General features: G+C 38.9%; 3 protein-coding genes across 9 annotated transcripts; 2 read left to right on the top strand and 1 right to left on the bottom strand.

Moving 5' to 3' along the window:
- Positions 1–3,199: 3,199 nt before the first annotated feature.
- On the bottom strand, positions 3,200–4,745 carry LOC307119160 (endonuclease domain-containing 1 protein; the record flags this gene model as incomplete). Its single annotated transcript, XM_079805239.1, has 2 exons — positions 3,200–3,796; positions 4,455–4,745. The coding sequence occupies 2 exons, from the start codon at positions 4,743–4,745 to the stop codon at positions 3,200–3,202; spliced, it is 888 nt and encodes a 295-aa protein (XP_079661365.1).
- A 1,294-nt stretch (positions 4,746–6,039) lies between these two features.
- Positions 6,040–36,728, top strand: gigyf1b (GRB10 interacting GYF protein 1b). Of its 6 annotated transcripts, none has more exons than XM_079803762.1 (26): positions 6,040–6,317; positions 9,676–10,149; positions 10,291–10,354; positions 11,630–11,759; positions 11,872–11,967; positions 12,126–12,174; positions 12,660–12,762; positions 17,163–17,356; positions 17,445–17,662; positions 17,783–17,888; positions 18,076–18,231; positions 18,331–18,455; positions 18,536–18,767; positions 18,863–19,029; positions 20,083–20,180; positions 20,270–20,367; positions 20,456–20,529; positions 24,870–25,004; positions 25,091–25,294; positions 25,482–25,663; positions 25,755–25,912; positions 26,002–26,165; positions 32,811–32,855; positions 32,988–33,099; positions 33,456–35,893; positions 35,975–36,728. In XM_079803762.1, the coding sequence occupies exons 3-25, from the start codon at positions 10,320–10,322 to the stop codon at positions 33,503–33,505; spliced, it is 2,931 nt and encodes a 976-aa protein (XP_079659888.1). In that variant the 5' UTR covers positions 6,040–6,317; positions 9,676–10,149; positions 10,291–10,319; the 3' UTR covers positions 33,506–35,893; positions 35,975–36,728. The 6 variants fall into 6 exon arrangements, with proteins under 6 accessions (XP_079659888.1, XP_079659887.1, XP_079659884.1 ...); XM_079803761.1 differs by having other exon boundaries at positions 6,064–6,317; positions 12,126–12,201; positions 18,079–18,231; XM_079803758.1 differs by having other exon boundaries at positions 6,064–6,317; positions 12,126–12,240.
- Positions 36,729–38,652: 1,924 nt separating this feature from the next.
- Positions 38,653–100,096, top strand: efnb3a (ephrin-B3a). Of its 2 annotated transcripts, XM_079803779.1 has the most exons (5): positions 39,492–39,648; positions 56,352–56,647; positions 90,355–90,447; positions 90,655–90,717; positions 94,511–100,096. In XM_079803779.1, the coding sequence occupies exons 1-5, from the start codon at positions 39,500–39,502 to the stop codon at positions 94,939–94,941; spliced, it is 1,032 nt and encodes a 343-aa protein (XP_079659905.1). In that variant the 5' UTR covers positions 39,492–39,499; the 3' UTR covers positions 94,942–100,096. The 2 variants fall into 2 exon arrangements, with proteins under 2 accessions (XP_079659906.1, XP_079659905.1); XM_079803780.1 differs by lacking the exon at positions 90,655–90,717 and having other exon boundaries at positions 38,653–39,648.
- The last annotated feature ends 9,567 nt before the right edge of the window (positions 100,097–109,663 follow it).

Raw genomic sequence — 109,663 nt, 5'->3', positions numbered from 1 at the left:
TTTGGCAAATAGAAATAGAATAATGAGTCCCTAAACAAAAATATCAAAAGTAGCAGTCAGTATCTGGTATACAGTTCATCTCATCCACATGGACTGAGACAGATTTGCCAGTTCTTGCTGTGAGATGTTCCCCCACTCTTCCACAGGGGCGGACTGAAAGGGTTAGTTCACCCAACAATGAAAATTCTGTCGATGTGACTCGAGTGGTTCAATCTTAATTGTATGAAGCGATGAGAATACTTTTTGTGCGCAAAAACAACCAAAAATAACGACTTTATTCAACAATTGAATCCGCTGTCCTTGAATCAACAATCAGCTGTCCTTGCTGTCCTGCCTTAGGCATCTTATATTATGGACATTGGAGTTTATTGCTCTGTTCACATCTGCAGTACTCATGACTCCTGCAGCCGGACTATGGCAAGTTAACACAGGTGATCAGGGACCCTGGGCATATTTCTTGTTTTTTTCCAGAGGAAGTATGAAAGGTCTTTTTTCTGCCCTAAGTTATGTGACTTTATTTGTCTACCGCCAGTAAACTGTTAAGGGCTTTTCACACTTGAAATGGTTAACTTTGGGTCATTCTAAACCCTGGGTAATCTGAATCCTGGGTAATTTTAACAATCAATCCTGGGTATTCACATTGTAGATTCCAAAAATGAAAATTCTGTCACAAAACAAACGTTGAGCATGAAAAACATTTTGAAACACTTTCCAATAAAGATCTGCTTATTAAAGGATTATACACTCACCTAAAGGATTATTAGGAACACCTGTTCAATTTCTTATTTATGCAATTATCTAATCAACCAATCAGAGGAGAATGGGCCGACTGATTCAAGCTGATAGAAGAGCAACTTTGACTGAAATAACCACTCGTTACAACCAAGGTATGCAGCAAAGCATTTGTGAAGCCACAACACGCACAACCTTGAGGCGGATGGGCTACAACAGCAGAAGACCCCACCGGGTACCACTCATCTCCACTACAAATAGGAAAAAGAGGCTACAATTTGCACGAGCTCACCAAAATTGGACAGTTGAAGACTGGAAAAATGTTGCCTGGTCTGATTTGTCTCGATTTCTGTTGAGACATTCAGATGGTAGAGTCAGAATTTGGCGTAAACAGAATGAGAACATGGATCCATCATGCCTTGTTTCCACTGTGCAGGCTGGTGGTGGTGGTGTAATGGTGTGGGGATGTTTTCTTGGCACACTTTAGGCCCCTTAGTGCCAATTGGGCATCGTTTAAATGCCACGGCCTACCTGAGCATTGTTTCTGACCATGTCCATCCCTTTATGACCACCATGTACCCATCCTCTGATGGCTACTTCCAGCAGGATAATGCACCATGTCACAAAGCTTGAATCATTTCAAATTGGTTGTTCACTGTACTAAAATGGCCCCCACAGTCACCAGATCTCAACCCAATAGAGCATCTTTGGGATGTGGTGGAACGGGAGATTCGTGCCCTGGATGTACATCCCACAAATCTCCATCAACTGCAAGATGCTATTCTATCAATATGGGCCAACATTTCTAAAGAATGCTTTCAGCACCTTGTTGAATCAATGCCACGTAGAATTAAGGCAGTTCTGAAGGCGAAATGGGTATTAGTATGGTGTTCCTAATAATCCTTTAAGGTGAGTGTGTATATATATATATATATATATATATATCACAAAAGTAATAGTCATCCTCTTTTATTAACCATGTAGCCTTCTTTGGAAGGATTAATCATTAAAGGGATAGACATGATGGTTTAGGCAAATACTGTGCAGAAATCTTATCACATATTCCCAGAATAATGTATATGCAGGTCCTTTTCTGTAGACCTATTGTCTTTATCGGTGACTTGTATGGCTGTCTTATAAAATGTAAATCAGGTTATTCTACAGTCCTCATTGTGAAAGAACAAACAGTCCTCAATAGAGTGTGAAGAAGGTGAAGAAAGAAAAGGTAATGCAGAGATAAGCCCGTCTGTATGGAGTCTGTGTCCTGTGCGAACAAGGGATTAGGAAGAAATGGGGCTCCGTTCACCTCTTATTTGTTTATCTGATATTTCACAAGCTATCTCATATTCATAGCTTTGTTTATCTTACATGCACACACAAAAGCAACTTTTTACTTTTAATAAAATAAGTAGACTGTGTACATATTAAATTGATCAAGCAATAGGAGTTTATCAGCTTTATTTGTTGTTTAATTTAAAAAAAAAGTTTTATCCAGAACACCTAGAGCCTTTTATGTTGTAGACCCATGTTTTTCATATTGGTTATTGACAGACTGCAGGCACTGAGAGAAGATTAAGTGGTCGATTTTTATTTTAGAAGAGTTACAGTATTCAGATAAATTGCCATAAACATGCTTACCAAGTGAGAAAAGATTAGTTGTTGCAGTTTCATAAAGAAGTTAATGGACCTAATAAAACTCCTGAGGCTCCAGATGATTATAGTCATTAAATCTCTCATTTTATCACTATTTTCTGTCCTCTCGTGGATAAATATTCTTAATTTGAAGATATAAAATATTTCTGAAACTAAAATCTTCAGACTACCAGTCAAGGCTAAAAAAATGGATACAGATTATACTCTTCAAATGAAACAACAAAAAATCTAATGGTGTTTTGTCCAATATGTTTTTTGTTACTTAACATACACATTTAAGTAAAATGCAAAAGGCCATATTCCTCAGGGTCTGATGCTAGTTTTCTACAGTACACTCTTAAAAAAATGAAGGTTCTTTAGTGGGTCTTTGCAACACCAAACTACATTTTAGGTTCTTCAGATCAATGTATTGATTTATGGGTTCTACGGAGCACTGTTCAAAAGTTTGGGGTCGTTAAGTTTTTTTATTTTATTTTTTTATTCAACAAGTATGCATTACATTGATCAAAAGTGACAGTAAAGACAGTATTATTAAAGCACATCAGCATATTAGAAGGATTTCTGAAGGACACTGAAGACGGAGTAATTATACTGAACATTCAGCTTTGGATGGCAAAGGAATAAATTACATTTATTAAAAATATGTTATTTTAGGTTGTATTCATATTTGAGCAAATTACTATATTTACTGTATTTTTGCCTTGTTGAACATAGACTTCTTTCAAAAATCTTACTGACCCCAAACTTTTGAATGGTAGTGTACAGTTGAAAGACATGTGTTTATGAATTTAGGGAATTAACAAGATGAAGACACCTAAGTCTGGCCTGTCATTATGACATTGTTAGGCTCACAATTCTCAAAGAAAATCTGAAACTTCTTGTCCACAAAGGTGTTCCTCTTCAAAAAATCTTCCAGTTGCTGCACAGACATCTCTACGACCTCCGTTCCTTCTTTCTCATTGAGGCCGTGGGAGGCGAAGGCCGGGAATTTGGATCGTTCTTCAAACGGGGCATTGTGATCGTAATCTACGCAGCAGTATGCCGACCACAGGTAGGTAGGAACGGCCACTCGGTCGATGTTGTCTCTACGGATCATCCTACCAGAAGTGGTGACCCCAGTGACTATGTATGCGGTACCGCGGCAGTAGTTGTTGAGTCGACGGCGGACGGTGTGCTCTTGTCGTTTCCAGTGGCCAATGTTGAACTCGCGGACTTGTGGGACCACATTGGTTAGGGTGTATGTGGCCGCCTTGTCATCAGGGTGAGCCTGATGCTCATCGGGGTTCAAATGGCCTCGCTCGAAATAAACAGTGTTCGAGTAGTCTTCCAAGATGGCCTGGGTGTCTGATAAACTGTCATGGACATTTGGAGGGAATGGCTGCATCTCACCAGAGGCCGATGTTGTGGAGAGCTGTGTGAGTAGAGAAACAAGTGAATAGCCTATATATGTAAAGGGGAAAAAGCATTTAAATAGTAGGTGCATCAAATATTTACCATTTGGAAAAATATCTACAACCAGCTTAAGATTGCTTGATTGTAAAGGTGGCACTTTTCATCTGGACAGGCAAACCAACTTACCCTACTGGTACAAAGATTAAAACCAGTCTAAGATGGTTGCTGGTTTAAATTAGACTCACATCTGGGCTAAGGTTGTATTCAACGGATTTAGCTGTTCGGCAGTCTGACCACCAGAATACACACAGAAAAAAGGTGTCACATTTGTACCTTTAGGGGTAACAACTTGTCACTTAAAAGGATATTTACTTATGGTACTACTATTGTGGTAAAAAAAAAAAAAAAAGGTACAAATTTGTCCTTTTAAGGGTACTGCCCCAGTGACCTGCTGTTGTACCCCTAAATGTTAGCTTTTGACACAATTTTTCTCTTTGTGTAGTGTCCAAATCTCTATTAAAACCAGCCAACAGACCAGATAAGACTTTTTCTTCAGCAGGGCGTTGAAGAGAATTGGTCAAAATTTACATTGTGCCTTATTTATGCATCGAGAATACAAAGCTATCAATAGCTTATAGATTAAAACTTTACTAAAGGTTTACCAAACTGTTGATTACCTGAGGCTCATACATCCAAGGAACATCGACCATCTTGGAGCCGTCGGAGCGTTTGAAAGTGTACGCAGAATACACCGGGATGTGATCCACCACATCGTACAGAGTGACATACCGAGGCTTACCGTTATAACGCTGACAGATCTTTTTAATTGACCGGTCCTCCAGACCCCGTGGGGCGGTGCCCATAAACATAAATTCACGGCATTCTTCTGAAAAATCTTCCTGCACTTCTGAGCGCACAGTCACGAGCAGAAAGTGGAGAAACACCTGCAAAACAGTCCGGCGATCCATTATATTAAAAACACCGCTCTCATTAGAAATCTCCTTTGAATAACTCCTTAGAAAGTGTCCCAGCGTGCTCATTTTCCATACTGCAATGATAGTCAAATAACTGCTCGCCGCCGCGCTCACCCCACCTGACGCTCAATTCATGCAGTTGCACTTTCTTACCAGCGCGTGGCGCTGCTTCAAACATCTTCACTGGCCTGAGACTGCTGGCCTCACATTGCTGTGATGTATAGGCTCTGCGGTTCTGTATTATTATTGCTTATTATTTAAATTACTCCATAACATTTATCCTGTCTAACATTTTCTTAAGAAAAATGATCTGATTTTGACACTAAATGTTCTTTTTGTCAGAATGACACTGAAACTCTTCTTCATTTTTTTGATTGTGCAGTTATATTTTCAGCTCTGGAAAGATGTTAGTTTGTTTATGTCTATTACTATCTTACAAGGTTTTTCAATTAATCGCAAAACTGTTTTTTTAAGCGGATTCTAATGTCTGCTTTATAATAAACCTAATTCTCTTTCTATGTATATTTTATATTCATAAATGTACATTTTCAAAACACTACTTGAGACAAAACATTATTTACTTACAATTTCACTCTCGCTCAGCAAAAAAGCTCTCAGAACATGTACAATTTGCACTGACTACAATTATTATTATTATTTTTTTACTGTATTCAATGAGTAATCCTTATTAATTTGTGCAATGCCCTCTATCCTTTTTTTCTTCTTCCTTTTTTTTTAGTTACTGTATCTGATATAGTATTGGTTGTTCATGTTTTCTTAATTATTATGTTCTAATTTTGTTGTGCCATATAGTGTAAACTATATGTTCAAATAAAGCATTAAAAAACTGTTATTATTGACTAATCGCCATATTCCTTATGCTGCAGAAATATGGTAAATATGAGCAGTATGCTAGTAAGCAGTTCCACATTTTTTTTAAAGCAACATGGCTTAAATTTAAACTCGTCATATCAAACAGCATTAAAAAAAACATCCCACATTTTTTAATTTCCCTCTATAATCTTGTTCTTTAATGTTGTTTGTTTATCCTAATCGTAGTTAAATAAATTCATAACATACAACAAAAGCCATGACGAAAAAAATAATAGTATTAATGATTAAAAAAATAAAATAAGAATACAAATATTTAACATACACAACCCAGTGATTCCGCAGCCCGCTAGCAGTGGATGGCAGTAATGCGCCATTTTAGTTTTCTATCCGCCGTCAATCAAAGAGAAGAAGAAGAACCCCGCGGTTCATTGGGTGAATTTCTCATGTGGTTCATATCCAACAGCCATTTTTTTAAAACACAAACAACAAGACGACCGAGCGAGACAGAAAAACTCATTTCGACCGTTGCAGATACGGGGAAAAATAGATATTCAATTCAACATCGAAACAAACACAAGACAAGTGATCAAAACGGAAACATACCAGTTCAAACCATTGGATTCTGCGGAGCACGTACGTGCAAAAGGAGTGAGTTCTTTAAAGAAGATCCAACTCTGGAGAAAACAGTGGCTGGCTAGTTTAGCCTAGCTGGCCAGCAGGCTCGCAGAAAAGGTGCGTGCTCAAACATCTTCAACTTCTCAATGGGTAGCGTGCTTTGTGCACTGGTTGGTGAAGTCACATTTTAGTGGTAATAACACATCTATGTTATTAGAGCTAATCGCACTGTATCAGATGGTCCAATGGCTCGTAGTGGAGTAACGAAGGCCTGCAGCGAGGGCAAGCATATTTGCGACGTTACCGTTGCGTTTCCTGCTCTCGGTCTTTCTTAAAACGTCTCAGATTTATTTCGCTTATTATAAACAGATTACTTCTTAACCTTCACTAGAAAGCGTCCCAATCGTGTTTGTTGTATAACAGCGCGGCGAGTGTTTTCTCGCGTGGAGCGGGACTGTTACTTGTGGAGTTAAGATTGTAGTTTGAAAAGTTCTCACGGAAGGTTTGTGGATGTTGAGCTATAACCTGCGTTTTGTTATGTAGTCCCTTTTTTGGCTTATAGAATTTTCAGTTAATCACATCAGTAAAAGTTTGTTTTTGCAGTTCTCAGCTATAATGATTAGCTTGATTTTATGTGCACATGTTTACGTCTTGTCTAAATAGTTTTCTCACAAGAGTTGTTTAATTTCTGTTACTCTTCTTAAACGTGTGCATGATAAATGTACATAATACAGCAAGAACTACCGTATGTGGTGCTTATAATATTTGTAGTGTCTCTACTAGTAAAGTTTCAAATACTGTAAGTTATGGTAACAATATTTGTTGGTGGTCACATTTGTGAGCAGTGGGAAAACTCAGCAACGCTGATACACATTTTAGAATTGTACATTTTGTTAAAATAAATTAAACTAAGAAAAAGGGAAATGTCTTTGTGTCATTGCTGCCAAAATAGCTCGTTACTTTGTTTGCAACTATTATGTCTTTTTGAGAAACTGAGCAGTTTTGGACTGTTGTTGTTTGAGTGCTCATTTAGCAGTGATAAATCTGGCATTAAGTGGTTAACATTAGGTTACATTTCGAATTTTAAAATTAATATTTTATATTGTACATATAACATGAAGTGTATACTTGAGTTGCTGCAACTGGTCAATATTTTTCAATTCTTGCTGTTTACTTAAAGGGATAGTTAATCCAAAAATGACAATTATCCCATAATTTTCTCACCCTCAAGCCATCATCGGTGTATATGACATTCTTCTTTCAGACGAATACAATCGGAGTTATATTAAAAAATGTCCTGGCTAATCCACATATTATAATGGCAGTGAATTGAAGCCCAAAAAAGTGCATCCATCCATTATACAAGAAATCCACATGGCTCCAGGAGGTTAATAAAGGCCTTCTGAAGTGAATCGATGTGTTTTTATAAGAAAAATATTAATATTTAAAACTTTATAAAGTAAAATATCTAGCTTCTGGCAGACTGCCTTCTGTATACAATTTACGAAAAAGTGTAGTGCCACTCGCAGTTCAAAACGCTTATGTAGTACTAGGGATGCACCAATATGGAAATTTTGGCCGAAACGATAATTCTTCATATTTGAAATCTGATAACGATATATTGACTGATAAATCTAAATGCAAATTTTTAATAAACTTTGAGAGCCTGATTACAAAAACAAAAGGCTCACAATTAAAAACCATGTTCCGAGCACTTCAAACATATACAGTGCAGCAGCCTAGTTTGAACCAATGTAATATTCCTTAACTTTTCAAATTAATTTTACACTCCTATGGCCAACTTACTTTATTAAAAAAATGGTAACACTTTTACAATAAGGTTTAATTTTTGTTTGCATTAGGGTTAGGATTTATTCAACAATGAATGAACAATACTTCTTCTGGATTTATTAATCTTAGTTCATGTTAATCTCAGCATTTTCAGATCTAAAGTTGTGTGTTAACATTAGGTGATGCACTGTGAATGGACATTATTGCTAACATTAACAAAGGTTATTGTTCTCTGTGTGTTCATGTTAGTCAGTTAATGCATTAACTAACATGACATTATTTGTAAAATGTTACTGAAAATTATATTGCCAAACAAAAAATAAAAATAAAATACCTAAAAATGTAAACAAGTCATTGGACAAAATGCCTGTGCCATGAATGAAATAGCCTCCGCACAGACATTAAGGAAATGGTTTTAAGAAAAAAAGCCAAAAAGTTTAATATTACAATAATAATAAACATCTTTAATATTAGTCTATCAAAATAACATTGCTGTTGGAGCTGCATGCGCTGAAGAGAATGAACAACCGTAAACTGAAGCGCTAGAAGTTTAATTAACAACTAAACACATCATATATGAGAACAATCAGATATTTATACATAATAAATATAATATTACAACTTATATTTGCACAAAATCACGCACAGGTGAACTAAGTTACATAGTCAGAAGGCCTATAACTCCTGTGGATGCGCTCTTCCCCTGTTTGAGAGCGCATGCTGAAACTAAGGAAGATACACCGGTACAATGAAGCGCTGCAGGTTATTAACTCAAAGAAACACATCCTTTATGAGATTAATCCGATGTTTATACTACATAAACTTAATATTACAACTTATATATGCTTAAAGTGATGCGAATGCGCTGTGGAGGCGCTCTTCCCACAACAGCGTGCTGAAACGCAATGTTTTATTATAAAAAATTTCTCATTAGTGTTATGTATATGACAGTCCCAGTAGTTATTAATGCTGTGGATTTCTGTTTGAAATGCGCGCACTGAAACTAAAGACCAGTAGAATGAAGCGCTTTACTGCATCGTTAATTAACTCAACCAAACGCATCCTATATGAGATTAGAAACAGAAAAAAATTAATATTACAACTTACAATGGCACAAAAGGCTGCGAATGCACAAGCAAACTTGACTATGCTGGACGCACTCTTCCCTCAACAAACGCGTTCTATTACAGTCGTGTTCTCATTATAATTTTATGTAGTTTATATGTCAGACTTGAGCTGCACATGTTGCACATAACTGTATTTTCCCTTTCAAAGTGATTCCAATCATTAAAATTATTTAGTTGAAATAAAGCTGAAAATATCCAAATATATTAGATGGAAAAACTTAAATGAAAATTAAAAACGTTGAACTGAAAATAACCTTAAGTTGAAGTACGTACTAAGATTTAAAGATGAATATAAGATATTTAATAAAAAAAAAAAACATGAGGCCATAACTTGATGAATAACAATTGCGACAATGTTATTGAAAATGGTTTTATATGATGAACAACAGTTCACTGCAAGACACTGTAACTTGTTATTGCTTGAACTACCATTATTCATGTAAACTACCAAAAAAGTTAATTTAAATATAACACTCCTGGTTCTGTCTTTTTAAACAAGCATGTTATATTTGCCCTATAAGCAGTCCGTTTGACTGTAATTTATTTTTTCTCTGCAGGTGTGGAGTTGGGAGCTGAAGGCTTGCCTATGTATAAAGAACTCACAAATTTTCTGAATATAAATAAGAGATCAAGAATTGAGAGGAGAGTTACCCAGCAATAGTTAGTTACGGCATTACAAATTGCCCTGAACGTTTTTGTCCAACAGCAGTCGCTGTTATTTATGCTGCCACAAATTCTTAATCATAGTGTGTTTTTTCTCTCTGAAGTGTTTTCAGTTTGCTGAATCTTTTTTTAAAAGATCTGAAGTTACTGGCACATTAGGGTGGTGTGCCATCTTTTGGAGCTCTTATATCTGGCTAGATATTCATCAGCCTTTATCTCCCTAAAACTGGCAGCTATTATAATATTCATACAGAGTTTAGAATTACGAAGTCCACCTCAGCACACAGAACCACTGTACAGGTTCTGACAGGTTCCACCTCATTCCCCCCGTTCATCCTGGTCCTTTACAGTCCTGTTCTTTGGACAAGGTAAGCACCCCCCCCCCCCCCCATAACAGGCTTGTCTTATTGTTTAATATTAATAACATCTCATATTTCAATGTGTGTATGCTGATTGATAAATGATACTCAGAAACCTTAGTTTTGTTTTGATTTCTCATTTAATAACAGAAACCTTGAGCCCTCTGGACACACAGAATATGACTGCTGAGACACTTAACTTCGGTCCAGAATGGTAATATATGCATATCAGACGGTATAACTTCAATTTAATGTGCTCTTCTTTCTTGTCTCCATTAATGGAAATAAACTCTTACCTAAAGAAACTTTTTCTAGCCCTCTAACCAGTAACTCGCCTAAACCAATGTTTACTTGCATATGACACTTGCAAAGTGTTTTTACACTTCACACATTATCAGTTTGATGATTGAGATATTAAATATTTTGACTTTTTGACAGTATGTTGGAAGAACAAACTTTTTCTTCCATTGATCTGATCTGAACTAATGCAGCACAGCTAGAAATATGACTGAGGTACATAGTTACAATTGTCTTGCCCTGCTAAAGGAGTAATTCACTTTAAAATGAAAATTACCCCATGATTTACTCACCCTCAAGCCATTCTAGGTCTATATGACTTTCTTCTTTCTGATGAACACAATCTGAGTTATATAATTATAAATATCCTGACGCCATGCGGTTCCTAGGGGGTTAATAAAGGCCTACTGAAGCGAATCGATAGGGTTTGTTTAAAAAAATATCCATATTTAAAACTTTATAAAGTAAAATATCTAGCTTCCACCAGACCGCATTCCGTATTCAACTTACGCAGAAAGTGCATAACGCCCCTCGCAGTTCTCGCAGTCCGACATCATACGTCGCAGCAGTTACGCTTTTTTGTAAGTTGAATACAGAAGACGCTAAAGTTTTAAATATGGATATTTTTCTTACAAAACCCCATCGCTTCGCTTCAGAAGGCCTTTATTAACCCATCCGGAGCTGTGTGGAGCACGTTTATGATGGATCGATGCACTTTTTTGACTTCTCACTGCCATTATAAAGTTTGGAAGCGTTAGGATACTTATTAATATAACTCTATGTTCATCAGAAAGAAGAAAGTCAAATACACCTAGGATGGCTTGAGGGTGAGTAAATCATAGGGTAATTTTCATTTTAAAGTGAACTACTTTAAACACACAAAAAAATGTGTTGGATAATCTGATTTTCCCTCTTATTGGCATAGTGTGCTGAAAATTTATGAACTGCCACATTCTAGTGTGGGTGAATATTTTTTTTTTTTTTCTGGCTTACTTCCCCTTTAAGTGGCAGCAGGAGGAAACCGATGTTTCCCTTTTCTGTATAATTTGTGATCTTTTATTTATTTAAAATTTAGATAATAAAAAAATCAATCTCTCCTCGTTTTCTGCTTGTACACAATATTGAATCCAGAATAATTATTTGTGTTTAAATGCGTGATGAAACTAGTCACGACATTTTCTGCTTTCTTCAGGCTTCGTGCACTATCCAGAGGGGGGAGTGTGACGTCCCCTCCCCCTTCCCCTGCAATGCCAAAGTCCAAGTTGGCCGACTACCGCTATGGCCGCGAGGAGATGTTAGCACTTTATGTCAAAGATAACAAGGTGAGGGACTCGCGCACAGGTCGCCAGTATAACTCAAGATTCTATTGATTGTAGTAGTCAATAAGTGTTTTGCCATTACATAGTTAACTTGAGATTTCGTTTGCGTGTTAAGATCCCTGAGGACATGCAGGATAAGGAGTTAGCTGCTATCCTGCAGGATGAGCCTCAGCAGCCGTTGGCCTTGGTGCCCCTGACTGAGGAGGAGCAGGTGAGTCTTCGCTTCTCTGCCTTCACTGATGCCTCTTGTAATTGTCACAATGATCTAATTTCATCCATTTATTTTTTTGGATGACATGAGTAATATTGTTCATTGTAAATATTTAATATATTGTTCATATTTTTCATTTAATTTCTCTCATCTTTCAGAGAAACTTCTCCATGTCTGTGAACAGTGTGGCTGTGCTAAGGCTTATGGGTAAAGGAGGTGGAACTGTACCAACAGGTGTAGCTAGAGGGCGTGGAAGCACTCGAGGAGGTCGAGGTGGGTTGTGACCATTGGTGTGAGTTTGTTTAGCTGATGGGGCGAGTGCTTAGAAAAACCTGTTTAAAAATGGCAATTTTTTTCAAATTCTGTGTTGCAAGTGCAGCAATTCCATGATTAGATTTGTTTTGTGTCTGTTTGTCTGTGTGTGTAACTACAGTGAAGATCGTCTTTCCAGCTACATAAGTTTCTTCATCATTTTTTTGTTGTTGAAATAATTACAAAGAAATGTCAAGGTCACATTCCACCTCTTCCCAAGAAATGTATTACATAATATTTAAAAACGTTATTAAATACTATATAATACATTTCCTATGTATATATAATTGTAATGTATATAAATGTAATTTATATTATATAATATTGCAAATGGAACAATATTTAAAAATACTTTTTAATAATCTTTTGTTTTCCTGTAGGGAGAGGCAGAGGAGAGGGCGGATTCTACCAAAGAAGTGTGGATGAAGAGGTCGGATTTGGACGAGGACGAGAGATGCACCGCAGCCAGAGCTGGGATGACAGGTGGGTTTTACAGTAATTTGTAAGTGTAATATACAATGCACATCTATCTGAATATCAAAATGTTTATTAGGGGTGTAACGGTACACAAAACGGACGGTTCGGTATGTACTTCAGTTTTAAAGTCGCGGTTCGGGATTACTGCAGGGGGGAGAAAACTAGACATAAAATAGTTTGTTAACATAAAAAAAAATGGTTTACTGAATAAATTGTGTCTCTGTCTTTTAAATTAATTAAATTATAATTAAAAGTTTCTTAAAGGTGGGGTAATTTCTGAACATTGTTGATGTTTGAAATCAACCCAAACAAACACACCCCTCTCTTCATTGCTCCGCCTCCAAAGCTCACTCAACAATTTTAACTGCCCTGCTCTGAGTCGATCTCGAACCCCGATCGGTGACATGCAAGGGGGGTGCGCTGAACAAGGACGCTAAACAGTGAACACTGCATTTTCTAGCGGTCATCAGCCTGCACAATAGACCTTAGATCGGGCTCAAAAAAACAAAACCCGGCCTAACACATTAACTGTAATTATGAGCCCGAGCCTGATTTAAACCTGACCATTTTTTAATACGTGGGTGTTCTGATGAGAGAGCCTGTAATAAGCGAAGCGGACTGGTGTGACGCTCACTTCAACAATCCGCTCTATGCCAGCGCTCCACTCATGAACCGCTCGCCACCGGTAAAATGACGTTCGCTCAAATTCCACTCAGACATGACATTTATCTGTACTGTAGCCTACTATACTTGTTGTAACCATTAAACAATGTATTTTGTTTCATATTTATGTTTAAATATTGTAATGTTATTTTTAAATTTCATCTGATTATGAAAAGTGCAAAGATGCGAGTGGGTCAGAAATGATTTTGACCTCTTCATTAAGTATCGTTTTGTATAAATTGTATCTTAATTTTAATCTGTTTCATCTGTAGGGTTGGGTACCGAAACCCGGTTCCAATATGGCACCGGTACTTATATAACCGGTATGTACCAGACCGATTCAGAACGCAGATTTCGGTTCCTCATTTCGGTGCCAAAATTCAAACGTGCTTTCACGCTTTGGCTGAGCCAGAGACAGACGCTCAGCGCTCGTCACATCACAACTCATGACGTTAACTATTCAGTGTTTTCAACCACATCATGTTTATTTCAGGTTTCAGACATTTAAATGCTCATATAGGCTACTAGCAAAAAACACACACTGATGTCTGTGGAAGCGGCAATGACAATCCTTTCAGACGGTTATAATTTGACTAACGTTGTGTTTTATTCACATCAGATACATGCACATTATATAGTAACTATAAAGTTTACTCTATTCTTCTTCCAGTTCACTGGTCACTTACTTTCATGTATTTCGTGAGACAAGAATGAACTCAAGTGTTGTAAATCCGACAGATCCGATTCTGAGGCACAAACTAACATGGCGCCGCCCATTGCGCTTTATAGATCAACTAACACACATTCACTCACACATTTGAACATCAGATAGTTCGTGACACAGAAGTTTGTGAATATTTTGAATAAAAAAAAAAAACGAAATAAACCCGATACAGCTGAGCTGTCAGCGCTATTGCGCCTGCTGTGTGTCATGTGAGTAACACGCGTCGCCATGGAAACATTAAGGCCATGCGTTCTAAAATATTTAGCCAGAGAATATGATCATATTTCAAAATAAAGCTGAAGCTCGAAGCTGGTTTGTAGCAGAGCAAGAATACAGACGACTGCTGTTATAACTGTAACTGTTATTTAGAGTTATATTAGGCTTGTTGTAGTTGGGTTAGGTGGCTTAGGTTTTACTGTGAATTTATAAATAAGTCAATAATAATTTGTAAATAAGTCAATTGTGTTTTGTATTTATTTATATTCATACATTTAAGTATACATTAAACTTTTAATAAATGGTTCAATTTAAAAAAAAAAATAAATAAATAAATCATCCACCTCGTTTTGTGGCCTTTTTTTTATTTAAAAGTATCGGTTCAGGCACCGTTTAGGCACCGGAACCGTTTTAAAAGTATCGGTTTGGCACCGGAATCGAAAAAAACCCAAACGATACCCAACCCTATTCATCTGCCAATTGCCTGGATTTAATAAATAAGAAGCAAATAGGCTATAGCTGACAATAATCGTGACATGAAGGCATCGGAGCAATCACTTTCATTGCACATGAACTGGAGCGCTCATAAATAAACCAAAACTCAGCAGGCTATTGCCTCACAGACATGAGAAATCTGTGTATAGAAAGCTTGAAATGTCTCATTTTAAACAAAACCATTCGAAACGAAAATAAATAGTTAAGCAATGCGCACTGTTCACGCGAGCAGCTAATGACTGGCGTCTCAGTGTTTCTGTTCAGAATGCAACGCTTCATCACTGCATGTGCTGTGAGTTTAACACGCATTTTTAGGCTAATCCTGACTTGTGCAACTTTGTACACATTTGTTTCTTAGTTGTAGTATTAGTTCTTACTTTGCATATATATATTATATCTGATTATGGCATAGCTTTCTGCCCATCCAATTAGGCTAGTAAAGTAATGATAAAAAAAACACAAATGCTTGATTAAGGGCCCGGCCCGAGGATAGAGATGGGAAATATCGGTCGGGTCAAGTTCGGGCAGAGAATCTAAACTCTACAGCACAACTCTCACTGGCTGGCCTCCATTTAACATGCAATGCAAGAGTGAATGCCGATTTATTGTAGCAGAAGCGGAACAAAATCTTCACAAAAAAAGCAAAGATGAACGAACGACAAGGAAGCACAAAATAATTTACATGCAGTACACAAGAGTAAATACAAGCAAGAGTTCGTTGTTAGTTGCCAACAGCACTGCAGCTCCAGACAAACAATGACATTCAAAATCAGTGTTGCTCACATATGGTGCAGAAACAACACACACTTCAGTTCAAGTTTGAATGTCGTTGCACCCCTAATGTTTCATAACATGCATTATAAACTAGGGCTGAACGATTTTGGAAAAAAAACGAATTGCGATTTTTTTTTTTTTTTTTTTTTTTTTTTTTTTTTTTTTTTTTTTTTTTTTTTTTTAAACCAATATTGCGATTGCGATTTAATAAGCGATTATTTTTTAAACTCTTTATCTTCTGTATTATTCAACAATACATCATTGTATAGTAATGGTGGAAATCTTGAATTGGTACCTCACGATCCGATTACGATTCTGGGAGTCACGATCCGATTCCAAAACAATTCTTGACCTTTTTCCTTATTAATTAATCTTATTAAATTATTAAAAACTTAAAATGTTTTTTATCATAATATATGTAATTATAAGCTTTTTAAAATAACTAGGACATTATAACATTTTAATTAAAACAATTGCATGTTAATAATTTTAAATATATAAACTAATATAGCTGCAAAACATAAGCTATTAAATCATAAAGAGGAACAAAAAACATATTACAAGCAATGAACAAAGAGTGCTTTCAGTATTTAAGAGTGTCTGAACTGTGAGTGATTTTTCTCTTTCTCAGCTTTACTGTTGTTTGATTATTAATCAAGACATCATCATAGACTGCGGGAGACCTGCATTCGCACTAATGCACAGAACTCTTTTGAAATATAAGATAAGATGTTTTTGCCCTGTCTGTTTAATTCATTAAGACATTACTGACGGTGTTTACATAAATTTTGCGTCATAAAAGCATTTTGAGACTCACACAGACGCGTGCTCGCGAGCACTCTTCACAAAGCGCCGCGTGAGCATTTGAAATAGAAAACCTTCTGTCAGTGAGTTACTTATTTTTTAATATACAAGCACACTGCATTCCTAACGACATGAATGAAGCCTTCGTTGAGCGTTTGTAAGGAAAATACCGGCGGGCGAGAACACACTCTGTAAGCGTGACATCAAAGCTAAGTTTCTCACAGCGCTTATCCTGTGCAAAGAAGCCTGCAAATGTCATTGCGATTCGCGCCGTCAACCTTTCTGGACGTTATGAAATATTATTTTATGGTTCGTGTGTGATTGTGTGTATGTGTGAGAGAGAGAGAAAGAGAGAGATAATGGAAGCAATCAGAATACGGGTGTTTCTTAAACACACGCAGCGCCACCACGCACCTGTAGTTAAAATCTAAGCTTAGAATCGATCCAGAATCATTGGAGAAGAATCTTTTCTCCCACCTCTATTGTAGCCTATAGTATGAACAACACAATATTAGATAGATCAAACACAAACAGTTTTTTTCCCCTTTTAGGCCAGGCATATATGTGTAACGTGCCAAGTTGCTTCTGCAAACTTTACTCTCGCATGTCACGTGACCAGACTGTAATCGCAGCCTTTGCGGTTAGGAAATCGTGTTTTATCATATCGCGATATGATATAGATGTTCATGTTCTCTTGGAGTGATCATTAATATAATATTTGATGTTTTAGAGGCGAGCGGCGCTTTGAGAAGCCTGTGAGGCGTGAAGGAGGGCGTGGTGGATTTGAGGATGGCGGAGCTGTAGGAAGGAAGGACTATGCACGCTCAGACAGCGATAACTGGCGTACGCTCCGAGAGGAGCAGGAGGAAGAAGATGGAGCAGAACCTGGAGGAAGCTGGAGGATTGCCGGAGGTCGTCGTGAAGGTACGTTGACTAGTTGATTTTTTTTTCCTTTATTTAAATATTAAAGTTATTTAATTCTTTTTTTTAACTTGTCTTCTCTCTCATCTAGACGGGGGTCCTCGTTCAGCAGGTTGGCGGGATCATGCTACTGGGGAAGGCAGGCGTAGGAAGTTTGACTTTGACTTCCGAGAGGGAGAAGGAGGACGGAGAAGGGCAGGAAGTGAGGGAGGAGAGGAAGATCGAGATGGCCTGCCTGAGTGGTGCACTGATGAAGAAGAGGGGGAGATGGGAACCTTTGATTCTTCTGGAGCCTTCATGTGCATCAAGGTTTGCTTCTGTTTCAGGGTGACACTTGAAAGTATTCAATTCAATTTAAGATGTATTCTTGCACATGTCTGTTAAGTAAGTAAAACAAATATATTAAATGAGGTTTGTGTGACCCTTCAGAAAAGCTCCAGAGATGCAATCCCCGAAGACCAGGAACTGGAATTTGAGGCTCTGGAGGAGGAAGAAGAGAGTAGTCAGGAGAAGACAGATAGCCCTGCTGATAAACGTAAGAGAACGCATATTTTAGAAGCTCATTTGATTTGATCCTGTATCTGGCACGTTTAACAGGAAGTGGCTGTTGCCCTCTGTTCTGCATCATCTGACCTGCTCTGACCAAGATTAGCATTATGAACAGATATGCTGAAATGTTTTCTCACTTTTTTTTCTTTTTCTAAATTTGTTTCTTATTTTAGCAGAAGAGTGTGAGCCAACAGCTGTGTGTGATGGAGACAGGAAGTCATTATCTCCTCATGCTGTGTGTGCTCCTCCTTCACTGCACCCTTCAGAGCAAGAGACTCCCAAACCCATAGCCCCTCCTCCTTCCAAACCTGCACCCCATCCAGCTGAAGGTACTCTTTCCTTTCTCTTGTATTCACTTTTTGAGCCTTTTCCCTTTTTGTTCGAAGAACTTGCAACGCAACACACTAAGACTGCTGTTGTTCTTATAGATACAGCTCCAGCACTTGGCACACCTCAGACGCAGAGCTCTTCTCCTCCCTCAACCACTGGTACTGACCTTCCAACAGTAGGGGGAGACACCGAGGAGGAAGATGGCATGAAGCACCTTCAGCAGGTCAGTGTGTGTTTGCTTATTTTGTAGCTCTCCATTCTTATGATAGAAACTCAAAGTAAAAATAGGTCTGTCTTTTAAAGGAGGCTGAGAAAATGGTGGCGTCTCTGCAAGACACATCCCTTGAAGAGGAATGTTTCACTCAAGCTCTTCAGGATAGCCACATCAATGTGGCACACACTCACACACACCCGAATACCCACACACACACTCACTCCACCTCACACACTCTCTCGCACTCCGCTAGCGCTCTGCCTCTGTCCCACGAATCTGCAATGAAGTGGTTCTACAAAGACCCTCAAGGGGAGATTCAAGGTAATGCTCACTACCACATCATTGATCGTAAGTGGAGGTTTTGTGTGTTTTCATTACAGCGTAAAATGTTGAGCTGTCATGGTTGTCTCTTTCAGGTCCTTTCACTACAGTGGAGATGTGCGAGTGGTTTCAAGCGGGGTATTTCGCCATGAACCTGCTGGTCAAACGTGGCTGTGATGAGGGATTTCAGCCCTTGGGTGAAGTTATCAAGATGTGGGGACGTGTGCCTTTCTCTCCTGGCCCCTCCCCTCCCCCGCTTCTGGTAAGGAACAGTAAATTATTCACACAAGGTTTACATGAAACTTTTTGCCATGTATTATCAAGAAGTCCTTCAGGGCTTTGTGTTAGAAAGATTTGACCATTTTTAACCCTGTAAAGCTGACATATGAAATCGTAGTTTAAATGATTTTTTTTTTTTAAATGGATCGTATGTTGAACCTTTATTGAACCAACAAATTCGGAAAAATGCTTTTTTTTTGAGCATCCTATTTGATACACAGGATTGTATTGCTCATTTAGTAAGGTATAGGAGAATGAGTTTTAGTCAGACTGAGAAAATTCTGCAAAAATCTGCAGATATATTTATATGGCCAAAAAGTAAGATGAAAATCTGATAGCTTGTGATGTTAATCAATGAGATATTTATAACAGACTACATATAAATATCATATTGGGAAGCAAAACAAATAATGCAATACAATACAATGTTTATTAAGTGAAATGTTCATCAAAAGCCTGTTGTATCATATTTGATACTCCCATTTTAACAAGAAAAAAAGATGAATGAATGATCAAGTAGACCTAAGTTGCTTCACTCCAGTAAATGTCTGTCTTGGAATACACGTCTTTTTGCTGTGAAATCTTTATCAATATTGTTAGTAATATTTCATGACCTATGGGTGGACATTTTTGGAATAATGCTAAGTCCTTTTTCACTGGCTAAAAACGTATAATTTGATAAATTATTTCCCTAGAAATGTGTGTATTAATTATGATAGTCAGCTTTACAGGGTTAAGGACTCTTAAACCCTTATCCATGGTGAAATCAAGCACAACCCTAGGTTGCTTATTGCTTTTATAAAATATTCAAGTAGTTGTTGGAGATATAACCTTGTGGACAGTGTTTCGACATATCGTGGTAGTGTTATGGGGAACCCAATTTGATTCCCTTCTCAAGGTTCCTTCGCGATCCCATATCCTCCTGCCCTTCACCATCATATTCTTACTGTTCTCCACTATCCAAAAAAAAAGATAGTTTAAAATATTAAAGTTGGATAGAAGTACAACTTTTTAGTCTGTTTTTCTGTTGCTTTAGGGGAACATGGACCAGGAGCTGTTGAAGAAACAATTGGAACAAGCTGCCACTGCAGCCCTGTACCAACAACTTCAGATGAGATTTCAGCACACAAACAGGTATCAAGCCCTTGCGATTTAATGCATCAGCTGACCAGGTATATACACGTGTTTTGGGTTTGTGATTGTGAGCGATGTGTTTGTCTCAGGTGTGGGGAGACTGGGATGCCTGCGATGAACAGGTCCATGTCAGTGCCAGACACCGGGCCCTTGTGGGACATGCCTACCTCAGTCTCTCAGCAGTCAGGTACTACAAGCTGCATTGATGCTTTGTAATAGCCACTTTATTTTGTGAAGTCCTATTGGTCATACCATTGGCTTTTCTGTCTTTTTAGGTGGTGAGACCAGTCTGTGGGACTTAACCATGAGTAACTCCGCTCAGGGTCCAACTCTTGAACATTTGCAGAAAGTAGGCAACCTGTATAATCTTCAACTTTTCAAAATTGCCATTCAACATATGCTGTAGTAAAGCAGTCAGTCCTGCTAAAGTTTACTGGTCTTGTTTTGATCAAGGGTTCAATGATGACTAAAGCGCAAATTATAACTTCAGTTTTGACTTGAATGCTTAGCAAATGTGTACAACCGAGCACATAACCTGGACCCTTGTGTATTCCTTAATTATGACTGATAAAATATATTTGTTAGTGCTGTCAATCAGGGAAAAAAAAACAATAATAACCAAGCGTGATTAATCACACCTAACATTAAAGTTCTTAATATATTTTATATTGTAATAATTTCACATTTACACATACCCCCGGTTTCACAGATGAGGCTTAAGATAGTCCCAGACTAAAATACATGTTTGAGCGTTTTTAACTGAAAGCAACTTGTTCTGACATATCTTAAAATATGTCAGTGCCATTGTTTTGTCTCGAGATGCACACTAGTAATGTTTTCTTTCTAAGGAACATTTATAAAAGCTACTTAAATATCCTAATTTATTTAAGGCCTAATTTACCTGGCTTAATCTAAGCCCTGTCTGTGAAACCAGGCCGTAATGTAATGCTAGCCAAAGGATGATGGAAAAAAACAGATGCTGTGTTAATTGCGTTAAACTGAAAAATACCTAAATTAAGTTTGATAGCCCTAATTTGTACTCTTTAACTAGAGTAAAGTAAGTAGAGTTGCAGATGTCTCGCACACATCTCCAGTAGTTTGTTGCTGTTCTTGTTTCATATCATCCTTTTTATTCTGACCATTTTCAACTGTGGACAAAATGTGTTTACAAAAATCTGGCTGCATGTGTACTATTCTGATTATGGCATTTATGTAACATGTACTGTACACCACGGGTTGCACAACTACTGATTTCTCCTAGTCGGTTACTAACAATAACATAAACCACAAGTACTCTATTAATTTGGGTAATGTCTTTTGAAAAGACAAAAATAATAATGTCAAAAAGTGTTTATTAATTGACAGCCCAATTTTTGCAACAATTGTCTTAAATGTATTGTAAAAACATTATAATAACGGGTTTCATTTTGTATTTTACATAGGCAAAATAACCCGTAAATTGACATGCAACATTATAACCTTAACAGCTTCTCCTTTGACATCGAACAACATGTGCATGCATGTATTAATAAAATTAATTTTAACAGTTAGCCTAGCCTATTATACAACAAGCATCCTCCTATACCATGTCACATGTCTTCAACAGTAAAAATGGTAACAGATCTGTACTCACAACATTTAAATCTATATTTGAACAAGACAAAAATAATGTAGTCTATTCACTGTCATTGTCCTCCTGCCACATACTCTTTTTGGTTGTAGTCATGGCTCGCTGGCTGGTTTGAGTTAAGATAAACAAACTTGTCAATATAAAGTTGTGGTTATTGGACATTTGATTACTTGATGGCTTCTGACAATGTCGACTAGTGGATGAAGCTTACTAGTTTATGCGAGATGTACTGTAAACATACCCTAGCGTTGGCGTAAAAACCAAATAGGGATGGAACGATTACCGGTTTCACGATAAACCACGATAAAATGTACTGACGGTTAGTAATATCGTTTAAAAATTAATTATCATTAAAACCGCTCATGATTATCATGATTTTGAAAACGCGCGGTGAATCCTGTCCAGTCAGCGTCAATCTGGTGCAGGCGCAATGTTGTTTTTTGAATGAGAAGAAATGGCAGAAGGCAGTGACAGCACTCGGGGGATTGTTCAGCCTTCTAAAAGGACCAAATCTGAGGTGTGGTCATATTTTGGCTTTTACAAATGTCCTGAGGGAAACTTAATCGAAGATGGTCACCCTGTTGATGTAATAGGGGGAAACATAGCTTTCCTATAGCTCAAACAGTAGAGCATGGCGCTAGCAACGCCAAGGTCATGGGTTCGATTCCCAGGGAAAGCAAGAATTGAGAAAAATGTAAAATGTGTTCCTTGAATGCAATGTAAGTCGCTTTGGATAAAAGCGTCTGCCAAATGCATAAATGTAAATGTAATGTAAATGTAAACACTTCACATCTGCGAACGCAAGGCAAGTGGACTCTGAACTCAATACCAAAACTACGTCTGGTATTACTACCACTCACACTAGCCTCAGGGTTCCTACGGGGTTTGGAAAAGTATGGAAAAGTATGGAATTTGATTTGAGTAATTTCCAGGTCTGGAGAAGTATGGAAAAAATAAATCAGAGTATGGAAAAATATTTATATTTCCAGACTATTGTCCCTATTTCATATTCTAAATATAAAATTAATAATTTCTAAATATATATAATAAATATATACACAATCGTTTTTTTCAATGAATGAAAAGCTTGTAGCCGAGCTATGGCAGTAAAGGTCAGACCTGTGTGTTCCTTCCTTTTCACAGTTCAACAGTGGTTAACACAGCACTTTGTAGTTTGAGAAAGCAAGTTGGGTTTGAGGATAAAGCAGAGTCGATGGTGGAGTTCTTAAAGGAATAGTACACCCAAAATGAAAATGTCCTAATCATTTACTCACCTCAATGCCATCCAAGATATCCATCACTTACTTTCTTCGGTGAAAGATAAATTAAGTTTTTGAGCAACCAACTGAGTTGGTTGCCATTCTGGATGGCATTGGGGTGAGTAAATGATTAGGACATTTTCATTTTAAGGTGAACTAATCCTTTAAATATCTTCATGTGTCCAAGATTTCCAAGATTAACAAAAGTCTTATTAGTTTAGAATGAGATGAGGGTTAGTAAATTATGATAGAAATTTCATTTTTGGGTAAATTAATAATCCTTTAAAAAAATTGTGACTGATTTAGCATTTTGATCGTTAAGGACACAAAAGGCATTATTTTAATATAGGATTTCTAAATATTAGATAGCCTACATAGAGGTTTTGACTCCGAGTGTAACAGACTTGTCGGTGCCGATAGCATTGTGGGTAAGTGCGTCGCCATGTAGTGCTGTTGTGCTTCGGGAGACCCGAGTTCGAGTCCTGCCTCATGGACTCTTCCCAATCCCGCCCCCTCTCTCTCCCACCTTACTTCCTGTCTAGCTACTTTCCTATCCTAATAAAAGGCAAAAACGCCAATACTAAATCTTTATAATGTAACACTTGTTAGCAGTTGAATTTGAAAACAATTTATCAGAACAAGTTAAATATGGTCGGAAAAAGTCTGGAAATTCGAGTCTGGAAAAGTATGGAATTTTGAAATGAAAATTGTGTAGGAACCCTGTAGCCTCTTTGGCGGTTGAACATATTATAGTCTTCTCAAAAACCATCTGTTATAATTGCGTTGCGCATTATAACCAACCACACGTGTTTCTAATAATCAGAGGTGTTTAGATTAGCCAGAGTTTTGTTCAGAGCGCGTGCCGCTCACTCACTGAAATCTGCACTCAAAGCAGAGATGAACGTGCGCTGCACGCAGGAGATTCATTCATCATACAGTTGTTGACTGTTTTTGTTCTATTTCAGCATCGAAAATAGTTTCAAACAAACACAGCATAACCACAGCGCATCTGATATGACTGGCATAACGCTGACTTTACGTTCGAGATTCGTGAATTTAGGGACCGTCTCTAAAGTTACATACAAGATTGGTATACACGTTTCTAACTTCTACGGCATTTGAAGAAAATGACTTGCGGTCATAAAACCAGCTGTAAAGTGTTCATCTAGGACTAGTGGTCAGGTATTTTTGATATTTAATAAAATAAACTCAAATCATATGAAAATATGGATATGCATTATTTCACTAGGAGACTGTTTGGGCTCATGCACAAAATATGCTAGATTTAAGTGTGTCATAGCTGATAGAACACTGTAAATATATTCTCAAGCAATATTCTCAGAGATAATATTAGAGATTATATTTACACCAAATTATTATTATTTATGCATTACTATTGACGACGGCCATTATAAGGAAGGAAATGCCACAGAATAGAATCTTGCTTAAAAAAGGGCATGGAGCTGCTTTATTTTTTTGTTTGTTGATTTTCAAATATAAAACTTGTTGAAATGTTTTAAGTGTGTGCATCTGTTCTTTTCACTTTCTGTTTCTTTCTCACTTTCATCTCATTTGAAGAAAACCGTGATAATATTGATAACCGTGATAATTTGGGTCACTATAATCGTGATGTGAAATTTCCATACCGTTTCATCCATAAAACCAAAGAATGCTTTGGGCTTAAGCAGGACTGTGACTTTACGCATTACTTGCTCATCTAGCTGATCACATTTCATGTTGAATGTGCAAACTTCACTCATATTGCTCTTTTGTTAATTGAGTGTACCGCCCATGTGTTAGATCCAGCAGGAGAGACGTGAAGCTGAACTCAGGGTGAAGCGTGAAGAAGAGGAGCGGAAACGGAGGGAGGAAAAGCGCCGGCAGCAGGAGGAACAGAAGAGGAGAGATGAGGAGGAGCTTTATAGACGAAAACAGGTGAGCGTCCTCTCACAAGCTGGGCCACGACCATTGCACTATGAAATGTTTAAGATGTCTCACGTTTGTATGTTTGTGTTTTACAGCAGTGCCGTCAGCAGCAGGAGTTGATCATGAAGTTTCTGCAGCAGAGCCAGCAGCAGAGCGTGTCTGGGAGCACAGGGTGGAGCGGAAGCCAGGCAGGAGCTCTCTCTCTGGGCAAAGGTACAGGAAAGAGCATGGGACTCCTGGAGATGGAGGCAGAGAGACTTCTCAAACAGCAGCAGCAGAGAGCACAGCAGCAGCAAAGGGTAAAAACAAACAAAAAAAAAAGGGTAAAACTGCATCTAAATGGCTGGCAGATAGTATTGGGTGTTTAGTTTTTTGTAAAGGTGCTCCTGAAGGATGAAGTTCATGTGCATTCTGAGCATTTTCATTTGGGAATGTCTTCCTTGTATTAGTTCTTCTGCTTTAACTCTTCATGCTTATTTCGATCAGCATGGAGGTTTGACAATGGGCCAGTGGAATGATGGGCCATCTGGGATGTGGTCAGGATCTAGTATGGAAGGAAAGGTCGGAGGTGGAAACCCTGCTATGGGTATGTGGGACGAGGCCATGAAGAACCAGTCCAGCCATCGCAACATTGGCCTGAAGAACAGCCGCAGCAGTCCCTCTCTTAGGTACACAAATTTGCACTCTCACAACTTACCACTCCATTTAAAACTATGTTTTTACACGCAGTGTTAACCCCAAATGTGTCTGTGTTCTCAGTGAACAGTACATGCTGAATCGGCGTAAGCGTACTGATGACGAAGAGAGGCTTCTGAAGCTTCTTCAGGGAATGAAACCTCAGGATGGTTTCACCACTTGGTGTGAACAGATGCTCCATGCTCTCAACACTTCTGCAAATAACTCCTCTTCACTAGATGGTAAGTCACATTTGTTGCTTGCTTCTCTTTCTGCTCTCTACTCCAAGAGGAACTGAAATTAGCGTTCTTATGCTTATTTCTTTCTGTAGTGCCCACCATTGTGGCATATCTGAAGGAGGTGGAGTCTCCGTATGAAGTACATGATTTTATCCGCATTTATCTGGGCGATACCATTGAAGCCAAAGAGTTTGCCAAGCAGTTCCTGGAGCGCCGTGCCAAACAGAAAGCAAACCACCAGAGACAACAGCAGCAGGTTTCTGAATGTCAATTATTCTTTTGTGTCTCTCGTTGAAAACATTTTTTTTTTTATGCATTAAATGGTCTTAAAGAGTTAGTTCACTTTAAAATAAAAATTAGCCCATGATTTACTCACCCTCAAGTCAGTCATCCTAGGTGTATATGACATTCTTCTTTCAGACGAATACAATCGGAGTTATATTAAAAAAATGTCCTGGCTCTTCCAAGCTTTATAATGGCAGTGAATGGCTGATTCTGTTTTGAAGTCCATACAAGTGCATTTATCCATCATAAAAGATATCCACATGGCTCCCGGGGGGTTAATAAAGGCCTTCTGAAGCGAAGCGATGCATTTGTGTGAGAAAAATATCCATATGTAAAACTTTATAAATTAAAGGCGAACTATGTAGGATTTTTGCAGTAAAATATCCAGAAACCACTAGGCCAGTGTTATATATTTTGTTCAGTTGAGTACTTAGAATATCCCAAATGTTTCCAACTATTTGTAAATCGTGAGAAATTGCTATTTTAACCGAGGAACCGGGACGTGTGAGCTATGCGTGTGGGGGAGTCGCCTGTCGATTGCGTCATATCTGCGTCACCCTCGGTTTCCGGTTTTATTCAATGAAACACTTTACTCTCACTGCAGTGTGAACAAGTGTCATAGCAGCCGCCGAGCAAACGTCATAACTTCCTTTTCAACACACTCAGAAATATCTAATACGATAAACAGTTGCGTTACCTCATACTCATGATTGGAAAAGAGGAAGTGGCGCCGGCAACCGTGTCATAATAAAAGTCCCGCCGGCGACTATGCCATAATAACAGTCCCGCTCTTCAATCGCTCCTGCGGCCTTGCTCAGCTCCTCAACACTCGCTCCTGCTCTGCTTCACTACAGTAATGTTAATAATCGCATCCATGAACATGATTTCTGCCCGAGTCCTATCCTGACTGTTTTCCACCGGCTGTGAGGTGAAGACCACATGTCCCAAGATTCTGCGCTCAAACGTGGCGTCATTAAACTATGCCTTTGTTTTGAACAGGCGACCTCTAGTGGACGGAAAAGTTACATAGTGTAGCTTTAAAATTAGGGATGCACCGATATGAACATTTTGGCCGATACCGATAACCGATAATTCTTAATATTTGAAAGCCGATAACCGATATATTGGCCGATAAATCTAAATACAAATTTTAATAAACTCTGAGAGCCTGATTACAAAAACAAAAGGCTCACCATTAAAAGCCATGTCCCAAACACTTCAACATAAATCAAACCTATACACTACAGTAGCCTATTTGAACCAGTGTGAGATTCCTTACCTTTTCAAATAAATTTTACACTCCTATGGCCAAATATTTTTTTTTAACACTTTACAATAAGGTTTAATTTTTGTTATTATTAGTTAACCAACAATGAATGAACAATACTTCAACAGGATTTATTAATTTTAGTTCATGTTAATCTCAACATATTCAGACCCAAAGTTGTGTCTTTTAACATTAGGTATGAACTGTGAATGGACTGTTACAAAACACAAACATTTTATTACTAAAAGAAACAAAGGTTATTGCTCTCTGTTTGTTCATGATAGTTAATGCATTAATAAAATGAGACCAGATTTGTAAAATGTTACCAAAAATTATATTGTCTAAAAAATAAAAATAATATACCTAAATAATGCAAACAAGTAATTGAACAGCATTACTGAGGCTGCATAATAAAGAATCAGAATGCAAGTGCATGAAATAACCTCCGCACAGACGATAAAGAAATGGTTTTAATCAAACCATATTGTTGATGGAAATGATACGAGAACAATAAAAGTGCTAATTATATAAAATAATGCTTCTGTGTTTTTGAAAAAAAAAATATGTTTAATATTACAGTAATAGTAAACATCTGTAATATTAGTCTAGTCTAGGAATAATGTTGCTGTTTGAGAGCGCGCTGAAGCTGGAGAGAATGAACGAACAACCATAAACTGAAGCGCTTAGAAGTTTAATTAACAACTAAACGCATCATATATGAGAACAATCAGATATTTATACAAAATAAATATAATATTACAACTTATATTAGCACAAAATCACGCATAGGTGAAGGGTTCTAACTCCTGTGGATGCTCTTCCCCTGTTTGAGAGCGTGCTGAAACTTAAGATGATCACCGGTACAGTGAAGCACTGCGGGTTATTGACTTAACGAAACACATCCTATATGACTTTAATCAGATGTTTATACTTCAAAAACGTAATATTACGACTTACATATGCTTAAAATGACGCGAATGCACAAGCGAACTTGACTGTGCTGGTCAGAATGCGTTGTTGACGCTTCCCACAACAGCGCGCTGAAAAACAACTAAACCCAGAGAATTCACTACGTTTTATAACAGAAATATTCTCATTGCAGTGTTATGTATAGGACAGTCCCAGTAGTTATTAATGCTGTGCATTTCTGTTTGAAATGCGCGCGCCGGTACAATGAAGTGCTTTACTGCATCGTTAATTAACTCAACCAAACGCATCCTATATGGGATTATATACACAAAATAATAAATATAATATTACAACTTACAATGGCACAAAAGGCTGTGAATGCACAAGCAAACTTGACTGTGCTCGTCATGAAGGTGTAACTCCGTGGGCGCGCGCTGAAGCTAAAGACCGGTGAAGTGCTTTACTGCATCGTTTATTAACTCAACCAAACGCATCCTATATGATATTACATACACAGAATAATAATAAATATAATATTACAACTTACAATGGCACAAAAGGCTGTGAATGCACAAGCGAACTTGACTGTGCTCGTCATGAAGGTGTAACTCCGTGGGCGCGCTCTTCCCTCAACAAACGCGCTGAAACACAACGCTCTTTTACAGCCTATTCTATTCTCATTATCATTTTATGTAGATTATAGAAGACTTGCGCTGCACATGTTGCACATAACTGTATTTTCCTTTTCGAAGTGATTCCAAACATATTTAGAGCAATTCAAACCCATCATGGTGGACAGCGCGTCCGTCTCAGCTGAAGGAAATAATACATTATCTATCGGCTTGACTATATCGGTCAAATTTTCTTATTGGACCGATAACGATAACATCAAAAATAATCATTTATCGGCCGATAACGATATGTTGCCGATATATCGTGCATCCCTATTTAAAATAACTAGCTTCCGACAGATGGCCGTAAGTGTTGAATTACAGCGAAAGATTAACCCCTGACCTGATGTATGACTTATTGACGAACACTGAAGTGCAGAGGATAGAGCAAAACAAAACACCAGTTGTGAATTAGAAGTCTAAAACGAGAATTTTTAAAGAGAAATGCTGGAGGATTTCGATATAAGAGAAGAGGGGCTTGAGTTTGTTGAATTTGTTTGAACTGCGAGAGGCGTCAAAGCTTGCGATTTTTACTCCTACATCCTTCATCATATATCGCGTCAGGCGTGCAGTTTGTCAGTGCAGGACGGCTCTGTGATCAGTAGTAAATGCTGCTCCATCTGAAATCACTTCTGAGTCGCTTATAACATGCATTTGAAAAAGCAACAAGTGTCAAACATACTTTCCAAACATAAGCATTTAGTCATGTTTAATCAATCAAAGTGTTTAAATTTTCTGTTTATTCAGCTCACCAATAGTATGATGATTATTTTTCCTGTCGACTAATCTAACGATTATTTTGACGATTAGTCAACTAATCTAACGATTATTTTCCAGCTTAATCTGATGGTTCTTTTTTTTTACTGATTATTGTATTTCAAAGAGGGTAGTGAATATGTATATTATTTTAACATGAAATCAATGAATGATGACAATATTAATTGTATTTCAGGAAGGGTAGTGTACTTAGTATGCCATTTTATAATGAAAGGTATGAACACAAGAAGCATTTTAAACATTATGTATAACTAATGATACTATTCATCATAAAATGTATACAGAGTAGGACTAGTTAGGAAATGTTGTTTACTATAATAGTTGAGTATGATTTACTTATTGATTTGTGTCAATAGTAAACGAAAATGCACTTGTATTTATCTGCAAAAGGTTCACATACACAAGCTTTCAGCATAGTGTTAAAGGTCCCGTTTTTCGTGTTTTTTTTTTTTGAAGCTTTGATTGTGTTTACAGTGTGCAATATAACATGTGTTCATGTTTCACGTGTAAAAAAACACCGTATTTTTCACACAATTTACTTATCTGTACACCGCTGTTTTCACTGTCCTCAAAACGGCTTGAAAGATTTCCCTGTTCTATGAAGTCCCTCCTTCAGAAACACGTAACGAGTTCTGATTGTTCCAGTGGTTCCCGTGTTGTGAATCGACAGCAGCTACGCACGTTGCCCGGAAAGGTCACGCCTCTTACCATAACGGGGATGCATGCGCTCAATGATCTCTAAGTACAGCGTCCCTGGGAAAGCCAAACAAAGGTGATTTGACTCCGGGATGAAAATAACAGCGTCTCGACGACATGGCGACAAACACTATACAAACGCAACACTTCCTCTTCTCCACGCGGGAGCAACAAGACCACGCCCCCTTTTTTGCGTATTCTCGTGGGCGAAGGTTATTTAACAAACTGTTCTACTGACGTCATTAAAGCAGGATGTACAGGGATGTAGTCCAAGCCAGCCGTTCGCTGTAGGCTTTGAAAGGGAACTTCTGTTAAATAAAATATCTCGCTTGGCATTGAACTTTGAGCTTTATAATTTTACAGGTATTATTTATGCTCTAACAGCAACATTACACTAGGGCTGCAACGACGCGTCGATGACGTCGACTACGAAAATACGTTGACGTGCGTGAAATGCGTCGTGTCGGCGGCACATTATTTACGTTCTAGAATGGAACAGAAGATCTAGAATAATGGCAGCTTCTGCTCCCGGGCATAGTGAAAATGATCATTTATCATATAAAGCCAGATCGCGACATTCAAAAGTGTGGGAGTACTTTAAACAGAAGCCGAATAAAACTGTGCTTTGTTCGCTCTGTAACGCCGGTTTCACACTGCACGCGGTGGCAGAGCAGAAGCTGTGCGCGTGGAGAGCGGGAGCTTTCACACTGCCAGTCAGTGTTGCCAAGTCCACGTTTTTTTCCGCGGAATTGGGCTACTTCTACACTGTTGCCACGGGCTGTGTCTCATGTCCGTGGGTTGAAGCAAAAAAACACACATATTTAACCCCCCGAACGCGATGTTTGCCAGAGAACCTCCCCGAAACGCGATTGGGCTAGTTTTGAGTAACGAATGGGTGGGTTTTGTTGTGAAAACCTGGCAACCCTGAAGCCAGTGTTCGTCTCGAGCAGCTGAACCGTGGCGCGTGTATTGCAACAGACGGTCACATTTTCCGGTGTTCTTCTCCGACCCCAGTACGTCTCGTGCTTTTATTTATTATGGGCTGCATATATCTCCTGTTAATGCGAACCGGTTCCCCTCTGTTCCAAACACGTATGCATAATAACATGCTGTATATAGGTAGTTTGCAGGATTAAAGTAACATTAAAGTTAAGATATGCCTCTAGCTTTAATCATTTAAATGTGTCTTTGAAGTTTGGGCAAAAACTTCTGGCAGCTTTAGTCGTTGTTTATGCACATGTATCTTCAAAATAGACGACTAGTTATACATTAAAACTATGCTGAAAGCTCCTGTATGTGAACCTTTTGCAGATAAATACAAGTGCATTTTCGTTTACTATTGACACAAATCAATAAGTAAATCATACTCAACTACTATAGTAAACAACTTTTCCTAATTAGGCCTACTCTGTATACATTTTATGATGAATAGTATCATTAGTTAGTTATACATAATGTTTAAAATGCTTCTTGTGTTCATACCTTTCATTATAAAATGGCATACTAAGTACACTACCCTTCCTGAAATACAATTAATATTGTCATCATTCATTGATTTCATGTTAAAATAATATACAAATTCACTACCCTCTTTGAAATACAATAATCAGTAAAAAAGAATAATAAGATTAATCCGGAAAAATAATCGTTAGATTAGTCGACTAATCGGAAAAATAATCGTTAGATTAGTCGACAGAAAAAATAATCATTAGTTGCAGCTCTACATTACACACTAACTAAAGTTTGAAAAATGGGATCACGAAGAACAGGACCTTTAATGTATAACTAGTCGTCTGTTTAAAGTACTCCCACAGTTTTGAATGTCGCGGTCTGGCTTTATATGATAAATGATCATTTTCCCTATGCCCGGGAACAGAAGCCACCATTATTCTAGGTCTATTCTATTCTAGAACGTAAATGTGACGTGTCGACGTATTTTCGTAAATCCCTATGAACATCATAGGGATATCCTGGAATGACGTGCGCTACTGTACTTTTGCTGCACATATTTGGAGTACCTTGCACGAGAGCTGATCACAGCCGTGCTTCACTGAGAAGCTGCGCATTAAATATTCGCAGCCTTTGCCAAATTGCGTGCGGGTTAATTGTAATTATCGTGCAGCCCTAATAGATACACTTTTATGGATTTCAAAACAAATCAGCCATTCACTGCCATTATAAAGCTTGGAAGAGCCAGGACATTTTTTTTTTATTTGATGACTTGAGGGTAAGTAAATCATGGGCTAATTTTCATTTTTTGTGAACTATCCCTTTAATGTACTGAAACTTTCCACAGCTGTCCAAGGAAGTCTCTGGATTGAACATGAACTTCCCCCTGCAGGTAGACATGCCATAAAAATATTTTCAATATTAAGATATGATATCAGTAATTCTTTTCATACATCTGGATGTATCACTTGCCCTTTTGCGTGTCCATTGCTGCATTTCAAAGTCTTCTGGTTTTTCTCCTCAGTCAATGTTCCAGGCAGCTCACATGAGTAAGGGCGGCAGTGCGTATGACACTCAGGGAGGAAAAACGAAGAAAAAGTCTAGCATGATGCTCCACTCTGACCCCAGTATCCTCGGTTAGTGTGCACGCTTGCATAAACACTCACGCACCCCTGTTAGGTTACATTCAGCTTTACCCATCAGCATCCATACATTACCCAGAATAACCCTTGGAACTACTGTTGTTTTAATCTGCGCTCTGGCTCCTAGTCAAATTCTTGCTGTCTGGGTCATAGTGAGATCTTCATCTAGAGAGGAGGGTCTGTTTACTGATATGCTTATTGAAAAGCGTTTTCTACCCTGCTTCAAGGGGAAAAAAGTTCAAGGAATGTTTATGAATTAGTCATTAGGATATTCCCAGATGGGAAATTTCTGGTAGAAAGTGAGCCCTCTGACCTCTGAACCTCTGTTCTCCTCTTTCCCATCTCCGCAGGCTACTCATTCCTGGGGAATGGTGAGCTGGAGCAGGTGGAGGATTACTGACCCAACCCGTCTACTTGAGTTTACCTGAGGCCTTAAACCTGGAGCAAATCAGCAGAGGAATGTGCACTGCTCAGTGAGGGAAGGGGTGGGGCAATATTTGTCCACGCCCCCTCTCTCTCTTTCTCCCTCCTTCTCTCACTCTGCACTGTGAGAGGAGCAGAAGGAGGTTGTTGGGAGGTTCGGTGTGAAGAGGAGTTACTCTTCCGCCTCCCTTCAGTAAAGCACCTTACCTAAACCATTGCACTTTAATGTTTTCATATTTGAAATGGAGTTTTGTCCTTTTTTTACAATGCAAAATGTGTGAATATATTGTTGCATATATTATGTGTAGAATATTTGTATGAGTATACATACGAGAGGTAGGAACGGAGTGGTTTCCGCCGTATCGAACACGGAGGTTGAGAAACGTTCTTAGGGGAGATTAGAGTCGAGCATCTCTCCTAACAGACAAACACTGTTGTATTTTTATGTTCATGGTAAAGCTATAAAAATATGAATTTGAAAACTTGAAGATTTGCACTTGTTTAACAAAAAAGAAAAAGAAAAAAAAATTAGGATAGTTATGAGGATTTTTGCGAGTGTGTGTGTGCGTGCGCGCGAGAGTAATTGAGATGAAGTCTGCACAATTTTTATTGCTTACCGACCTGTATAAAACAAATGCCATGCTTTTATTTTGTTCAACACAATTTTTGTACTTCATTGAGCATGTGTGCTGAAGTGTGTGCGTGTGTAAATGGACAGAAGAAGTTTGTGCTTTTTTCTACATAGGCTCTTAAAGAGGCCGATAGGATAGTCAAGCGTTGCGTTTTTACCCTCCAGTGTTTCAAAGCATGACTGAGGTGCTGTTTGGCCCGTTTGGCTCTGTTCTAAGAGGGCAACCGGGGTCTCTGGGTTTGTTTTGTGTATAAATGTAAGCTCCTCTGTTGTCTGTCCACAAACTATACTTACATTACATCTCTTCCCCTATCACTCATTCTCTGTCCATGATGTGAACTATTGCCTTCTGTCCAGAAAGTGTGTTAGTGTGCGTACGCGCGTGTGGATTCTGCTGGCTGGTGTTTTGAGACAGTCGTGAGGGCGCTGTGATCCTGTATGTCAGTTGTTACTTTTTCGTTGCTGTTGAAAAAGGATGATTGAATTATTTTTTTATTGTTCTATACAAAGTATTCGAACTTTATCAGTTGGAGCACTTTCTAGGCTGCTACCTTGTATTTTTTGAATAATGTTTTTATTTGTTAGGGTTTTTTTTTTTATTTGCCTCATGAGGATGTTGTATTATGAATGAATGTATTCCAAAACAAACGATGTATACCAGTGCATCTGACAACAAGGCTTGAGTGTCTCGGAGCAAAATGGGACACGCCTCACCATTCGGAATATGCCTATTATCTGAGGTCAGATTCTGGGAAGCGCATGGCCTCTGTACTGAGCTTACGGTCTCCGGCTGGTGCTCTTCCAGAACTCTCACATCACCCGGAGATTGAGTTTGTCTCCCGACATCTTGATGGAACCGTCGTCTTTCCATCTTGTTACTTGCGCTCTTGATACAGGGCCATTGAGAGCCAAGGATTCGCAATGTGTAGCAGTAATTTTTTTCTTTTCTTTGAAAGACAAAATCTCCCCCCTCCTCCCCAATACATGGGTTTTGGGATCGAAATATGTGATGTTTTGCATCAAATGTGTATTCACCTGAATAGGAAGAGACTGAGGATCAGAACGGAGGAGATTGTGGTACTTGATCGGTAGAAAAGAAGATTCCCGCTTTAAACGTATTTCACACTCTGTTCTGACTGGATTATATTTTTGTAAAAAAAATAAAAGACAAAGACTAAAAACAAGCACGGAGAGGATATCAGCACTAACTCGAATGCCATCCTGGAGTACGGAAAGGAGTGGCAACCAGCTGCATTTAGTGCTACACAGAGAGATGGAGGGAATGTGCGGATCCATTTCATCCACACACCAAAGGGATGGAGTTTTCTGCATCCTTTGAGCTGCAATCCCCACTGCTCTCTGCAACACTATCAAATGAAGGAAAGTCCTACAGCATTTGAAAATAAGTGTTCAGTTTGAATGTTAGATTTTAAAAACCCTTTATGCCTTTTTGAGAAGATTACTGTGCGGAGAAACCGCAGATTCTCACGTCTATCAATCATTTCTTCAAAAACTCCTTTCCCTGCTGTGGGTTGAGGAGTCTAGATGTGATGAATGTTTGGAGAGGAGGAGACGGACTGAAGCATACTCTCCTCGTTTCTTCACTTGAACTAAATCTCAAGGACATGTCATGATTGCCTGTTAATACAATGCGAAATTGAGACTATTACAGCAATTGTGGACATGACGGAGTCAATGGATGCAAGTTGAAACAACTGAACTGCAGCGACGCGGGTAAGATGCGACAGCCCAAGATTGAAAACAATTTTACTCATTGTGCTTGTGATTTTTTAATCCTGTTGTTCTGTTTTTCAGTTCTTCAAGGATGGACTTAAACCCGGCTTGGACCATCACACGCACCAGTACACATCATCTGATGACGTTGAACTGGATTAAGCAAGAGACCACCAGTCTTTCTCTTCTTGTCTTTCACTTCCTCTCTCTTTCGTCCTCCCAAAGAATGGGACCCACAGACAGACTTGATGTGTACATGCGTGATGAGAGACTTTGTGTGCGTCTGTAGAAAGACATTCGAACATTCTTCCATCTTGCTCCCGGGTGAGATGTGGACTGGATGCCCTGTAAATAATGTAAATGATTTTGGTCCCGGTTTGAGTTCTGTCCATCATTTTGGGTGTTTCACATGCCTTAATTGTACAAAATAGAACTGCCCTGGTTGACATTTAATGTAACACTTATTAGAAAAACAGCACAGGCTATATCTACATCACTCGGTCATCTAAAGGAATCTGAGCCTGGCTGGACTTCACTCATACCAGGCTGTGGGATATTTCCACAGTTTTCTATGTATTGTTGGTATGTTAATGTTCAAGTGATAAACTGCAACCATTGACATGTACAGATAAAGGTTGATGATGAACTTTGGTACATGCTGATATCTAAAAAAAGAAGGAATTGTAAAAGTTAAAAAAAGAGGTAGTTTGCCTTCCTCTATCAGTTCTGCATTGAACATTTTTGAGTTTTAAATTAGGTGGGTACGTACAGAACATGGGGGTTAGTTTTTCTTTGAGAAGATCAAAGTATGTTAAACAGAAAATAAAATTTTAAACGTTGAATTGGTTTTCTGTCATTATTTTGCAGTTACTGTAGGTCTAGACCAGGGATTCTCAACTCTGGCCCTCAAAAGCCACATTCCTGCAGTTTAGCTCCAACTCTAATCTAAGCCACCTGTATTCATATAGCGCTTTTTACAATGCTGATTGTTTCAAAGCAGCTTCACGGTGTTAGACTGGAAAATAATGCAACAGAATTTGATTCGGCTATACAGCCGCTCTGGAGACAACGGCGATGTCATCCTGCTCATTTCAATTATCATATAGTGTCAAAGCGGGCAGATCAGTAATTTAGTTGAAAATGTATTTGAATATTTAGTGTCCCCAACTGAGCAAGCCAAGCCAAAGGTGACATTGGCAAGGAACCAAAACTCCATCAGGTGGCATAATGGAGAAGAAAAAAAGCTTGGGAGAAACCAGGCTCAGTCTGGGTGCCAGTTCTCCTCTGGCCAACGAACAAACAGTGTATGATTATGATTCTGGCAACAATACAGATCAGAAGTCATATTAGATCGGAATATTTGAAAGATCGGAGTCATCACGCCGGAGACGAGTTTATTGAGGAGGATGTGTCGTAATCTAACACACCTGAACAAGCTAGTAACCAAGGGATGAATCCGAAATGCCCCCCTAAACCCTCAATCACTATTACAGTATCCATTAATACAATTCACTTGAAGGAGTGAAGGAAAACGTAAGGAATTCGGAAAGCTGTTGAGTGTACATCGGTTATCGCGGTGCAATGTGGGCTAGAATGTGTGCACTTGATAACGTCTACTATGGTTTTGGAGACCACTTACTGTCTGTCCCTTCAAATAATGCCCTGTTTGAGGGTGTAGGTAGGGGAAGATTTAGGACAGAGCCCAGGTATTCAGGCTTTCTAGAAAGTCACAGGCAGGTGTGTTTGATCATGTTTGGAGTTAAATTCTGCATGAAAGTGGACCTCGAGCCCCAGAGTTGAGAACCCTTGGTTTTTAGACCATAGTCTTGTTACACATTTAGTCATTTTTGACTTCTGCTTTGCGGTTGTTCTCCACTATGAGGCAGTATTATCACACTTCTGCTTCAGAACCTCACATAGAGAGTATATCATAAATTGCATTAAAGTGATGGTTATGAGTATCAAACGTTTAATTTCATTAAGGTAAGTGAAATTGCTCATGTAAAACAAATAATAATAATCGTGCTTTTAGTCTTTGTTAGCTTTATGAACAAATTCTAGGTTCTTCTGAATCTTTATAGCATAAACCTTATTCCACCATTTGATTCCCCAAACAAATTACGCTTTGGTACTGTTTAGGACAGTTTTAGGGCATGGTTTAAGTACACAACCCCTGTACTAATAAGCCTCGAGCTATTTGACTAAAGTTGAGGCGGTTGGACAAACCTCGCGTCTCATTGAAAGAAATTACAATGAAATCGGCTCGACTCCAGCCCTTCTAACTTCAAAATTCATAGCATAGTTATTTTTATTTGTTGGTCGGCGAGCTGTAGTGACATTTAAATTTGAAAGTATTACAAAATACCTCAGAGAAGCGCTTTTCTCAAGACACTGTCCTCCCCGTCAGTCAGGCGCGCGCTCACCTCCAGCAGTTGTTGCCAGGTCCGGTTATTATAATCAAATAAAAATAACCTTTAATTACCTTAATTATTGAAATAGGTAATTACAAATTACTATTATTTAATTAATTATTATTTTGCTGTGGTTTGTAATTTATCTGTCATTATCTAGAATGTATTTAATCTATGTGTTTCTCTCTTGTTCAGTGAAAATAAGCAATAATACTTTCCCATAATTCACAAACAACCCCCAAACCTTTATAAATTAAAACAGTGGTAGTCTATTTCGAAAAGACATTTTTTTCTTCAGACCAGGTTGCGTGATTCTTCTAAGATCTGGCAACAATGCCGCCGGCGCGCGAGTCAAAGCGCGAGACTTTGCACAGAGCAGAGAATCGGACGGAGCGAACAGCACGCGTTGTTTCCATGGACTACAGGAATATCTCGTTTCTTGTTCCCAACGTTTCTACGTTTGTTGCAATCGACCCTTACCGGTTACTGCCACTTTAGTTCCTTTTAATGCCCCAAACCGGTTTTGTCTCTTGTTTTTCTTGTCGGACTGTAATTCATTGGGTAAGTGTTGTTGGTGGACATCCTCACCGTTGTTTCAGGACTGGACATCAAATCTGCGTGAACATTTTGGATAATAGATGAGCGAAAAGTTACATTTTGAACCTGCAGAGGGGTTTTCTGCTTCAGTGGGGAAGTACAACGCGACTTTTGTCCGCCGAAGGACTGAATTATTTGTACCAGGTGGATGTTCATTTTCTCAGCATGAGTAAAAATACAACTTCAAGACATTGACAGAAATGCTAATGCTGCGGTTTATGGGGAAACATTTCTAAACATTCCTGCGTGCACTTCAAAACATTTAACTTCACCCCATGCTCGAGCATAATATTGTTGTAAATTCATCCCAAATCAGATTCCTAAATTGACCATAATTTATGGCTTTGCCTTCTCAAATCTGACAATACTTGAGACTTTCAGTTGAGGTCATTGCCTCCTTTGAATGGAACAAAAGGAGGTTGATGTTCCTGAATCTGCTTTCTTTTTACAAACATTCAGAGATTTGTGCTCCGAGTCTTTCAGATGTGGATGTTGCGGTCACACCATCTCCTCAAGTGCAGGGGGATCTAGTAAAGTTCAGCCCTCCACCAGTCTTTTGTCTCCATTAGGTCCCATTCATTTGTATCGTAGGAGGAACATGGGAGTCCAGACGAGGGGAGCTTGGGTGGCTATGGCGTTCTCGGATTGGGTCAGTGGATTGGGATTTCTCTTAATCTTCCTGATGATGAGTTTAGCAGTGGATGCGACCAACTTGGAGCCAGTCTACTGGAACTCATTAAACAGAAGGTACGTTGGTGGTTGATAGAAAACTCATGCACCCAGATTCAAGTTTTGCAACATGTTCAGACTACGGCTTTGACAGTCCAATGCCTCTATAGTAGTATGAATAATACAATTCAAAATTAATTGCAATCCTATCGTAAAGGATATTTCAGTTAATTGTAAAACACATACAGGGGTCCTGAAAAACCTAAACATGTTGGGGAAATTTCAAACGTTTTATAGGCCTATTGAAAATACATTTGTGCTTCGTGTTCTGAAGTGGCTACATTTTTTTCTGTGTTTGATTTCTATAAATGATTTCTTTAGAGTCGTTATCCAGTCGACTTTGAAAAGTGATGGAAAAATCATGGATATAAGTCAGAAAGTGTGGGAACTTTGTACATACAGATTTAAGCCCAGTTGGGACAGGGGTGGCTTTGCCCTGGGACGCAGTCTAGTCAAACGGTTTGGACAGACACCATTGACTGAGAGAGACAAGGGGGCATTTTCCGGCTGGCTGCCTCCCGATTATGGGTCGCGTGCATGCCCTCCCTAGATAAGACATTCATGCTTCACCCACAGTGACACAATCTGCAAACCCACGCAAAGGTCCTCTGAATTTTGTCCGTGCTGAGGATGCTTTCTGGAAAAGAGGATATGAGAAGCCACATTAAGAAGAGTGTAAACCTTGAGTGTGTGACAGAATCAGGGATTCCCTCATGAGAAGGAGATTAATAAATAAGTGGGAAAAAAGTTCTGGTTGGGCAACTTCCCTCTTAAAGAATTAGTTCACTTTAAAATGAAAATTTCCTGATAATTTACTCACCCCCAGACCATCCAAGATGTCTTTCTTTCTTCAGTGGAAAGGAAAATAATTAAGTTTTTGAGGAAAACATTTCAGGTTTTTTCTCCACACAATGGACTTCAATGGCAACCAAAATGTTGAAGGTCCAAGTCAATGCCGTTTCAAAGCGCTTCGAAGGGCTTCAGATGCTCTGATCTAGCCAAACCATCAGTCGTTTGAAAAACAAAAAAAACAATAATGTATATACTTTTTAACCTAAATTGCGCATCTTGCGCTGCTCTGCGGCACGCTGCGGATTACATAATCATGTCGGAAAGGTCACGCTAGACGTAGGCAGAAGTACCGCCCCCGTGTTTACTAAGCGCTCGTACGAAGACTAATACAAACGTCCTTTTGCAAAAAAAGGTTAAACAACGATGTTGGAGGATTTTGAAGTTGGAGATGGAGTTTTTTTTTGCTGTAAAGGGCGTTTGTATTAGTCTTCGCTTGGAGCGGTACTTCCGCCTACGTTGAGCGTGACCTTTCTGACGTAATTGCGCAATCCGTGGTGCAAGATGAGCAATTTAGGTTAAAAAGTATATAAATGTAAAACATTCTCAAGAAAATGACAGATGGTTTCGCTAGATAAAACCCTATTCCTCGACTGGGATCGTGCATGGCATCTGAAGCCATTGCATTGATTTGGACCTTCAACATTTTGGTTGCCATTGAAGCCCATTGTGTGAAGAAAAATCCTGGAATGTTTTCCTCAAAAACGTAATTTCTTTTCGACTGAAGAAAGAAAGACACAAACATCTTGGATGAGATGGGGGTGAGTAAATTATCAGGAAATTTAATCAAAATAAAACTGAAGGTTCCAAAAGGGTGTTTTTTTCACAACAATGTCATTGAAGAACCATTTTTTTGGCTCCTCAAAGAACAGTTCATAACATTTTTTTTTTTTTCCTAGTGTGAGGTAAATTTTAAAAATGTGAAGAGAACTTTCTACATAGAAACACTAGTGCCAATAAAGTAATATGTATTTTTAAGACTGTTGGCAGTTTAACCATAACAGAGAACAGAGAGATCCATACATTGAGCTTCACTCAAAACAGACCAGAGGCTGCAACATCACTGGTTAAAAGAAAGAAAAAAATAAAGATTACACTGAGGCTGAGCAAAAAAAACCTTTCAACTTGTGTAAAGAGAAGGAATTGAGCGGTTTGGGCAGATAAAGTCAAATATAAAAAGAGATGGAGAAAGTCACTCATCCATATGAAATCTATGTTCCTCTGATACCTGAAAAGGTCAACGTGTTTACTCACACCCCACCAGTCACATCCCTCTCAGGTCATCTTGCTCTCTTTTTTTTTCACTCATTCTCTCTTTCACACATAATATTAACAAATGTACAAAAGACTTGAACATTTCTGTATACACACAGACACGGCAGAGTATTAATATTAATTTATATATATTTTATCATGAATAGCATATTCTACTGTGCTGCTTGCTTTCTTAATGTGACATATTTCTTACGTGAAACTAAATATTCAATGAGAGCTTTAGTGGGACTTGGTTTATTTTTTTATTTGATTTATTTATTTATTGATTGATTGGATGATGACATACAAGACCGAATACAAGTTTGCTGAAATAATTTGGTAATCTGTAATTATTACCTAATATACCTTAAGGCGGGAGTTTTCAAACTGCTGCAAGGGGGTGCATACATTTTTTTTTTTTTTTTTTAGAGCTGTTAATGTTATCTTAAAATATTAAATACATTTAACACAAAATTAAAAAAAATGCAATATTTGTAAAAAAAAAAAAAAAAAAAAAATACACTGAACTTAATACAAAGTAAAAAAAAATCCAGATAATATTTGTTTCATAATTTGCTTTGACTTCACATAAAAAATATTTAATTTTGCAAGCAATGTTTTTTTCATAATGTCTCAAACACTATAAATGTTATATTTTAGGAAGAGGATTTCATATTTTGGGGTTTGAAAAAAAGCTATAAAGTTTAGCAGAAGATGATTTATTTTGGTATAACTTATGACTTTTATTAAAGATTACAAAGACAAACCGTTTTTGTAATAAAGTATAAAATTGCATCATCCACAGCAAGACCAGAAATGTGCATTAAAATGTAAATATAGTCAACTTTAACCTGACAACAAAAACTAAAAGGTCTTAAGGGTAACACTTTACAATAAGGTTCATTAGTTAACATTAGTATTAGTTAACATGAACTAATAATGATGAATTGATCTTATAAAGCATTTATTTATCCTTGTTAATGTTAACTTCAACATTTACTAATGCATTATTAAAATATTGTTAACATTAGTTAATGCACTGTGAACTAACATTAACGAACCATGAACAGCTGTATTTTTTTTATTAACTAACGTTAACAAAGATTAGTTAATGCATTAGTTAACATGAACAACACCTCTGTTCATTAGTTAATCTAAAAAAAATTAATAAAGTAAAAAAAAATACAGCTGTTCATGGTTCGTTAATGTTAGTTCACAGTGCATTAACTAATGTTAACAAGATTTTAATAATGCATTAGTAAATGCTGAAGTTAACATTAAAAAGGATAAATAAATGCCTTATAAGATCAATTCATCATTATTAGTTCATGTTAACTAATACTAATGTTAACTAATGAACAGAGGTGTTGTTCATGTTAACTAATGCATTAACTAATGTTGACTAATACAACCTTATTGTAAAGTGTTACCGTCTTAAGTCATGTACCTGATGTCTGGAGAACACCATTAGTATCGCCTAGTGTCTGCTTAGAGAATAAATGATGTTGAAACGGGTCAGACAGCTCATGGGATGGAGGGGTGCATAGGATGAGAGGAGTGGATTTCGGCCCCTCAATGAGCGTAATCAATGGTGAGCACAGACTGTCTCCATGCATCGCTCCGGGGAAAGTTGTTGTACAACTCTGCCTCAAATGAACATTAAAAATTTAATCTTTCATGGCTCCCTCAATATTTAATGAATCAGCTGCTAATTGGAGCCAGATAAAAGCTTTCTTAACTGGGTTAAGCGTTTCAGATTAAAACATTTTAAGAGTAGGAAAAGATACTTTGGAAAACTGACAGAACCTACATCAGATCTTCAGACTTTTGACTGTACAGCCGCAGTAGTTTTTTTTCTGGTGAATCTGTGATTGATTGGTTCTCCTTTGTTGAAAGATATTGTATAGAGCCTTTCTAGGGACAGAGAGCAGAGCGAGATTAAACATTGTTAGTGAAAGAATTGATTTAGGATTCGTAAATGTGCTCCACGGGGCAAGTCCCTCCCACATCGCCTAGCCATTTGTATGTGAGTGTTTTTTAGAAGCGATAAAACCTCATGGAAAATGTTACATTGTTTAAAGAGAGATTGTGATTGTGGCATTAAATGGACTGAAAATGGAATTGTACCACTTGACCTCGGTTTCCAGGGGTGTGAGAGTGGGAGGATAATCCTCTACACTACACCCCTCCATTAGTTCATCATATGGACTGCTCCATCATCAGACAGGCAACAAAGCCATCAGTGAAGGGATTACTACCTCTATACACACTTTCTCTTTTGCACTTTTTCTTTCCGGGGTTAATGTCTTTCTCCCTTTCTGTCACATTCCCTTCACCTATTCATCGTCTTATTTTTTTCGCTCCTCATTCATTACCTCATTCTTTTGTGTCACTGCTCTCTCTCTTTTTCCCAGAGGATCATTTTATTGCTCAGAGGTTGCTGCTCATAGTATCAACTTATATTTCTTCTACAAATTCTTTGGGGAAATCCAAATGAGATAGTTATTGGCGTACAGTAAGGAGATTAATGTGGATTGCTTCGTCAAGATACTTTGAAATGTTTGAGTCCTGAAACCTCCAGACTTGTGTTTAGGCAAATCTGACAACTTGGCCTCATTAGTACTCACAGGCATTCGCACACAAAGTGTTCTAGCACACATACATTTGCATAGACCCTGAAACGTACATTATTAACATATCGACAGCATGTAGACTGTAAGCGTTTTTTGTTGAAACAACATACAAATGTTTAAGAATCATTTTGGCTTCCTAGACTTTTGAATCTGTGGATTTAATACATTGAACCATATAACTATTTAAAATCAATCTCATCACATTTATTTAATGAATTGGACATGTATAATGGTTTTGTGTTGTTCTGTGCCATTTTAAACTTAAAGGATTCCATCAGTTTTCCTAAGCCTGAACTTTAAAATGGTAAAATTTAATCATAATAATAAACTGTAACTATACAAGTGCATTTGTGATATAAATGTCATTTAAAATGTTCAGTTTCTAAAGCTGCGCGTATGTAAATACTTGAATTTTTTAGATGCTGTAAGTACATGCATATTATATGTTTAAGTGTACATCCAAACAAAAATGTGTTAACGTTATGTATAAAAAACCTACAATTATGTTAATGTGATCAGGCTGAATCTTGAGCGCAGTTGGAGACCTTGTCGAGATCTTTTGTGAAGCTCTATAAACGCATAACAGTCCTTGAATCATTTTCGTAGGATAAACATTCGACAAATGAGATTTAAGGTGAACTCTCGGTTTACACAACCTATTCTTATATTCATGAATTTTTTTACACAAGAATTTTCTTCCGTCTATGGCTCTCATAAAGGCATTTGATTTGTACCAGCAACCCTTGAAACTCCAGTTTGACTTTTTGGGTACTCAATTTCAGTGTTATTTAGCTGGACCTGCCATCTTCGCGATGAAAACCTCCCTCTCTTGTTTCACTCATATTTAATTTTCAGTTTCAAAGGTGCGTCTCTGGCATGCCTTCAAAGCCCTGGCATGATACTGTGCTGTGTGTGGAAAACGTAATTACAGTTTTAAGATTACCCCGATGATGGTTCTGAACCGAGGGGGGTGGGGGTTGTTTTACGGTGGACTACAGACACAAGGATTGCACTATGTCATCTGTTAACATCAGCACCCCTTGTAAAACACAACATTTATGATGACGACAGTGATTGTTTCTTTCACTGTTGTTCACTTTCCCTGTATGTCATCCATGGATTGAGGATACACAGGATTGGGGTTCTGATGTTATCCAATTTATTGGAAAAACTCGTTCCTCTGCCTTTCTCTTCTTTTTTTCTTCCTTGTTTGCCATCCTCATGAAGGTCGGATGAGCATTTATTGTTTCTGAAGGAAAAATGTAGGTAATTGGCTGGCCTTATATGTGAATCATGAACAATAGATTGTCAAGAAACACAATTAAGAAAAGTAAACCGAGAGCTATGAGAATATGCAATTGTCTTTATAGACTAGATGCATCATGGTCATCGTGTTTTAAACTTGCTGATGTCTCATTAGTAGGCCCAGACGGAATCTTCGGACTTCCTCTGTGGATTTAAATCGGTAAAATGTGTGAAAACGTTGGACCCACACACTTCCAGTCTGCAAAGATGTGCGTATACTAAAGAGGCCGCTGAACATTTTATCCACAATCTTTAAAAAGATTTGGTTAATTCCCCCATGGCTCGGTTTCGAACATGAAAAAACGGAGAGTTGAGAAAAAGCGAGAGAACAGATGAAAAGTGAGTTGGGAGTTATCCTCTCTCCCTGTGCCCTCCCCTCCCACTCTTCCAAACAAAGGGAAGGTTATTTTTAGTGACGTTCATTTTTAATCATCTGAGTGTTTGGAGCTTGATGAGTCTTTTCATGTTGGGCTGAGGAGTCAGCGGCCTCTGGACACACCAGCTCCCTGGAGCTACTCAACCTGACCAGAACAGAAGACCACCCAGATATGCTTTGTGTAGAGGTTCACAATATGTTGTTGGCTGGTCATATTATTTGCCAATAAGTTAGAATATTACATTATTATTTTCAGTATTGCACCATGTTTTGTTGTAATGAGCATCAGTGAAAATTAGATCTGAGGGCTTTCATTTACACCACCTTTGAAAAGTTTATGATTTTATTCAGCAAGGACACATTCAATTGATCAAAAGTTACAGTAAAGACCTTTACATTAGCAATGTTTCCACCGCAGGAATTTTCCCTAGGAACTTTGGGGTGGTACTTGGTCTGTTTCGACCACAGGGACCAAGGTCTAAATGAAGTTCCAGGTAAAAATGTCCCCCTCAGAAAGTCCCTGCCCGTGAGGTAGTACTCTTTCAAACTTCAGGAACTTTCGGGGGTGGGACTTGTGCGCTGAACATGCTGATTGGTTGACTCCATGCAGCATTTTATTTCAACCACCATTTTTAAAAGTCTGTTGCGGTGTGTGCAGTAAGAGTTGTCTGCTGTTCGAATCAACAATGGGGTTTTAAAAATACGTTCAATATACTGCCAATGAGGTTCAGGCTTTATTAAGCTTATATGCGGAAGACGAAATCCAGCAGGAACTGGAAAGACGCGCGCAGTCCTACGTCACAGGACTAATTTGCCTAATCTTCACGGTACTTTACACCGTGTTGGAAATGCAGACAGCAACAGGTCTGGGGGGGAAAAGTTCCTGGGACAAATTGTTCCGGGTAATTTCGGTGGAGACACGGCTATTTTATTTCAATTTAATGCTGTTGCTTTAAACTTTCTATTCATCAAAGAATGTATCATGGTTTCTACGAAAATATGAACTATCAAGGAAAAAATTCCATTTTAAAATATAATAAAGTAGAAAGCAGTCATTTTAAATCCTAATCATGTCACAATATTACTGTTTTTATTGTATTTTTGTAGCCTTGGTGAGCATAAGAAACTTTTCAAAAACGCTAGTGTACAAATTCTCACTATTGTATAATAATGTTCTATTAAGTAAGACCTTCCCAACAGTATGATGGGTAACTATTTAATCTGTATAATATTTTACGAATTCCTATGATTATTATCATATTTTATTTACTGTGAAACATAACACTAAAAAGTAGTGTTTAAGAGTTGTTTCGATTACATTAATGCAGATCGGGAGCTTTCAAATGACACCTATTTGGTTTTTAATCGGGTAGCTGCAACAGTTATCGCATCGGCCACAACAAGCTGTTTATTATTGTTTACCGTTATCGCACCCAGAAGTTCCATATCTTTGCATCCATGGTTTTAGGCTTTTGTGTTTGTGTTTGCAAATGGGAGTCACTTTGCGTTTGTGGCATGTGGTTCTCAGCCACGTGGTGAGTTTCAGTCCGTCAGAGTTCAGGAATGTGTAAGTTATCTCCAGCCCTTAGCTAATTAAATAGCATTGATAAGAACATGAAACAACACTCTCCGAGCCCTTAAGATAATCTGGGTGCACTCAGCAGGTCTTGACGACCAAAAACTTGACACAGACACATGCACGCTTTTAAATGACGACATACTTTTTTATTTTTTATCAAGGCTCAATATGAGTTACTGCAGTCTAGAACCATATGAAATTAGATTTTCACAGAATGGTCACCCCATCATTCATTAAATTATACAAATTTCCACCCATTGTTTATTCAATATTTTACTCTTGAGCTTAGATTCAGCTCCTGATAATAGTGTACTCTTAGTTCAGCGTAACTTTAAATATTTACATTTGCACAATTTTACCTCAAAATCAGTGCAGATAATAAGACAAAAGTCGACTTGGTATAGACTAATCCGAACCCTAAAAGAAAACGTTCTGCATTTTTAAAACTATGGAAAAAAAGTACTTTATTATTTACTGCATTATTTATAAGTTTTACTTTGAAAGACAATTTGGGTTTGTAACTTCAGGGGATCTGCGCGCACAAACACATTCTTAGAGAACCAGGGAAGGGAAATATCACTAGTTTTGTGCAATTACAAAAATTATAATAAAATAGTATCATTATATAAACTCAAAATAGAGGTAATTTTCCACATTGCTGCAGTGAGGTGAAGTGTAATCAGTGGCTTACTACTCGAGTTTGTTTGGGTTTCAGCTCCGTCAGTCTTTTGTTGCTTTTGTGGCAAGAGGAAACTTTTAGACTTGTAATTCTGCAGTGGTGTATCGATAATGAGTGTATAAACCTGAATTTTGATCCATTGACATTAAAGTACTTAATCACTGATTTGAGAGGGTTTATTTCTAGGCTGAAAAGTTATTTTTCCCATGTAAGAATGTTTCTTAAATTTCCATGTAAATGAAGATAAACATCGACATTTCATGCTGCATATTTCATGCATAAAAAGATCAGTTTCAGATGGCGGTGTATTAAAATCAGAGTTCATGGAGATCCCAGGAGTGTTTCCAATACATATGTAGGCATTTCTCACTTTGTTTACTTCAGTGCAAAAGATTTGATTCAACTCTAATTTAAACCAAAAATCACCTTTTCCATGAATAAATATGTTTGCAAAATCCACCAAGCCGAGAGAAAATTTTAGCATTGTCAGGCCTGATAACCACTGCAAAGAACGCACAATATTTCTGCAATTCACTTGAACCATGAACAAAGACTGTCAGTTTCTTCAACAAGCAAAATCTGTTTTTTCCTGTGTAGAGGGAAGAGAAATGCATTCAGCTCGTCAACTGGTGATCACATCACAGAGATATTTTGACATGCTCAAAAGCCTTTGAAAAATCAGTGTAGTGTAGTCAGAAACAGATGCAGCATGTTACATTGCCTCCATCAGTAAATTGTATTATGCTGAGATTTGATTTTTGTCCTTTTGTTATTCTGGGGTGGTCTTGGTAATGGTCACCATGCTTCGTATGCCTCGGCAGGGGTCTGACAGCTCTCTGATAGAAATGTCTTCTGTTTGGACGGAAGGTAAACAGTTGGATCGGCAGGGTAGCAGGATTTGAGGTTAACGTATCCATTTGCTTGAGTTTAAAGGGGGGCAATGCACACAGTTTCAGCCAATCTCATGTTAATCTTGAGTACCTACAGAGTAGTATTGCATCCTTCATATCTCAAAAAAGTATTTAGTTTTATTAGATTTATAAAAGACAGATAAGCTGTACCGACTCTTTCCAAAAAAAGCAGAGCGTGTGTGGAGCTGAAGAGTCATGAACGCACGCACGCGCACACACACACAACACATTATCTCATCATAGACTTTCTATTCGTTCCGGTTAAATCACAAAATAAAATGTACACAAACGTGTCCCTGCTCTTGATACAGAATCACTGATGAATACCTTTGATTTTAATCAGAAAAAAAAAACAGTACAATGGTGGATTCGAACCCAGAACCGAACCTCAGACACGCTCGCCGGACAAAAGCTCTACCACTGGGCCGCGGATCTATGTGAAGACTCTTGGGAGTGACAATATCGTATTATGCTATAGTTAGGAAATGTAATGTTAAGGATGAAACTATCATGTTAAACATGACTTCTCATGACTTCCCCCACTCACCCACCTTTTCAAACAAAGTTACGCCACTGCATCGCATTATTCATGGCTAACTTTTGATTCGCTATACATTCTTGTCGTTTACATTGCATGCACTTGTGCACCGAGTGCCAACAAAACAGACATTTGATGCATTTTACTCACCGCCTGCAACAATCTGCAAATCCTTGCTTATAAAACATTTGTCACCGAAAATGTCGAGAACACACTTAAATAACAAACTGCATCCACTCGACTTGCGTTACCCGAATAATGGGTGTGCTCTCGCTCTCGCTCCTCCTCTGGTTGGAGTGTGCGCTTGCTTTTCGGAGAGAAGTGTCCATACAAGGATTTTCCGTCCTCTATTACGACATGCAGTCCGAAAACTTTCGGAAACTTTGTAAGAAAGTATTTCTGGCACATAAATACTCCGTCGAATGTCCAACTAATTTTTTTAAACTTTCGGAATCCAACATTTTAACAGTGTAAAAAACTCAGAATGCATGAAATCGCGTTAGGACCCCCCCCCCCCCCCAAACACACACACGGAAAAGCACAAGTAATATGAAATGCGCAGTTTTCCTCTGTTGCGAAAATGAAAGGGGCCACTTTTGACTACTTTGAATGTCACAAAACGGTACGAATTTAGTATTTCATGGTCATTTTCTACCCTCTCTCTGACCCTTTTAACACTGGCAGCGGTTTGCAGTAGCCAGAAAAATATACTGAATTCCCCCACCTACTTTTATCAAACAACATAAGACACTCAGAAATGTGGAATTATGATTATGATTCCTTTTCATTCTGTCGCATTATCTTGCTGAAAACAAACTTCGGGATGCCCGGCATGGGCTCATGGGTAAATGTTGTGTTGGTGTGAGTGAAGTGGAGGTTTGTTGATGAGTGAAAGGGGAAAAACAGAGTCTGGATTCAAAGCTTCCGACGGCCTTAGAAACTCAAGGGCGGCCCAAAGTCACCCATCTCTGCAGTGCAAGTGTAAATGAGCCCTGGGATTCAAACATGCCAATGAGAAGCATCAAAACCAGCACTGAAACCCACAACGCCTCCTAATGTGACAGCATGTAATCAGGCCAACCACCTCTAACCTTTATCTAAACAGTGTGGGGTGAGTTCACTAACCAATCGCAATCCAGTTTAACCAGTAAAGAATGCCAGATTGCCCCCCTGTGTCTTCTATCGCACTCAATTAGGTAAATATATCACACAGACAAAAGGATTAAACAAGTCTCTATAAATAACTAAACATACAGACAGTCTGATGAACCCAGTTCATCTTAAATGGTCAGAGTGTGTGGTCATCATAATTCAAAGCCTTTGGTAAATTGCTTGGTTCGATGAGCAGCACAATGCAAACACTGAAGTCCTAGTGTGTGTTTAGCTCCAAACAGTGGTGTTCTGAGTTTTTGTTTGATAATTTAAACCGTCTGATTATTAGATTACGATTTTGCCCTCAGTCTGATCCCTTATGTTAGTTGCTAATGAATAGGCCAAGATCACATTGGCTTTCGATGCGTCTTGGTCATGTGTGTTTGGTGTGACGGATGACTGATTGAGACCTAAACTCAGTGTGTTAATGGATATGTTGATACACAGATCAGGTGCTTTTGCTCTCACATGATTTGAACTTTTTTCCTCACTATCTGGCTGACTAGGAACGTTTTTTGGATCTATCTGTCTCTCTGTGCAATGGTGTCTTACAAACCGCGGTGTGGTTAATTGGAGTTTTGCTTGGATGTCTCGGCCTGATGGAAATGTCAAGCTTTATACACTTAGTGCGACGAGTCAGGGGCCTGCAAAATGCCTTTATCTGCAGTGGGGTTATTTGTGAGGTAAATTTTCAACTTCAGAACAAGACTCTCTGAATAGAGCTAAAAATGTCAGTCTGGTAAATGCCACAGTTTATTTTTTTCCTCAAGAGGATGGAGGTATAGGAGCTTTTAAGTGCTGTGCCTCAGCTCTTGTCCTCGGTTTGACTGAGAATGTGCTATAAAATACTGAATAATTGTGCTCAAAGCTGTTTTTATGAAAGTATTCATATGATCTTGTCACACACTTTACCCCCCCCCCCCCCATTGATAGCCTCTTTCTATCATTTATGCCAAGCTAATGAATACTCAAACTCTTTATATTTTCAATATGACATTTATTTAGTATTTATCAAAAGGAATAGTTCACCCAAACATTAACACTTCATGATAAATTGAGGGCTGGGGTTGTCAAGCTCCAAAATAATTAAAAAGTACCATAAACATTCTCCACAACTCTCTTAGGTATGTTCATGAGAGAAGTAGCGTTGTACTTTTGGGTTTTCTTCATGTGACATAATTCAGTAACTCTACAGGGAAATTCAGTAACAACTCTATAGGGACCAAATAGAGGCCTTATATTTAATTTTATAATTACTACATAATTTTTGGCAGCATCCGGCACATCTTGTGACGGTCTTTATCTTGAGACGGTTCTATTTAAAATACATGGCTCATTAAAAAAAAGCAACACCGAGTGCTGAATTCCCATCAAGCCAGTTGCAACAAAAATAGTGTGCATATTTATTATGATTATGAATGTAATGCAGACAGCACAAAAAGACCGCCTTTGGGGTGTTTTTCATTTAGTTGATTTATTAGTGAGTCTTCAGCATAAAGATGCATTCTGATAACACTAAAACGTAATTTTCTTATTAAAGGGGTCTTATGCTTTTTTTTTTTTTTTTTTTTTTCAACTTTTGGTGTGTAATGTTGCTGTTTGAGGAAGAAAAAGTTCTGCAAAATTAATAACACAAAGTCCACTTCAAAGAGAGTTGTTATTATAGCACTGATTCTTGAGTTTTCTTCCAGGGATGTACATGCCATAATATTCCTCATTTATATAAATCCGCCCATGTCATAGCCAAAAAATGGGACAAGGCCTGCATGAGTTGAGTTAGAACTGTGTTGATGGAAGGGGGCATGACTTCACAGGCATGATCAATCACCGTTGACCAATCACAATCACTGGTCCAGCCGACAAAATCGGAGCACACTACGGCCACATCCACACGAAGCCAGAGCTTTCCCTATCCACATTTTTTTTTCCTTGTCTCAAGAAACATCTGCGTACACACGAAACCACTGAAACGGACTCAAAACGATGTAGTATACATGCCAGACAAATTATGTGGTGCTGTAATTCTACCACAGAAATGCACTAAAAACGGGAGAAGAAGAGTTGTGGCTCGAAGGGGTAATGCAACGGTCGGAAGTGAGGCAAAATCTCACGATAAAATAACAATAAATACATTTGCTACTTACCAGATTGTTTTATTAACGCCTACACCTACACTCAAAAAAATGCTGAGTTAAAAATAACCCAAGTTGGGTTGAAAATGGACTAACCCAGCAATTGGGTTGTTTTAACCCAGTGGTTGAGTTAAATGTTTGCTTAAAACAAACCAATCGCTGGGTTAAAACAACCCAATTGCTGGGTTAGTCCATTTTCAACCCAACTTGGATTATTTTTCAACTCAGCATTTTTTAGAGTGCCCTAAACCTACCCTTACAGGTGCAATGATGCAATATTGATGTGCGCATACCCAGTGGCCGTAGCTGTATCCCTTCTAGTCTTTACCATGCGGGACGTGGTGTGGTGACATCACAGTTTCACAAAATATACGGATTCGCTGTACACACAAAAACGCAAGGGTGTCGGTTTCAGATTTATCCACTCTGGGACCCGGTTTAAAAAAATACCGGTTTCAGGCTCCTAAAATGCCGGATCCGTCTGGACGAAACGCTGATACGTTAAAAAAATGTTTACGTATACAGCTAAACACGTCTCCGTGTGGACGAGGCCTACGCTTTTTAGAAGGCTATGTTCAAACTGTCAGTCCAAATCCGATTTATGTGCATATCCGATTGATATCCGATCAGATTTAGCAAGTCTGAACAGGCAAAAATCACATGAAATGCAATTTTTACAAATCTGTTTCAAGCTACCTTCATATGTGGTTTGAAACCCTATTCAAATCGTATTTCTGGAAATCTGTTTCAGTCTGACCGCTCTGATCGGATTTTGCATAGTTTGTGACTTTCTCACGCCATGTAAAGCGTAAACGCCAGATGCTGAAAGTCACTGGGGAAACAAGGTTGTGATGTTGCAAAGTGCTAGCCTGGCTCCGCCCTCCTACGTACTTCCGCTCAATTTTCATTTTCCTTCAGTACTCCGTCTGGGACTGCGGTATAGTCTTAGGTTTTCTCTGAACAAATTTTTACCGGAGAAAATAGTGGAGAAAAGATGCGAGTGAAGCCATTCATTCCGCTGTGGCACCGCTGCCGAATATCCAGAAGTTAAAGCCGGAGCAAGAACAATCTTTGCTGAGTTTTGTTGGTGGCCATGATGTTGTGTCCCCGGGAAAAGTTTGATTTTCCAGCTCGCTCCGTTAGTGGTGAAAGAGTTGGCTGAAGCCCCGGTAATTGTTTCTCGTGCGGTCGGAAGGTATTGTCATCATTTACAGGGGCTAGTCAGTGATTTTATTGCCATCCGTCTCCCACCACCCGCGTAAAAATCTCCGTCCGAATTACCTACTGTTTTAGACAAACACCAAGGTCGTGTGGTAATTTAATTGCTGTCCGAATCCACATGTCTAAGTTTTCAAGAATATATCACTTAAAAATTCACTGTTTCCTTTTTGACCCCTGCAGAGCATCGTGCGGTTGCGCTTCGCTGTAATTTGGATGCATTTCTAGACTTGTATTTCTTTAAATGCTGGCAAGTATTTTCAAGAGCAATATATTTCATTACCGCTCAAAAAATAAAAGGAAGAAAAGCACGTAAACATTTGAATTGGGCCGTTATTTACGGCAGCATTTATTCTTATCATACCAAGCATATGATATTTTATTTACAGCATACAATCATGTTATGGACCTCGTGAGCAGCGCGTTCCCGATCACAAAACTCTCCCCTCCACACTCTAAAAATAAAAAGGTTCTATATTGCACCAAAAATGGTTCTTGGCTCGTAATCATAGGGGAACCTTTTTTAGTGCTATATAGCACCAATTTTGGTGCTTCAGTGGTTCTTCAGCGGTTCTTCAGAGGTTCTTCAGCGGTTCTTCAGAGGTTCTTCAGCGGTTCTTCAGAGGTTCTTCAGCGGTTCTTCAGAGGTTCTTCACCGGTTCTTTGACTAAGGTGCTATATAGCACCTCTGAAGAACCGCTGAAGAACCACTGAAGCACCAAAATTGGTGCTATATAGCACTAAAAAAGGTTCCCCTATGATTACGAGCCTTTTTTTTAGAGTGCACCGTGACTAAATCACAATCCGAATGCACAAGGTTGTATCACTGAGGTGGCTGCACATTTATTTTTACGGACTTCCATGTGAGAAATAAAGGCGAGCGGCGCATGACATGCGTCACGACTAGGGTTGGGTACCGAACTCGGTAAAATGTGAACGGTACCCAACCCTAGTCACGACCAAACGTTAGGGCAGATACAGAGTGGCTCTGGGCAGATCCAATAGTTTTAAACTTCAACAGAGTACCCGCCTTCAAGGAAGTAAACGCTTGTCAATGGAGAGTGGCCAGACTCTCTCTACAAATGAAACTGGCGGAAACGACAGCACTGAATAAAACTGCTCATGCCAGCCTCCTACGGTTCTGCCGCTGCCTCAAGACCCAGTAGACCAGCGTGCGGCAGCTGCACAATGTCATGTTATAAATAAGACAACATCTGTATTGCAAACCCCTCTATGTTGCGGTTGTTGTTGTTTTTTTTTTATTTTTATTTTTTTATGCCTACCACCAACGCAACATCATTGCCATAGAAACCAATGCAGATATTCCGGAAAATTAAAGAACTTTATGTAAAGTTTTTTCTGAAAATATTTTAGAAGAATGTCTAGATTTGAACATTCTTACAAACTTCTTAGAATTTTTTGTGAATCCAACACTTGGTCTAAATGATTCATGATTGAGTTCTCCTAGGTTAATTCATTGACTCAATGAACCAGACACAGCAGTTAGCATTTGCTGAAGGGGAAGATAACTGAATAATAGCTTAAATTCTGTTTCTTGTTCTGTGTGGACAACTTGTATGGTGCTTTTGAATCCTTTTTGAAATTTGGAAGTCCCCACTTATCATAATTGCATTGAAAGGAGCGACCAGTAAAATTCTTTAGAATATCTTCTTTTGTGTTCAACAGAACAATGTCGTACAGATTTGGAAAGACATAAGGGTTAGTAAATGATCACCGAAATATACATTTTTGGGTGAACTATTCCTTTAAGCCGTTGGCTGCTCCCCACAATCGAAGCTATTTCAGGTTTTACTATTGTAGGCAAAACGTGACCTCTACACACGCTCATTTTCATCACATTGGCAAGCAAAGCCACACATATGCCCTCTCACACACTCTCCAGAACCAAAGGGCATGTATGTTTACATTTTGAGTAAAAAATGTATGAACAAAAGGGCAGTTCCAGCATCAAACAGGCCTTGCAGTTTCACATGCACGTACTTGCAAGCAAATATCAGACTGTCAATCTCAGTTTCCATGGAGATGATCATTATTTATAGTCTGTCACTCACTTTTCACCCCTCTCTTTCTGCAGGTTCGGAGATGAGAGGGGCTATATAATCTACCCTCAAATAGGGGATCGTTTGGACCTTGTGTGTCCTGCCACGAGTCCCTTGGGGCCGAACTCTCCCCCTGAGTATGAGTATTATAAACTGTACCTGGTGTCCTCACGAGAACAGGCCGACAGGTGTGAGGTGATGGGTGCCCCTAACCTGTTGCTCACCTGCGACAAACCCAACAACGATATGAGGTTTACCATCAAATTCCAGGAGTATTCGCCCAATCTGTGGGGTCACGAGTTCAAGAACTTACGAGACTACTACATTATAGGTAAGTGTGTGCTTTGTTTTAACCAATATAATGATGACAAGAAACCAAGAGTGCCGTTTTTGGAGTGACAATTTGCACACCTCAAATCCCTGTTTTGGGTTTAGCTATTTTTGACCAAACCAGTGGTGTGTCAGCATCTGGAAATTTTTAATGAAGCTCCATCCATAACCATATATGTGTGTGTACAGAATGGGATTAGGCATTCGTAAAAGGAGATACTGTGCCTCCATTTTATAATTTTTTTTTTTTTCATGTAGCCATAATTTGTGTTAGGGTTGCAGTGCAGTAGTTATTCACACATATTCCAGGCATATTTAGGGTCTGATCACCGATGGCATGAGGACCCTATTGTAATTGCTTGGTCTATTATTATTCTTCTCCGAAATTAATCGCATTTTTGATGGCCTAAACATGCTCGAAAACTCGTGGTGAAAATTTACATCTGATAGGCGTTTCAGAATTAGGCGTGACAAAATGGCTCTATTGCGCCACTTACAAAATTTCAATTAAGCGCAGTTTGTGCTACTTTTCACGTACGAGTATGAACTTTGGTAGTCACATGTAACAGCCCAATACCTACAAAAAAGGCCTTGGGTTAAAAATCTGAAAACCCACCAGGAAGCGAGATATTTTTTATTTTCTCTGCAACGTTTTTGCAGTTTTTGCCATTTCCAGACGTTGTACTTGAACAAACTCCTCCTAGAGATTTAATCAGATCATCTTCATATTTGGTCAGTCTAATCTAAAGGCCTTTTGCGTAGTTAAATTGTGAAGATCTTGAGTTTTCACTGAAGGCAGCCTCACAAAGTTTCGTTTCGCCATGAAACAGGAAGTTGTTGTAACTTAGGCATACAATGTCCAACATGCCCCAAACTTCATGTGTTTGATAATAGTCCTGACCTGAAGACATCTACTTGTCAATATTCAGTTATAGTCACAGGAAGTGTGGCACATCAAAATTACTGCTATTTTTCTCCAATATTTACCCGCTTAAATGCATGTAGCCCACTATTCGCTGTTTACCTGAGGCCATCGGGTGGCGGTGGCACGGGTGCGAGGGCCCTTACATCGCAGCTTTAATGTTCCTTGTTGTTCAAGTTGGTAACACAGTTTTGAACCTTGTCATGTTCAATAATCTTAATTTCCACATTCTTATGTAATTTGTTTTTGTCATCCTCTATTATAACTATTATTAAACTATCAGCCAACACGCCAAGCTCGGCCCACATATTGTGTTATCTTGTGCCCTCCTTAAATGTTGGGAATAATTTATCCTCTCATCCAACCTACAAGTCTATTTTTACCTTTCTGCATATTGGTTTTAATATACAGAGACCCACACATGACATGCGGGGAGAAAATAACAAGATATTGTGGTCATGAATTAAGAATTAGTTTCCACAACTTTTAAATCGTGGCTATGTTGTCCTAATTTGTTCCCTCATTTTAGTTCAATTGTGGCCATGATTTAACAAAATTAACACAAGTTAACTAAAATGAGGGAAGGAAATGGTACAACTTGGCCACAAATAAAGTACTTTAAAGTAGTACTGCATCCTTCATATCTCTGAAGAGTCTTTAGTTTTATCATATTTATAAAAGACGCTGTACCGATCCTTTCCGAAAACAGCCGAGCTCATGGAGGTGTGCAGTGGGCGGAGCTAAAGAGTCACAAGCTCACACACACACACACAATACATCATGGCATTATCCCTGGATAACTTTCGATTCACTATACGTTTGTGTTGTTTACATTATATGCACTTATGCGGCAATTGCCAACAAAACACAGACATTTGATGCAGTTTCGACACATGACTGGGAAACAAACAAACACACTTGCAAAACTCTGTTGCTGCTCCGGAAAAAAGACTGCATCCACTGTTTCCTTAACACTGGGTTATTTGGGAAGCTGAACAAGGTTAACTTTCCCTCACAACCAAAAACACACTTCTTTAGTGACATTGTTGATTTCGCTCATCTGGGAGAAGTGCCCATACAAGGAATTCCGGCCTTTTGGACATCATACAGGGTCCATACTAGAAAAAAGGAGGAGTGTATTTGGCACAGAAATACGTTCAACTCGTCTTGATATTCAGGCCATGTTTAGCATGAGAATCCAACTCACTAACAGTATAAATAAGTCAGAATGCATGAAATGGCATTAGACCCCCGCCTCAACTAAAAAGATGGAAGGACTAAGTAAAACATGGCCATGAATTAATAAGTCATGTGAATTAATTCTTAATTCATGGCCACAATATCGATTTTTTTTCAGTAACACTTTACAATAAGGTTTCGTTGGTTAATATTAGTTAACAAAACTTCTACAGCGTTTGTTAATTGAATTAACACTTACTAATACATTATTAAAACCAAATGTTGTATTTGTTAACATTTTAGTTAATGCACTGTGAACTAACATGAACAAAGAACCACTATTTTTATTAACAAACATTAAAAAAGATTAATAAATACTGTAACAAATGTGTTACTCATTGTTAGTTCATGTTAGTTAATGCATTAACTAATGTCAACAAATGAGATCTTATTTTTTCTTCCACTTGTCCTGTATAGGGCTCCGTATTAATCGTATCTTGTAGTTTGGTTGGATTTTTATAGCGCACAACCTTTCCCAGACATTTTCAGTGGATGTAAATATGTATTTATTTATTTTATTCGCATCTATCAAAAAAAGTTTGTGTGATGGTTATGTGCTAAGCTGTATGATAACTGTACTTTCAAAATTCAAGGTAAAAACAATTATATTTGTTGCAGCTATACTCTACTCTAGTTAACTGCAATTTATTATGAATTTGAGAGCCATTATTAAATATTAAAAAAGGTTAAAGCCCAGAAATAAGATTTTAAATCATTTCTTCTATAAAAAATGATTTGAATGGACAAACATTTTAGGGAACATTTGCTAATTGTCCAAGTGCAATAATAACACGCATCAGCCGCAGGGGTTCTGTCCCGTCAAATTTGCCTCATAGTTGCTCCACCAATAGATGAATCCATCGATAAAACGGAGAATATGTGTGTGTGTGTGTTACTGTTTGTTCCCTAGGGAAATCACTTTTAATTAACCTATGTTGGCAGTTGTTAATTTCTACAATATGCCCGTAATGAGAAAGAGAAAGACAGAGTGTCGGGTGCAGTGCAGTTTTGCACACGCTTGTGATTATGTGGATCTTAATTGGCTGTAATGGGCCTGTGAGACCCAAGGGCATTTAAGAGCAGCTAGACACATCAGCCCGACCAATGGTTTCACTTCCCAAATATCCATGTATGGTGTCTGTAAGTGATGATCACGGATGTAAAGTATTTATGTGTTTTAATATAGGCTAAAAGCACAGCTTATTAGTGTAGGTTTTTGTGGTTTCATCCTGGTGTGTGTGGCTGCGAGTGATGCTTTTAGCTGGTGCTTGTTTCCCCTGTGATCTGCACTGTTTGAAGCTGAGATCTTCTCCCTGCTGAGTGTGTATCAGAGTATATCAAACGCTCAGAGCTCTTTTGTCAAAACTTTGATCACTGGGCGCTAACTGAGTTCCCAGGGGAGCACTTTACCCTAAAAAAGCGTTCAAAAAACCCACTGCATTAGAATCCCTCTCAAAACCTCCCCTTTGCCATCCTGTTCTGTCAAGCACATACTCACACAGTCGATAATTCACAGTAGTTGCATTGCTGACCATGTTAACGGTAAGATTAAAAAGTGTATTACTGTGGGCTTACACATACGCCTTTGTTTGCCAATCCTACTCGTTGATATTTCAGCTCTGGAGCATCAGTGTGTGTGTGTGTGTGTGTGTGTGTGTGTGTTTGTGTCACACTGTATTAGATTTGTGGTGAGGGGTTGTTAATTATTGAAAAGGTCTTGTTGGTTTATTTATCAAGGTTAAGCTGAAATATTAGTGATGAACCTACTCGACCCTACCCGGTGCGTGTACACAAATATATAACCTCTCAGTGTGAGCGAGTGATGCAATACAGCAAAATGAGTTATAATCAATAAAACTACATTGTCTGCTAGTGAGCAATGTCATTTAGATTTAGATTTTAGACATACTTTTTTACTGAAGTTTAATTAAATAATTAAAGAAAGAAAATTTTACATTTAAATTTAACACATGAATTTGATTTTGAGATTCCAATTTAAATTTGATTTATTTTTAAGATTTAGATTACATTTAGATTTGTACTTTGTAGATTTGACTCAAGATTTTGATTTATTAATTGTAAATTATTTCATATAATCACATTTTGATTTATGATTAGATTTCTTTTTAATACTTGTTTTATGCACTCAACAAAAGTATTCCTTGCATTGAATAATCCTTACATATTCATTTTATGAATTTTGAATGAGTAAAAAAACTAGACCTTAATAAAACATTTTGAATAAATCTTAAACTTCAATGTAAACACATTTTCATTTGATTAAAAATGTATGAATACAAATCACATAAACTGAATTTAGATTTATTCAAAATGTTTTATTAAGCTCTAGTTTCATTGCTAATTTATTATCCACACCGTTTTCAACATTAACTTTTTAAAGAAAAGCTGAGGTTAATCTGTAAAGGAAGACCTACACCAGAGCTTAATTTTGTGCAGAAAGCAAAAGCTTTTTAAAGCATTTCAACCTCAGCAATTATTTGTGATACCCCTGAATGACTGCATCAATCAAGAAGCTAAAGCTTTACTGATGGAATTGTTTGCTGTTTTGGCAAGTTATTTAAAATCTAATACACTGTAATCCCAAATATGTGGACAAAACTCAAAAAAATTGAGGCCTCAAATTTTTAAAGTTTAGAAATGTAAAGTTTACGTAAGCAGAACTTGCATATTTTTATTTTGTAATCATACATTTTAATTGCTCTGAACTTGAAATATTTGAGTAAGCTTATCTAATTCATACATTTAACTTAAAAATATCATGCAATCTCAAATTTTTGACTAGGTTTAACTACCTAATTCAATAAATGCCACCTTGCTAATTGGTTACACAATTATTCGGAAGCATTAGCATATCACTTGCTGAATGAGGACCGCAATATAATACATTTAGCATATATCTGTTCTCGAACTAAGCTCATGCTCCACTTGTCACTATGATGGTACCCTACATAAAAAAACCAACATAGCAGAATATATAGACGTGTGTGTGTGTGTGTGTGTGTGTGTGTGTGTGTGTGTGTGTGTGTGTGTGTGTGTGTGTGTGTGTGTGTGTGTGTGTGTGTGTGTGTGTGTGTGTGTGTGTGTGTGTGTGTGTGTGTGTGTGTGTGTGTGTGTGTGTGTGTGTGTGTGTGTGTGTGTGTGTGTGTGTGTGTGTGTGTGTGTGTGTGTGTGTGTGTGTGTGTGTGTGTGTGTGTGTGTGTGTGTGTGTGTGTGTATATATAAATATGTGTGTGTGTGTGTGTGTATATGTATGTATATATATATATATATATATATATATATATATAAATATGTGTGTGTGTGTGTATATATGTATGTATATATATATATATATATGTGTATGTATGTATGTATGTATGTGTATATTTGCATGTTTTGCTATGCTAGTTTAGACAAGTTTCTGCTATGTTGGTTTTTTTAACACTTAAAAAAGCATAAAAACACTTAAACATATAGCATTATGTTTAGCATTTTCGGTTAAATTTAAGTTAGTCTAAAGAAACAAGTTCATAAAACTCAAAACAATGAAACAATTCGGGTTTATTAAAATGTGTCAGTTTTGAGAACTCGAAAGAAAAAGAAAGTTCTAAATACTCATAATAGTTAATTTGATTGAACTAACGTTTAATTTGAGTTGGCTCTACTAAAACCAATGAATTATTTTGAGCGTTTGGGTTTACAGTGTAGGTTACGTGACTAATTTTATTCTGGCCGAGGCTGCCACAGTTTTATATATTTTTAAGTTGAGAAAAAATTAATTTGCAGAATTACTTGTCAGTCTGTAAATTGACTAACTTGGCGACCATGCACATTTGCTGTAATTCTGCATGGTAGTTAAATTTTTCCCAAATCATGTTAATGCGGTCTGTTACATACATTTAATTGGCTGCTGTGCCAGTCTAATTATATGATTTATTATCAACATATGCAGAAGTGTCTCTCGCTAATGTGCATTAGTCTGAGCACTGTCATTACATTCATTTTTTAGCTGTTGATTTTGTGGCCAGTTGTCACCATATTCTGCTGAAATGACACTCCAATTGTGTGCTTACTCTGATGTTTGCTTGTGGCATTTCTTGTCAAAGGTAACATGCAGTATTTTAGAACAGGACACAGTAATATAGGCTGATTTTAGGGTGAGTTTGCTTTTTTTCCCAACAACGGAAGGGGGTGAAAGGGCCAAGGTTCAAGAGTCAAGGTTCGCTATATATTTTAATTTAAAATTATTCACAATTGTATACAATTGAAATGTATTATTACTGTAAAGTTGTGAATCAAACAAAGATTATTATTATTATTATTATACATTTTACAAGAAACTTCAGTCTTTCTACTTGAAAATTTCAGGTTTAATTCAATGTGTCACTTGCCTTGAAATTTCTGAGTGGAAATTGTATTTACACCAGTAAGTTTTTCGGTGTAGTAAAATTGGGCAGTTTTCGTTAACTGGGTCATCTTTTTTGCAACATACTTTATTTAACATTTGGAACCCAGTGCTTACTTGCAGTGTAGAAACATGAGTCCACACACTTTATCGCATGCCATCACATGGTTACACGGTAACGTTTAGCATACCTTGCTGCACAGTTTGAAGCCATGTCAAAATTAAAACCGTACTATTTAATTTTACACAGATGCCGTGCTGCTCTCTGAGTTCCAAAGTTCAGCGTTTGTGGATGTGTGTTTGTGTGCATGTTTGTGTGTCTGCCATGCTGAGCCAGTGAGTTTGCCATCTGATGGCTATGAGTAGTGACAGGTCCCTCCCAAACTAGGTCAGCAATCAGAGCCCCGCACCACACTATGGTTGGTGTGTCAACGTGTGTGTGTGCGTACTGTGTGTGTCATGGCGTAAAGTCTGTTGTTTATCCCTATGAATGTGTCCGTTTGAATTTCCAGCTCTGTTTCGATTTCTGCATGTGTCGTTTCGTTCTGAGCGATCTGTGTGTGTGTGTGTGTGCGCGTATATACTCCTGATAAAGATCATGTTGTAGGTCTCAGGTTAATGGGATATAGACGGTTTAACACAGTGATTCATTAACCTTCTGGCATCCGCAGCTGCGCTTAAAGTCATTAAGCACACAAAAACACACACATAAATACAAAAACACACAAACCTTGTGTAAATGTAGAACCATTCAAAGGGAGTTTTACTAACATATGATCTTCATAAATGCATCACGGACACTGTGGCCCGTGTGTTTATTTCATCACATGAAGATTTAATTTGAGGTATGTTACTAAACTTTCCACACAGCTAACTATAATGCTCACAGTGACATCAAACATAACCTAGCACACACACACACACACGCAGCAGGGGTGAATAAAGGCTCTTTTGATGGATGGACGTGTGAGCAGAGGGAGGGAGATTACGGTGTGAGGGATTGTGGGAATTCTCCTCACCAGCTGTTCACTAGAGGCAGGGTGAAGGAAGATGAAGGGATAGAGTGATGGATGGAGAGAATGGCATGAGGGAAAGAGAATAGAGAATTCGGATGGTTATGTGGGTGAAGCCTCTGAGGAGTAGAAATGGAAATATTATTGAACATAAACACACATTGGCTACACTCAGACAGCTGCATGCAGTTAAAAATGAAGTTATACTATCATTCAAAATTTTGAGGTCAGTAAGATTTTTCTTTGAAAAGAGTCTCTTATGGTCACCAAGGCTGTGTTTATTTGATCAAGAATACATTAAAAACCATGATATTGAGAAGTATTAATACAAATGAAAATTACTGCTTGAATTTAAATTTATTGTAAGATGCAAGATGGCAAAGCTGAAATTTCATCTTCTGAAATCATTCTAATGCACTGATTTGGTGTTCAAGAAACATTTCTTATTATTATCATTGTGTTTTTATGGAAACAGTAATACAGTTTTTTTTAAGGATTATTTGATGAATAGAAAGTTCAAAAGAACAGCATTTATTTGAAACCAAAAACTTTCATAACAATGTCAAACTCTTTACTCTCATGTTTGATCAATTTAATGTGCCCTTGTTGAGAAAAAAAAGTATCAAAGGGATCATGAACTGCATCGTTTTATAATAATAATTTGTATTTATGTAGAAATAAAAGGAATTCTTCCTGCCCTGATTTAAGCCTCTGATTTGAACGCTCTGTTTGAAGGGGCGTGCTGTGAGACTTCAGTTTAAACGCCCACTGCTGTGATTGGCTGACGTCTTTGCATATAAAATAGCTAAGTATTACATGTGTAACTCTCCCGAAAACGTTTAGAAATGTTTTACTATTACAGCTCTCAAGTTCGTGAAAAGTGTTGATTATAGCATTATGTTTAGATCATGGCAAGAAAGGTTGCAGTGATGAGCATTGTGGCCAATCACAAACATGTGGAGTGCATGAATGCAGTGATCTCGTCATTGCAACTCGATTTCCGCACACTAATGAATGCTTTCATCATAACTAACAGTGCAAACACTATGTAAATAGAGATTTGTTTATTATAACGGGAGTTTTGGCGAGAGTCCAGAACTTTAGTCGCGCTGTTTGATTGCCGGCTCCAGAGATTGTAAAGGAAGTGTTCTTTGATTGCTTTCTGTATATCAGTTTAAATAAGTCACTGGTTTGATTTATTGACACAGACAAAGAACATCTGACTGTACAGTAATCATTACAAATCAGAAATCACTGGTCACAGATCAGGCATTAGAATTAGTTACTTGCATGGTGTCGCATTACTGTCCATATTGTAAAAGTCTGCACCGAAATTGTGACTGATTTACCAAAGAATCCACAGAGAAATGTACTGAATACAAATAAATAATGCTCAACTGAGACATTCACATTGTTGAGAATAAATAACCACATTCCTAGCATTAGGATCCTTTGGAAGGAAATATTTTTTTTAGTCCAGTCATCCTGTATCCTCATATCTCCTCGTCATCTCACTAACACACCAGTGGGCGGGCCCAAAGTAGGCGTTTATTTTCTTCTGCAGAGGTGTATTCCACGAGTTGTTCGCTGGGATTGGTTACGATAAAAGCTGTTTTTGGACTAACAAGGACGTTTTTTGTTCTGAAACTTGCAGGATATTCTTATAGTATGATTACTAACCCAAACTTTTGAACAGTAGTGCATGTTCACACTCTTTTGTGATTTGTGAAAACAAGATTCTGTTACCAAATTGAGACAAATTTTCAAAAACACAATAAAAAAAGTGGCATACATGTCACTATATTAGATTTTTTTTATATACTATCTTCTATATTCGTTATTGAAACATGTAAGTAGTAGCTAATGTTTGCCTGTTTACATGGCTGCTTGCTCTAATGTTAAACTGGATAAATGTGCGCTATTATTACCGCATATCCAAGGGTTCGTGCGGACTAACCTGGAGGCGCTGGCGCGATCACAAGCATTTCTTCCTGATAACAGCGGAAAGAACTTAAAAGAACTTAAACTTTTTTGTTATGTAGTAAGACAACATTCAAAACTGTAAAAAGAAACTATTAAATGAATCATGTCAAAAAACAAATATTGTCTGATTATTTAGTCTGTTTGAAACGTGCCTTTCTCTCTACAGGTGTCGCTATGACAATTCCGCATCGTCAACAACATCTTTGCAGCCGACACTGATTCAGAAATCACTAGTGTATTGATAAATTATTAAAACGTTCTGACATTCTCCTTTTCAGTTTTTTTTTTTTTTTTGCTGCAAGCTTTATGTGTGTGCTTGAGCACTTAGTTTATATTTTAAAGTCTCAATATTATGGTTTGATATTTCTCAATATAGAACAATGTTAGCAATATTACAAATATAATATATATTATAATATTATATTCTATTACTATATAATATTTCTCAGCCCTGAAACTCAAACCATTTCCTGATGCAACCCCCAAGTATACATTTAAGTAATTAAATTTATATCATAAGCGTGCAATTAGTTGACTATTGGCTAAAATGAATTACTAGTCGACTAGAAAACTCTTTAGTCGGGGGCAGCCCTAAAATATACGAACAAAATTAAAACAAGAAAAGTTGATTTCAAAAGCAACATTGAATAAGATAATAAGACTTGTTTACATTAAAAAATGTCCAGATGTTTTTAACGTGTTTATACTTATGCTACATTCCACACAGCTTGAAACTAATTTGTTTCCACCTCCTACTTAAAAATAATGACTGGAAGAGCACTCGGGAAGCTTTTTTTTCAGACTTGGAATCATTTTGTTTTCAGGCAATGTATTATGCAAATACATGTTATGATTTAGGGTATTTTTGTTATGATCTTAACACAAGGTGAAATTGAATGACTTTATTAGCATTAGCATTTTGACCTTATCCGGACTGCTTCTTGATGTTGGGTTGAGACTGTGGTTCGCAGGATCCTGTCTGTGTTTGTGTGTGTGTGTGTGTGTGTTGTCGGTTTCTATTACCACGTCCCATCCGCTCCATCCCTCCCAGCCCATTGACACACTTCTGAGAGGTGCTATTAGTCAACCTATTAAGATAATTACCTCAGAGGAAACGAGACAGCCTTCCTCCGACATATAGCGCCTTTGTATTTGTATTTGTGGATCAAATCCATTTAAAGTCCCCCTGAAATCAAAATTTAAGTTTTTTTTAGCTTTTAGCATGAATATGTTAGCCTTAATGTTATGAATATGCTGGTGTGTCAAAAGCGACATGGACTAAATTATGATGAGAAATGTTTAGAGATTAGGAGGAAACTGCGGCTTTACTGAGCTGTCTTCCTGTTTCAGGGGAAATTACACATTGAATAATGCTGCGCTTTTCAAGGTACTTCAGTGGTCTTTAAATTTTCTTCTTTACTGAACGCAAAATGAAATGGATAATGATAGACAGTAGTACATATGATTTTTGCAATATGTTCCAAGACTTCTGGAACCATATAATGGTTTGAAAGGTTTAAGAAGACTTGCCATATAGCGCACAAGTTGCATGGAACGCTACTATTTTATCCAAATGAACATCTTACTGAATAACAAATCGTACAAAACCAATTTGAATATTGCTCATTCAGTTATCAAGAAATACAAGCTACATCAAACCAACAAGACACTCAGTAGAAAGCTCGTTCTTCAAAACTCTGAAGGAGACTTGCCAACAGTCGCTTTGAAGAAGCCACAGAGTTCAGTAGCTGGGAATAAAATATAAAGTCAATCACAACAAGAGCTCGGGCCTACATGGGGCGTTGATACAAAAGAAGCCATTACTCCAAAAGAACCATGTGGGGTGGAAAACATAATGCAGACCTAGAAAAGCTTGTGTGGTCAGATGAGACCAAGGTAGAGCTTTTCAAAGGTGTAGATCTCACGCTGCCTACACCTTAAAACCCCATACCTGCAGTGAAGTATGTTTGTGTAGCTTCATGCTGTGGGCCATTTTTGACCAGCAGGGATTGGGCATCTTGTTAAAATGGAGTGAAGACTGCATTGTGCCAAAATACAGTGAAACACTGCAGGTGAACCTGAGTCAGTGCTGAAAAACTGCAGCTTCGAGATGGTGGCGCGATGTAATCTTGAAATGGGAAGATGGAGTATGTATGCAAATAAAGATATCTCCATTGTTTATTTGTATTATACAACAATGTGACATTAAAATAACTAGGTTTGCATTTCCAGATGGAAATGGCAGTGCTTGCAAGGCATAGCCTACTTTTAATTCCGCTTCAGAGCTGCTTTGGCGTTATGACTTTTTTTTCCCTAAGTGCACATGGAATCAGTCAAATACATGCAGTGTAAAGGCATCTATAGATGGTTAACTGCAACAGAGAAGACCAGTTGCAATTCATTATGCAAATACCTCATTGAAGTCAGGGCTTGCATAAATACTAATTTGTATTATTAGTCTCTCAGAAAAGCAGTCAACTGGTTGGCAGGTCATTGTTTACCTGATGTATATGACTCAGAAGAAACTCCTTTAGGCTAAAACGAGGCAAAATCTGGGCAGTCAGTGAAAATGTATTAGACGTCTAACCATAGCCCAAGAATAGACTTGTCATCTATTCTAGAGCATGAACATGTCAAAGAAATGAAACCAAACACCTTGTAATCACGGTTGACTTTGCTTACATGATGGAATATTATACATCTCGCAAGTTATTTTGGCAAAAACGACATGTAACCAAATTCAATGTTATTTTGGCTAGAAGTTACTCATAGCTGGACTATATCAGGTCTATAGTTATTAGTTAACCAAGACGGTGAAATGACGGCTATTGCTTGGTGGGTATTTCTCACAATTGCAACTTTATTTCTTTTAACTGAATTGTATATCTCACAATATGTCTCTTATTGTGACTTTACATCTCACAATTATAACTTTTTCATAATAACTTTTTCTTATCTTAAATGCTAGTGCATATCTTACAATTGTGTTTTTTTAACTTTATCTTACTAGTTTTACTTTTATTTTACTCAGGAAATATCCTAGTATGGAGGCCAATGTTTGCCACAATAAAAGTGATCTATAACTAGTTGACAAAAACCTGTAGCCAAACTACTCAACTAGTTGGTGCAGTCCTTCTGCAAATGACATAATGTACACCATTCAAAAGTTGTTGTTTTTTATGTTTTGAAAGAAGTCTCACCAAGGTTTTTCTAATTGAATATACACTATATTGCCAAAAGTTTTGGGATGCCTGCCTTTACATGCACATGAACTTAAATGACATCCCATTCTTAATCCGTTGGGTTTAATATGGAGTTGGCCCACCCTTTGAAGCTATGACAGCTTCAACTCTTCTGGGAAGGCTTTCCACAAAGTTTAGGAGTGTGTTTATGGGAATTTTTGACCGTTGTTCTAGAAGCACATTTGTGAGGTCAGGCACTGATGTTGGAAGAGAAGGCCTGGCTCGTCTCTGCTCTAATTCATCCCAAAGGTGTTCTATCAGGTTGAGGTCAGAAATCTGTGCAGGCCAGTCAAGTTCCTCCACACCAAACTCGCTCATCCATGTCTTTATGGACCTTGCTTTGTGCACTGGTGCGCAGTCATGTTGGAACAGGAAGGGGCCATCCCCAAACTGTTCCCACAAAGTTGGGAGAATGAAATTGTCCAAAATGTCTTGGTATGCTGAAGCATTAAGAGTTCCTTTCACTGGAACTAAGGGGCCAAGCCCAACCCCTGAAAAACAACCACACACCATTATCCCCCCTCCACCAAACATTACACTTCACAATGCAGTCAGGCATTCTCCTGGTACCCACCAAACCCAGAATCATCCATCGAATTGCCAAACAGAGAAGCTTGATTTGTCACTCCAGAGAACACGTCTCCACTGCTCTAGAGTCCAGTGGCGTGCTTTACACCACTGTGTCCAACGCTTTGCATTACACTTGGTGATGTAAGGCTTAGATGCAGCTGCTCAGCCATGGAAACCCATTACATGAATCTCTCTACGCACTGTTCTTGAGCTAATCTGAAGGCCACATGAAGTTTGGAGGTCTGTTGCTATTGAGTTGGCGACTTCTGCGCACTGTGTGCCTCAGCATGCGCTGACCCCGCGCTGTGATTTTACGTGGCCTACCACTTCGTGGCTGAGTTGCTGCTGTTCCCAATTGCTTCCACTTTGTTATAATACCACTAACAGTTGACCGTGGAATATTTAGTAGTGAGAAAAATTTCACGAATGGACTTATTGCACAGGTGGCAACCTATCACGGCACCACGCTTGAATTCACTGAGCTCCTGAGAGCTCCATATGGACATTAAACTTGTCCATGTAAACTTGAAATTAATTACTTCAGTGTCACATGATCCTTCAGAAATCATTCTAATACACTGAATTGATGCTCAAAAAACATTTCTTATCAATATTGAAAACCGTCGTGATGCTTCATATTTATCAAGTATTCTTTGATGAATCGAAAGTTCAAAAGAAGAACATTTATTTGAAATAGAAATCTTTTGTAGCCATGTAAAATACTTTACTACTGTTGATCAATTGTATGCATCCTTGCTAAATAAAGTTTTTTTTTTTTTTTTTACTGACCCCAAACTTTTGACCAGTGTATGACAGTTTTTAGAGTGTATACTGTATGAGTTTGTTGAAGGCCAAAAGTAGAAAACACATCCAAAACTAAAATGATCTACAAAGAATAGTTTGAATGGAGTTTGAAGAGTATGAAAACTGTCACAGGTGGTTTTATCGTGCACATGGAACATTTTTAAAGTTTGTCTTTTGAAGTGCCTCATATTACACATTGTATACTGCACAAATTAAGTTGAATGCCTAAAACATTGAATAAACTATCACCAGTCACTTTTCAAGGAGATTAGAGGTTTTCCTCAAGTTTGTGATGCTCAAAATAATTTCCACACATCAGCCAGATCTAAAAAAAAAAAAAAAAGATCAACCTTGAAAAAAGGTTTTTGCCAATAGGGATGATGCTTTCATTAATCATGAATACACTTTCAGAACCATGTTTTCTGACAGTTGCCGATGAATTAGGACTGCGGCTGTCTAAAATATGCATATTTCATGATGTTAATGTATAGCACTTTGCTCCGCATAAGGCTGTGAGCAGATCCATGGAGATCTGCGATGTCTACTTCGGTACCTCATCAGCACAGAGTTCATAGAGTTTCTCTCTCTCTCCTTCTCCCATCTCTCTCCTCTTTAACTGTTCCCTTGCGTCCCCACCTCCACGCTGCTGGCTGCGGGCTGACTCAGATGTCAGAGCGTGTTATTTCAGCAGGCTGATTCTCAATAATGTGTCTTTATCTGGGCTCTTTGTGGCACAGGGTTTTGGCGGTGGGGCCGCGTTGGGATTCGGATGAGGGAGGAGGCATCGCCGAGCAATAATGAGTTCTCGTTTTGTTAATGCCTTCCCACACCTCTTCAAACATGCATCATATACTCACCTCTAACACGAGGACAGATATTTAGCACTGCTGAATGTGCAGTTTGGATTCGCTGTGTGGTTTTGTTTGAAAGTGCGAGGGTATGCGTGTGTAAACGCAGTATTCGTGTTAGGCAGGTGATGTGTGTGTGGGTTCCTGCTGTTGTCGTCTGATTGACAGGTGTGCTTGCTCTTTTAAAGCTCTTTAAACGTGTGACAGTAGTCTTACTCTCCTCGTCGTCGTCTCCTCCATCTCCGCCAAACATTACTGACATGAACATGACCTAGAGAAAAACCTTTACAATCTCACTCTTGTTTCGCTCAGATTGTTCCTCGAGTCATTCCTTCTCTCTCTCCACTTCTCTCTACCTGGGTGAATCTTATGAAACCCGTCAAGAACATATCCAGGTCATGTCTGGCCACCCCAAATAAAAAACGAAATTATATTTTGCATAAAAAATGCTACATTTTGGACATTTGCTACATTCAGTATGTTTTGCATTGTGGCAAAAAAAATGAAGATAAACAATGAATTCTAATACTATTATTATTATTATAATAATTCAATTTAGTATTATTTTGTGTGTTTTGTGGTAACAAGACTTTTTAATTATTATATTGTGCTTAATTATCATGAAAATGTCCTAAAATCCTAAATTAAAAAAAATACCTTAAAAATACATTAAAAAAAAAAGGTATTTTCTTATTTTTATTTTCAAGTAAATGAAATTTGCTCAGGAGATTTTTGCAATACATTTAGTGAGAATCACCAAAGAAAGAAATTTAAAATATATATATTTTTTTCTATTGATTTTTTTTCATTGTTATTATTATTATTATTATTATTAAATATTTGATTCATGCATTTGTTGTTATTATTATTATTTATTAAATATATTAATATTATCATTCATTAATAACATACAAGAGGTATATGTTTTTTTTTTTTTTTCGTTTCTAGCTTTGTGGCATTGCAGATGGTTCAAAAATCTGTTATTGTAATGAGATTTTAAACAGAATAATCCTTCTTTACAAAAAGCATTAAACATCTGGATGCGTTATGGTGATGAGAATTTGGGAATCTTAATATTCCTAAAAAAAAAACTGACTTAAATTTCTTTATTCGAAATGTCCTTTCCTTTCTTTCTTTTCTATTTATTATTAGGGTGAAATATGACCTGGACATGTGTTTCTCTGTCTCTCTTGCTCTCTCTCTCTCTCTTTCTCTCTTCTTTTCCCTTATATTAAACTCTCTTAAATTAGACTGTGGCCTCTCACCTTTCTCATCCCCTGTCCTTCACTCCTCCATGCTGTTCTATCTTTTTCTCATCTCATTCCCTTTCTCTCTTATTATCCGTGCCCGTTTTAGATCATTAATTCTTAATGTTGCCCTCATGAAAATGTCCATTAAAAGCAGCCACCAAAGTACAAAACACAAGGATTCACTTGAATATTTGACTAGTTCCTGTAATTATTTAACCATGCTTACGAGACCCTTTTCAGAACCTCGGCCACATAAGTGTCTTTTGTCTGAGCTGCAGGGAGCAGCAGGCCTGGACAGCCCAGTTAACTAGGAAGGAGTAATGTCTTGTTTCATTAGTTGTGGCTGGACTTATTACTCTGGCTGTGAATTTATGACCTTGTTAAAGTCATAGTTTGGTATGTTGTTGTTCGTAGAAGTGTCTGAGTTATGCCCATGTCGCCATTCAGGTCTGTGCACTGCAGGGGTCACATCTTTGTGCGCTGCCTGGACGTTTCTCCACTGAGCTGCTGGACGGGTCAGTCATTAAAAAAGTCTGTGTGGAGAGGATGTCAGACAGGATTAGCGGTTAATACCTGTCAATTGCTCACCAAAGATGACATTTAAGATTACAGCTGTAGGATTTCAGCCCTGTTTCCATAGGGACTGTTCCTCCTGTCACTCACTCTGTATGTCAGGCAGTCACATCATGCTGCCTTCAAGACAAGACGGAATGATTGTATTGTATTTACAATGTTGTTATTACCTTTGGAAATACTTGGGATTTGAGCTTTGACTTTCAGAGGTTAATTAAAAAATCACAGTAGAAGAAAATTGGTATTGGTCATAATTAAACACCCCATGAAATTGCTTTGTTTTTTTACATTTTCTATTCAAACAGAAAGTTGCTAGTCTGTGGTATTAGGCGAAGAATAGTTCTCTTTCTAGGGTGCATTTGATTAGACAAAAAACTGCATGAGACAATTATAATTTTGCCTGTTTTCTTGGAAGAGAAAATGCATAGATATTGTTATAAATTATAATATACATATTTTTGTGTATGTGTGAGAAATAGAAATCTGTTTTATTCTAACCAAAAATATTAATCATTAAAATTATATAAACATTATTATTAGTAAGTATGAATTTTCAAGAAGTAACAGCCATTCAATGACATTATAGTATAAAGAGAGTTAAATATTCAACTATATTACTGATCTGCCCGCATTGACATTATATGATAACTGAACTGAGCTGGATGACATCACTGTTGTCTCCTGAGCGGCTACAGCCAAATTAAATTCTTTTGCATTATTTTCCTGTTATCACTGTAAAGCTGCTTTGAAACAATCTGCATTGTATAAAGCGCCATATAAATAAAGGTGACTTGACTTGAGAGCGTGACAAATCAGCTCACTTAAAGGTGCAGTCTGTAAATTTTAGTGGCATCTGATGGTGAGGTTGTGAATTGCAATCGCCCACCACTCACCCCTCCCTTTCAAAGCACATAGAAAAGCTACAGTTGCCGACACAGGACAAAGATGTTGTCATCGTAGAGAGCAGAGAGTGGCTAGCGCTCTGTAGAGAAGTTTGTCCATTTAGGGCTACGGTAGAAACATGGCGGCGCAAAATGGCGATTTCACTCCAATGGGACTCGCGGTGTATGTAGATAGAAATGGCTCATTCTAAGGTAATAACAAACATAAAGGTACATTATTTAAGGTCTTTATACACCACTGAAAACGGTTATGTATATTATATTGCATTTCTATCAATAGATCCTCATAAATACTACAGACTTCACCTTTAAAAGGGATAGTTCATTCAAAATAAAAAGTATCCTCATTTATTCACCCTCATGTTGTTTCAAACCTGTATGAATTTATTTCTTCTGCAGAAGAACAATACAAAAAAGAAAGTCAATAGGGTTCAGTATTGATTTTTACTTTGGACTTTTATTGTATGGCCAAAAATAGTTTTTACTTTTATTCTTCAAAATATCTTTTGTGTTCCACAAAGGTTTGGAAAAACATGAGCGTGAGAAGAATATTCATTTTGGGTGAACTATCCCTTTAAGCCATTCATCCAATCACTACACCGCTCAATGAAGCAGCAGAACAACTGTTCCTCATAAACACGCTCACTTAGTGCATCACATCTGTGTAGCGGCAGATAAAAGAGACTTGTTTAACCACAATCCACTGCATAACATGACTTTATGTGTTAAAGATTACAGCAGCAGGTCCAATAACCAGAACATCTGAACTCTATTGCAAAGTTCATCGCATTCCCACAGTCAAAAGGTGGTGTTTTAGGTCCAAAAAGGTTTTGACCTCTGGAAAAGTGTGCAAGTTCCCATCTTCCAGCTTCAGGACACACTAAAGAAAGCTGTTTGACGAACAAGCAGTAAGCTCTATTCCTATATGTAGTGTCCACTTACCTGCCTTTCAGCAAATCAGTTAGTACTACTGGCGAATATTACATGATCTAATTAAAGGGGTGGTTGATTTTGATTTCACTTTTTAACTTTAGTTATTGTGTAATGTTGCTGTTTGCGCAAAAATAGCATCTGCAAAGTTACGACGCTCAATGTTCAAAACAAAGGGAGATATTTTCTTTTAAAGAAATCGCTTTTTAAGGACTACAACAAACGGCTGGTAGGGACTACAACAAGCTTATTCAGGGGGTAGTAACATCTATAACCCTAAAATTTACATAAACTCTGCCCCCGGGAACACACAACAAAGGGGGTGAGGCCATGTTGAGAAGAGGAAGAGTTGTTGTGGTGTCGCATCCATCATTTCACATTTATTGCAATACAGTACGTAACACAAATTCAATATCATGTTATAAAAGACAAATGACAACATAAGGTATAACCGTAATTAAACTAAACTATACCTTCTATAACTAAATTGTATATATTCTATAACTAAACTATAAACTGTATCTTCGTGCAGAATATATTCTATGGCTCTGTGCATTTTACAAGAGTTCCCACACAAGCAATTTATAGATTATCATGACAGAATATGCTACTCGATGACCTGAAGATAGTTAACTCCACATTGCTACAAAAATTCATCACCTAACCATTCAGAAACGTCCTGTTGCGTTCTACATGTTGTCACTTCTTCATGAGTCTCTCCATCATTGTCCGACTCCGGTTTGAACAAAAGGTTTCTGACCTTTTCATTGCATGTCTGCATGAGGTAATCAGAGCTGCTAACATGAGCTCTTGAGGCTCCACCCTCTTCTTGAAAGGAGGCCAGGAGAAGCAGCTCATTTGCATTTAAAGGGACACGCACAGAAACGGTGTGTTTTTGCTCACCCTCAAAAAGCGACAAAACAACTCTGGGAACATTAAAGAATTTAAATTTTAAATCTTGTAAAAAGGGGCATTATAGGATCCCTTTAATATTCTTGTACTAAAAAGTAAAGGAATTTCATTATGAACCTTTTCAGCTTGGATCTATTCAGTACATTTCCAACGTTCCATTAAGGTACATTGAGCTACATTTAGGGTCTGTTCACACTTGGCACACAACTCAGTCCAAAGACATCATCACAACCAGTGTTTTAGTTTCTTTAGAAGTATACCTGGTACCTCTCATCATAGTAGCTATGTTGCCCATTACAGTTCTCCTTGCAGCAGATCTTTGTGTGTGCTGGAGAGAGGGATTCCTGCCGCTGTTTTGACTCCTTTACACATTTTATAAGCTCTACAGGAGCTCTCTACTGGTAAAAATACCACCACATGTACACGCATTTAACAAGCACACAGCATTGTTTTGGATGTTCGGTAAGTTCCGTCGCAAATTATACGTCGTTAAAGCTTCCAATCAGGTTGAGAACTTTTCCTTATGCCTTTTTGTTGTGTATTTTCAGGTTCAATGTTAAAAATGACAACGAATCGGGCGAATCAGGGCTAAATCATAGTCTTTTTTCTTTTTTTTTGTCCATACCTAAAGAACCAAGAGAACTGAATCCTTGAAGACATTTCCTTAGGTGTCTTTGGACAATCCCACCTTGGCGGGGATGTTTTCTTTCAGTGAAAGGCCTGTTCTGTATTTTGGAATGTATTTTCAGATAATCTCTCTCTCACACACACACAGTGTGTGTCTCATATTGCATGCTGCCCCCTTTAGGCCTGCCCGGGCACAGCTGCAAGATAATGAGGTCATGGAGGCCCTCTTGCCAGCAGGAACTTTAGCTTACTTGGGGAAAATTACTCTGGGTTTGTGCAGCCCAAACAGATTGTGCTAATTCCTAGTGGGCTGAAAAGGTTGACTTGGCTGTTGGCCTTATTTGTCGGGGGTAAAAACCATCTTTTTGAGCTGTTGTTGCTCCCTTCACTGGTCATCACGGGTCAATCCCCATTTCTCAGGTGGGGGTTGTGTGGGGGGTAGGGGAATTTTGGAAGTGGTGGAGCGGGTCAGTATGTGGGTCGTTTCAAAATGTTCTCTGGCCAGTGTTTTTTTTTTTTCAGTTCCAGACATGCCTTTCTCTACATCACCGCAGATCATCGTCTCAATTACCGAACTCATCCGTTGTTCTTTCTCGTCTAGGATTTTTAGACTGCTCAGGAGAACATGTAGACTGTAAAGTCTGCACTGCAGTGTGTGTCATGTCTGCTTTTCATCTCTGTTTAAACCCACGGCCTCTTGTCTTCCACAACCATCATCAGAACCTTCCAGACTACTGTTTTTCTACGCCCACTCACCTTTCCGCTCACCCTCTTCCTCTTTCTTCTCATAGTTCCTTGAAGGGATGTCAGGAGTCCTGGTACTTCGGTACCAAGTCAATGATAAACTGCAGACTCGATGTTTTCATAGACTCACTGCGGCAGGTAGCTGCTTTCAAACAATTTTTTTTTTGTTAAATAAAATACTGCAGGTGAATATATATATATATATATATATATATATATATATATATATATATATATATATATATATATATATATATATATATATATATATATATATATATATATGAGAGAGAGAGAGAGAGAGAGAGACTTTTAAGTTTTTCTTTAATTAACAATAAATCATCTATTGAATCATGAACAGAAACACAGCAACACTCTTTAAAAAAAACACAGATCCAACAAAGCCTTAAATATTAAAATTGTCAAGCGATTTAATATTTTTTAATCTTAATAATTACACAACATAGTGATTTAATTAATCAAATGAATTGCAAATTAATCGCACATCAAATTTGGCTGAGAAATTACCCCCTGAAAATAATTTAAAGTCCTTATTTTGTTAAATGAGAAGCATCAAATAGACATTAAAAAAAGAAGCTTTAGAAAGAAATATTATATTTGATTCAACATATAATTTATTACACATAAACCTTTAGGGTACAACAGCCATGAGGGTGAGTAGATGATGACAGAATTGTGAACTATACCTTTTTATTAATATGGAATATGATTTTTTTTTTATCAAATAATACTCTAAATAAGAAACTAAAACTGCCAGTAGGTGGCGGTAAATATCTAAATGACTAAGTCATTAGCTGCATCCTAATTCGTATACTATCCGTCCCAAATTGTATTACTAAACAAATCTTAGTATGTTAAAATTAGTATTCCAAATATACCCGTCCCGGATGGTCTACTATTTCTGGTTAAAACCCAAAGTGCAGATCCGTGCACACTCTAACGACTAATATTGTCCACAACCCTTTGCGCGTTGGAGGAGGATTCGATTAGAACTACAAACACGAATCCAAAGAGTTTTAAACTACATACATGTGTGATGTGCGTGTCTGTTAAGTATAGAGGTTTACATAAAGTGGTTTGAGTGATTAATAATCAGTATCTAACCTGACGGAAATATATATATTCAATGTTATCTACATCTATATCTATCTACATATATAATCTGCAACAGCATTGTGAATGTTTGTAAAGATACGTTTGGTCATTAACTTTTAAATGCATCATTATGTAAATTGCAAACATTTATCCGCATGAAAGACCCACGATTGGCAGATTTGGGTAGTTGGTTGTTGGACCATTGTGAACTATTCCTAATATCTAATACAGTGCATTTTATTTTTATGGATGTTTAAAATTGATATTGCTGATAGAAACCTGAAACGTCTAAAATGTTTTTTTTTTTAATCTTTTGTTTTGTTTAGCTTTTTTGCTTGTAATTTGTTTCTTTGTTCAATGTATTTTTCCTTGAATAACTGCTTGAGAAACTGAATCAGTGATTACCACATTGTTTTACATGCATTTGTTTTAATTTGATTTGTTAATATTTTAATATTATTTATTTGTTTTTCTTTCTAAATGAAGGGTTTGGTTCGTTAACGTTTTTTTTTGTGATATCAAAATTGGCTTCAGGAATCATGAAAATTCACTGGTATTGCTATTGACTACTGACATGATTTTGGTACAGTGACATGGTTCTTTAACTCTCTGTTTCTCTATCTGCTGATCAAGTTTAGCATTTACACCTTTATTGAGCATCTCTGCATCCCTACAGGGAGAAAAGAGAGAGCGAGGGAGGTAAAGAACACAATGAGAGCCATTAGGTGATGAATCATTTTTTTCTACACCTCCAGTGTGTTGACTAATGACTACCGTGAGCACAAAAAAGGTCATGGTTTTGGATTCAATCCATGAGTGTGTGTTTAACTTTAACTTTTACGCTGTCTATTCTCTGAAGATTATTCTTTATTTAAGTCAGTTTTTGGGTGAATGTAATATTTTGGCTTTATAAAAAGAGTTTCTTTGGATGAAATCCAAGGGTTTTTGTTGTTCTTGATTTTGCCATACATTAATGTTTTTGACCTTCATGAATTTTAATGAAATATTCTGTGTTTAATTCAAGTTGAGCTCCATGGACAGCACCTGTGACATGCTGACGATTACCACAGGAAAATCTGTGTTTACAGTGTGTTGCACTTGTAATGCAAAACAGAATAGATTTAAAAAATTAAATTATAAAATTAAAATACACACTATCGATAATACAGTATGTTCACAAGATAAATTATACTTTAAATGATGTTAAATTATAATTGTCTCTGTTGAAATAAAATTATAAACTGTCTCTGTTATATAAAATTTTCATCTTTTGTATACTTGTATACACAATGATGCCATAAAGGCAGTGTATACGTAGATAATAAGCAAATATCGTGCAAAAGTTTAGGGTCAGTCTTTTTTTTTATATATATATTAATACTTCTGACACATTAAATTGATCCAAAGTGACAGTAAAAACATTTATAATGTTACAAAAGATTTACATTTTAAATAAATGCTGTTCTTTAAAAACTTTCTATCTAAGAATCCAGAATTTTTTTTATCATAGTTGTATTAGCAACAGTTTTCAGCATTGATAATAATCATAAATGTTTCTTGAGCAGCAAATCAGCATATTCATTTCTGAAGTATCATGTGACACTGGAGTAATGATGCTGAAAATTCAGATTTACAATTGCAGGAATAAATTACATTTTAAAATATATTCAAATAGAAAACTCTTATTTTAAAAATCTTACTCACCCCTTTTGAACTTTTGAACAGAAGTGTATGCCAGTAACACATAACCAGAAGTTCATCTGCCTTGAACAGTAGTCCTTCCGCTTAAAATGGTCATTCAGACACTTTATTACTCAAATAAAACGCATTTTTGTAAAGATGCATTAACATAAATTTCTTAACACAAATGTGAGCTTCGCATTTCTTCTAAAATACCCTCTCGAATGCCTATTAGACTTCCTTTTCTGCATTGTTGAATGGTCTGAATGAATTTCTATAGTGATTGAAAGCATGTCACAGGTGCTGTTTAATTTTGTATTGAATCCAGACCATTCTTCACAAATCCTAAATCACGTAATTGCACGCAAGTGCTTTTAAAAATACGGCAAATACGAAGCCCGCCTCAGTTCCTTTGTATCAAGCTTCACCTAAAATAAAACTGTTACCCTCAAGCAGAAAAGCAATCGAATGTTTACTGGCACCCCTCGTCTGCATGTGCTCCTCAGCCGTCTGCTGGAATGTTTTCCTAAGAATGTAATAATCGAGCGATATTTTGGATGGGAAGAGTCTTTGTACAGGAGCGCCGTGGTTTCTGAGCGCTGCAGATTAGCTACCCTGTGTCATTCGGAGGTTCAATAAAATATTGAATGGTTCAAATGCAAAGTGTTTCTGCAATGAGGAATTCAATATCGGCCTCATGAGCGGGCTTTATATTTGGAAAGGAAAATAAGTTTGAAGATGAAGCTCTTTGTAGGGGAGGGAGCTTGAAGATTGTTTGAATGCGGCATTCATTGCCTGGATGCTGAGTTACTCAGACTTACATGGATAAAGTACCAAGTTTTTCAGAGAGGCGCCTCACCTATGAAATATTTAGTAATGTGAAGGCTAGAAGATGCAATGACTGTGTGTTTCAGAGACTGTGTTTGTGTGTGTGTGTGTTGAGGGATGATTGTATACATGGTTAAAAGGCAACATAGTTGCGGTCGAGTCTCTGTTATTCCTGAGAGACAGTTTCCTATATACAAAGCATGCACGAGACAAGCAAGTACTAAATAGGCAAGAAGCAACTAAGAAACCCACCAAGCACGCTGGCATACAGGAACGCATCATGTGTGGACGGCCACCTCAGTCACAATGGCAAACTCAAAACAATGGTCCTTATTTTAACGATCTAAGTGCACTTAGGGCGTGTCCAAATCCACTTTTGCTAGTTTAACGACGGGAAAAATGGTTGGCGCGCCCGACACATGGTCTAAAAGGGTTGTCCCTATTCTCCCTAATGAGTCATGGGTATGTTTTTGGGCGTAACATGTGTAAGATTACAAATTTAAGAAAGTACATTATATTTAACATTTAAGGTATAGATAATAATTCTGGGGTTTTCCAGCAGGAGATTCCTGCTGGGCCTGTTTTACAGTTAGCATTTGAGGTATAAAGGAAGATTGTTGAGTTTCCAGCAGGAGATTCCTGCCGGACCTGTTTTCAGACTCTCACTGCGTTGCCTCTATGCGTTTGAATAGTTATGCTGATTAGGAGTAGGATTGGTGATACTCTGTCTGGGCGGGTTTTCCCAAAACCTGTATATTTAATTTACATGCTTTGTTCAACCTCAATGTAAATCCCTCCCCCTTTGGAATGTATATAACCTATCAGGTATGCTGTTTGAGTCAGACTGTTCTCTTACGAGAGGTTCTCTCGTATTGTGTAAGTTCCTTACGCTACGGGAAAGTATTCTTTCTTCGAGATTTCTGAAAAACCCAAAATTATCCTTAATTTTGTAACATTGTCAACGCAGTGCGGCAGCCTGGCAGACCATAGCAGGCTATTCCAGCGTGCTATTGGCTGCTCTGCTGGCAACTGCAGCAGCCTATCGGTGAGCCCGCGTGACGTGGCGACCAATGAGGGCGCTTCGCGCCCACCTGGCTTCATTTGCCTACAGGTGGGGCGTGGCCACGTGTATATAAGCAGGGCTCACGGGCTGCATATTCGATTTTCTTTTCTTCAGCGAAGCCCTTCGCATCGCTGGATCTGGAACCCGCCGCCGTGATCGTGCAGACGAGCAAGCAGAGGACAGCGCCTGAAGAAGCCGGCAGCATCGCGCCACCTTCAGCCATCCGTGCCTGCTCTGCTATCCGGCAGCATTATATCCTTTCATTGCACGTGTTCTCGCCGTTGCGTCACACGTTTCATAAAAGAGCACGAGCGTTTTTATCAAAACGCCTCGTTCCACCTGCGGCTCGTGCCACGTGCAGCTCAGCACCAGAGGCCGCCATGTGTCTGCGCTCTCTGTCTGGGCCGTGACCACGCCGCCGCCGCACTCCTCGCGGGCGATTGCCCCGAGTGCGAGGAACTCTCTATGTCGACCCTGCGGGCTCGACTCGAGCAGTTTTATGATGACATCACTCCGCTGTTCCCCCCCTCTGTTCAAGCCGCGCCACCGCGCCGCTAATAAGGGATGGTTGAAATGAACGGTCTCGGAGCGAGCCTCCTCCCCCTCTGTTCAAGCCGCGCCGCTTACAAGGGATGGTAGGAATGAACGGTCTCGGAGCGAGCCTCCTCCCCCTCTGTTCAAGCCGCGCCACCGCGCCGCTTGCGAGGGATGGTAGAAATGAACGGTCTCGGAGCGAGCCTCCTCCCCCCTCTGTTCATGCCGCGCTAATGCGCCGCTTACATACAAGGGATGGCAGAAACGGACGGTCCTGCAGCTCTCTTTACGTTACAAGAGAGCTGTTCCACCCTCGCGCACATTTCTCAGTCCCCTCATGAGTTCAGGCGACTGGAATTGTTCATATTGCTGTACACGAGCCTGTTAAGACACGCACGCCAGCGAACAAACGCCGTCATGAGACATGACGCTGACATATGCTCTCCAACGAACCCGCATTCCCCCCTGTTGGACCGCGCAGATTGCGCCGTTCACAAGGAATGAGAGTGCGCATGGTCACGAGCATGTTCAGCGCGCGCGTGCGCGCCGCACTCACCGGGAAATTAACAGAGGGTGTTTTCGTCCCGCTGTGGCCGGACGAACCGCCTTTCTCTAGCATTTCTCAGCCCCCTCTCCAGTTCAGGCGGCTGGAAATATTACTATTGCAGTAACGAGCCTGTCTTTTATGCACACACGACTGCCAACAAGCACGAGGACGTACTGCCGTATGCTCGCGCTAACTGAACGCTATTGTGTCCCTCCCGGTAGCACAGTGGCAAAATCAGCGGCTGAAACGCCGGAGACCCGAGTTCGAGCCCAGCTCTCGCGGCAGATAAAAATGTTTACTGTCCGCTTCCCCGGGCTCGCGGCCAGCTTTTCTTACATACAGAAAGCTAACTTGCACCACGTGGCGCTCGAGTATTTTTGGGCGTCTATACATAAGGAGAGAATAGACGGTTAAGTCCCGCTGCGGCCGGACCACCGTTAAAACTCTGTTTTCCTGTCAGTCCCCACTCCTGTGGCTACTGCAGATGTTTTCCACGCAGCCTACGAGCCGGCGGACTCGCCCTCTCGCCTGTTTCCAACTGAAGCCCCTCCAAAGTCCTCCTAGCAGAAGGGGGAAGTGACGGTTAAGTCCTGCCGTGGCCGGACCACCGTCAAAACTCTTCTTCCTGTCAGCCCCCACTCCTGTGGCTGCTGCAGATGGCTCTCACGCAGCCAACGAGCCGGCAAACTGCCCTCTCGCCTGTCTACAACCGCCGTTTTACGACGAACCAGAGAAATCACGAAGTTGCTTTTATTTCTGGTTGCACGGCTCACGCCGTATGTGTTTTCAAATGCAGTAAACGTGCCCACTTTTGTGTTCACCCCTGCACCCAAGCACCACAAATCCCGTGTCTCTCACTCACATAAAGCGGCCACCGGCCGCTCGAGTGCTAGAGTTAGGTCACGTGTCCGCTTATTTGCGCCCACGCCTAATCACCACACGCGCTGTCACACAGCCACTCTTAACCGGTCATGTTCCACGCGTAAGAGTTGTGCCCGCTCAAACGCGCTCACACATTTTCGCGAACATTCTGCCCCCGGCGCCATGCGCCGCGCCACACACCATTTGTTCTCCGCCCAAGGTGGCCGGAACGACGAGTGTAGGGCCACACACAAGCCACTCCCCGCTCGAAGCGGCAGAGATACAGTGTGTAAGGCGGCCAGCCATCGAGAGCGATCGGCTGGCCCACAGCACAGAGAGCGCGCGCACTGCGCCCGCCCCTCCTATACAGGCCGTCAAACCCGCGAAGCGCGGCGTTTTGAGCCCGGAGGCCGTTCTATCCCGTGTGGCACACGCGAGAGCGTGGGAAGCCATTCCAGGTGTATCAGAATGGGTGCTGAAAACAGTGAAGCACGGCTACACTCTGCAGTTCGCTCGCCACCCTCCGCGCTTCTGTGCGCGTACAGAGACGAGAGTGAGCGAGGAAGTAGCACATCTACTTCGAGCAGAAATAGCCATGCTGCTGTGCAAAGGGGCTATAGAACCGGTTCCCCATTCTATGAGCGAGTCAGGCTTTTACAGCCGGTGTTTTCTCGTGCCAAAAAGGGATGGGTCGCTCAGACCGATTCTGGATCTGAGGCGTCTGAACAAAGCTCTTATGAGAAGATCGTTCAAGATGCTCTCGACCAAGCAGAGCCTCGCGCATACTCGCCCGAGAGACTGGCTAATCTCCCTAGATTTGAAAGATGCATATTTTCAAATCAAGATAACGCCACGTCACAGGCCATTCTTACGATTCGCCTTCGACGGCCAGGCTTATCAATACACCGTCCTTCCGTTCGGCCTGTCACTAGCACCCCGTACATTTACGAAGTGCATGGACGCGGCCCGCGCTCCTCTGAGAAGTCGAGGGATGCGAGTGTTGAACTATCTGGACGATTGGCTCATCCTGGCGCAGTCAGAGGCCGAGCTCCTCGCCCACAGGGCAATGCTGCTCAGCCATCCGGACAGCCTGGGGCTCACGGTCAATTGGACCAAGAGCTCATTAGTGCCCACGCAATCAACCTCATTTCTGGGTTTGAATCTGGACACTGTGGCAATGTCAGCCCGCCTGTCACCCCAACGCGCGCGCCAAGTTCAGCGCATGGCTGAGTACTTCCGGCCGGGCAAAATCGCACCTCTCAAGCTCTTTCAGAGGATGCTGGGACGTATGGCCTCAGCTGCAGCTGTGCTCCAGCTGGGCTTAATGCGCATGCGCCCGCTGCAATGCTGGTTAAACGCCCGAGTGCCTCACAGAGCCTGGGCGTCCGGAGGCTTCAGGATCAGAGTGACTCAGAGCTGTGTTTCAGCCTAGAGCCCTGGTTAGTAGCCGACTGGTACCAGAGGGGAGTGACGATGGGAGCCATCTCACACCGCAAGGTCATCTCGACGGACGCCTCCACCACGGGTTGGGGCGCCGTTTTCGAGGGCGGATCAGCCTCGGGCCTCTGGTCGAGCGAGGAAAAACTCCTACACATAAACTGTTTGGAGATGATAGCGGTAGAGAACGCGCTCAAGCAGTTTCTCCCGCTTATACGAGGACACCACGTGTTGGTCCGGTCGGACAATACCACAGTGGTGTCCTACGTGAACCGGCAGGGCGGTGTCAGGTCCAGGTGTCTGGGCAATCTGACAGAACGCCTGCTCGTGTGGGCAGACAGCTCGCTGCGCTCGCTGAGAGCTGCGCACGTACCGGGCCACCTCAATGTGGGCCCGGACAAGCTGTCCAGGGGCCTCATTCTCTCAGGAGAATGGTCCCTGCACCCCCAGACAGTCCAGCTGGTATGGCGCCTATTAGGCAGAGCGGAGCTCGACCTCTTTGCAACAAAAGAGAACGCCCGCTGCCCGACGTTTCTGTCCAAAAGCGAGGATGCGCTGTCCCAACCTTGGCCCAGCCTCCCGCTGTATGCTTTCCCGCCGATTTCCCTATTGCCCCAGGTCATAGCGAAAATCAGGGAGACGCGCCGCCCGGTGCTCCTTATAGCGCCGCGCTGGGAGAACCAGATTTGGTACCCAGAGCTGGTGAAGCTGTCGCACTCACCCCCCTGGCCAGTTCCGCTGAGAGCAGACCTCCTCTCTCAAGCAGGAGGGTCAGTTTGGCATCCCCATCCAGAGCGATGGTCTCTGCATGTATGGGTGACCAACGGATACCCGTTGACCTGCCCGAAGGGGTTATGAACACGATTTCACACTCTAGAGCCCCCTCGACGAGGCGGTTATATAGTTCTAAGTGGTCGGTGTTCACTGAGTGGTGTGTTTCCAAGGGATTGGACCCACAGCAATGTGGGGTCCAGCGGGTGCTCTCCTTCCTCCAAGAGCTTTTGGAACTGGGCAGGTCCCCTTCCACGCTCAAAGTGTATGTGGCGGCTATAGCAGCGTTCGCTCAGACGACGCTAGGTAGCACGCTAGGAAGGAACAAGCTCATCATCATTCGTTTCCTCAGAGGAGCCAGACGGATGAATCCCCTGCGGCCCCCTTTGGTTCCTATATGGGATCTGGCCTTGGTCCTAGAGGCCCTGAAGGCTCATCCCTTTGAACCGCTCGAGACTGTGGAACCAAGGTTCCTTTCGCTAAAAACCGCGTTCCTGATAGCTCTGGCTTCAGTGAAACGCGTGGGGGATCTACACGCGCTCTCAGTGAGCCCGACGTGTATGGAGTTCGGTCCTAATGACTCTAAGGTCATTCTCAGACCGAGGCATGGTTATGTCCCCAAAGCGATCGGCACTCCCTTCAGGGCGCAGATTATCTCCCTCTCGGCTCTGCCAGCATCCGACGAGGGGGACGGTGGCAATATCCTCTGCCCTGTCAGGGCATTGAGGGTTTATGTCACACGCTCCGCCGCCTTCAGGCGTTCTGAGCAGCTATTTGTTTCGTTTGGAGGGCGCACTAAAGGTCTCGCCTCCTCGAAACAGACCCTGTCCAGGTGGATAGTGGACGCGATTGCAACTGCATACGCTTCCAAACACCTGCAGTGCCCGCTAGGTGTCAGAGCACACTCCACCAGAGGCATGGCCTCTTCGTGGGCTTGGGCCAGAGGGATTTCCATCCACGATATCTGTATGGCGGCAGGCTGGGCCTCCCCGTCTACGTTCGTGAGATTTTACAATCTGGAAGTTCCTGCCTTACAGGCGAAAGTGTTATCAGTTCAATAGGGCTGTTGGTTCTGCCCAGTGATTCTGCGCAGACATAGCTCACATACTGGTAGTAAGTACGGTACTAGGCTCATGTGAATTTGAAGGAGACCGGCGGTGCCGTTCCCTCATTTACGAGACGAGCTGTTGTGAGCTTGAAGGTGACCGGCGGTGCCGTTACCTCACTCATATAACAAGATATTGTGAATTTGAAGGCGACCGGCGTTGCCGTTCCCTCATTCATGAGACAAGGTGTGGTGAATTTGAAGGAGACCGGCAGGTGCCGTTCCCTCATTCATGGGACAGGGTGTTGTAACCACCTGTTGTAACCACCCGTCAGTTCAAATGAAGTGTCCGTATATGTGGTGGCCCGTTTCCTTTACCGGCCACCCTGCCCGAGCAGTGTTTTTTCCCCGGTTCCCTGGGATACATATGCTGTATGCGAGGCGCGCACGGTGTTGACAATATGTTCCCGTAGCGTAAGGAACTTACGCAATACGAGAGAACCTCTCGTAAGAGAACGATACTCGGTTACTTAACGTAACCTCGGTTCTCTCTAGAAGAGGGAATGAGTATTGCGTTCCTTGCCGTGCGCCCCGCGGGCTTTTACGCTTCAGAACTACGAAAACCGAATATGCAGCCCGTGAGCCCTGCTTATATACACGTGGCCACGCCCCACCTGTAGGCAAATGAAGCCAGGTGGGCGCGAAGCGCCCTCATTGGTCGCCACGTCACGCGGGCTCACCGATAGGCTGCTGCAGTTGCCAGCAGAGCAGCCAATAGCACGCTGGAATAGCCTGCTATGGTCTGCCAGGCTGCCGCACTGCGTTGACAATGTTACAAAATTAAGGATAATTTTGGGTTTTTCAGAAATCTCGAAGAAAGAATACTTTCCCGTAGCGTAAGGAACTTACGCAATACTCGTTCCCTCTTCTAGAGAGAACCGAGGTTACGTTAAGTAACCGAGTATCGTTTTCGGACGACCTGCAGCACAGAGAGTTCTCATTAAAAGAATAACTTCTGTTTGATCCCGAAGTCTCCTGGTCTTCATCTTCTGAGTTTCCTACACTTTAGAAGATAAAAGTTCACAACACATGCAATAAACCAATCAGAGTCTCATCTCCCATTCCCTTTAAAAGCCAGTTGCGTTTGCACCATGGCGGATTCGCTATTTACATGTTGGAATTTGCGAGCGGAAAGACTGAACGTTTCTCCAGAGAGGAATCCTTTAATTTTTCATAGTTAAATTTTTTTGTGTGCTGCTGGGCATCCCTGTCTGTAAAATACGCACATTGTGGACCCGCCTATTGGCGCATATTACTAACACGCCCTTTCAATAACAAACAAAAAACTTGACTTTAGATCAGGTTTTTGTTGGTCAATGGCGCAGTCATTTTCAGTTGCCTCAAAATAGCAACGCACCAACAATGCGCCCGAACACACCTCGTTTTCAGACCAGCACATCCATGGGTGCACAAATGGGCGCAAATGTATTTGCTATTTAAACAACGTGGCGCTGGACGTGAAAATGATTACTGCGTTGGGCTGAAACTGGGAAAAAACACTTGGGTGGCACCTGGCGCCACATTGAGCCGGGTGTATGATAGGTCCCAATATGTTTGAATTCTAAAGCAACTTTTATATCGGCAAACATTGATATGTTGATTTTGATTTCATTAATTGATTTTTTATTTAATTTACTTAGATTTATTTGATTCATTTATCAGCATTATATGCAACTAATTGTTAACATTTTTAAGTTAATTGACAGCAATAATATTGACTTATGGCTTGATATTAACTAAATTAAACTCATAACAATTTGAACTTCATTAAACTGACATTAATTAATTTGAAAATAAACAGCCTAATAGAAATTTTTTATTTCATGAAGTATTTTTTTCAAAGTTCATCAAATGGTCAGTGCTGAACCTTCAGAAAATGTTCATCTTCAACCTCAAACGAAATATTACATGAGCTGTTTATTTTTTGTTCATTTTATGCGATGAATTTTGCAACCCTTTTACAAAAAAATGTATATTTCATTAAGGAATTAAATAAAATCTAAAATAGTTGTTTAGAATTTGAGCTTGATGAATGCACTCAAAATTGAGAAATGGAATGAGATTATTTTACAGGGGGCCAAATGATGTTAATATTGGGTCTCACAATTTTTGAGGAAATTTACACTTTTTTTTATAATGAGGGAAAAACATGTTATCGGGATTATGTGCAAAATGTGGAACCCAGCTAAATGTTGTTTTTAGTTATTAAAATTACTTTTTTATTAAGAATTGTGAAGTATTTTCTAGCAGAATGATGGGTTATTTGACCAAAATCTTATTCCACAAGGTAATTTTCTATCATGATAATGATATCACAATATACAGTAGTAATCCAGTCTGAAAAGCTGCTTTGAAACTTTCAAAAAACAAATAGCAACTACAAATAATCTTTTGAATTGACATTTGATTCAATCAACTATTTAATTGTTTGATATTTAAAACAAAGGCCAAAATCGAGGCATAGACACAGACATAGTATTTGTTTAAACCATGCTACTATTCATGCTAGGTTATGTTATCTCATAGTTATCAACAAAAAACATGATTTGTTCCTTTGATGATTAATAAAGGAGACGCCAAAGTGTACTGTATTTGTAGAAAGTTCAGTTTATGCTTGTTGGCCCTTTACATGTGCGAGTGGCTGCACATTGCTGTGAAGTAATGGAGAGTCATAAACCAGTGTTTTATTGCTAAGTCACAGGGCTCCAGTCAGCCGTCGTTGCACACCATCTGAAATTTTGAAAGAAAAATCATTGACATTAATGTAGTTCTGTTTTTTTTTTCCCCAACCTCTTCCCAAAGCTACCTCTGATGGTACAAAAGATGGGATCGACAGCATGAGAGGAGGCGTCTGCGTGACACGAGGGATGAAGCTGGTTCTCAAAGTGGGACAGAGTGAGTATCATCATCACCTCCAAAAGCACATCAATGAATCAACCTACAGTATGCACTGAGGGAGAGTCCCAGACAAAATTCAATAAATGCTGTGTCAATACCAGCACACACTCGCTCACATAATTGAAGTGATTGAATCATGCATCAAAATGTGCTTAATGTTTCACATCATGTAATCCTTTTTTTTTTTTTTTTTTGCTTTCATAGCTGCATATGGCCTACCCCCAAAGCCCAAACCTGATCCAGGCCGACCCAATAGCAGATCCCCAGGTAACAACCAGAAATAGTCAGAGACACCGCTTCTAAAACAGTATTTCTGAGGGCTTTTCACATTCACTTATTAACATTTTCTGAACCCATTTTTTAAAGCATCATTTTACTCAAGTAATTTTGAAAATAGGAAAGCCTGCTCCGGAAGCAGTACTAACCCAAATTGCGATGTATAGAGTGAAACCGTCAAAATGTTAATCAATGGGCAGCCAATCATAAACTAAACAATGCTTGGCCCATTATATCATTATATATATATATATATTTTTTTTTTTACTATTTTCCTCTACTTTATAGGACAGTTGACAGGAAAGTGGAGGGAGAGAGAAGGGTAATGGGTTCGGGACATTCAGGTCAGACTTGAACCTGGGACCCCGTGACTGCACAACAGCTCTAAATGTCATAAGCAACAAGGCCTCATTAAATATTCAAGGACATTGTGCAGTTGCAGAAATTTCCACTGTTTAGTTTTAGTGTTTCCTCTGCGTTGTCCTTCTAATTTTGGTCTTTATTTTTGTAGTACCTTAGAAGACTTTTGACAAATGCTGCGGATTTATGTGGTGACGTTTCTATTGATGTTTAAACTACTAGATCACCCAAAAATGAAAATTACCCAATTATTTACTCTCCCTTAAGCCATCCTAGGTGTATATGACTGTCTTCTTTCAGATGAATACAAATACAATCAGAGTTATATTAAAATATGTCGTAGAAATATTTACTTTTAAAATGTTACTTTTGGATTACTTTTTTAATGGATGGATACACTTTTTTGGGCTTCAAATTTTGGGTTGCCATTCACTGCCATTATAAAGCTTGGATTAGCCAGGACATTTTTTAATATATCTTAACGATTGTATTCATCTAAAAGAAGAATGTCATATACAACTAGGATGGCTTGAGGGTGAGTCAGTTATGGGATAATTTTCATTTTTGGGTGAACCATCCCTTTAAATCTCATAAATATTCTAATAGAACTGCGTTGTTAGTGTTAACTAAAACTATTGAAAACAGTGTTTGTTAGATTAAATAAAGATAAAATAAAATGGGGGACTAACTGATATAGAATAAGTTGAAGTTGAAGTACTAAAGTACTACTAGTTGAATTAGTAACACAGTTTAGGGTCCAATTCCCACTATTAAAGGTAGGATAGGTAAGATTTGGGTAAACTTTTTTTCCAAATTTGTTTCAACTTTCTTTATATATCAATCCATAATTAAAATGTAAGTACTCTGAAAAAGAAAGTATAAAAATTGAGTGTCTGTAGACCTCTCACGACTGTTTTAAAGACTGTTTGCGCCGCTGCAGCCATAGTACGGCCGCGAAGATCCGCGACTATTACGCAGGAATGAGAACGTAGTTCCTAGCCATATAGGTATAGAAAATCGCAACTTTTCATTTTCAGTTTGTCTTAGCACACGATGTAACTGTAGAAGAGTCAAGTTTTAAATAGGAAAAATATTGAAAGTGTCTTCGGTCATTTTTTGAATGAGATTCTAATGGACTGTTTAGAATCAATGATGTATGCTAAGCTATGCTAAAAGTGCTACCGCCAGATACAAAGATCGGCTGAATGGGTTCAAAAACGGTAAAACTCAACTATTTAACTCTAGGGGACTTGTAAAATGAGCCGATTTTCAAAAAAAGTGGAGTGTTCCTTTAAAAGTTAGTTAATAGTGAGAATTGCACCCTAATCTAAAGTGTGACCGTTGAATTACTAAAAATTAAATGAATGTAAATTAAAGCTAAATAGAAATATTTTTTAAAAACAAGCTAAATAATGACAAAAGCACATACAATTACAGAAACTAAAATTTAAATATAAACTGAAAATATAAAAGCTAATTCAAAATATCAAAAAATGCTATAATGGTATATAAATAGTACTAAAATAACCCTGAAATAGAATGTTAACCTGGGTTTAAAAATGTAAAGTGTGAAACATGGAGCAAAGTGGGATCAGAAAGATGTCACGTAAACATTTTTAATGGTGAAAATTAGGGCTGCAACGACGCGTCGACGTCATCGACGACATCGACGACGTCGACTACGAAAATACGTCGACGTGCGTGAAATGCGTCGACGCGTCGGCGGCACATTATTTACGTTCTAGATCAGAACAGAAGATCTAGAATAATGGCAGCTTCTGCTCCCGGGCATAGTGAAAATGATCATTTATCATATAAAGCCAGACCACGACATTCAAAAGTTTGGGAGTACTTTAAACAGAAGCCGAATAAAACTGTGCTTTGTTTGCTCTGTAACGCCGGTTTCACACTGCGCGCGGTGGCAGAGCAGAAGCTGTGCGCGTGGAGAGCGGGAGTTTTCACACTGCCAGTGAGTGTTGCCAAGTCCGCGTTTTTTTCCGCGGAATTGGGCTACTTCTACACTGTTGCCGCGGGCTGGGTCTCATGTCCGCGGGTTGAAGCGATCCCAATTATGTGATATTTATCCCCGGGAATGAGAATTTTAGCAGGCAGCCCTGCAAAAAACCCCACATATTTAACCCCCCGAACGCAATGTTTACTGGAGAACCTCCCCGAAACGCGATTGGGCTTGTTTTGGGCTAGTTTTGAGTAACGAATGGGTGGGTTTTGTTGTGTAAACCTGGCAACCCTGCTGCCAGTGTTCTCTCGCGCAGCTGAACCGTGGCGCGTGTATTGCAACAGACGGTCACATTTTCCGGTGTTCTTCTCCGACCCCAGTACGTCTCGTGCTTTTATTTATTATGGGCTGCATATATCTGCTGTAAATGCGACCTGGTTCCCCTCTGTCCCAAACACATATGCATAATAACATGCTGTATATAGGTAGTTTAAATGACTAAAGTAACATTAAAGTTAAGATATGCCTCTAGCTTTAATCATTTAAATATGTCTTTGAAATTTGGGCAAAAACTTCTGGCAGCTTTAGTCGTTGTTTATGCACATATATCTTCAAAATAGACGACTAGTTATACATTAAAACTATGCTGAAAGCTCCTGTATGTGAACCTTTTGCAGATAAATACAAGTGCATTTTCGTTTACTATTGACACAAATCAATAAGTAAATCATACTCAACTACTATAGTAAACAACTTTTCCTAATTAGGCCTAGTCTGTATACATTTTATGATGAATAGTATCATTATACATGATGTTTAAAATGCTTCTTGTGTCCATATATTTAATTATAAAATGGCATACTATGTACACTACCCTACCTGAAATACAATTAATATTTTCATCATTCATTGATTTCATGTTAAAATAATATACAAATTCACTACCCTCTTTGAAATACAATAATCAGTAAAAAAGAATCACAAAATTAATCCGGAAAAAATAATCGTTAGATTAGTCGACTAATCGAAAAAATAATCGTTAGATTAGTCGACAGAAAAAATAATCGTTAGTTGCAGCTCTAGTGAAAATCCCAATGAGGTCTGCTTTCAACTGCATTTATGTATTAACCTTGCTACCATCTACATATGCATATGTTGTCATGTTAGCGCACTGTCTCGTGTTCTTTGAATTGCTATTTTTAATTTCTTGGAGGCTTAGACTGCACTGGTTGATCTCCATAAGGTAAACATTTGAGGGACCAGTGGTGTTGAAGCCAAACATGAAGTATTTTTGAACTCAGGCTGGCTGAAATCAAAGCTAGTTATGGATTAAATCTAATCTAATCTAAATATTATCAGGATGTTTGTCGTAGAAGATAAAGCCAAATAGGATGTGAGCTTCTAAAGTCCAGCACGTGGATGTCTGGTCCATGTAAGCATTGATTTATCTGCTCTTTTCTATTGCAGATACAGAAAGTGGATCTAAAGGGGGTGATGGTGGTGAGGCCGATGAGAGGGAAGACAGTGGCGCCGTATCAGTCTCTAACATCGCCCTAATCGCTGGTGGTGCAGGGGGAGCTTTCGTCCTCCTGATCGCTGTAGTGATCGCCGTGGTGTGTTACCGCCGACGGAAAGCCAAGCACTCTGAAACTCACCACCCTGCCCTTACACTGTCCTCTCTTACCCCAAAGAGGGGCAGCTCCTGCGGGCCGGCAACTGGGGCTGGCGGGGGCAACAATAACGGCTCCGAGCCCAGTGATATCATCATTCCCCTGCGGACCTCTGACTCTGCATACTGCCCCCATTACGAAAAAGTCAGCGGCGATTACGGACACCCCGTCTACATCGTTCAAGAGATGCCCCCTCAGAGTCCAGCCAATATTTACTATAAAGTATGAGATCAGCGAACACAAAGACAACCCACCCTGACTTTACCATACCTCACACGCGTTCGCTGTGTTCAAGTGACTTTATCTGTAACAGCCTATACGCGTTACTAGAACTTGGACCTGAAGTTGAGTTGATCGTACCGTCTAGAAAAGCGGTAAATACAGCTTTTATGTCATAGCAGCGTGTTTGCTTTTATTTACACGTGTGTGTCTCTGTGTGCGACATGAGGCGGGCGTATCACGGATTTCATATGTGCTCAGGTGCAAGTGAATGTACGTCACATGCCTGTTTGAGACGAGTTTATACGTCCGATGGTTGGAATTGAATAATTGTGCTTATCCTCAAAACCAAACAGTAGAGAGTGATTCATACTTTTAGAAGAAAAATACCTGTATAAATAATATAAATACTTAATGCATTTTTACACTCTGGGGGGAAATCCACTAATTGCATTGCGTTGCATTGATTGCGTGGTTTATTTGCACATGCTGTCTGCATTGTTTCAGCGCCCCATTCACTAAAGCAAACATGCCCAGAAGATCTATTTCCACACCGCAGTTTCCCATCTTGATGTCTGAGTTGCAGCCTAGCATACTAGCCATACTTTACAGGGACTGTACAGCATCGCTAAGACTTTTTAAAATGCCACAAATGTTTTCAAACTCCATATGTTCCCATTTCGCCATGATTTGAATGAATTACTGCTGACATTTTCACTAGAAAATATATAAAATCTCTTTTAAATATTTTTTGACCGTTTTTGATACCACACAAAACATTTCATCTGACGGGATCTGTTGAAGACACTGGATCCAATATTCCTTGCGCTTTTGATCTAACTTTTTTTGGCGTAGTCGGCAGGGTCTATTACATAATATTTCCCGCATTGTACTATAAGGTTAATTTGCATAAAAAAGGAAGTATGTTTGCGCTGAAAAGGGACTCAAAAAATTATTTGAAATGCTATTGCAGCGCAGATTGCAGCTTGTTAAACTGGATTGTGGATGATTTAGTGAACGAGACGCAGAGTGTCCCGCATGCAAAAGTAGCGCAACCGTTTAGTGAATTCACCCCCTTTATTTTCCTTTTCTCGTTTCATCCGATTGTAAATGTTTGTCTTTTCTGAACTCGGACCTCCATCTGATTTATTTATTGAGCATCAAAGAAGCATTTTTTTATTCCTTCCACTTCATCAGCTTCCTATAACAACTCCTCAGTGCCCGGTTGTTTGTTTTTGAGGTTTTTTAAACATTTTTATGTGAGGAGCAGGAATCGCATGTGGAGGAGGTGTAGACGGATGATCGACTAGTTCAGATGGAGACTCTGTTGAGATTTCCAAGAGGTTGGAGGTCAAAGTTAAGCAGTCGAAGAAAAACCCCTCAGCACTGCGCGGGAGTCCGTCACTCATGATGATTTAAGGGCTTCTCGCTTTCTGCCCGGGCTTTTGAAGTACTGTGTATGCCATGATAAACTGCTTACTTACCGAAGACACACAATGCCAAACTTATACACACTTAACACGCACATTCACATTACAGCAGTTAGTGTTTTCACGTGTTAACCCCTGCAGATGGACTCCAGCTGTGCATTTGTAAGTGTTTCAAGGCTTTGTGATTGTGATTCAGGCTGAAAACAGCAGGACTAAGACGGACAACGCAACTGTGCGTCTAAATTAACTCTCTACATCCTATTGAGTGTTACACATACCCGTTGCTTGGTTACAATCTCGTCTCGACTCTCATTATCACATTTCGGGTGATGTCTCCAAACCATCTCTGACATTATCACCCTGTGCCAGCTTGAGGCTTCAGGTCCACAGTTCACCCGAGTTATTTCACTGGAAGAGACGTGACATCATCAGGAGATGTAAGAAGAGACTGTATGTTACAGGCCGGGGCTGACCTGAGCTTCCTGGTTCAGACTTCTTTGTCTGTGCTGATTTATTGGATTTCTTGCCGTCAAATGGCTAAATACCAGAAATGACACCTTTATCATTCGGTAATGGGATTTTTTTTTTCTTTCATGTTTTTGTACTTCACATTTCGTTGCTTTTCACAGTGTTGTTTCATTTGTAGATAGAGCAAATGAGAATAGTCTAAATGAAGGAACTACCCTACTCGTGGCTATGGTAACTAGTGATGGGAGACGTACAAGTTTTTACATGTGTGGTTCTGGTTCCCCTTAACAGTTCCATTGACGATTCTCTTAGTACTTCTGAGGAAAATATATTTGGGGTGGGGGGGGGGGGTGATTTTTATTGCATTTACTGTCCTCATCAGTCTGATTCTAAATGGAGTTAGACTTTTCACAGACTTTTAATGGTGGCATAAATGCAGTCCAATAATTAGTCCTAACTATGTATTAAATAAAAAGACTAAACGTGTCAAAAATGTGGTAAGATTTCCTATTTTTTAACATTCTTTTTTTTTTTTTTTAAATACGACCAATTACAAAAATGTGTGTCCTATTAAGTCAGGAAATAACCTTATTTAAGTCCCACAAGCCTTAAGATGAAAATAATGAAAATAATTTTTCACTAAGTGTCTTTTTTTATTCTCTAATAGGAGAACATTCAGTTATTTGTTTGGGAATCAGCCTACACAACGCTATCTCACGACCAATTCGTACGTATTTTACGAGGTGGCTAATTCGTACTAATTTGTACGACCTCACTCGTACAAATTTTTTACGATTAGTCTAAACCACAGTGACGTGTAGGTTTAGGGGCGTGGTTAAGGGGAGGTCATTCATACGAATTAGCCAACTCATAAAATACATACGATTTAGCAAAAATCTTATTCATTTCTACAACCTCACTCAGTAAAATATGTACGAATTGCTGTGAGATCGGGCTGGATTACATTGTGTTTAGTTAACATCACTAAAGACATAATATCAAAAAAAAGATTTAGTTTTATTTAAGACGCTTATTAGCAAGTAAATTAAATCTCTAAAAACAGCTTTATTCTGCATTTGTGAGTTTTTTTGCATTATGTCTGTGAAATCAGTACTTAATTTTTGAATGGGTTGAAGTTTTTTTACGAAGTCTGCAAATATTTGATGTATAACTATTCACTGAGACTGTGGCTGAATCCGAAATCGCCCCATAAACCCTCAATCCCTATTCCCTACGTTAGTCCACTAATACAGTTCACTTGAAGAAGTGAATGAAAACGAGTGTGTGAATTCTGACAGCCGTTGAGTGTACATCGGGTCTATACTCTACACATCGGATAGAATGAGTGCACTCGATAACATCCACTATGGTTTTCGGACACCACTACAAATGGCCGTCCCCTCAAGTAATGCCCTATTTGAGGGTATAGATGGCGATTTCGGATTCAGCCAGTCATTTATTTAAATCAGTTTTCATACAGAAGTCTATTATTGTGGTATTAGATAGGGGTGCATTTCCTACTACTGCCTCCAGCGTGCCTGGAGGAACCATTGTCAAGCTTACTCATACTTATTTTAGTGTCTTTTTCAATGTATAAATTCTCTTTTACACCAGCATTATGTGATATCCTCTACTGCCTGAATCCTAAGACATAAAGCACTTCCTAGCCAGGCCACAGGTTAGGCAGGATTTTTTTTCTCTTTGTCCAGCTTCTTTGTTAAGCAAAAGCAAGCCGTCTGGCCTGATTAATGTTGACCATATAAGCCACCCAAAGCATTTCAATACTAACCTAAAAAATCCAATAGTGACCACTCAAGGACACCAAACTCGGATTCAGTATTTTACATAGTCGTTTAATAATGGCTGTTAGATGTATTTGTTTGCATTGAAACATTGTCATACTAACTTAATACCATCATTTGAGATGCCTTGGAAGTGAAGTCTGATAAAGACTGTTTCTAACTAAGTTTATTTCTATAAACAATGCTGATTTCAGTAGGCAAGAGGACTTTTTCAGTGTTTTAGAAGTCCAGTTGGACTGGACGTGACTTGATGTTTGGCCTTGTTGAGATGTTATAAAAGCATTGAGGCAATGTTAAATAAATGTTTAAAAGATGTTGAGATAAGATATTGGGAAAAACAGTTTGGTGCACCTGTTCCTTTACCAGACCTCTCTCTTTTTTCTTTTCCTCCCTTTTCTCTCTCTTTGAAACCCAGACACTCTATCAAATAAAGATTACATTCCATGCAGTAAAACCCACAGATAAAAACTGAAAAGTTGCCTCTGAGCTGGTTTATCATGGCTATCATTCACCTTTAGTATGGTCTCAAATCGAATTTTAACACTTTTTGTTGTTTCATGCCGTTTTTGACATTATACTTATAGATTATAGACATTAGTTAGATTTCCCTTATTACTTGATCTCATAATATCTTCCCACATTCCACTACTGTTGTTACTGTTTGTCCATTGAGTCGATACGGTTTACTGCTGGCTCATAATAAGTGCTGGATGACATCACTGGCATTTTAATGGCACGATCACTCCCTTCCCCTCCTGGTTTTGTTCATTCTGTCTTCTTTTAAGTTCCTTCTTGGTTCATCTCTCTATGTCATTGTTTGATGTGTTGCCCCCGTCAAGTCAGGGCACTAAATCAAATTGGCACTTTGACAGGCGCTGTAAAAACCCCTCACTACCAAAACCCCACATGACCCTTCACAGTACAGTCGTAAGGACCGACGGCTGCTGCGTTTGGGCGTTTGTTTGTTCTTGAAACGGATTCTGGCAGAGTCTAATAGAGTTGTTTTTCAGCCCAATACTATCCACACCAGCAGGCCATTGACAGACTGTCAGAGATAAAGCTGTTAAGACAGACGGACACATGCTTCGATTCAAGATATTGTTACATTTTATCGGTTAAATAGTCATTTTCTTTCAGTTCATTCACCCGGAGATTAAACGTATTCCTTTGATTTATTCAATAGCTGTATCCGTCTCCACCGACAGACACTTTGGCCCAAAACCCCTGCGTTATTTAAGCATTACCCGCACAGTATGACATTATAGTCAAATTTAAATGCAAAATAAAATTCCCATACTCCTCTGAGGCAGTGCGCGTGATTGACAGGTCGTATCATAGTGTACTCCTTTTCTACTGAAAAACTCACCTTCGCTCTGCTAATGGCCGCCCGAGGGGAGAAGGTCCGTCTGGGCCTCATAGATAGCGTAACTGTGTGCACCCGTGTTTGTTTTCATTCGTCTGTTTGTGTGTGTGGAGAGCTGGCCGGTGAATTAAAGGGGGTTTGCTAGAGGTTAGTAGCCTATTGAATATTTTTGTTTGCATGTATGGTGTGCGCCCTTCAAATTCTTCTGTTTATTGACCCGTACATGGAACTGATCTTACTTTAATCACTAACTTGAATGTTACACACTAGGCTCCCTATCTACATTTGCAATACTGTCAACACACACACACATTGCTGTAACGTTTTATTGATATTCTGACACATGCTGGGAGTATCTCCTTCTCTCTTTTTTTTTAAATCACATGAACAGATTTCACACCATCTGTGTACCATCAATGCATCGTATACACACCATGCACACTTAATATTGTTTATGATACTGGGCAATAATGGGTGATTTTGCAACACAAACACATAAGCTCTGATCCTAAATCTAGTAAGTTTCCTAGCAGACTACATAGGCAACATTCTAACCGTGATGAAACCTCATTACCAAGTGAGTGATTTTGGAATGCTGTACATGGATGCAGCAACTTTGCGCACCAACTTTGCTTTTTAAGGCAACATTCTAACCCTGATGAAACCTCATTACCAAGTGAGTTCACGATATACTGGGCAATAGCGTTTGATTTTGCAACACAAACACACAAGCTCTGATCCTAAATCTAGTAAGTTTCCTGGCAGACTACATGCAACTGCTTTTTAAGGCAACATTCTAACCGTGATGAAACCTCATTACCAAGTGAGTGATTTTGGAATGCTCTACATGGATGCAGCAACTTTGCGCACCACACAAATAACTAAAGAGCCCCTAAAGAGACATGGTGTTGGAAAAAATATTTCTGTACTTTTGCGCTCTCCCCCGAGAAACTTTGTGAGCGAACGCAGAACCGCTCACAAGAGACTCAAAAGGTTTGCGAGGGAATGAAAAGTTTCCTGGAACTCAAAACATCTGCAAGAGAACTCAAAAGCATTAACTTATTATTTTTCATCCCATCTCATTTTTTCCACCACCATGTCCCTTTAAGATCCCAGTAAATAGACACTCGCAAATGTCTTTTCAAAAGTGCTTGACCATAGCATGTTGCTAAGCTACTGTAATATCAATCTTCTGTATTCAATACTCAAAATACATAGAAATACACAGCGCACACACAATGGTACATTTTTACAGGGCAAGCAGAACGTTCCATTAATGTTCAAATATGGTTTTATTGATGTTAACAGAACAGTGTTCTCAAACACTGGATTTGCAGTGTATTTCAATAGAACTTGGTGTTAACATGTTAATAGCACAATACTTAGCCTAAAAGCATATAAATATATGGCGCACACAAATAAAAGAAGCCACATTTACCTGTTCAAATTAATTTTGTTCTCATTTGATTATTTTTATTGGCAAACATTCCCAAAAAATTGATTCACAATTGATTTCAAGAGTAAAAAAGCATTTGACAATAGCATGATGCTAAGCTAATAGCACAATAGGCCTACTCATAAGCATAGAAATAGTAGTAGAATAGTAAATGTTTACTCAGCAAACATAGAACGTGTACTTGTGTATCTCACTTGGTTATTTTTGTTGGGAACCGCTTAAAAGCACAGCCTGTAATTTTCGCCGCTAGAGGTCGCTTATTCAAAACAATAACAAAGGCGTAGCTTGAAGAAGGAGCAGGGAATGATGGGAGTTGTCGGCTTCACCTCCACTGCCAATTGAAATCAATCCGACGAGACTCACAAATCATTTTTATGTATGAGGAATTTAAATAAAGTTTTATAGCCATTATGTTTGATCACATGATTTTATTTAATTCTAATGAATTAGCCGCAACTAACAATTTTAATGCTAAATTACAACTTATACATGTCACTTTATTTGTCAAATTAAATGGTGACGTAACACAGAGCAGTTCTAAATGTTCTAACAATCATACTAAAAGTATTTCAACACAGCATTTGCAAAAAGGCTGAATTACTATTTATCATACTGTATTTAATTACACTGCCATAGACTTTTTCATTAGACTTGTTAAACAATGTTAGGAAATGCCACACTGATATTGATCCTTGCTTTATTTCTCCTCTTGTCCAAAACTCTTATTGGATCATTTGATTTATCGTTTCTTGGAGTTATCTTTGGTGACAGAACCACATAATAATTGTGGCCCATGATAGCTGTGCGAAACAAAATGTTTTCATGAGACTCAATGTGTTGCCATGGTTTCTACAGCAGTAGAAGCAGAAACCGAGGAACCATTGACAGGCGACACAATGAGCAGGGACGTTACACTGGTTAAAATTGCAAATTTCTTTGGATTTAAACATTGTTAGAAACATTTGGGATAATGTAAGTACACAAGTGAACAAAATATAAAAATATAAAATATCTGTGGCACCGGCGGAGGTGCGTCAGGCAGAAATTCCCAGCAGATGGGCTCACCTGTGCTTACATCTGCTAGTGGTTTTTGGATATTTGAATGCAAAAATCTTACATATTGTACATGTAATGCTCCCAGAACAATCTCAAAACCCTTAATGTGAATGTTTTATTTAAAAAATAATATAAAAAAATTTTTTTTAGATACTGTATATATTCCAAGAACGTTCTAGGGACCAACGTTTTTCAATGTTCAATATTTTTCAGATGGATATTTTAACTATGCTTGTGCTTTTAAGTATTGAATTTAATCATGTTTTTTATAATCAACATCATCTGAATTGCCACTGAGCTTGCCATAGTGCATTCTGGGATTGCCTTCATCACAAAAAGACATACAGTGCTGCTTTAGAAGAAAGGACAATTTTAGGAATATTTTACAAGGACATTATACAAAGCAGCATAACTAAATTACGTACATTTTGGCAGAGCATTCCTGTCAGGAGTGTAACTATGCTGTCCCCATAGAAGCTCATTTTGGAACAGAGTAATACAATTTAATTTTCATTACCATCCCACACAACTGCAAATACACTCACACACATCATCTCTTTGGGTGACAGAATGAGATTTGTGATCTTGTCAGGATTATCCATGCTCTGGTTTCTAGGTCAGCATTCCATCAGAACAGACATCCTCCCTAAGAGACACAGGTCACACACACACACACACACACACACACACACACACACACACACACACACACACTTGTAAAGATTAGCATCTTCCTCTAGAGACACGCTCTGTGCAGAGACCACAACAGCTTTTAATTATCTTACTTTCTCCCACACACTCATTTCAACAACACACTGTCTCTCACACAAGTGCCCTCACAATTGTGCCCTCACACACAATACAGACAATAGAGCACAACAGACTGCTTCCAGAGGTAAAAATCCTATTTGAAGTCTCCATAGAGAAATTGATTTAACGTAAAAAAAAAAAAAAACTTTTCAAAACAGACCTACAAAGAGCACTTAGAGGTTGTTAGATGATGATATATGCTGTAAAGCCACCAGTCCGTGTAATTTCAACTTTAAAATCCTAGTGCTGAATTCCCAGTAAAGTAGAGAAGTTGCTGTTAGCATGGAAATGAGAATTGCAGCAAAAAGATTTGTGGTGAGTATTGCAGGCTAGTTACCGTAAGTAATATTAACAGTTCAGAAAAAATAGGAGAAAAAAAAAACATTACTGATAAAATATGTACACTAGATCAAAAATAACAATTTAAACAAGATGATTTACCTGTGTCCACAACACCATTTACCTCAAAATAAAAGTGAACTGTCTCTTTAAATTACAAGATCAAGACAAGTCTTCAGAGGAGACATGTTCAAAACATGGTAAATTGTACACTAATTTAACATTTTTCAAACTTGACCAGATTTGTCACCTATAGTATGTCCACAGTCCACATAATAGAAACAGAACATAGTTAGTTTGAACCATTTAGGTCACATTGTTGATTATTGAATGAATGTTAATTCTATGAGGCCATACCTTGGTAACGGGGAGCAAAGCCGCCATTTTGATTTGAAGTGTTCCACTTTGTCACATACAAGTCTGTCACAAATGAGGATGGTATGATCAGATCTGACTTAGGGCAGTTTAAAACTCAGGTTGGTCATGCACAAGTGTTAAAGCTGCACTATGGACCTTTTCCGTCCACTAGAGGTCGCCTGTTCAAAACAAAGGCGTAGTTTGATGACGCCCCGTTTGAGCGCAGAATCTTGGGACATGTGGTCTTCACCTCACAGCGTTGGAAAAGAATCGGGATAGGACTTAGAAACCATTTTCATGGATGCGATTATTAACGTTACTGTAGTATGAAGCAGAGCAGGACCGAGTGTTGTGGAGCTGAGCAAGGCCGCTGGAGCGATTGTTAAAGCAAAGAGTGGTGGGACTTTTATTATGACACAGGGCGCCACTTCCGGTTTTCCGATCATGGGGATGAGGTAACGCAGCTCTGTTTATTATATTAGATACATCTGAGAGTGTTGAAAATGATGTTATGACATTACTCCGTGCGTTCACTCGGCGGCTGCAATGACATTTGTTCACACTGCAGTGAGAATAAAGCATTTCTGCAGAATAAAACCGTAAAACGAGGGTAACGCAGATATGACGCAATCGACAGGCGACTCCCTCACACGTCCCGGTTCCTTGGTTAAAATAGCAATTTCTCAGGATTTACAAATTGTTGGAAACATTTGGGATATTGTAAGTACTCTGAACAAAATGTATAAGACAAGCACCTTTAACCGCTAGGACACTAGAATTAATTATATACTGACTTTGTTTTATACAAGTGCAGTTATGTAATAATTTGTGAATTGTGAAAACTTCCAAGTGATTCGCTTTATAATGGATTCATATAGTCTCTCAGGGACAAGACATAGGCAACTTTTGATATGAAACAAAGTCTCAGCTTTCAAATCTGTCAATTTTATTATAAAAATTCAAACAATAAATACCATATTGCCGCTCTTTAATGTGACATGACAGATCGCTGTAGTGTTCAAGCGGCACGTAAACCATTCTTTCTCTTTATCACTAGCTATAGCACCAAATGAATATGGATAAACATCAGAAGGTATGTTGAAAGACAAAGTACAGCTTACTGTAATGTATCATGTCTCATGTAATAATTCAATTAGTGTTTCAGTGGAAAGACATGAACAATGTCACTTAAAGTGGGAGATTTAGTAGTGTTTAATGTTTTGTTATGCTAGTTTAGAAGAGTTTCTGTTATGTTGGTTTTTTGTAGCATTACCATCATGGTGACGAGTGGAGCATGAGCTTAGGTTAAAGGGTTAGTTCACCCAAAAATGAATATTCTGTCATTAATTACTCACCCTCATGTCGTTCGACACCCGTAAGACCTCCGTTCATCTTCGGAACACAAATGAAGATATTTTTGTTGAAAGCTGATGGCTGAGAAAGGCTTCAGATAGGCCTCCATTGGCATTCAGTACATTTACACTCACAAGACCCATAAAAGGCACTTAAAACGTCGTTACAAAGTCCATCTCACCACAGTGACTCTACAATAATTTTACGATGCTACGACAATAGTTTTTGTGCGCAAAAAAAAATCAAAATAACGCCTTTATCCAACTTTTTCTTGTCTTCCATGTAGGCCTCCACGACGCATGCGTGAGAATATGACGCAGATCCGGCGTTCGGACACATGACCCAGAAGCGATTTGTTTACAAGCAGAGGAAGACGCGCGTATCTAAGCTGTTGAATTCTACATTGATCGTGCTTTAGGTCTCGGCGTAGAGCTCAAAATGGGACTAAAGTGTGCATTTCATGGATTCCCGAACGCCGGCGCTACGTCATATTCTCGCGCATGCGTCGTGGAGGCATACTCGGAAGACAAGAAGAGGTTGAATAAAGTCGTTATTTAGATTTTTTTTTGCGCACAAAAACTATTGTCGTCGCTTCGTAAAATTATTGTAGAGCCACTGTGGTGAGATGGACTTTGTAACGACGTTTTAAGTGCCTTTTATGGGTCTTGTGAGTGTAAATGTACTGAATGCCAATGGAGGCCTATCTGAAGCCTTTCTCAGCCATCAGCTTTCAACAAAAATATCTTCATTTGTGTTCCGAATATGAACGGAGGTCTGACGGGTGTCGAACGACATGAAGGTGAGTAATTAATGACAGAATTTTCATTTTTGGGTGAACTAACCCTTTAAGAACAGATATATGTTAAAAGTGCTGTACTCATTCAGCAATTGCTATGCTAATGCTATCAAAACATTGTTACCAATTAGCAAGGTAGCATTTATTGAATTAGCTAATTAAAACTAGTCAACAAATATTTCAGTTGAGATTACATGATTGTTTATATGTATGAATTCGCTAAACTGTTTATATATATGAATTCGCTAAACTATTTCAAGTTAAAAGCAATTAAAGTGTAAGAGTACAAAATAAAAGTCTGCCTGCTCACTTAAACTTTAAATTACTTAACTTAAAAAAATAGATGTAACTGATCACCAAAAAAAAAAATTCGGGGTGAACAGTGTGGTGTGTGATGATGAGAGAAGATAATTTTGTGTTGTTTGAATGTTGCCATGTTTGCATGATGTCATATACCCACATCTTGGTAAAATGTGGTTGGATAATTTGCATCTGTTCCCTGTTAAGTAAATAATCTTGTACCATGGTCTTTTTCAAATTTTCTTCAGATCAACATAATGAAACTTGATAGTGGTTGATATGGTCAATGTTGAAAAATAGTTCCAGAACCAGGCTGCTGTGTATTCTATACGCTCAGCCTCACAATCAGCTTTTGCTGATGCCATTGCTGTAGATGCTGAACTCCAAAGGTCAGGTGAATTCTCCTCATATACATGCGATTAGTATCTCTCGGCTCACTTAGACAAAGAATACAGTCCCTAAAGCGCATTTTTTTCCTCAAACTCTCTCTCTCTCTCTCTCTCTCTCTATCCCTTTTTCTCTCCCGAGCTGGATTTGAGATGTGAATGAACTTCACCCGGTCCGTCCCTTTCCTTTTTAACTTGTTATTGTGCTTGCCGTGGCCTTTGACCCGGGCACTGTGTGGAATGTGTGTGAGGGGTTTAGAGCGGCCGAGAGGCGGTGCGGGTCAGGGAATAGGGGGTCGCTTTTTGTTATTTCTCTTCACAAAACAAAGCCTGGCAGCCCTCAGACAAAAAGATACACGGAAGACTGTGCACAGAGCCAGTGAACCGTGGCCGTGTCTGCGTGTGTGTGACAGTGAGAGAGAACATTTGTTTTTGAAAGGGGAGTTTGTGGCAGAAAGAGCAGGGATTTATGAAGGTAATAGTTGTGCGTGTTTAGATTTGGAGGAGTGTAGAGAGGCTTTTGGAGGTGAAGAAACTGTTAATGACCAATGAACTTGCATAACTCTCTCCTCGCACACATAAAAACACAGACTCTGACTTCCTTAGTGTCTCACGCCCCGTGTTTTCTGAAGCCTGAGTAGGAACGTAAACTTAGGATTATAAAATGTCGCTGAGGGCAGCCGACGTTGAAAAGTGGATTAGGATTTAAGTATAGATCTGGTTAAAGGGGTAGTTCACCCAGAAATGAAAACCACCACTTAATTCCAAACCCATATGACTTTCTTTCATTCTTAGAAAACAAAAGGGGATGTTAGGGCTGAATGCTTATGCTCTTTTCCATCCAATGACAGTAAAAGGGGTGTCAAGCTTCAAATTTGACAAAAAAGTACCAGTTTTATCATAAATTTACTAAAATACACAATGATATTATAACAGTTATCAGCAGATATTGTATATTTAATTGTGCATGCAAATATAGATTAAGTGAGTGTTATCTTTAAAAAATCGAATTATTTAATAAAATTTGTTAAATGTAATCTGATTTAATTTCAAAATTAATATCTATTATCATGTTAACTAAAACGATTGAAAATCATGTTAATAATAATAAAGCTGAAATAAAATAAAATAAAATAAAAAAATGAGATTAATACATAAAAATTTATTTAAAAAATATTGTCTTGGCAACTAACTGAAGTAAAGTTTAGGTTGAAGTAAAAAATATATATACTGAAATTACTGAAATAATTATAAATGAAAGTAAATAATATATTAATATAAAAAAATTTAATATTAAAAACGACAAAAGAACACAACAAAATTACTAAATCCTAAACTAAAATCGAAATGAAAACTGCACACACAATGACAAGTTTGAGTATATATGACAAATGAGACTTGTATTGTGGATTTTCAGCAAATAACAACTTTCATATTGGTCTGTTCATCACACAAAGTTATTATATTGCTTCAAAAGACTTTGAACATACACGTGTCATTTAAAATTTGATGAGGCTTTTTTTCTTCTTTTTCTGATACATAACTTTTTTTAGATATACCTGCAGTATGTGAGGAAGCTTGTTCCCGCCACGGAATAAAAAAAATTAAGATAATTGTGTTTTTTGTGAGTTTATATTCCACAATTCTGACCACAATTCAGAAATACGAGATGTAAACTCGTAATTGGGAGGGGAAAAAAAGTCAGAATTGTGACACAAAAAATCTCAATTCTTGTTATGGAAACAAGATTCCATAAGTATGTCCTCTTTTACTTAAAATTGAATAAACATTTTGCCCAGTGCCTAACATCTCATTATATGTTCAAAGAAACTCGTATTGGTTTGGAACGTCATGACGGTGAGTAACTGATGACAGAATTTTGTTTTTTGGGGAAACTACTCATTTGAAGGTTGGGAGGTTTGCAACGTGGCACAACAAACAGCAACAGCACACTAGGGCAAATACCCTAAACACACGCACCCTTCCCCACCCAGCAAAAGAGATGTGGTGTAACTCAACCCTCTAGACATACATTGGACACAGAGACTCACATATTTGCTGACTCTTAAATCTGAGCTGTTCAAAGGAATCCCAGCTGTCATTGACTGACTTCAGAGTTCCACACACACTCTTTCTCTTTCCCTCTTTCTCTCACTTTCTCTAAAAGGTCAGTGTTTCCCATAAGCACAGAGTACTAATCATTCTCTGTGTGACATTAACCCTGTTTGCATGTATTATTGGTCCAGGCTGAATGTCCCTCTGGAGTCTCTATGTTGTCTCTTGTGTCTCTGTTTCCCCTGTCTTTCTGCAGTCTGCTGTCTCCTCGACATGCCCTGCGTCTGTTTTTCGCAGTATTTTTTGAAGTTCTTGCCTCTCTGCAGTGTGTCCATCACCTCCGCATATATAGTGCAGATATTTCTTATTTAAGGTATGAGAGGTGCTATATTGCGAAATCTCACCCATGACTATATTCACAATGAGTCTTGTGCATGAGTTCATCCATTTTGGACAACAAACCAAACTTTCACTATATGGGCTCTATTTTTACGAACTGAGCGCATGGCGCAGGTGCACTTAGGGCGTGTCCGAATCCACTTTTGCTAGTTTAATGGAAAAAAACATTGGCACGCCAGATGCATGGTCCAAATGGGTAAATAGAGTCATGGGTGTGTTTTGGGCGTAACGTGCAATAAACCAATAAGAGTCTCATCTCCCATTCCCTTTAAAAGCCAGTTGTGCTTGCACCATGCGGATTCGCTATTTACATGGCGAAATTTGCGAGCGGAAAGACTAATCGCTTCTTCAGAGAGGAATC

The sequence above is a fragment of the Gobio gobio genome, assembly GCF_949357685.1.
Source record: "Gobio gobio genome assembly, chromosome: 22".
NCBI lineage: Eukaryota > Metazoa > Chordata > Actinopteri > Cypriniformes > Gobionidae > Gobio > Gobio gobio.
This window is presented reverse-complemented; position numbering and strand designations above follow the sequence as displayed.

Excerpts from the sequence above, each read along its gene's own strand:
- gigyf1b (XM_079803758.1), top strand. The coding sequence starts at position 10,320 with ATGACTGCTGAGACACTTAACTTCGGTCCAGAATG. Across the intron at positions 19,030-20,082 it reads CCTCCCCTCCCCCGCTTCTG|GGGAACATGGACCAGGAGCT; the intron begins GTAAGGAACAGT and ends CTGTTGCTTTAG. Across the intron at positions 25,005-25,090 it reads AGCTTTATAGACGAAAACAG|CAGTGCCGTCAGCAGCAGGA; the intron begins GTGAGCGTCCTC and ends TGTGTTTTACAG.
- efnb3a (XM_079803780.1), top strand. The coding sequence starts at position 39,305 with ATGGAACAAAAGGAGGTTGATGTTCCTGAATCTGCTTTCTTTTTACAA. Across the intron at positions 39,649-56,351 it reads TGGAACTCATTAAACAGAAG|GTTCGGAGATGAGAGGGGCT; the intron begins GTACGTTGGTGG and ends CTCTTTCTGCAG. Across the intron at positions 56,648-90,354 it reads ACGAGACTACTACATTATAG|CTACCTCTGATGGTACAAAA; the intron begins GTAAGTGTGTGC and ends CTCTTCCCAAAG.